General features: G+C 38.2%; 4 protein-coding genes and 1 pseudogene across 5 annotated transcripts; 3 read left to right on the plus strand and 2 right to left on the minus strand.

The window, feature by feature from the left end:
* Positions 1 to 1,603: 1,603 nt before the first annotated feature.
* On the minus strand, positions 1,604 to 2,431 carry LOC122010941 (annotated as a pseudogene).
* A 32,753-nt stretch (positions 2,432 to 35,184) lies between these two features.
* On the plus strand, positions 35,185 to 38,877 carry LOC121985568. The gene is made up of 6 exons (XM_042539108.1): positions 35,185 to 35,409; positions 37,047 to 37,181; positions 37,267 to 37,378; positions 37,466 to 37,527; positions 37,634 to 38,044; positions 38,132 to 38,877. The coding sequence occupies exons 1-6, from the start codon at positions 35,395 to 35,397 to the stop codon at positions 38,804 to 38,806; spliced, it is 1,410 nt and encodes a 469-aa protein (XP_042395042.1). The 5' UTR covers positions 35,185 to 35,394; the 3' UTR covers positions 38,807 to 38,877.
* Positions 38,878 to 41,308: 2,431 nt separating this feature from the next.
* Positions 41,309 to 43,776, minus strand: LOC121985574 (pentatricopeptide repeat-containing protein At5g66520-like). Its single transcript, XM_042539122.1, has 2 exons — positions 41,556 to 43,776; positions 41,309 to 41,440 (listed from the first exon to the last, which is right to left on the minus strand). Exon 1 carries the CDS (start codon positions 43,673 to 43,675, stop codon positions 42,023 to 42,025), a length of 1,653 nt encoding a protein of 550 aa, XP_042395056.1. The 5' UTR covers positions 43,676 to 43,776; the 3' UTR covers positions 41,309 to 41,440; positions 41,556 to 42,022.
* Positions 43,777 to 51,468: 7,692 nt separating this feature from the next.
* Positions 51,469 to 69,730, plus strand: LOC121985581. Of its 2 annotated transcripts, XM_042539135.1 has the most exons (9): positions 51,469 to 51,965; positions 52,649 to 52,691; positions 52,786 to 52,864; positions 52,984 to 53,029; positions 53,130 to 53,228; positions 66,971 to 67,039; positions 67,124 to 67,484; positions 67,602 to 67,756; positions 68,606 to 69,729. In XM_042539135.1, exons 1-9 carry the CDS (start codon positions 51,549 to 51,551, stop codon positions 69,413 to 69,415), a joined length of 2,079 nt encoding a protein of 692 aa, XP_042395069.1. In that variant the 5' UTR covers positions 51,469 to 51,548; the 3' UTR covers positions 69,416 to 69,729. The 2 variants fall into 2 exon arrangements, with proteins under 2 accessions (XP_042395069.1, XP_042395078.1); XM_042539144.1 differs by lacking the exon at positions 53,130 to 53,228 and having other exon boundaries at positions 68,606 to 69,730.
* A 7,978-nt stretch (positions 69,731 to 77,708) lies between these two features.
* On the plus strand, positions 77,709 to 80,621 carry LOC121985593 (G2/mitotic-specific cyclin-2-like). The gene is made up of 11 exons (XM_042539156.1): positions 77,709 to 78,068; positions 78,205 to 78,283; positions 78,372 to 78,431; positions 78,516 to 78,561; positions 78,672 to 78,797; positions 78,890 to 79,030; positions 79,235 to 79,324; positions 79,422 to 79,643; positions 79,730 to 79,828; positions 79,936 to 80,114; positions 80,227 to 80,621. The coding sequence occupies exons 1-11, from the start codon at positions 78,014 to 78,016 to the stop codon at positions 80,369 to 80,371; spliced, it is 1,242 nt and encodes a 413-aa protein (XP_042395090.1). The 5' UTR covers positions 77,709 to 78,013; the 3' UTR covers positions 80,372 to 80,621.
* Positions 80,622 to 112,576: the final 31,955 nt, after the last annotated feature.

A 112,576-nucleotide genomic window follows, 5' to 3' on the forward strand; every position in this document is an offset into this window, starting at 1 on the left:
AGCCATCTCGATCAAGGTGAAATTAGAATAAACAAAAAAAATAAAATTAATTCTATATCGATCAGATTGAATTTGACGCTAGAGAAGCGACGACATATAAGTCTGGAATTTAGGTTATGTAAAGTGATAAACGGCCAAAGAAGGATCTGAGTGTTAAAGAGAACTAGCCTAGTTGAGAATGCACTTCTTTGATTGGACTGCACTTCTTTCCTTGTCAGCCTTTTTTCGCTTTCAATTTCTAAATAAATGGTGCCAGAAGATTGGACTCTCACTCTCTGAGCTTTCAGAACGTGAAATCTTTGCTCTAAAGCTTGATTACCTAGAGCCCACCATGGCCTAACAGCAATCTTAAATAAATCATCTTAACTTTTGCTTTCCAGACAGGACACCAACACCAAAGGAGAGTGATATCAAGATAGAGATGGTCATAACCGAGGTGTACGGAAAAGGAAGGGATGGCTTCAATGTGGATCACAGCGGAAAGTTGTGTCACAGTTCACAGCGATACTGCTGAATGCAATATAGCCCGAGGATTCATCCAATTTCGTAGTCGATTGTCCCAGCAGTAAGCTTGAACACTTTGATCTGATCCATGACAGCAACCAAATTGCCAACAAAACTATTTAGAGTAAAAAAAACATTCTTATTTGTTTGAAATTATCATACGAGCCTCTCTTTTTGAATTTGTTTTTTTCTTTTATCAAATAGACTCCCCATCCCACCCCACCACACTAGTCCCGATAAAATGATATAGTTATCCTCGAGTATATTATTCGATATTATTATCTCATATCACACATATTAAATCTTTAATTGATTGGATACGTCATATCCTATTGTAAAATAACACAGTTCTCCTTAAGTATAATTTAAATTATATCTACTATCACACACATTAAATCTTGAATTGATCAGGCGCATTATAGAAATTACAAAACGTGAATGTTGTTGAACAAAATAGTCTATGTTGTAGCAGCTATAGTTTTGTAGCTACTACAATGTGAATGTTTGGTGTACAAGTTGAATTTATGTTATAACCGTTACGAAACAGTAGTTATTATAATGTGAATATTTTTTAACAGATTTAGTTATATTGTAACAGTTACAGTTTCACAATTATTATAACGTAGATTTATCATTCATATAATTGATCAACCGATTTAGAATTTAATGCGTATAACAGAAACTAATAATATCAAATAATATATTTGAGGATAATTATATTATTTTATATATAGGAGAGACGGATAGGCCGAAGTGAAAACCTTTTTTATAAAAACAAAAAAATACATAAAATGATACCCCTCGAGGATCTCAATAAAAAGGATGATTACTGCCTAACTATTAACTCATGATTTGCTTATACAAGTGCCATAGCAAAAACTCTCCCCTGTTAGAATCTGATTCTGAAATATCCACTAAAGTCTGTCATCACTAACCACTTTATGTAGTGGGAATGAAATGGAATAAGCATGCAAATAGCTTGACCAAGGTAAAGCTAATTAACCATTTCACATGATTCAGCTTTCTTTACCAACTTGCCTAAAAGCAATTAATGTATGATACCATATGATATTATTTTCAGTGCATATGATCCATTGATTTCACTCAAAGAGCAAACCTTTTGTCTCCATTAAATTTAATGGAACAAAATAGTATGAACAAGTTGGCAGATCTTATTCTCAGGACAATGAGTGGAATTAAAAACCAGTAAATCATATTATACACCCATGGAATTCTGAGCTAAATATAAACAAAATAAGGGAAGCAGTTGATTTGGCAAGCTACAGGGAGAGGGAGAAGAAGAAGAAGGCTCAGGGGAGGAACGACCTATTGTGGCGGCGGTCCTCTCTAGCCTTGGCAACTTCCTCCAATGCCACTGCAGATGGCAAAGCAGCCCCATTCCCCGACATCTCCCGGAACCTCTGGCACCGTGAGGGCGGGAAGGTGGCAACGACTAGCACACGACGGCAGGAGGGGCAGCTCGAGTGCGCCGAGAGCCATGTGTCGGCGCAGTTTACGTGAAACCCATGCCCGCACTGCGGAGGCGAATGTCGTCACCCTTGACGAACTCGGCGAGGCAGATGGGGCATTCCAAGAGGAGCCCACCAGCGGCCGCCTCGGCGCCGTACGACACTTTGGGCAGCGCCCGAAGGGCTTTCTTATTGAGACCCTTGATTGGCGGCACAGGAGGGGGCCCGGCTGCTAAGCGCCGGAGCCACGCGCAGCGAGCTACCAGCGCGAGGCCAACGACGCAGATAAGGGCGCAAAGTAGGGCCGCCAGGATGACCGCTAGATCGGAGTCTAGCGAGAGCGGAACGGGAGCCTCCGCAGCTGGGGGGAGGCCGGAGTTCAACTGCAGAATTGCCATCGCCGGAGGCATTGCCTTGCGGTTATGGCGCAAAAGAAGTAGGTGGAGCGAGTGTGGCCGTAAGCTCGGTGACAAAGGGAGCTTTACGGTAAATATAATATATAAAATATAGGGGGCGGAAAAGGAAGGAACAATTCCCGTCCTTTCTCTTTTTTGCCTCTCCCTTTTCATTTAATTACCTTTTTATTTATTCCCCCAAAATAAATTTCTAAGGTGCGCTATGAATTTAGATAACCATTAGGATTTAGTAAAATATGGGTTAAAGTGAAATATCATTTGTTAGGCTTCTCTTCAAACATTTTTTTTAAGTTAGACAACCAATCAATATCTAGAAAGTTTGAGATATTTTAGCAACTTGTTCTTGAGTTTTTTTTTATATTTTTTAAAAACTAGATTTGTGGTAGAAACACTTGTCATTTTACCATCCTTTAATTGAGTCTAAATCTACCCCAACAAAAGTAACTACATTTAGTGATTGATTTGTGACGTAAAAATAAGGTCGTAAATTTTACCGCCACAATATGATTTAGCGACTGAAATCTTACTTCGATTGCTAATTTAGTGATCTAAATATAATTTAACAATCGAAATATAATTTTGATCACTAAATTTTAGTGATAGATGATTTTTCTATAATAAAAAATAACGATTGAAATTAATTTTTGACCTTAAATTTTTAAATAGAATTTTTCCTGTCCATAAAATAGAGACGAAAATATAATTTTAATCAAAACAAAATAGTGGCTAAAATATAATTTCAGTCGCTAAAATAGGGATCTAATTATAATTCATTTTAGTGGCGATTTTTTTTAAAAAAAAATTAGCAACGGAAACTAAAATTTCCGTCGTTAATTTTTCTATAAATTTCACAGAAACCCTCTCTATTTCCTTATTTTAACCTTATTTAAATAAAAAAAATACAATTAACCAATATCATAAACCATTCACAATCAATATCATAAACAATATCCGTATCACAGTCCTAAACATATCACAAACAATATACAAAAATATTCGATGCTACAAATCATATCCAAACTTCAACTTCAAATCATATCTACGATACAAACCATATCCAAATGTCTATGACAAATATCTTATCATGCTCAAAAATAAAATAATTTCATCATTCAATCCGATATCAAGTAACCATATCCAAATGTCAATGACAAACATCTCATCATGCTCAAAAATAAAATGGTTTCATCATTCCATCGGTATCAAGTAGAATACGCAAACAATAAAGCTAATGTTATTCACAAAGTTAAAATATTTATAAGAAAATATATAAACTAAATCAATAACATAAATTTAACATGCTTTAAAAAAATTGAAGGTTAACACACCTAAAAATTTCTACTTATCAGAAAGATTTAGGTCTTGAGTCTTTTATGAATCGAAATCATGCAACGTCGGAAAAACAGAAAGACTTATTAATAAATAGTGATCAAAGAACTCTCATATTTGTCGGTCAATTGCCATCTTGACCCAATCATCCATCGACTGATCCAACTTCTCAACTACAGTCCTGACCCAATCATCTATCGACCGCTTTGACTGCTCTACTGCCATCTTGACCCGATTATCTATCAACTTCTCTGATTGCTATAATGTTGTGACTCAATCTCTCAATGTTTGATTTTCTAGCAGTAACTTGTGCACATCAATGGATGAAGAACTAGGTCGACCCTAGCCCTAGGAGTCATCACACGATCATATACACCCCCTATATGGGAGCCAAGGCCATAGAGGGCATTCTTTTTATTACCATCAACAAGATCATAATATATTTCATTTATATGTAAGTCTCCTCCCTCTACAACAAGCTGAGATGTTTATACAACTCGATCCTGTTAAAATAATTATTAGGATTATCTAATAAACAATTAATAAAGCTAGTAAATTTTAAATATGGGTGATAATAAAGTTTCTATTTTTACATCTATGGCTTTTGATCTCTTATCCACAAATGTATCATCTTTTTTCTTATGGGTTTTTGTGAAATATATCACAACAAGTATCGGTCGATACTTGTGTAAAGTATTTTCTCGCAAAGAAAAAATATTTAAAAAATTAAAATAAGTTTATTACCAATTTTAAAAATTTTAAATAACGTTATTGTAAAATCACCAAGTCTATTGCATGCTCTACAATAAATCATAATCTAGCCATATACTTTGATGATCTCATGCTCGAGCCACCGACCTCAACATTTCTATTGCTTTGAGCCGTCGCTAAATTTCACTATCATTTTTCTACAGCACAAATGTTCTGCCAAGCATCCCAAATCTCTTTTGGTACATATGATGACTTTGTTCCCTTTCTTCTCCACTTGTACATCAAGTCCTTGTACAACTTATGACAATAATTATTATATGTTGTTATGAATAAAATTGTTCCATGTTGTTTTGAATTCTACCTCATGCTCTAGATCGCAGGTATATTGTTTTTACGGCAATGTCAAAAATATTAATATCAAAGAATATTGTTCAGTATCAATATTATTCACATTACTTAACAAAAATTTATGAAAATAAAAATCTTTCATATCTTGATCTACATGCTTCCATGTAGATCCAGAAGTGCATTGTCGTTCTTTAAATTTTTTTTGAGATGCACACCAATACTATGACCATTGGGAATAGAACTACATGAAAAAATTAGTTATTTTTCAATATAAAAGAAGAGATGAATTTGAATTACTAATAACATCAATGCATACCACCCCAACAATCATTAATACAATCTGACCACTATATACTAGTGCATTAACTGACATGATTATATCTACAAAATAACATTATAATGCATACACAACCCAATATGTAAAAAGCAAATATATTCATAACAATAACAGTTTTCAACTCTAACATTTAATCATCATAACAATTTGAATCATTAATATTAACAGTTTCTATTTCTTTATCGCTAAACTCTATTAGATCATCAAGCTCTTTACGTTGGACATCTATCCAACATCAATTTCTTCGTAAGTGATATTTACATCTATAAGTAATTGAGATATGGATTGAATTTCAGAATCAACTGAATATATCTCCACTTCCTCATTCTAAAATACATCATGCTTTTGGGTCGTGATGGATTTCCGCATTTCTATGTTTGAGTGAGACTTGATTTGACAAACTGATAGTCATTCACTAGATCTCCTTCTTTTTGTCGGGTATTCAAGATAGAAAATTTACCTAACTTGTATTGTAAAAATGAAAGGTTTAAACTTGTTGAACTTTTATTTGTATGAACTTCAACTAAATTGTAGTTTGCATGTATTCTAGTATTTATTCTTGGAGTTGGATCATACCATGAACATTTAAATAACACATACCTTTTTATGGGTCAAGCAGGATATTTGACTTCAATGATTTCGTCAAGTCTGTCATAGTAATCAAATTCATTATCAGTGCTTGTGGTAGATCATTTTACACAAATACCTGAATTAGAGGTCATTGTATGTGAATCACGTTGTGCCACGTGAAATTTGAAGTCATTCACATAATAACTAAAAAAGACTCCTATGTTATGAAGATGTCTTGATACAATATTCTTTATCTTTTCATCTTGCATATTTGAATTATATGGTCATTTACTTAAAAAAGTGGTTATGATATAAATTGATTATAACATACACCAGAAAAAAATATTCTCTAACTTACATAGATTTCAAACCAAATTGCAAATTTCGTCTCTATCTTTTTCTCAGCCTCACTTGTACCTATTGATAGATTTTCTAGATGTAGTTGTTATTTATACAAAATATCAAGGAAGATAATTTTAAAACATATGGTATGACAAACAAACATAACGGGATAAATATTTCAAATAAAAGTTAACTCACTTTAAGTAGAGTTTGACCTTGTCATAGTTTAGGAGTATGTATATTTTACTGCATAGTATTCTTTTGGATTTAACCATCTACTAATAGATGCACCCATTATTTTACTAGGAAACTTGAAAATAGAAATCATCTCTGGGTCTATCAATTGAGCATCATCAAAATTTTGATAACACTTATGATGTCTAGTTTTCACATTACTAGCAAAATAAAATGAAAAGGCAGAAGATGTTTCTTCTACCATATAAGAATTACATATTGATCCATCAACTCTTGCTTTGTTATGAGCATTATTTTTTAATCTCCTCAAAAACTAGCAATGGATATATTCATGTGTACTACACAGGACCAACTAGTTGTGTCTTGTAACATAAATAAACTGGTAGATATTCTATTCAATAAAAAAAACTAGGTAGGAATATGCACTCAAGTTTACAAAGTATAAGAGGTATTTTTGTTTTGAGCCAAACAATTTCCTTTGTCATAATAACCCTCGATGTCAAATTTTTGAAAAAAAAAAGACTCAATTATATAAGTGCTCACCAAACATTATTAGGAAATAGATCATGGAAGGTGATTGGAATAAGTCTTTGTATGAACACATGATAGTCATGATTTTTCATTCCAAACATTTTTAATTTATTCATATCTGAGCATCAAGTCATATTCAAGGTATACCCATCAGAGAATTTGACTTCTTTCAACTAATTACACAACACAATATATGCTTACTTTTTTTTGTCCAATGTATAATAAATTTTTGAAAATTTACCAGTTGTTTCATTCTAATACAACTCAGGTCTATTAACTAATTATTTCAATTTCTCATGTGATTTTACTATGTCTTTAGTTTTGCCCATAACATTCATTACAGTATTGAAAATATTATCGAAAAAATTCTTCTTCACATATATCACATCTAAATTATGTCGAATAAATAGATACTTTCAATATGACAACTCCCAAAATATATTTTTTTCTTCTAAGTACACTTGCACATCTTAACAATGTATTTATTTAATTTATCATAACAATCTAAGTTACTTGTAAAAATCTATAGTTTTCTATTTCCTCAATGATTTCATCACCTGACTAAATTGAAGCAAAAGTTTTTTTGATCATTTTATACTTTATGAAACCTTTCTTATTTCACCTAAAAGGGTACTCAACTAGTAAAAATTTATGATGATTATCAAACCAAGATATCTTCCCACTACAAGGTAATGAAATTGTATTAGACTCTTTCAAGCAATGTGGGCATCAATATTTACCAGCGATGCTCCATCCTGACAACATTGAGTATGATGAAAAATCACTAATCCTCCATAATAAAGCAGCATGTAAGGTAAAGTTTTACTTGTAATATCATAAGTCTCTAACCCAACATTCTATAATTTATTTAGCTCGACAATTAGAGGTTGCAAAAAAAATATCTATCTTCTCTTTCGGATTCTTTGGATATGAAATAAGCACAGTAAGAAACATGAATTCGTCTTTTATGTATATCTATGTCGGCAAGTTATATGATGTTAATATGATTGTCAAGATGAATATTGTTGTTCAGATTAACCAAATGATTGAAATTCATCTACTAAAAATCCTAATCTTATATTTCATGGTTCCATTGCAAAGAAGGAAAATGTTGTATCAAGATGTTTCCATGTAGGTTAGTTAGAGAAATGACACATTATATCTCCTTCATGTACATGCTCAGGATATCACCTCATGTGACTTGCTATTGTGGCAGATATATACAAACATTGCAGTCTATCAGTTAACGGGAAGTAATGCATAACTTTCCATGGTAACTTTTTGTTCTTCTTCCCTAGTATGTGACTACACTACTTATAATGAGGGTGATTATATATTCTGCATTCAATCAGTTTACTGTTCTCAGTTCAAAAGATCATGCAGTTATTTATACAACAATCAATCTTTTTCACAGACAAATTCAAATCCCTAGCCAATTTCTTTGTACTATAGAAGTTATAAGTTATTATGTTATTAGCATGGAGCAACTTTGACATCAATTGACAAATGTTATCGTAATATTGTTTTGAGAAATAATGTTTTGCCTTGATATTCAATAGCCTTGTAATAGTTGATAGTTGTGAATGATCAGAAGGAATGTCTTCCCACATTTCTCTTTCACTAGCTTTTAACATATTATATAGTTTCTAAACTTTAGATCTCAGTATTTCATCAACATCTCTATGATCAACCACATTCATGATATCATAAACCATTGATCACATTGTTTTGTCATTAAATGATGATTCTTATTAAGCAATAAGGACAGATGATGACACACCAAAATGTCCAATTGGCTCAAACATATAACATTTTCTGTAACAGTACCAGTTGTAATAATTTGAAATAAATCCTTTTTTACATAGTATCCTCATCATAAAAAGTTGTATTTCTATATTTGCAATGATTACACGGACAACGTAACTTATCGTCATCCATACAGTTTAGATAATGCTTAGCATAGTTGACAAACTCTTCAACTTCATCGATAATAAACTCATTTTCTGACCTATGGTGGATCCAAGTTTTATTTATATACATTATAACCAAAAAAGAAATAAATTTACAACTTTATTAAATGTGTAATGCTAAATATGTGTATAGTTATAACATAACTTAATTAAATCATTAAAACATGATACTATCAATAACACTCAAACTTAAACTAAACATGAAGTTTAAACCTCAAAAGAAACAGTACCACTAAAATAGAAGAAAGCAGGATATAAGTACTCTAAAAATATAGTATACATAAAAATAACAAAAAAAATAAAAATTAGCATCAATCACATGACATGAAATTCTTTGAATATAACACTTATTCTCTTGGACCTAATTATGAAACAAAAATATAAAAAAAATCTTGTTGCATCACATTATGCAAGCTCAAGGCCAATTAACTATTGATTGGCCAAGTTCACAACCACCCAAGGTCACGGTCGCCTAATCTAGTGGTGGCCTAGCTCGTGACACTACAAAAAATTATGCGAATAATGACGGAATCCCCGACTGAATTTAATTTAGTCGGTAATTAACCGACTAAAATTATTTTAGTCGGTAATTAGCGACTGAATTTAATTCAGTCGGCATTTCCCGACTGAATATTAATTTCAGTCTGTAATCACCGGCTGAATTCTTATTTCAGTCGGTAATTATCGACTGAATTAATTCAGTCAGTAAATCTTAAACATGGGTGTGGTTTCGACGTTTGTGTGTTTGGGGTTTCGGGCTTTTGGGGTTTTTCAGTGGAATTTAAATTCCATTGAAAATTACCAACTGAAATTGGCATTCAGTCGGTAATTACCGACTGAATGCAAATTCTGTCCATAATTACTGACTGAATGCAAATTCTGTCAGAAAACTCAAATAGAAGTTAAGGCATGTAAACTCCTCTCCTCTCCTCGTGAACCTCTCTCGGCATGCAAAATGCTCTCCTATTCCCATGAACCTCTCTCACATTCTCGGCGATCAGCAAGCCCTCTCCTCTCCCATTCTCAGTGATCGGTAACTGGCGACTCAGAGTATGCTCCTCTCCTCCTCCGTCATCTCTTCCTATAAAGTTTCACGCTCACGCGAGCCGATCTCAGTCCCTTGCGGTCAACCACTGCAAGCCTGCTCGTGGCCAACTGGCTACTGTAATGGTTTGCTCGCATCTAGTCGGTCGTTGCAGTTGATTATTCCAATATAGATGAAATACCAACACCTGAATATTCCAATGCAATTGATTGTTCCAATGTAGATGAAATATCAACACCTGAATATCAACAACTATATGAAATGTTAAAGGCTAGTGAAAGAGAAGTGTGGGAAGATATTCCTTCTGGTCATTCTCGACTTTCAATGTAACGACCCGACCCCTTGGGCCCTTGGGCGGCCCAACTTGCGGCCCATTTGGTGGCCCCTTGGCGGTCCCTTGGGCGGCCCAACTGGCGACCCTTTATGTCGTCGACCGACGACCCTCGGCCGTGTCATTCCTCACTAGGTCTTCCCACCCCTAGCCAGTGGATTTTTGCCTTCCCCAGAATTCGAACTCTAGACCTCCAAGCTAAGTACTAGAGTTTATGAATCCTGGTAGCCAAGTGAGCGCCGCTCACTTGGCTACCAGGATTCATAAACTCTAGTACTTAGCCTGGATGTCTAGAGTTCGAATCCTGGGGAAGGAAAAAATCCACTGGCGGCTCTCACTTGGCTACCAGGATTCATAAACTCTAGTACTTAACCTGGAGGTCTAGAGTTTGAAACCTGGGGAAGGCAAAAATTCACTGGGCAGGGGTGGGAAGACGTAGTGAGTAATGGCACGACCGAGGGTCGTCGGTCGATGACATAAGGGGTCGCCAGTTGGGCCGCCCAAGGGGCCGAGGGGCCGGGTCGTTACAATCAACTAATGCAAGGTTATTGAATATGAAAGAAGAACATCATTTTTCTGAAAGATATTATGATGGCATCTGTCAATTGATATCAGAGTTGTTCCCTATTGATAACATAATAACTGATAGCTTTTATGAAATAAAGAAATTAATCAGAGGTTTTGGTTTACATGTCAAGAAGATTAATTGTTGTATAAACTACTGCATGATATTTTGGAATGAAGACAGCGATCTGAATGAATGCAAAATCTATACTCACCCTTGTTTTAAGTATCGTACTTGCATACCAGGGAAGAAAAATAAAAATATTGCTTGGAAAGTGATGTATTATTTTCCGTTAACTACTAGACTTCAACGCTTGTATGCATCTGCCGCTATAACTTACCACATAATGTGACATCATGAGCATGAGCACGAGCACGAGCACGAGCACGAAGGAGGTATAATGTGTCATGCTTGTGATTCTCCTACATGGAAACATCTTGATATTGTATTTTCCTCCTTTGCAATGGAATCATGTAATGTGAGATTGGGACTTTCTACAGATGAATTTCAACCATTTGGTCAGTCGAGATAGTAATATTCATCTTGGCTAGTCAAATTAATATTGTACAATTTATCGTCATGGATGTGCATGAAAGATGAATTTATGTTCCTTACTGTGCTTATTCCTGGTCCAACCAATTCCAAATATAAGATAGATATTTTTTTACAACATCTGATTGTCGAGCTGAATGGATTATGGAATGTAGGGTCAGTGACTTATGATGTTGCAAGTAAAACTAATTTTACATTGCATGTTGTCTTATTATGGAAGATCAGTGATTTTCCAACATAGTCAATGTTGTCGGAATGAAGCACGGCTAGTAAATTAGTATGCCCACATTGCATGACTGAGTCTGATATATTTTTATTACCTTGTAGTGGGAAGGTATCTTGGTTTGATAATCACCATAAATCTTTACCAGTTGATTATTCTTTTAGGCTAAATAAGAAAAATTTTCTAAAGAATATTGTAGTCAGAAAACCTCCCCCAACAGTCGATGCTTTAGGTGAAGTAATCATTGAACAAATAGATAGTTATGGATTTCTTCCTGTATCTCAATCTAATTCTGATGAGATAAATAAATATCTTATTCGGATGTGCAAGTGTAGTTGGAAGAAAAGGAGCATTTTTTGGGAACTGCCTTATTGGAAGTATCTACTCATTCGACATAATATAGATATGATACATGTTGAGAAAAATTTCTTTGATAATATCTTCAGCACTGTGATGAATGTGCCTGGAAGAACTAAGGACACTGTAAAATTATGTAAGGAATTAAAAGAACTAGTCAATAGATCAGAGTTGCATCGGAATGAAATAACCAATAAATTTCTAAAAGCTTGTTATACATTAGACAAAGATAGTAAACAAGCTTATGTAGTTGGTTAAAAGAAATTAAATTCCCAAATGGATATGCTTCGAATATTGCTCAATGGGTTGATATGAACAAGTTAAAGATGTTTGGCATGAAGAGTCATGATTGTCACTTGTTCATGCAAAGACTTATTCTAATAGTTTTTTATGATTTACTTCCCAATAATGTTTGGCAAGCACTTACGGAATTGAGTCTATTTTTCAAAAATTTGAAAGCGAGGTGTATTATGACGGTCGATATGCTTCAGCTAGAAACAAGCATTCCTCTGATACTTTGTAAGTTGGAGTGCATATTTTCACCTAATTTTTTTGATTCAATGGAACATCTACCAGTACATTTACCATATAAGGCATGAATAGCTGGTCCTGTGTAGTACAGATGGATGCATCCATTTGAATGGTGTTTGGAAAAATTAAAGAATAATGTTCGTAACAAAGTAAGAGTTAAAGGGTCAATATGTAATGCTTATCTGGTTAAGGAAGCACCTTCCTTCTTCTCCTATTATTTTGTTGATAATGTTAAAATTAGACATCGCAAGTGTCCTAGAAATTTTGATGATGCTCAGAATATAAACCCATCACTATGTAAAAATAGGTAATACACTTCGCAACTGTTTACTTTAGCAATTAGTAATTATGAAGTAATAAATGATAATCAACTTTGGTAATAAATATGAGTTTAGACTTTGTAGGTTTGAAAACGCTAGCCTCACTTTTAATTTTATCTAACATTTTACTTCATAATATATATTTGATAAAGTAGTAAGTTATAAAATAAGTGCTTAAGTAATAAGTTGGAATGCGTTAAAATATTTACTATGACTTGAACGTGTAGGATCGATGTGTGCTAGAGGGGGGTGAATAGCACTTTTGACTTTTTCACGTTTTCACAAAACACCGAATAAAATGCAGCCGAAAAGAAGATAGAATAAAGCAAGCGCTAACACTTTTGATTACTTGGTTCGGAGCCTTTGATGACTCATACTCCAAGCCCCGTGATCGTTGATCACTTTCGTTGGGCAATTCACTATCAATTTAGAAATTATAAATACAGATATGATCAAATGCCATCACTGCTCAAAATCATGATGCATTTCATAATGACGAAGTAGAGAGACATTCAGTTAATTCACAACTCTAATCTACATCACAATTACTTCTAGATGTTAATATCATCTACGAGGAGATAGATGATGGAGAGATATCCAGCAGTAAGGATCTTGTTGAACTAACAGAATCTAGCGACGACGATTTAGAAACTACTAATATTGAGTAGAAATGCTTCCAGAGTCTAGCATTATTGTTCATCAAGTAAGTTATGCTTCAATCATGTTTTGTTGCTTAATTATCATGTTAGTAAACTTTATTATGATGTACTGTAATGATATTTTGTAGATATTATATATCATGGCAGACCATCTAGCACCACTCTGTGGATCTACAGTGCTTAGGGTTGTTGGAGAGTCGTAAGTATTTTTTTATTATTAGTAATTTAAGTTCTTTATTTATAATATATATCTTATGTCTTAATATTTTTTATATGCAAATTTACTCCTGATATCATCGAGTAGCGACATATATTCGCAGGAAATTTAAAGAAAGAGTCTGTATTTCTAGTACTACATGGAGATATGTAGAGCAGGAGACCAAGGATTTTTAATATAATAAATTTATGGTAAGTAAATTGAATATGTACAATATATTTACCCTTTAATATACTAAATTTTTAATTACAGAAAATATACGTGGGAGGATGGACACAAGCCAGGATTTGCAACGACTTGGAATATTTATTGTGTCAAATTGTATAAAGACTTCTTATATTATATGAGAAGGAATGACACAAGGCCAGCTTATGTATCCGACGAGATATGGGGTGCATGGACGGCCATTTGGTCTACAGAGAGATGACACGTAAAGGTTATAAAAGCTCGAGAAAATAAGAATACAGAGTCAGGTGGCCCGAGTACTGGATCTGCTCGACATACATCAGGATCTTGATCCATTGTTGAGCACGCTATAGACCTTGTGAGTTTAATTTAAAGTTATATAAATTAAATTTTTATTTATTAACAAACTTGTATAATTTGGCCCAACTTATTTGTGTATACAAGAGCATTATTTAGAAAGACAACCCACTTGCCTAGAGATCTTTCTCAAGACTCACCAGAGAAAGGATGACACATATGTTGAAATTCGATCCAAGAACATTGGAGTTTGAATTATTAACTTTATTATATTTAATCGTTAATAATGATTAATTAGCTTTAGTAATTGTGTACAAGATATAAATCGTATATTTTTTTCTACACGGGAGGAAATGACAAGTAGGGTGGTTTAGGCATCTCAATCACAAGTAAAGGGAGGGGAGTCACAGGATCTATTCACCCAGCAAATAAATGATATTTATTATAATGTTGTAGGTGGAAGGACAAAGAACTCCTCCCTCTACGGTCTTGGCTCCCAGGCCAAGGCGGTATTTGACCACTTGAGGACTCCTAGAGGTCGTGCTAGTTCCTCTTCTTCTTCCTCTTCTGAGGTGGAGTCATTAAGAAAAGAAAAATAAGAATTGAAGACTCAAATGACTACGATAGATTCGAGGTGGGAGGAGAGGTGGGCTGCTCAGGAGAAGACATTGGTCTAAATGTGAGCAGTCATTGCTAGATGGGACTAATCACAGCAGCCCTAGTCACAACATGGCATTGAGTCACAGAAGATTCGAGACCCATCAGACACTGCTAATGATTAGATTTTTCTGAGGTATGTTCAACTACAACTTGATTTTTTTTAATTTATTATACATTAATTAAGTAAAATATATTTATTCTATTTGGATATTATTAGATATTTATCTTAAATTGTATTATATTTTTTCAGGAGTCCGTATTGATACATTCACCATCATGACCATCATTGGATATCCAAAATATAATCCAGGTACTTGTTTTACATGTAAAATTAGTTATATATTACAATTTTTGAGTTATATATTACATTTGCATCGATTTATTCTAATCATAATCTCTGTATTTGACTTTTACAGGATTATATTTGGATATATATGTAGGAGATGTATCATGGTAAGTATTTTGTATTTGTTATTTACTTGTCATTCACTTTTGGATAGTTATGATTATGAGTATTTTTGTATTTGGGTAGTTATGCTTATATTTTGTACTGAATTTTGGAGATTTGCATTGAATTTTGGATAGTTTGATTGTTTATTTGTTGTGAGCATATTGTATTTGTGAGTATGTTGTATGGATTATGATTTATGTGTGGATTGTGTTTGTGTTGCCATCATTTGTAATAGTTTTTATTAATATGAAAATTGTATACAAGATACATTGTAAATAAAAGGGGGGTTTTTTAAATTTTGATTAAATTTTATCGACAAAATCATGATTTCATCAATGATTTCAGACGGAAATCACCATTTCGTAGGCAAAATATCGAATTTGCATAATAAATTTTTGATATAATACCGACTAAATTGTTAATTCAGTCGGTAATTTAGAAATTCAATTTGAATTTAGAAATCTAAGTTTGAATGATCAAAATGAAGAACGAGTCGAAGTTGACTCTGATGTTGATGAGCAAAGGCAACAAAGAACTCAATCTGATCCTTTGCTTGATATTGAGTCCTTGCCTGTGCCGAGTGAGACCACTCATGAGGCACCGCCAACACCAAGGCAGTCTAGGTTAGCCACTAGTCATCCCCAAGACCAAATTGTGGGAGACATCCAACAAGGGGTTAGGACTAGGTCATTCTTTAGAAATGAGTCTAATGAAGTCGCATTGATTTTAGAGATTGAACCAAAAATAGTTGATGAGGCATTGCACGATCCTGATTGGATCTTAGTTATGCAAGATGAGTTAGGTCAATTTGAAAGGAGCCAAGTGTGAGACTTAGTTCCTAGACCTAAGAAGACCACCATTATTGGAACTAAATGGGTCTTCAAAAATAAGTTAAATCAAAAGGGAGAAGTTGTAAGAAACAAGGCAAGACTTGTAGCCAAGGGCTATAGTCAAGTCGAATGTCTCGATTATGATGAGACTTATGCTCCCGTGGCCCGATTAGAGTCCATTCGTTTGATGCTAGCTTTTGCTGCACATAGAGCTTTCAAGCTCTATCAAATGGACGTTAAATCAGCCTTCTTAAACGGATTCATCAAAGAAGAGGTCTATGTTGAACAACCACCGGGGTTTGTGAATACCGAAGTTCCAAACCACGTGTACAAGCTCAAGAAAGCTCTTTATGGGCTTAAACAAGCACCTCGAGCATGGTACGAAAGGTTGTCAACTTACCTATTAGAAAAGGGCTTTGTAAGAGGCCAAATAGACCCAACACTATTTCTGCGTAGAGATGGTGAAAACATTTTTGTAGCCCAAGTGTATGTCGATGACATAATTTATGGCTCAAATAACAAGGGATATTTGAATGAATTCATTTCTCACATAGAAAGTGAGTTTGAGATGAGTCTAGTAGGAGAGTTGACATTCTTCCTCGGACTTGAAATCAAACAAACTCGAGATGGAATTTATGTCCATCAGACAAAATACACTCAAGAGATGCTTAGAAAATTCAATATGAGTGACTCTAAGGAAGTGTCCACTCCAATGGCGACAAACACTCGCCTTGACAATGATGAGAGTGGAAAACCAATTGATCTAACGCAATATAGAAGCATGATTGGTAGTCTTCTATATCTCACAGCTAGTCGACCAGACATACTTTTTGTTGTGGGCATGTGCGCTAGATATCAAGTCTGTGCCAAGGAATCTCATTTAATTGCAGTTAAGAGAATATTGAGATACCTTAAGGGCACAATTCGAGTAGGTCTATGGTACCCTCGTACAGAGTCTTTTGACTTGATAGGCTATACCGATTCCGATTATGTTGGGTGCAAATTGGATCGGAAAAGCACTAGTGGGGGTTGCCAATTCTTAGGTTCATCATTAGTTAGTTGGTCAAGTCGGAAGCAACATTGTGTTGCTCTCTCCACGACCGAGGCTGAATACATTGCCATGGGAGAGAGTGTATCACAATTGTTGTGGATGATTCACACTCTAGAAGATTATGGACTTTCGCATAAGGGAGTGCAAGTGTTGTGTGACAACATTAGCACAATAAACCTAACGAAAAATCCAGTCCATCATTCAAGGACCAAACACATTGAAGTGCGTCATCACTTCATTAGAGATCACGTAGCTAGGGGAGACATTGCACTCACATATATTGAGTCAAAGTCAAACTTAGCCGACATTTTCACAAAACCCCTTCCGGAAAATGAATTTAGTCATTTAAGGAGGGAATTGGGAATGTGTTTGGCTCAATAAGTCATGTTGACCACATCATGATCAATAAGGACCATTAAAATGACAAGAAAAATTGGGAAATTAATTTGGGCAACTTGGGGACATCTCACACAAACTATAAGGTTTAACAAATTATTTTTGTTTGCATAATATGGGGTGAGATGCTAGGATCAACCAAATTATTCAAAATGTATCATGCATCCCTTGAATAATTAGGTTGAAGAGACATTAATTGAGTATGGGGAAGGCCATTACATAATTCATGTGTATTTGGCTCCTAGATCTTACTCATATATTCCAACCAAGGAATCTTGGTTGGACTTTTGCCTAGAAATTATCTAATTATGGTTGATGGTTGATGTGTTGATTGATATTGTTGTTTGGTTCATTTCATGACTTTGATTGATAAAACGATAGGTTGTTAAAGGAAATAATAGCAACTTGGATATATTTTGACAAACTTGAAACTAAACATAACAAGGATCAAAAATTTCAGCTTTCATGCCTTGATTGAAAAATTAGGACAAGTTGTTTATATTTTGACAAATTTGAACCTGATCATAGAGATGAGTTTAGCAAAAATATGTTTTGAACTTCTAAGGACCAAGAAGACAGAACTCCATATGGTTGGAGTTAGTGTGAGGTTTTGTTTGATAAGAGTCTGAAACTTTTGGATTATAAACAAGTTCAGGCTATAAGAAATCATATTTCGAATATATTAGTGTTTGGTGATTCCTAAGTTCTAGGGTATGTCTTAGGGAAGTTATGAATTCTTGAGTTCCGGATTCTTCAGACTTCATGGCTCAGTATTTCAGTTATTGAAATTACTGAAATCGGGTTATCAGACACTGATCGGTCCACAGACAGATCAGGAAAGTCTGGATCGGTCTGTCGACCGATCCAGAACGAAGCCAAACTCTCTGTTTGGTATCTGATCGGTCCAGTGACCGATCAGCGCACGAAGAAAGCCCCCTGATCGGTCCGGGCACCGATCAGGATGATCCCTGATTGGTCCACTGACCGATCAGGTGTCGCCGATTCACTCGGGTGAATCTGATCGTTCAGGATTTCTCCTGATCGAACAGCCCCTTAGGAAGAAACCAGTAGGTGAGGGTACTTCCAAGTCCAAAGATAAATCCAAAGCTCCTGCTCCTTCCCGACCTCAACCATCCAGTTCGAGAAGATTTCCCAACCAATAGTTTGAACAATCCTTTAAGGAAAGGACCTTCAAGTTGCTCCCATGTAGATCAGTCGATAAAAAATACATGAATGAGTTTTGTCCAGCGATTACGGAGACCATAGCCTACTATAAACTTGATTCCTTGGTATATTTAGAGAAGGATATCAACTTTGACCTAGTTTCTGAATTCTATAACAACCTTCATCAGACTATTGATGGTAGTTATAGATCAAGAGTGGCTAAGCAAACCGTTGATTTCAGCTTAATTGCCTTCTTTGATTATTTAGGCTGTCGTTTGTGTTCGGGGACGGTGTTCTCATTCTATCCTGCATTGCCTGAACCCGTGCCTCATCCTCTTGATGTCTCATCTGACTCGATTTATGAGTACTTCTTTGGACATCCGAGACCGGATGGATTAGATGAGTTAGATGTCGACTTTCCTACATTTGCAGCCCTTGGCCTTTCTGCTCCTGATTATATTCTTTTCAAAATTGTCACAAACTGTCTACTACCTATTACTTCTAAATCATTGGCAGAGATTCGACCGTATCATTGTCTGATGCTTTACGGGTTGTGTAGGCGTCTTGACTTTGATGTCATGTCGAGTGTCTATACTTCTATCATATCCCATAGCGAGCCAAGCGGTTACACCATCTATATGCCTTATGGGCATGTAATTACTGATTGGCTTGAGACCCTGGGTGTTGACGTCTCTAGGGGGAGGATGGTAAAGATGGTTAGGTAGGATTGTCGACTTGGGAAACGTGCATTTTCCAAGTCTGGAATCTTAGGACAGGATGGGGCAGTTAGGTGGAAGGATGGGAGGGCACTAGGTGAGTTACCTCGACGACAGGTTGCTCCTGTTGCTGCTCCTCCTGCTGCTGACGATGGAGAGGCCGATCCTGATCTGCGCGCTGAGCTGGAGAGTCGCTTTGATCGCCACGAGGAGATGATGGCTGCTGAGTTCGATGGACTACGCATACGGATTGACCAGCGCTACGACGATCTGCGCAGCCAGCAGTTGGTGACTCAGCAACTGCTTCGAGGGTGGATGGCCAGATACCCACCTCCGCAGCACCACCCGGACCATACACTTTCGAGCAGCAGCATCCCGCCTCCGGAAGATATTCCTCCAGCCGACACTGGAGATGTTCCTCGTCTTGAGGAAGATGACTGATACTTTTTGATGATCATATTGATTGTATGTTTTGGATGATGGTTGCTAGATACTTATGTCTGACCTGGTTGTATGTGACTTACTGTTATGCTACTCATTCTTCCTTATATATTTGCTGTTCTTTTCTTGGTTGTTACTATACTCTTCATATGTCTTTTATTTCTTTATTCATTTACTGTCCTAAAATACACTTAAGAGGAATTCTAGGGGGATTAAGTAGAAGACAGTATGGATTAAGGGGGAGCTCTTTAAGTTATCTTACCTTGTTCGCTCCTTTTCGGTGTTTGACAAAGGGGGAGAAGATAACTAAGTTTAGAAATGAATGAAAGGTTGATTTTAGGGGAGAGGATGACTTTGAGTCGTTTTGAATCCTCTTACCTAATTCACACCTATTCGACTAAGTTAAGTTAAGCGATGAATTGACTTCATCGAGTCAATATGAAAAAGGGGGAGAAGATAACTAAGGTATATCCGTCTTAGGGGGAGGATCCTGATTTCCCTAAAATTATGGATATATGAGCATTTCTGATCTAAACTTAAATCGTGTTGTCAAACAACAAAAATGGGGAGATTGTTGATGCAGTCTGACCTGGATGTTGTTTTGCTGTTGACACTGATTTAAGTTTGTATCAAATATTTAACTCAAATTGATTACTAATCTAGGTTGACTTGGTTGACCTGATTGAGAAAGTCATAACTGGGATGTTAGGCAGTTGGAAAGTCCTGGTGAGTGAAGCTAGGCAGATTGGAAGTCCTGGTGAGTGAAGTCAGGCAAGGGAAAATCCAGATGGATCAAGGGTGATCGGACATCTGGTGTTGAAAAGTCCAAGAAGGAAGCTTGGCATGCGAAGTCAGAGAGGGCTCGGTAGCTCGTTCTCTAGGACCAGATGAAGTCGGAGAGGGCTAGGGAGCTCGTTTCTCCGGACTAGGTCAGAGAGGGCTCGACCCGGACTGAGTCAAGAAGCTGGATCGGTCGGCAGACCGATCCAGTGAAACCTTGGACACCTGATCGGTCTGCCGACCGATCAGGAATCGATCAGTGGCTACTGAGCGATTACTGATCGGTCTGCAGACCGATCAGAAATCGATCAGTAGCCTACTGTGATTTTACTGATCGGTCTGGAGACCGATCAGGAGGCTGTAAGCGCTTGGGAAGAGCGACATCTGATCGGTCTCGGGACCGATCAGATTAGTGCCTGATCGGTCCGCAGACCGATCAGAAGCTGTGCGCAGCGACATCTGATCGGTCTGGAGACCGATCAGCGATGATTCAGAAAGCATGGATCGGTCTGCAGACCGACCCACGGTATTGTTTGTTTTGCATGCACTTTTTCTAATTGCCGTATTTGTTTTCACCCATCTATTTTTAACCATCTGCTGTGAGTCTTTTTAGCTTGCAGGTTGCAGGTCACACTCTCATGGTTGAATTCAAATTAAGCTTCATTAAGAGAAGAAGACAAGTGCTCTTTACACTGTGATTTGCTGCAACAGATGCATTTGAGGCATCAACGTTCACTGGGTTTCTAATTGCGATTGGGCTGCGCTCAGTTTGACCTCTACTCATTGGTTCGTATCCAGAGATGCCAGTGATTCCCATTGGCATGGGTTCAGAGAACCAGATGAGGAGGAGAGGTGATTGGCTACAGCAGTGATTCTGCAGGCGGCGGTGATTCGAGCCAGTGAAGCAGAGAGACATAAGAAGGAAGAAGAGAGGTTCAGAAAAGTTAACCGATTCTCTGTTTCTTTGCGATCAATCCTTTGAGAAAGCAAGTTGGTGAAGCTGTGAGCTCCTTGCTAAGAAGGCTGTTGTGCGCTCTCTGCTCTGTTTCTTCTCCGCGTGGCTGTAAGCTCATCTGATTATTCTTCTCAGCCACTGTAAGTCTTGTGCTTAATTCTATAATCAACTGAGACTCTGTTGAGAGGTTGCTCCACCGAGAAGGAGACATCTTTAGCCGGATTTTGTCTGGGGTGTGATCTACCGAAAGATCAAGGAGTCGTCCTCCTTACGGACACGCCGAGGAGTAGGGGCAAGTTATTCCCGAACCTCGTATATCCTTGTGTCTGCTGTGTGTGCTTTTCTTCTTTCGTTTTCGTTTTAGTTTTCAACTTCCGCTGTGCTAACAAGTTTTTCGTTAAGAAAGATTTTGTTTAAGTTTTCAAAGAGGCTATTCACCCCCCCCTCTAGCCATCTAAGATCCCAACAAAAGGGACAAGTAGACTCCTGTAACTCCAAAAACTCTCGGATGGCAGTAGGGGACAACGTGATATCAGTCCCAGCTGCCCTAGTAGTATAGGTAAAGTCGTCTACTTTACTAGGTTGTTATAAAATTCTGCACATAAACTTATGTTTACCGGGCTAGTACATTCAACAAGGTTCTGAAGGTTGTAGTGGCTTATGGCCTCTATAGCTGGAATGCAAGAGCGTAAAAAGAACGCTTTATCTATACATTTGGTCCTAATGGCCATGTAGATGGTTGACTCAAACTTAATCCTAAGCTCATCAGTGGGAAACCTAGGATCAACACTGGGAGTAAAGGGCCCAGCACCAGATTTAGAACGTTTCCTAAATTATATAACAAAATTATACTAGTTAAAGAAAACAAACATGCAATAATATTCTTAAACTTTAAATAGAAGACAAGAATTTTACCGAGGAGTCATTGCTAAAATAATTTTAAAACTGACGACCTGGGTTGATTCGCGACCGCGTATTAACCGTAGAACGAGAGAAAATTTTAACTTTGAATGCTTTCGTAGTAAAGCTTGGAAGAAGCTTGAACGAAAGCTTGGAAGAGGAGGTGCAAGGGTAGGGGGCGCCCCTACCCCGCTATATATAGGGGAGTCCGGGCGCCCGGACCTATTCCGAGCGCCCGGGGTCAAGTGGGGCGGGGCGCTCGGATCCCCTCCGGGTGCCCCGGGTCCGTATACCAGGGGCGCCCGCCCCTGGTTTTTTACTCCGGTATTTTTTAAAAAAAAATTAATTTTTTAAGAGAAAGAAAATTTTAAAATAGATTTTTAAGTTTAAAAATATAAGTTATAATAAATTTTTAGAATGAAAAAATTAAGTTTAAAAGTTTTTAAAATGAATTTTTTTAAAAAAATAAATTTTTAAGTTAAAAAAGATTTAGGTTTTAATTTTTAAAATAAATTTTTTAAAAAATTTAAGTTTTAATTTAAAATAAATTTTTAAGAAAAAATTTAAGTTTTAATTTTTAAAATTAAAATTTTAAGTTTTTTTAAAAAATTTAAGTTTTAATTTTTAAAATTAAATTTTTAAGTTTAAAAAAAATTTAAGTTTTAATTTTTAAAATAAATTTTTAAGTTAAAAAATAAATAATTTTTAATTTTTAAAATAAATTTTTAAGTTGAAAAAAAATTTTAAGTTTTAATTTTTAAAATAAATTTTTAAGTTAAAATAAATTTAAGTTTTAAATTTTTTAGTTTAAAAAAAATTTAAGTTTTAATTTTTAAAATACATTTTTAAGTTAAAAAAATTTTAATTTTTAATTTTTAAAATTAAGTTTAAAAAATTTTAATTTTTAATTTTAATTTTTAATTTTAATTTAATTTTAATTTAATTTTAATTTAATTTTTAATTTTAATTTAATTTTTAATTTTAATTTTAATTTTATTTAATGTCCTTAGTCATCTCACCCGATCTATGTTTTCAATCAGGGAATCCTATAATTTTGTGAGATGAATTAGATTCAATTTTAGAGTTTGTTTTTAACTTGTGTTAGATTCAGGTTTAGCTTTGGGTACAACAAATAGGCGTTCGCTGGATAAACTTCTGGGCTATGGTGAGTCACTCGGACATCATTAAAGTAACCATGCCTTCGAGGTTTTCCAAATAGTCCTATCCACTGGACTTAGTACAAAACATTGGTCTAACTAGTTAGGATCCATAAAGGGTAGCTTCGGTCAGTTCCACTTAGCCAAATACACCAGGTTGAAACCATATCTTCCTAGACATGCATAGACTAAGTTTCCCTAACGTACTATTATCCAAAATTTCACCAGTACCATTTTTCAAGTTAAACTTGAACCCTTTTTAACTAATCCTAATTACTCTGTCGGGTAGGTTGGTTAGAGTTACCCTGCCAGGTAGGTTAGTTTTGGAGGTGCCAGCTATTCTGGAACCTCCCCCTGAATTAATGACCATTTAATTTAATTTTGTTCTCGGTTTATGTCTACTTTTTTTATAATTATATTTTACTTGATAATAGTTTACATTTTGTTGAGTTTTAATATGTTTAGGTTTTAAACTTTTTGGTTCAGGTTTGTATTCTGATTTTTTTATTTGGTTTATTTGACTTTATATAATATATTTTATCTTTAGGGATATAATATTGGTTAGCTCCTATTTGGTGGTCAAACACGCTTTCGGAACTCAGGCTTTGTTCGTTGATTTGTGTTGGGTTATTAATGATTTATATGTTTTATTTGAGTTCGACTTATATCCGAGTCCGATTTCATTATAACATGCTTTTTGATTGTTTAGTATTAAATCTAAATTTTTTGATCTAGTAGCTGTTGGAACCCCAAGGTTGTTTTGGTGTGAACAACAAGTTAAGTTAAGTCCTGTGTGTATTTAACCTTGTGTCTAAGTGTACAGGAGCTTAGGAGCACAGGTACTCTAGCGGAAGACGCAGCTAGCGAGAAGGGCGGCACGCGGTGCGTCCGAGGGACGAGGTACTGCGGAAGAGTACACCGACGGACGAGAAGGAAGTGCGCGCGGTGGTTCTGAGGGACGAAAGCCGGAGCGGAAGATTGCTCGGGGAGCAAGAGACGCAGCTAGCGCGAAGGTCGGCACGGGGTGCGACTGAGGGACGAAGACTGTGGATGAGTACGCTGGTGGACGAGAAGGAACACGCGGCAATTCCGAGGGACGAAAATCCGGAGGGAAGCACGCTCGAGAAGGCCGGAACATGGGTTCGGGTGAGCCCTATTCCGGAAGGCCGAGATCACCCAAGCAAAATGAGCTGGACCGAGACGAGCTGAACCAGAGTCGAAAAGTCAACTTATGTTGACCTTAGGGCTCCGAGCGCCCGGAACCGACCGGGGCGCCCGGAATCGACTTTTCAACAGGATCGAGTTTTGACTCGATCCGACCGTTGGGGGATAAAATTTATCCCCCCCAGGGCGCCCGGACCAAGACTATAAATATAGCCTTGGTCCAGAAACTTTTCATTAAGTCAGAACTCACTGATTGTAAATTCAGTGCTTGCACACTCTCTTTTAGTCTAAGCTTCTGTTTTCTGCACTTCAACGTTGTACGAGGCTTCTCCGCCCGAAGGAGTTTTATTGAGCTTAATCTTCCTTAGATTAACAACCACATCGGTTGTAATCAAGTAAATCTTTTGTGCCTCGCTTTTCTTTATGCTTTTAATTTATCTGCTTAACTTAATTATGCAAGTGTTAGCCTAAAGAGTTCGAGGAGGGTTTGTTTTTTTTTGTGTTAGCAGGATATCCAACAACCCCCTCCTAGCCGGCCCAACGGTCCTACAAGTGGTATCAGAGCCGAGTTCGCCTCAGAAAGACTAACCGCCGTCTGAAGCAACAAAACGATGGCCGGAGCTAGCGACTACCCACCTGCATTCGAGGGGGAGTTTTCCATCTGGAAACAAAACATGGAGGTATACCTTAACTCAGATTCTGATATTTCTTTAATAATGAAATTTGGTTATGAAGAACCAAAGAACACGAACGGAGAAGGACTCGATCTACGCCTCTGGAACGAAAAGCAACGTGAGGAGTCTACGGCAAATGGGCGAGCAAAATATTATCTTCTGAATGTAATACCAAAGGAAGATTTCAAAAAGGTCGCAGATTATGAAAGCGCAAAAGAACTTTGGGAAAAGTTCTTGCAGCTCTACGAAGAACCTTCAGAAGCTGACACCTCAATAGACACCGAGCCACCGACAGAAGAGTCTGAAATCGAGGTAAGTACTACAACAGCCGAAGTACATCCCGAGATCGATGAAGGGGGAGAATCTTCGGAAGAAAGCAACTCGATAGGAGGAGAATCAATTACTGACAAGGTAAGTCAGATATGGACTCGAACCTCTAATCAATTGAATGATTCAATAGAAGAATTGTCTGAAAATTTTTGCGAATCATCGAAAGAGTTTTTTATATTAGAAAATCAATTGTCAAACTTATCCTGCAAATTTGAAATATTATCGAAAGAGTTCTTCGAATTTCAAAATATCTTAACAAAAGAATTTTGCAAGTTAGAAACTTTGCTAAAAAACTTTTGTGAATCACAAAGAAATTTTTCGAAAGAATTATGCAACTTAGAAATATTATCGAAAACTTTTTCTGATCCTAAAAATTTAGAATTACAAATTACTTTATTGAAAAAGTTTTATGAATTAGAAATTGATTCATCGAAAAATATTTTCGGATTAAGAAACATATTATTGATAGATTCCTGTAAATTCTTATTGTTAAAAAATTCTGGCAAATTACAAAATATTCTTTCAAACGAATTTTGCACATTGCCGAAAGATTTTTTTATATTATTGAGGAATTTTATCAAGTTAGAATTTATGCTATTTGAATATTTTTGTGAAGTTGAATTTCAAAAAATAATAGAAATTAACATGATATAAATTGTTGCATGTTTAATATTTGTGGCTTTAAATTTGAAACAGTGTGATTTAAGAAATTTTGATATATTAAAATGGAAATTTAAATCCTGTTGATAAAGAGCATTAGAACAATAATTAAATAAATGCAAAGAAAATTTTTTTACGTTATCAATTTTGCTAAATTTTCTTGCATAAATATTTGGGCTTAGAATGATTTTTTTTTGTGAAAATTATTGCAAAATTTTCAAAGTTCTCGAAATTGCTCTAAAAGGATCTTAATGACTTAGAAATTCTTTTGTTTAGAGATATTTTTTTCTAAGTCTTTAACCCTTAGATTGTTTTTCTTGAAACCCCATTTTTATTGTGATCAAAGGGGGAGAAGAGAAAGTATAAGTCTAGGGGGAGGTAGAGAAAATTGAAATTTTCTGTTAAATTCTGTTAAAATTTAATTTTTTTTCTATCATGTTGCATGTTATTGCAATAAACTGTTTAATTTCATATCTATTTTTGTCCCTAGCTTAACTTGGGTTGATCACACCAAAAAGGGGGAGATTGTTGGAACCCCAAGGTTGTTTTGGTGTGAACAACAAGTTAAGTTAGGTACTGTGTGTATTTAACCTTGTGTCTAAGTGTGCAGGAACTTAGGAGCACAGGTACTCGAGCGGAAGATGCAGCTAGCGAGAAGGACGGCACGCGGTGCGCCCGAGGGACGAGGTGCTGCGGAAGAGTACACCGGCGGACGAGAAGGAAGCGCGCGCGGTGGTTCCGAGGGACGAAAGCCGGAGCGGGAGACGCAGCTAGCGGGAAGGTCGGCACGGGGTGCGACTGAGGGACGAAGACTGTGGATGAGTGCGCTGGTGGACGAGAAGGAACACGCGGCAATTCCGAGGGACGAGAAGCCGAAGGGAAGCACGCTCGAGAAGGCTGGAACATGGGTTCGGGTGAGCCCTATTCCGGAAGGCCGAGATCACCCAAGCAAACGGAGCCGGAGCGAACAGACCCGGACCGAGACGAGCTGAACCGGAGTCGAAAAGTCAACTTATGTTGACCTTAGGGCTCCGGGCGCCCGGAACCCTTCCGGGCGCCCGGAATCGACTTTTCAACAGGATCGAGTTTTGACTCGATCCGACCATTGGGGGATAAAATTTATCCCCCCAGGGCGCCCGGAACCCTTCCAGGCGCCCGGACCAAGACTATAAATATAGCCTTGGTCCAGAAGCTTAAACAGAATTAACTGATTGTAAATCCAGTGCTTGCACACTCTCTTTTAGTCTAAACTTCCGTTTTCTGCAATTCAACGCTGTACGAGGCTTCTCCGCCCGAAGGAGTTTTATTGAGCTTAATCTTCCTTGGATTAACAACCACATCGGTTGTAACCAAGTAAATCTTTTGTGCCTCACTTTTCTTTATGCTTTTAATTTATCTGCTTAACTTAATTATGCAAGTGTTAGCCTAAAGAGTTCGAGGAGGGTTTGTTTTCTTTTTTGTGTTAGCAGGATATCCAACAACCCCCTCCTAGCCGGCCCAACGGTCCTACAGTAGTAAATTTTTATAACATAATTTTTAAGTTGTTAATTTCTAATTTTAATGATGAATTCTCCTCCTCAAGTGTTAGATCTTGAGTTGGTTTATTATTTACAACTTGTTCCTTGAGGATTTGATTTTCCTCGAGGAGCAATTTGCTTTTATTTTCTAACTTAACTAATTTATTATTTAAGCACGAAATAATTTTAAAACATTTCCGGTTTAAGTTTAGGAATATCTCTTCGGAACCTTCGGAAACGAGTACGAACTTGTGGCTCGATTCGGGTTCGGACCCGTCTTCCAATTCATCTTCCGACTCTGCTTCGCGGGCCATCAGCGCGAGGTGGCTCTGGTGTTTTTGATCTTCTGCTTCTGACTCTTCCGAGGAGGAGTCGTCCAACGTCGCTTTGAGGGCCTTCTTTTTGGTCGGCTTCGGTTTGTCGATTTTTAATCTCGGGCACTCGTTCTTGTAGTGGCCCTCCTTGTTGCATCCGAAGCACGTCACGCTCCTCGATTCGATTGTAGAATTGATCTTTTGAAGGTCCTTCTTGATGAAGCTTCTTTTCCTCCTGGTGAACATCTTCCTTACCAGGTTCACCAGGTGTTCTTCATCTTCAGAGTTATGGTCAGAGTCTTCTTCCGGTTCAGACTTGTTCTTCTTTTCTTTTGAGGAACCTGCAAATAAGGCTACACCTTTCTCGACCCCGGTGATAGTTTGCTCATGAAGTTCTAATTCACATAAAAGCTCATCTAATTTTATTTTAGATAAATTTTTAGATATCTTGTAGGCATCTACGATTGATGCCCACAAGCTGTTGCGTGGAAAGGCGTTTAGGGCATACCTTATTAAGTCCCGGTTCTCCATTTGGTACGCTATTACGTGGAGTCCGTTGAGAATGTCTTTAATTCTTGCGTGGAGTTGGCTGGCCGTTTCTCCTTCCTGCATTTTTATGTTAAAAATTCTATTTAAGAGCAAGTCTCGTTTTGTTACCTTAGCGTCGCTCGTTCCTTCATGCAGCTCGATCAGTTTGTCCCACAGCTCTTTGGCGTTCTTATGTGGTCTGACCCGGTTTAGTTCTTCTCTTGTCAATCCACATTGTAGGCTATTTATTGCCTTGTTCTCTGTTGATGCCTTCTCTTTTAGGTCTGATGTCCAATCTTCTGGATCCAGTAGATTTCCGGAACTGTCTACTGGTATTTTGTAGGGTCTGGTGACGCTCATCTACTGGTCGAAGTCTGTCTTGAGATACACTTCCATTCGCTTCTTCCAGTACAGGAAGTCATCCCCGTTGAAGAGGGGAGGTCGCACTGTGCTAAAGCCCTCGATTTGCGACATTTTTAATCTGTACACAGAAAATATAGAGAGGTATCAAGACTTGATCTTGGATTAGTAGTGCGGGAAGAATTAAATAAAATAACTAAATTGGTGTTGCACCAATTTAGTTTTAATTACGACGAAAAAAAATTTCCAAAGGGGTAATAATACTAGTTTGGATCTTTGCGAAAAACTAAAATCCGAAAAAAATAAAGAAAACAATCACCCCCTTGTCTGATTGGTGGTTGCACCAAATCAGAGCGATACTGACTCTGATACCACTTGTTGGATCATGAAGTTTCGATAGAGGGGGGGTGAATATCGATTACAAAAATTTCGATAAGAGTAAGCGCAGCGAAAAAGAAAATCAATGCTAACACAGAACCAATTTTACTTGGTTTGGAGCCTGTGTCGACTCCTACTCCAAGGCCCGCACACGAGGGTGCTTTCGATGGGCAATTCACTAGCAATTTGATAACTATTACAAACTAATACAGGAATGCTAATGAAAAACAAAGTAAAGCTATACCGACAGAAGAAGAAATTAAAAGAACAGCGTTGTCGGAACTTCGCAGCGTTGTAGGATCGTAGGAAAGCAGATTCTAAGTTGTTGTTGAAGCTCTGCCTCTGCCCCTTCTTTTATATGAAGCTCGGGACTCCCTGGATCCCTTTCGGGTGCCCTGGTGAGACGTGGCAGGTCCAACCAGTGAGCTCAACGTGGCAACGCCGCGTTTGGATAAATTTTGCCTCCCGGGCGCCCGGATCCCTTCCGAGCGCCCAGACCTCCGGGCGCTCGGACCACCTTTTTCCAGGGAGCATCTTTCCTGCAAAACAAGGTTAGTCCGAGACAAATAGATAAATTATAACCTGCAAAACAGAGTGTTAGTTCAATTTATAGTTTAGCAAAAAGAGTATGACTTAGATTCCGTCTTCCTGAGACCGGAATCTAGTCACGATCTCGACTTAGATATCCGAAATGGATCTAAGTTGGATCGACGCCTAATGTTCCCTTCCCGGGAGCGCGTCCTCACAGTCACTCCCTTCCAGTGACTTACCTTTACTCTCCTGCCAGACGTCAGGTCAGCCCTTCGACCTTTCTGGACTTCTCGCCAAGCGTCTGGTCAGCTCGTCGACCCGCTTGGACTTCTTGCCAGCTATCCGGTCAGCCCGTTGACCTAGCTGGACTTCTCCTCGTCCGGTCAGTACTGATTATTGGCATCAATCAGTACTTTGTCCTCGTTTCAGTAGACTGACAGGAATATATCTTCGTTTAATCTTCGGAGGAGTTTTAGTCGGGTCGTCAGCGGTGCAATCACATTAAAAGTCGGTCCATCTTATAATTCCATTTGAAGTTGAGCCTTTGATGGAGTCTTCGACTTGTTAAAATTTGCTTTAACTTCTTCTCCCTCTAGCTCGTTGCCCCTTCCGGCGATGATTCCGATGAAGAGCGACCTCACTCTAATACCACTTGTTAATGTCGATTTGTAGCTAGAGGGGGTGAATAGCTCATCGCGCTTCGTTGTCTTGCTTCATGATGATGATGTGCAGCGGAAAACACTCAAGCAACCCTAACGCGAGGATTTACTTGGTATCCACCTCAAGAAGAGGTGACTAATCCAAGGATCCGACCTTCACTCACTCATCCACTATGAAAACACTCCTTTACGGTAACTACCAAAGGTGGAGAAGCCTTGTACAAACTCACAATACAACAAGAAAGAAAAATAAGCTTACACGATATAAATCTTACAAGATTTACCATACCCTAGCTTGCTTCTCCTTGCTTGAATACACCTTTTGTTTTGCTTGGAAGTATACCAACACTTCTCTCTAAGCCTCCAAGATCTGGTGTGTGCCTGTGAGCTTAGTGGAGAAAGTCGCGTGAAGTTCCGGGTGAAGCTCGCGAAGAACTACCGAAGAAATCGCTCGCCAACGGATTTAATCCTGCGCAACAGCCACAGCCCAATCGATCGACCAATCTATTGGGGAAGCTTGAATCGATCGGTTGATCGATTCATAGCGCCTCTATGCTCGTTGGAAGCTGCCTGAATCGATCGACCGATTGACTCAGGCTTTCTCGCGATCGTGCGAGAAAACTAGCTACCAATCGATCGGCCGATAGATTGGCGGTGCCTTATCGATCGGTTGATCGATTGGGCAGCTCTCTGTGCTTGCAACACTTGCTCCCAATGGATCAGCCGATCGATTGGACCGCTGCTTGTCGCAGCACTCTCCCAATCAATCGGCTGGTCGATTGGGCTTGGGTCAATCGATCAGTCGATCGATTGCCCCAACCTTGACTTGCCTAAACTCAAGTCCAAGGTTCTCAAACCCAACATCTGGTCAACCGTGACCTGTTGGGACTCATTTTGCCAAGCATCTGGTTAACATTGACCTGTTGGGGCTTCTTCACCAAGTGTCCGGTCAATCCTTTGACTCACTTGGATTTTTCTCCTTGTGCCAAGTGTCCGGTCAACCTTGACCCACTTTGACTTACCGTCTCATGCCAAGTGTCCGGTCCTCCATGACCCACTTGGATTTTCACCAGATGTCCGATCACCCTTGACCCATTCAGATTTCCTCGTGTCAAGTATCCGGTCAATCCTTTGACCTACATAGGCTTCTCAACACCAGGTGTCAGGTCAACCTTGACCCACCTGAATCTCCACGTGCCTGGATTCACTCACCAGGTCCGTCCATCTGCCTAGCTTCACTCACTAGGGCTTTCCATCTGCTTGGCTTCACTCACCAGGACTTTCACCTAACTTCACTCACTAGGGTTTTTACCTGGCTTCACTCACCGGGATTTTTCCACTACCCGGCTTCACTCACCGGGACTTTTCCACTGCCCGGCTTCACTCACCAGGATTTTCTCACTACCCGACTTCACTCACCGGGACTTTTTCACTGCCCGGCTTCACTCACCAAGATTTCCCCACTACCCGGCTGCACTCACTGGGACTTTCCCACTACTCGGCTTCACTCACCAGGACTTTCACCTGCCTAGCTTCACTCATTAGGTCTTTCACCTAGCTTCACTCAGCAGGATTTTCTAACTGCCTAGCTTCACTCACTAGGTCTTTCACATGGCTTCACTCATCAGGATTTTCCCATTGCCTAGCTTCACTCACTAGGTCTTTCACCTGGCTTCACTCACCAGGATTTTCTCTTGCCTAACCTCCAGTTAGAACTTTCTCAATCAAGTATCTGGTCAACCTTGACCTACTTGACTCTTATTCACATCAAACTAGTCAACCCTTGAACAAAGGGAAATTATATTAACAATCTCCACAATCGGACGATTGCATCTGCAATCTCCATGTATTGTCAAATATCGAAACCTAAACATCAAGTCTCAAGCTTGAGTCAACTCAAACTTAGTCAACCAGGTCAACCTAGCCCAGGGGATATTGCACCAACATAAAAGAGTTCTTGTGAGTCTCATTTTAATCTCTCTACTTACACAGTTCACTGCCTTTAAGATAAGTTACAATATTCAAAATGAGAAGTGGACACTAAATGAGCTCATAGTTCAATGTATAAGAGGAAGATATATTAAGGCATGATAGATATCACAGAGCTCGCTTTGCATCCTCATCTTAGTTATTCGAATAAGAAGATGAAGAAGGATAAAAGTAAGAGTAAGAGTAAACAACTTATAATAAGTGGGGATTTAGGGTACAACCGTACAAGGTATAAAAGTAACAAGATTTAGACGCAACTTATTTCTTTTGTAAAAAAAAAAGTCATTTGAAGAAGGATTGCTCCAAATATGTTAGTTTACATGTCAAGAAAGGTAAATTTCTCAACTTTATTAGTTCAGAAGTCAATATATCTACTATACCTAATAACACTTGATGGATAAATATTGATGCAACTGCTTAAATAAGTGTAACTATATAGGGTTATCTCAGGAGTCGAATATCAATTGATACTGAAATATTCATTCATACCGAAACTGGTAAGAAGACGAAAATAGATGAAATAAAGACAAAATAGAGGAAATAAATGTCTTTAGAATTTATTTAGAGAATATTATACTTTTAAATTTGAAAATAATTTATAGTGTCATCATTTAGACAAAATTTAATTTCTATTTTATATTTGAATAAATCAAATTTAATTTTTATTTTATATTTGAATAAATCTGAATACATTTATTCATTAAAAAAATAAAAACTTTCATATTTATCAGATAAAAAATTTAAAATTATCATTCAAATTTAATTTTAATTAGTAAAAAATTAAAAATTACTATAAATTTAAAATTGATTTTGATCCGCAAACTTATAAAATTATCAATCAATTTATTTTGAACGAAAAAAAAAATAATCGATAATCTCATCTTTTCCCTGGTAAGATACACCACCTAAAAAAAACTCTCAACCGAACGATCATATTGGCATCGATCAGTACTTTGTCCTCGTTTCAGTAGTACTGACAGGAATGTATCTTCGTTTAATCTTCGGAGGAGTTTTAGTCGGACCGTCACATTAAAAGCCGAGTCTAAGGTATAGTTTCGGAGATTCTTGTGCCACTACTATTGAACGAGCTGAAAGCTCTCTGGCAAGACCAATTACTTTGGCAGAGTAAAACTGGTGAAGGATGAAATTGGATATCCTGATTATCCTCGAGCAGATCGCCGCAGCAGCAGACAAAAAAATCCTAACGAAGCAGAAAGCTGGGATTTGGGGGGAGGGAGAGGTAGAGAGAGAGAGAGAGAACGACATGTGAAAAGAGGGGGAGGCCATTTGGGACCATGCCCTCTCTTCTCAGCCACTAGTTTCTGCCTCGCTGCATATGATCCAGCTACGCACCAGCCGCCTGACCAACCAGACAAAAACCAGACTGAATTTGGATGGTGGCTCTGCAGATTCTCCACTGGGTCACCTCCACTTTATCTCGCTCCACCGGATCTTAATTGCGCCGTCCCCACCGCAAATCTTAACATGTGTCATGCCCACAGACTCACACTGTCGCTGGCCCTGCAATTGACCCGCTCATCTAAAATCTAGCTCGTTTAGAACCGGGCACCCCATCTCTGTGCCTATTTCCTTTCTTTTCTCATGAATGACATCAAAATATGTTCATGATAAAAGCACTAGAGTTGCTGAAGCACATGCAGTCATTTTTTGACAGTTATGTCTCTCGTCCCATACGTTCATGTCCTTCATCCTGCTCGTCGGCAAACTCCCTACAGTGCTGAATTTGGCGCAGTCAACAATCTTATGAGACTTCGATTTTGCTTGTTAGTAACGCATGCATGGACTAATGGCAGCTGATCTAAACTTGTGGCCATTAAATTGCTTGATTACCAGGAATTAAAGTTGCTTGCAAGCCTCGCTCACTCACAGATATCGTATCCCATTTCCTCCATTGTCCATTTGCATTTGATTTTGATTTTGATTTTGATTTTTCCTTTCCTGTCTCTAATCTCTATCTACTCGTGAATAAAAATAAAAGGGGATTTTATTCGGATTAATTAGGGCGTGATCCGCGAAATCTAACGCCGAACCGCGCCACCTAATATACCTACCGCCATGTCTCGTGATCGCGTCCGTCGATTCTCTATCCGACGGGGGAAATGGCTCGTGGAACGGTGACCGCAAGTTATTTCCCGAATAAAAAAAGGACGAAGATGGATATAAACGAGTGGCTCCCGTTGCTTGCCTAAATCCCAGTGCGGCAAAGGAAGCGTTCCCGTGTCCCGGCGGTGGGTGACCTTTTGTCACGGTTCTCTCCTCGAATTTCTGGATTCTCACATCGAAACGTGTCCCGACCTGCTCCAGTTGTCCGTGGACGACGATGACGTGTCGGTTTCCCTGTAATCTTAAGGATTCTCCTGTAATTACGTAACTGAAAAGGTCGGAAGTGGAAAAAGGGTAGGTGCCACGCGTAAGCGTCTTCCAGCCACAAGCGACCGATCGATCCCTCCAATTTTTTATTTAAAAAAAAGGAAATTGAAGCGTAAATTCTTTTTTAAAAAAATACACATCCATCGTGGCACCTCTTTTATTGTCACTTTTGCCTTCTTTTTCTTTCCCATTTTTGGCATCCTCTTCCAAATCCATGGTTGGGGAGCTTCCATTTCCATTTCCTTCCTTATTATTAATCTTCGGCTTCCTCCTCCATCTCCTCGCTTCATCCTCCTCCTCCTCTTCCTCCTCCTCCTCTTGTTAATCTGAAGTAGTAGCTCATGAGAGGAGAGATTTAGGAGAACGAGAAAAGCTTCTAGATTTTCTGCAGAGATGGAAAGAAGCCAGGTACATGACCAAAGGAGTTACTTTTTTTTGGACCATTTAAATCGTTCCTTGTCTTTCTTCCTGCTAGTTATCTTCTTCCCCTTTCTTGTTTTTGATACTCAACAAAGTGAACATCTGGGAAGTGTAACTTTCTCATCAAGTAAGGTATGGGTTGATGAAGGGCGAAGACATCAAGTTTACTAGAGCCTGCTTTACAATCTAGGGTATTTAGTTGATGCGTTTAAGTCCCATTACGAGCATCTTGCAAAATGTTGAAGGCTCTGTTGAAAAAAAAAAGGGAGCAAATTTCTCATTGCAATTAAAAGAAATTCTCTGTTTGTGGGAAAAATTGGAAGCATTTTCTCATCAGAATTGTCAGTTGAAAATGTCCATCTAATACAGCGTATGAGAGGTTGGGAAGAAACTTCTGTTTGCTTGAAAAACACTTTAGTGAGTTTGTTATTGATTGTCGGATGAAGTGATAGGAGGTTTTCCAATCTGATGTCCTGTTTGGTTCTCGAGAAATATCTTTCAAGAGAAATATGTTTCGGATTTTGTTTTTAATGTTTAGTGCAATTGAAAAGCATGGCCGATGAAAAAATTTCAATTAATGATAATTATTTTTAAAGGAAAATGACTTGTCTTGGTAAAGAGTAAAGTTCAGTCATCTGTAGGCTATGTAGTATATTAATAAATTAGTATTTGTCCTCCATCTTTCGCCCTGTTTATGCAAATGATCTATTTGGATTCTCTAATTCGGTTGACCAAGTCAATTGGCCTCGTAGATCTAGCAATATCAAGTCGGTCCAAGTGTTGGTCAGTTGAGATGTGTGATGTGTGATGTGTCAATCCAATTGAGAGAGTTAGCTAGTCCAAGCATGTTGGTCGGTCCGTGCGCGGTGGATGGGCTAATTGGTCCGAGTTGATAAGCTCATTCGAGAATGTTGGACGAATCCATTGGTCTTAGGTTGGTTCAAGTCAAATAGGTCAATTGGTCCACGTTGACAGACCAAGTCAAGCGTGTTAGACTAGTCAATTAGTTGACCAAACCAATCGGGTTGTGTGGGGTTAGATTGACATAGTGGGATGTCAAGCAAAGTAGGCCAATTAGGTCAATCGATCTAGGCAATCAAGGGGGTTGAGCAAGCCTTATGATGTGGGCAATCCAAATAGCCTTGGTAAGATGAGCGAGTTGGGTAGATCGGGTGATCTGACAGTTACGATGAGTCTATCAATCTAATCGATCCAAAAAGGCTAGAGTAGACCAATCGAGTCAGGCAAATCAAGTTGGGCAAGCCAATTGAAAATCAAGCAAGACAATCAGGTCAAGCAAGCTTATCATCCCGGTCATTCTAGTTCAACCAATTTGGTCGTTCCAAACAATCTAAGAAGGTTGGCAAATCTAAGTTGGTCAATAATTTGAGATCAGAATTAGTCCAAACTAGCTGAAAGACTAGTCAATCTGAGAGGTAAATCCTAGTCAAACATAACTAACTAATCAATGAATCTTATCCTAAGTAAAGGAAATACTTTTTTTCTAAATATTTTTTTCCCAAATATATGGAGCATGATGATGATTTTGCTTGGTTCATTTCATAAAACAATATCATTAACATAATTGCAAGTCTAAATTTCAAAATTGGGTCTTGCATTACCAGGAGCAACAAGGGAGCACAGGTATGAACCATGATTTGAGTCCTTACAATCAAATGCATCTAGACATGGAAACATCACCCTTGAGCGACCCTCAATTGAAGGATACTGATTCATTCAAGGAGGAACAAGTGCCTAGGGTATCTTCTTATCATATAAGAGTTAAGTCTGACAGATCCTCCACATGGTAGTTTCTGGTTTCAACTATTTTCTATTCCATGTTAGGTGAGAAAACCTTATACGATAACGAAGCAGCGGGAGAGATGGACAGAGGAAGAGGATAATAAATTTTTGGAAGCCTTGCAACTATATGGGCGGGCGTGGCGCCAGATTGAAGGTGCATATGATGCTCTAGTTATCATATTCAGTTTTTGATGCATCAGTTCAAATATTTCTTTTCTGACGTTATGATTTTAATTCATAGAGCATATAGGTAGTAAGACGGCAGTTCAAATCAGGAGTCATGCTCAGAAGTTCTTTTCCAAGGTGTCTGCTGCTTCCTTAAGTAACTAATTTCTTTATCAATGAAGTCATTCATAGAAGTAGATATCCAGTTTGGCTCCCTGCTCAACATTTCTTTCTGTAAATTTAGGTGGTTCGCGAATCCGGTAGCAATCACAGATTAGGTCAAGCCTTGAAGTCCATTGAAATTCCTCCTCCTCGACCGAAGAGAAAACCCATGCACCCGTATCCAAGAAAAATGTGCAATGTTTCCAAGAAAGGAATTCTGAGACAAGCTGAGGAGTCGCACTTGCTGATTCCTACAGTCTTTGAACAAGAGAATGGATCACCAACATCAGTTTTATCTGCTGTTGGATCAGAAACCTTAGGGTCCACATTCTCTAATGGTCGAATCGGAAGCAAGTCACCGATTGCATCTGCTGCTGATTCCAATGATCAAGAAGGAGAGCAATCGCTAATTATGGCACTTCAGGAAGAGCATAAGCCTCCGTGCATTGCTACAACGGCTCCAAATGTGACCAAGGAAGGGCAGCCTCAAATGGTACTCACACAGAGAGAGAAAAACTCCCATCAATACTAGAAAAGTTTTAAATTTCCTTCTTATCATCTATTTGGTAAACTGTCACAGGATGCAGATCAGTGCTCAAATGTGCACGCCTCAGCTGAAGCACACCAATCAACAATCAAATTGTTTGGAAAGATGGTAGTTCCGAATAATCCAAGCAGGCCGTGTTCTTCGAATGCTGAAAATATGGCAATGCCCAAGCAAACACCACCTGCTGACAACACTGGCAATCATTATAACGAAGCTTGTAAACTCCAAATGAACCATGCATGTCCAGGTCTAGTGCCCTTTTTCTACTGCTTTCCATTAGTTGGAGATAACTCCATAGATCCTGCATTCCTTTCCTCGCCATGGGGTGCCATGCACGGCAGCTACCCTTTCAGACTGGTGCATCCGCAGCATCAGTATCCACTTCAATTGTCGATGGGGAATGCCGGTTATCAAGATTTGCAGAGGGAATGCTCTTGGACAGGGTCCAACACTGCATCTAATAGTGGGGTAGTGTTAAATGAAACCGAAGGGGTGGACTTGAATAAGGCAAAGTTTTTGACAGAGAGCAGAATAGTAGAGTGGTCGGATGTTAACCTAACAAGTAGCTCAGCTCCCAAAAGTCGGAGTGTGGGATCCTCCGGAAGGGGATTTGTTCCTTACCGGAGGTGTGCAGTTGAAAGTGAGAGGCAACATTCAAGTGCAGCGAACGATGACGAAGAGTGCCAAGCAATAAGATTGCACTTGTAACAGATATGAATTATTTGTAGCATAATCCATTTGATTCTTTTCTTTCTGACGATGGTTATTTAGCAACAACATGAATTTCGATTGAAGGGTAGCTTGTTTGTTCCGCCATCTCAGATTAATTTGCATGTTTTATTTTAAGTTGGTATCATCTATTCAACAGCCGATTAATCTTAAGATGATCGATGGGGTTTGACGAAAATTTTTTATTAGCCACTAGGATAAATTAAGAAGCGCTCACAATGAGCGATCCATTAACCAAACATTCTTAGGTCAATCTTTCATTTAAAAAAATTATTTGTTAATTCTTAGGAAATTGAATTTTATGTGACAAAAGGTGATCCGTAACATCCTGCCAACCCCTCCTTAAGTTAACAAGGAGAAAATAAATCATGGATGACTACTAATTATTAGTACAGGTGACCAAGACATAAAATAAAGCATGCTCAAACACACCAAATTTCAATCCAAAATCTCATATAACAATATTTCATATCTCAACCATCCAAAATCTCATATAACAATATTTCATATTTCAACCCTCCTACTTGAGGGAGACTTCCTTAATTTTTGTGCTTAATGCATATACTAATGAATCATTGATTTCATTTAACCAGCAGCAACATTCATTGTTGGCCATTGTGATTATTGTCTGTCCATTTGTTTTGTTGAGTGTACCATCTCAAGGAGACTTCCTTAATTTTTGTGCTTAATGCATATACTAATGAATCATTGATTTCATTTAACCAGCAGCAACATTCATTTTTGGCCATTGTGATTATTGGCTGTCCATTTGTTTTGTTGAGTGTTAGCTGCTTCTCAGATGTGACAACGGTTTTTATTTTTGATTTTTGATAATCTAAATAGTCAGGTCTTCGACCAATTAGCTTTAGATGCTGATCCTTCTAATAATAAATCTTCGCTCCACAACCAATGTTTTAAAATTGTATTCCAAGGAAATTAATTTTGCTATGCCCCGCAAGGAAATTAATTTTGAAAAGCAATCTCTTTCGTGGACCTTTAGGGATGCCTTTAGCCTAGGTTAAAGTTTCAGTATTGAAACCCTTGAATTGTGCGGGATCGGATTTGAAAAAGCTCAGAAATCTCGGCTTGTTATATTTTTCTCTCGTGAACCAAGTGCTTTATGTTCAAATACAACTACATTTATCTCATACAAACATTTTCTCACGTCCTCATTCATTTAATGTGGGCTCCAACATCCCAAGTGTGTAATAAAATATAGTTATTGAATCACTCATACTGAATTGTCCGCGGGTTCATTTGTGCTTTTTAAATTTATCTAATAATCAATGAAAAATTTTCATGAAATTGAATTAATCATCTTTAGGTGAATAGAAGATAGAAATACTTGGACACTAGCTTTTTCCTAGTAAAAGGTAATTACTGCACCAACAAGTTTATGATCAAAGGCGGTGACAGAAGTGATGCCTAGAATAAAAGATACACAAGTAAACAATAATTATGAAACAAAAAAAAAAATGGAACCGTCACATCAGCAGCCCTCTTAGAGTCGGTCCCACGGATATGGAGGGAGGTAAATACAAGTATACAGGTGGAAAGTACATGACGAAGACGTTAACCCCAGACAGTAACACCCCGGGGATCAACCCCTGGACCTTTCAGCCACATAACCATGCACTCCTTATCTGTGCTACGCCCTGGGAAATAATTAAAACAAGTGCAATTGAAAAGGAGAGAGAGAGAGAGAGAGAGCGCGCGCGCTCAGCGCAATTTGCTTAACCAACTAGTAAAAACAAAATGAAGGAAAATTCTCACGCCTACTTTTACTGTTTTACCCGATCGTAATGTCTGGCACGCTTCTCCAACATCCAACTGGCATTAATACTACATCTCGTAGCCAGCATTTCTCAATGAGGTTTGATCTCATCAAACACCCTCCTCTCTAAGCTACAATTCATAAGTCAATTGTTGCCCTCACGGATTTGCACGGTTAGTAACTGTAGTTAGATCTAGATCAATTGAGAATGTAAAATATCCTATTGGAGGTCTGACCTCCACGGTACAAAAGGTTGTTGTGTTAGGACAAAATAACTCCCATAATTTACTTGTCTATATCTAATCGGAAGGCCAACGATACTAAGCCTTCCCGATAAACATTATCACCTTTGCTCCAATTCATAGGTCAATTATTTTCAAACAAATGCTGCAAACAAGCAAAACAAAGTGGGAGAACATGTTGATTCGACTCCATTTGATGGTTTCAATTTTGCATTTCGCCTCATTGGATAAGTGGATATGATTGCATAATGTGGATGGGACAGAGTTGTGAAATGCCCAAGGAGGTTGGTTCAATTGTAATCCTTATCACGGAATCAAGACATCCATGCAATCTAATAATTGACTACACAACTAAAGAAAGAAACAATTGTAAATTCATATTTTTCAAAATAAATCATTTCCTAAAATTGAGAAATTCAAAGTGAATGTTAGAACCTCTAACTTTTCATGATACACTTTGATTTAAAAAGAAAATTCTTTTCTAAGGTAGTCTCATGAAATACTTACCGCCACATTTTTCTAAAGGAAAACGAACAAGAACAAGGAATCTAAACTGAAGTAGCCCATGTGTTTACGTTAGTCCTTTTGCCAGGCTTCCTGCAACACATTTTCAAGTTGATATTAGTTAGGGAAATAATAGGAACACACAACTTCGTAGCTGATTCATGCTTTCCAAGAATAAGCATTAAATCTCATTATAAGGAACACGTACCTGATACAGAATGCTTCCATCATGCTGTAGCTACCCGAGAAAGCTGAGTATTGATGAAGATGGACTTCTAAACCACTGAACAGAAATGTTCTCCCTTATACTTAATCACTTGGGCTTTTAACTATCCCTAGGTGAACAAACACACTTGCTCCTTCCATGATGTCAGTGTAGCACGTTTTTAAAGCAAGAACACGGGCTCATACTTCCAATACCTAGTTTCTTAGTATCAAAGTAGATCAACCTGTCCCTAGAAAAAACTATGTTCGCATCAGGGCTCTTGAAAAGCTTGTTCATAACCTAGCTTCCAATCATGTTCAAGGTTAGTCTCAATTAGTCTTTTCCCCATACAGACAGCATGTAAAACCAATTATATTTCTGATTGTCCAGTTGAATCTTCATTATGGTAATCCTACAGTGTAAAGCTGTCTTAAGGAGATAACAGCATCCAAGATTCCAAAATTTTCAAACTAAATTGCATCAACTATGGTTTCCTCAACCCTAGGATGTTGCAACTTTAGTTGTTCGGCAATTTCCTTCAACATTTCATATACTTGTCCAATTTCTGGGTGGGATTTGTCACCCACAGAGAACTTGTGAACAACAACATTCAAATCTATCAGTGTAGAATCAGGCAACTTCTTTAATCCCCTTGCTTTCATCAAATCTTGCAACTCTTTATACTTATCCCATCTTGATGCTGCAGCATAAACATTTACTAGAGGGACATATCGCCTGCTATTATATGGCTCCAGCTCAATCAAACATTTCCCTAGATGCTCGCCTACACTAATATCACCTTGAACCTTTGATAACCAAATTACTGCACCCCAAATGGCAGACCAATTATGCAAGGGCATATCCTGAATTACCTTCAGTGCATCTTCAGAATTTCCAGCTCGAACATATAGATCAACCAGACACCAATAATGTGCAAATTTTGGTTCAATATAAAACTCTTCAGTCATCATCTTAAAATAATGACGTGCTTCCTCAACCAAGCATGAATGAGCACAGGCTGCCAAGATACATGTAAAAGTAATATCATTTGGTTTTACACCTTCTTGCAACATTGTTTTGAAAAAATCAATTGCTTTGGTGCTATGACTATGACTTCCAAATCCAGATATCATTGTGTTCCAACAAATGAGATCCTTATTGGTGATTCCCTTAAATACTTCAGCTGCTGCATCTCGCAAGTCGCACTTGCAGTAGAAGTCCACCAACGCATTACTTACATGAGTTGGTATCCGAAGCCACCTTCTCACCAAGAACCCATGGACTGATCTGCCATGCTGTGGTAGCTTACAATGTGAGTAGACTGACAACAAACTGATCAATGAGCAGTCATCTGGCTCAACCCCAAGCTCTTGCATATGGTGAAATAATAGGATTCCCTTGTTAAACATCTTGTTTCTGACATACCCATTTAGGAGAGTAGACCACGAAATGACACTTCGGTCAGGCATGATCTGAAAGAGCTGCTCGGCCTTGTCAAAATCACAACTTTTCACATACCCATCCAGCATGGAGTTGTACGAGACGTGGTCTTTCACATGCATTTCGTCGAACAGCTGTCTTGCCAGGTCCAAAGCGTCACAAGTAGCATACATGTGAATCAAGGAGTTGACAACAGACAAATGTCCTACGAATCCCAACTTCAATGCAAGGCAGTGGAACATCTCACCTTGGTGAATCGAATCTCGGAGCTTGGCCGAGGTGATGAGGAGAGGGAAGGTGAAACTGTCGGGCCGGTAACCAAGGGGGTGGGCATGGCGGGAGAAGAAATCGACGGCGCGGGAGCCATCGGACCCGCCGCGGATAAGGGATTTAAGAATGCTACTAGCGGAGATGTTGTCGGGGGAGCGAAGGGCGGAGTGGAGGAGGATGGCATCGTCAGGGGAGCAGCGGGAGTAGAGGACGATGAGATGGCGGGCGACCGGCTTGAGCGCGGTGGATCCGGAGACGGTAAGGAGGGCGTGGGCGGCGCGAAGGGGGAGAAGGGAGGGGATAGGGGTGGAGAGGACTGGGGCGAGGGAGGCGGCGACGTTAGGGTTCAGGCGGGAGGCAAGTTTTGGGTGGCCGAGAAGAGAAGAGACAATGGCCTTTTGAGGTCGAAGCATGAGACCATGTCAGACGCCGAAGAGGAGGCGTCAGCGGGTTCAGAAGCGAAGCAGAAAATACAGGGATTGTAGAGGATAATCAAAATAGAGAAGATGCAACAGATGATATTCGGCAATTTACCAAACATTGTATTTAAATTTTTAAATTTATTAAAAAACATATATTTATAAAAAAAAAAACGTACCTTTCCAAATATACTTCCCATTTTACCCTCCTAGCAATCTATTTTTTTTTTTTTTATCATTTTTTTTTCTCTATCATTTATCTCTCTCTTCTCTCTTCTCTCTTCTCTCTTTTTTTTTTTTATAGACATGCATAACATATGAATAACATTATATAAGATTTAATTAATTTTTTAATAATATTTTAATACATTTGGAGAAACCAAAATACATTATAGCTACGTTTACATTACAAGGTTGATTATTTTGTTTGGTTTAACTTTAAATTTGTAATGTAATGTACTCTCGATTACAAAGGGTAGTGAAGTTTTGTAATCAGAATTACAAAGTAAATATTATGTAATCCTATTACATTACGAGGTCACTGCTTAACTAAAATTTGAATGTCAAATATACTCCTATTCAACCACCGCCCCCCCCCCCCCCCGACGACCACTAGTTGCCGGTGGCTGCCGCAAGCTTCGACAGAGGTGCGGTGGCCCGTCGGTAAAAGTGCAGGATATTTTTGTCATTTTATAATAATATGAATTACATTCCTTATAAAAAATAATGGACACCAAATAAAAGAATGTAATCACCCTTGTAATCAAAGATTACATACATTATATTATCAAACGTAGTAATGTAATCAAGATTACATTACATTACAAATTTGATTACATTACAGCTCCATTACATTACACCCAACCAAACGTAGCCTTGCAAGGAGTTTAAATATGTTATCCATTATTCATTTCGATTTTTCAAAAATATTAACATGTAGCAAGAAAAAATCATCAAAAATTTCTACATCGGGTCTGATATGGAATCATATCAGGCTCAACGTGGAGATTAAAAATCCCTTCTCCAAAGTAAAAAATAAAATATTATGTAATATATAAGAATTTGGAATTTAATATGCATGATCGATGATTTAAATACCAATACCAAATATGCACATAAGAACTTTCTGAAATTAAGATGTTAAACGCCTAGATTTATATCCATGTTGGCTACCAAGTAACAGATTTTCCAATATGTCTTGCTATCTCTTTTCATTCACAAAGTATAGCGTAGACTACAGATGGAAATTTAGCATAAGTATCCATAATATCTGTCTTTTATATTTTGTTGAGATAACTCACCAGTTTGATATTTTGTTGAGATAACTCACCAGTTTGGCATTTTATAGCGTAGACTACACTTTAAAGTTCTTATGTGCATATTTATAGTAGATTAAAATCCCTTCTAAAGTAATATATAACAATCTACCTTATGTAATTACAGTTTAAATCATGCGGACTTGATATAATTTAATATCAGGCCCAATGTGGACTTGATATGAATTAGTTTATATTTTAGCTAGTTTTTTTATAATATTTTAACATATTTGGAGATGCCGAAATATGTAATGGATGGCACCATTGAACTTCTTGCAACATCAGAAATCCATAGGAACTGAAATAGGTACAATCGGAGGTCTCTAGGTCCATCAATAGATTTTGATATTCCATATCAAGCCTATCGTGAAAATTTTTTACGATTCTTTCTTTTTAGATGTTAATAAATAAATAATGGATAACATATTTAAACTCTTTGCAACACCATAAATCCATAAGAACTAAAATGGATACAATCAGAGTTCTCTAGGTCCATGAGTTAGTTTCGACCGAAATCCACTAATGGACCTAGAGAACTCCGATTACACTTATTTTAGTTCTAGTGGATTTATGAGATTGTAAGGAGTTCAAATATAATATTCATTAGTTATTTTGGTTTCTCTAAATGCATTAAAATGTTATTAAAAAATCAACTAAAGCTTATATAATGTTATTCATATGTTATGCATGCTTATAAAAAAAAGAAGAAAGAGAAGAGAGAGAAAAATGGTAAAGAAAAGAATAACGGTAGAACAAGTCAAATTGTCATAAGAGTAAAATGGAAAGTGTACTTGAAAATGTGCGTCCTTTAGTAAATACAAAAGTAGCATGTGCTTTTTAGTAAATTTAAAAATTTAGGTGCGCTATTTGGTAAATTGCCAAATGATATTCTATAGGGTACTTGCACGATCTCTATGTCCATTCTTAATTAGTACAGATTATAAAATATTTTATTGGATAACTGACCTCGAAGGATAATCACATGGCTATACTTAATTGTTTGAGATGAATATTATCACCTCTTACTTTAGTAAATGAGTGTTATCCTAGTTTAGATTCTCTATCCCTAAAATAGTCTATCCTTGGTCCCACTCACTAAACACCAAAAAATGAATAGTGCCAAAAATGTGCAAAGCCTGTGACTCTGCTTTGCCCTCCCAAAACTCACAACCTATGAAAACCTGTGCTTACTACGTGCTTTGTCCTAAAAAATTTTCCTCTCGAAACCTTCGATGACTCCATCAGCCATCTCTGAAGCAGTCCTCCGCCATCTATGACGTCTTCGCCATCTCCAACGTGGGCCTCGGCCATCTCTGTCCACTTCGCCATCTCCGACATGGTCCTCCGCCGGCTGGATCACTACATATCCGTCCCCTCCCTTCGTCAACTCCAACAGGTCCTATATGGACAGTAAACCAACTCTAAATCGATTTTGACTTGGTTTAGAGAATTTTCAGAATGTTCAAAAATTACATGTTTTAAAAAAAAAAACGTTGGGATATTTCACCAAATTTCCACTCAACATCCTTTCTTGTGGTCTCTTGTCATTCTTTAAATATTTTTCTCTTGGGATCCTAAGGGCACAAAAAGCTCTTGAAAAAAGTATCTCATTCCGGATAAATCTCATCGGTAAGATAATATCCTTTTATATATTGTGTATTGTTAACTATAAAATTAACCTTAGGTATATTTCTTTGTTAGACGTTATTGAATAAAGGTGATTCATTGAACACGTTGATATCATTATGCAACCCTGCAATGCCAAAAAGGCATGTCATATCCATAATTGTTGGGATGTCATAATGATCTCCCTGAGTAAACTAGTCTTTCCAATCAACAGAATAATTTTTCCATTGTCAATGCATATAATCAAAATTACCAAACATGCCAGGGAAGTCATGTCTCTACTCATGCATTTCAAATAAGGGTTGTATATCAACAACATCAGATCTTCTCAAATATTGGGGTCTGAATACTTCAATTACACATCGACAGAAGTTGAATAAGCATTGAATGACAGTTGTTTTAGCAATCCGTAGGTATTCATCATTATGATTAGTAGGGACTCTATACGCTAATTGACAGATAGTCGTCGTGTAATTTTAAAGTGGTGACAAACTTTTTTCCCACCGCATCAACCTTTCATTGAAAATATTCGGAATGATTTTTCAAGTATTGACTATACGAAGGAATAATCCTCTTTGCATTCGGAATCAACTTCGAAATATATCATCAGGATATACCAGCTCATCAGAAAAGTAATCATTAAATGATGAGTGCGTCTGACTTCACAATTCTGATTCAGATACCTTCTCCTTTATGTTTTACCGAAAGAACTTAAAGCGCTTTGATGTACTGGTCATATAGCCAAAGCATTATTTGTTCATCTCTATGCTCTATATCTTCCATTAATTCATTTATCCAAAATTCACAGAGCATAACCATTTGAAATGAAAAAAAAAAAAGAAACAGAGAGTAAAAAGAATGATAAGATGAACGAAAAAAATGAGACATTGGAGATGTATTTGTATTTTTTAAATAAAAAATTAAATTTTTTATAGACAGGGAACTTCTCCTTGTGAAAATCAAGGGAGTTGCTCCTTACGAAAATTAAGGGAGCTCTCTCCCACCGTACCCATAGGCATGTCAGCAATGAGAGCTATCAATTGAGTTTCTTATTCAACTAACAACAACAACAACCAAACATTTTCCCATTAGGTGGGGTCGGCTGTATGAATCCTTTTACGTCATTGAGCTCTATCTCCTATTATATCATCATCTATATTTAAATAAATTTTATCTTATTTTATTGTTGCTAAGCAAGTCTTTTTTTGTCTTCCTCTTCCTCATTTGATATGTATGTTTATCATAGTTTTGCATCGCCTAACTGGAGCATTTATTGATCATCTAAGTACATGCCCGTATCATCTTAAACGTATCTCTCGGAGTTTTTCCTTAATAGATGCAACTCTGACTTTCTCTCTAATGCTCTCATTTCTTATTTTGCCCATCCTCGTATGTCCACACATCCATCTTAATATCTTCATCTCTGTAACTCTCATCTTCTGCTCATGTGCTCGAGTCATAGCCCAACATTCAGCTTCATATAACATAGCAGGTCTAACTGTGATTTTATAGAACTTACTTTTAAGTTTAAGAAGTACTTTACGGTCACATAAAACACTCGACACTCCTCTCCATTTCACCAATTCTGCTTGTATTCTATGTAAGACATCTCTCTCAATCCCTCCATCATTTTACAAAAATGATCCTAAATATTTAAATCTCTAGGTTCCGAGCAACTCGTCGTCTCCTATCTTAACAATTGTTTCATTACTTCTAATATTGCTAAACTTAAATTCCAGATATTTTGTCTTTAATCTACTAAACTTAAAACCTTTTCCTTCTAGTGTTTCCCTCCAAGATTCTAGTTTAACATTTACTTCTTCACGTGTCTCAGCTATCAAAATAATATTATCTGCAAACAACATGCACCACGATATTGTGTCTTGAATGTGCGCAGTGAGTTTGTCCATAATTAGTGTAAAATGATAGAGACTAAGAGTTGATCTTTGATGTAACCCTATCTTTATTGGAAATACTTCAGTTACTCTGCTTGAAGTCTTTACTCTGGTCATTACATCCTCATACATGTCCTTAATTAGTTAAATATATATTACGCTAACACACCTCTTTTCTAAATTTCTCCATATAATTTCTCTTGGGACTCTATTATAAGCTTTTTCTAAGTCAATGAATACCATGTGTAGATCTTGTTTTTGCTCCCGATATTTTTCAATTAATTATCTAAGAAGATGTAGAGCTTCTATTGTCGACCTTTTAGGCATAAACCCAAATTGATTTTCTGTCACTGTGGTATCCTTCCTTAATCTTTTTTCTATTACTTTTTCCCAAAGTTTCATAGTATGACTTATTATTTAATACTCCTATAGTTTGTATAATTTTGTACGTCTCCCTTATTTTTATACAAGGGAACTAGAGTACTTATCCTCCATTGATCAGATATTTTTTTCGTTTTCAATATAATGTTAAATAATTTTGTAAGTCATTTAATACATTGTTTCCCTAAGCACTTCCGTACCTCTATCGAAATATCATCTGGTCCAACGGTTTTTCCATTGTGCATCTCATTTAAAGTTTCTTTTACTTCTGAATATGAATTCTATGATAAAAATTAAAATTTCTATGCTCATTTGACCTACTTAAATTACCTAAGTTAAGTTGGTCACCTAAACCTTCATTAAAAAGTTGATGAAAATACCTCTTCCATCGCTCTTTTATTTCTTCATTGTTTACTAATACTCTATTACATTCATCTTTAATACATTTTATTTGGCTAAGATCTCTTATTTTCCTTTCTCTCACTTTAGTTATTCTATAAATGTCTCTTTTTCCTTCTTTTGTATCCAATTTTTGATATAACCATTCAAAAGTTTCATTTTTTGCTTCACTCACTATTTTTTAGCTTCTTTCTTGGCTATTGTATATGTTTTTAAGTTTTTCTCATTCTTACAAATATATAATTTCTTATAAGCTATTCGTTTTTCCTTCACTTTCTCTTGTACTTTCTCATTCCACCACCAAAATTCTTTACTTAGTGGTGCATGTCCCTTTGACTCACCGAGTACACTATTAACTACTATTTTTCAACTTTGATACCATCTTATCCCATGTTGTATTAGAGTCATCGTATATTTCACCTAATGCTTGTACTTCTACTTTCTCCTTAAATATATTTTGCTTCCCATCCTTTAACTTCCACCACTTAATTCTAGGAATTCTATATATTTTCTTTCTATTGATACTATGTTTGAGGCGTATATCCATCACTATTACTCTATGTTGGATAGTTAAGCTTTCTCTAGGGATGACTTTGTAATATTTACAAATCTTTCTATCCATTTTCCTAACCATAAGAAAGTTAATTTGCGATTTATCATTCCTACTTTTGAATGTGACTAAGTGTTCTTCTCTTTTCTTAAAAAATGTATTAGTTAATATAAGATCATATGTTATCGCAAAATCTAATATAGTTTTCTCTTCCTCATTCCTCGTTCCAAACCCATAACTCTTATGTACTTTCTCATATTCCTCATTTTTCACTCCGACATGCACATTTAGATCACCTAATATTAAAATTATTTCATTTGGTGGAATATTTTGTAATATTTCATCTAAGGCCTCCCAAAACCTTGATTTAGTAACTTCGTCTAATCTTACTTGTGATGCATATACACTAATTATGTTCATAGTTTCTTTCGCCACTATTATCTTAAGGGTTATAATTCGATCCACTTTTCTAACTACTCCTACAACTTTATCCTTTAACAAACTATCTACAATAATACTCACTCCATTTCTTACTTTATTCTTTCCAATATACCATAACTTAAAACCCGAGTTCTTTATCATCTTTGCCTTCTCGCCTATCAATTTTGTCTCTTATACACACAAAATACTAATTCTTCTCTTAATCATCATATCTAATACCTCCATTGATTTATCAATGAGAGTTTCTATGTTTCATGTTTCAAATATTAGATTATTAGTTTTCCTATCATATTTGTTCTTATCCAACCTATGGCGTGAGAACTCTTGCCTATTTAATACTACACCCAAGTTCTCATGGAAATGTAGCGGTCTTTGTTGAGACGTTACAGTCAGACCCTGTAACGCGAACTCTTGCATATTTAGCACTACACTCGAGTTCAGGAGATATAGCGGTCCTTGCCGAGACGTTACAGTCGGACCCTGCAACGCGTTCCTTCCGGGGAACAACCTAACATTAGCACAATAGTTTAATGAATTCATTCATTGAATATTTGCCATAGTTTGACGCTGGCTGGTAACCTAACGCAACCCTTCTTTTTTATCCGGGCTTGAGACCGATCATGATCGATCGCCATGGGCGGAATTCTTATTCAACTAACTAAATAGAATAATTTTATCTTTATTTTTAAATTTTAATTGATTAAATAACTGACTTTTAAATAACTGACTATTAAATAACTGACTTACTTATGTTATCATTAATGGAGAAATACAATAGTAAATCTATTTGACTAGTCAATTGATTAGTTAATTAAAGATTGAAATAGTCGATTAAACTGATTAATGATATTAGGTTTATATAGAAGACAGGATTTTAGTCAACTCAAGTTTTTATCGTCTTCTTTGTTTTATCCATTTCTGATGTTCCGATGAGTATAAAGATACGGATGAAAATAAGATCGGGATGAATATACTAAATAGAGATGAGTTAAGGATATGAAATCCGTTACCATCCTTGTTGCTGACCGTAGCCCTCGTCACTGACGACTACTCGCCAAAGCTTCGGCTCCGAAAAGAACGCGTCAGGTCCCACATCGCAGTCACGTGGCACGCCGACTCGTCACGTTTTATGAAGTCGCTAAAGTAATATGCCCAAACAAAAGTAGTTAAATTACCCACCAGCCAAGAAAAGAACGCCCACCACCGCCACGCCACCTCTCCGTTTTCAGCGGCGAGAGTGAAACAAGGCAGGTGCCGAAATGGGCAACCGCGGCCGTCCCACCGCCGACGTGGCCAAGCGTGAGAAGAAGAAGAAGAAGAAGGGCCGCCCCTCCCTTCTCGATCTCCAGAAACGAAGCCTCCGCCAGCAGCAGCAGCAGAATAAGCCCAGCCCTAACCCTAACCCCAATCGTCAATTCCGTCAATCCTCCTCGCGCCGCGCCACCCGGAGAAATCCTAACCCCCCGCAGGAAGACCCTCGTCCGTCCCTGCCCCAGGGGGACGAGGATGAGAACGAGGGGAAGCGGGAGGAAGGCGGCGGCTCCGGCGCCAAGCGCAAGGAGAAGAAACTTAAATTCGCGCTCAACCTTCCCTCGCGCTCGGCTGGGTCCTCCTCTGACTCTGAAGGCCCCGAACCCAAGCGGAGCAAGACTAGTCATGGAGATCGTGACACAAAGGTTCGGACCTGTCCACTTCTGATCATGCCGTCGGCATTGCGGCGGGCGTATATTTTTTGGAGCGTGCAGATTCATGAGTAGTGAGGTTTGGGAAGTGGACTGTAGACTGTAGCGGGTTTCTCGGAGTCAGTCTCTGATTTATAGGGGTTTTCCTTATTTAAATATAAATGGAGGTGATTTTGGGAGGTTGATACGGTAGCAGCGGCTATGGATCGGGAATATTTTGCATGTTTGTCGGGTCGAATTTGCTTCTTGGGTTTCGTTCTCTTTTGATCTGTTTTCCTTCTTCAGTGGACTCCCAGAGACCCAGAGCACAAGAGCGAGGGCGAGAGAGAGTTGAATTTGAATAGGTCAACTCTCCAATCATTTATTCGGAAATCGAAGCAGCTGCTTTGTAGAAAATTTTCGTACAGAGACTTCCGTTATACCTTGATCCCGTTATTTCTTCATTTCATCAAAAAAAAAAAAAAAAAATACAGAAAAATCTGACCGCTGCATTGAAAAAAGCTTTTGCTTTTGCCTTCTCTCTGCTCGCTCTTCTCTCCTCCATATGGATTTGCGCTTTTATTACCTCCCAGCGATTATCTGATGGCCTGTGGTTGTATTTCGGCTCTAATTGTTCTCAATTTCGGTGATCATTGTCTTAAAATTATTTATATTTTGGTTTATTTGTTGTTCTTCAGGGCGAGAGCAATATTTTCCGGAAAGCGACCGACTCGATTCGAGGTCGGTGTTCATGCATTTATTCGTAGTTAGCGGTATGCGATCTATCGTAGATATTGAAAGAAAAAACAATCGATTTAATTGTTGCGAATAGCAGGAGGCCAAGCAGATTTGGGGCCCACGACGCCTTTGCCCGACCAAAAGTTGTTGGTTTTCATTCTCGATAGGCTACAGAAGTGCGTCTCCTGTTTTCTATCATGGAATCTCTATTGCGCTGTAATCTTAATTATGGCATTTTTTACTCTTCCGTTTTTACTCTGAATTATTATTTCGTCGTGCTTTATTCTTTCTTCAGGAAAGATACCTATGGTGTCTTCTCAGAGCCAGTAGATCCAGAAGAGGTGTTCTAAAGTTCACAAATCTGCTTATTCATATTTTCTTCTGTTCGTACATGATCTTTGATCACTAATGGTTACTAATAGTGTATCTGATATAATATAGCTTCCTGATTATCATGAAGTCATAGAGGAACCGATGGATTTTGGAACTGTGAGGATGAAATTGTTAGGCAGAGAATATAATAATCTGGAACAGTTTGAGGTTTGTAGAAGTTACTGGAGATTTTTTTCTTCTTTTTGATGAAGTATATAATTTAACCCGTATAATGAAGTTCCCGTTTCTTTGTTTTTTTCTCTTCACTAAGTTGGCTCTATTTATTTAATGGTTACTTTTGACTCTATCAATCAATGTTAATGTACTTTAACTTTTCTAACTTTATTTTTTGTGCGCCACATTCTTCTAACTCGGTGACTCTGATCAATGGAAAGGGAACAGTGTCCTCAAAGTTGAAAAAATATATTGGGAGCTTTTTTATGCACAGTGGACTCTGTTGCTAATTTGTATTTTCCTGCAAGGAAAATTATATTGATTTATCTTCTTGATTGGTATTACTGTTATGGTAATTGGATATTCTTTCTTAATCCACATTTATTTGTTTTATTAATGGAGTTGCGTTCTTTCTGGTTTATTCAAATTTTCCTGTCAATCCAGCTGAGGTAAGACATTCTTATCAATGTAGTGATCATAGGAATTGTCAAGTCTACTTCAGTTTTTCCTTTCCTCATCTAGGAGATACCTTATTTTCAGTGTGTTCTTGTTTTTCCCTCTTCCTCTTATCTCATTAACTTTTTCTTGTTTTTGAGTGGTTTCCATCCCTATCTATTCTGCTTGTTTCTTATCATTTATTTCTTACAAAATGAAATTAACCTTTTCAAAACACTATACTTTGTCCATATTTGCACATGATTACTAGAGAACATGGAGGATTATACTGAGGTTGTGGTGTTTTGGTGGAAAAGCAGAGTATGGTGAGATTGAGTTCTTAATCAAAATCTAGCTCTAGGCCAGAGCTGACATGACCTTTATGCGGGCCACTTGATTATGTTTGGACCATTAGATACTTCTATGTTCATCTGCGATAAATGATGTAGGTCTGATTATCTAGTTTTTAGTTTTACTATGACAAGTTTTTTCTTTTTGCTGTTGTCTCCAAGAATTTGTGAATTACCAGTGAAATTCATATCATTTTAGGTTTTTAAATCAAGCATTCCTTTCCAAAGAAATGTTATGCTTTTTGTATACCTTAACATTTAACACAATGGCTTTCAAGTTTCAAGGATTGGTGGATTATAGGTGAACTTATATCATACCAAGTTTTTAGATCAAGCTGTATACCTGAACTTCATGTTTCTGAGAAACTTTATGCTGTATACCTGAACTTCATGATCAGCACAATGACTTTCAAGTTTCACATTCATTAGTTTGTGGAGGTAAAGTAAATATTGATGTCTTAAAGTTTAAAGTAAAACAAACTTGAATGTTAGCTGCCAAAAATTAGTAAAAATATCACTTCGGCAAGGTTTATTCTCATTAGGGATATTTTTATCAAGTTGGTTTGTAACTTCCTTTTTGAGATCAATCTGGAAATCATTAATCAAATTCCTTTCTTGTTTATGATTCACGTGCTCTTGTAGGGGATGTCTAGATTATGGTTCTTTTTTGTTATTATCTGTTCATCATGTACACCGAGACATGTAAACTAATGAGCAATGGACCATTTAGTTAAAAATAAATGTGTGCGCTAGCATAATGATCCTTTTTCATCTTAAAGGTACACTTTGACTATGTATTTCCTTTGGTGCAAAGACTTGGGAAAGAAAGCATTCCAAGGAAAGAGTGCCCAACCCTCCCTTTCCCTCTATTACCTTGAATGGAAATTGTGGGAAAAAAGAAGCGAGACAATTTCTTCAGCTTTGGCAAAAAATAGTTTCTGTCCGGATCGAGTGAAAATCGCCTATTATGGCTAAAATGCCAACAATTTTAACAAAATAAATCAATTTTGAATTTTCAAGCTGTTTTTTTTTTTGTATTTTTTAGGTTATAAAAAATCAATTTCACAAAATAAAGTTCCTTTCTTTCCCCAATCCAAGGAAACAGAAATGGCTGAAAAGATTTATCTCTTTGTTTCCTTTCTTCAAGAAAAAAAAATGAGGGATCAATTTCCTTCCAATGCATCAACTATTCATGTTCAAGCTAAAAGGGTAGTCCAATGCATAAAGCTCCCACCAATGCATGGGTTCAGGGAAGGATCTATTATATGTGACCTTACCTTGCTTCGCAAGAGGCTAGTTCCGAGGCTCGAACCATGACCTCTAGGTCAGACGGCAACAATGTTACCGTTGTGCCAAAGCCCCTTCATGTTCAAGCTAAGAGTTTTCTTGTATAACAATCTTTCATGGTCTAAAGAAGTATGATTAAATAATTTTTCAGTCAATATTTTTGGGGATTCTTGGCATATTCTTCAAGTGCTAATGTTTGTAGGCGTCAATAATATATGGGTTGCAGAAAGGTTTATGCTATCCTTGATAATGCTTTCCTTTAAGAGATCTTTAGTTTGTTCAACTGAGTGCGTTCTTGGAATTCATGTGGTAGTTTGGAAGATTTGATAATTGTGAATTAAGGAGTAGATCATCTTATATTGAATAGCTCATAGTGATGGTAACTTGTTAGATAACTTAATGTCTTCGGCTATTAAAACTAACATCACTCCAAATCCTTCTATTTTTTCTCAAAATGAGATTGTGAAAGGACTAACTCATAGACAGTTGTCTTTGTTTAGAGTTTAGGCTTTGATTTGTCTATCTTGTATAAGATGGTGTTTTGTCTATTGTACCTAAGAATATAAATATTTAGTCATTTTAGTGAGTTATAGACAAATCATAGAGTTAGGGCCTACTAACGAAGACATAGGTGACATCCATGGGAAGGATGTCTCATTGTTTATTGTTTGTGTAGGGGTGAAATATCTCTTTGTAACGGAAAGGGTTAATTAATTGACCCATCACAATCTATTTGTCTGTTTATTTTTTTTAGGTTCTTGTTTGGGTCATATGTATAGTCCCGTCTGAATGTATTCCGAGTACTCCGGGAGACAGTATGTACTTCAGGGATTACTATATCAAATAGTTGTTTGAGGCATAGGTCCTCTAATTCTGAATAACACAAAGGATACTGAATTGGTTTTCATAAAAAAAACCCCACTAATGTAATGCTGGACGATAAGTCGATATTAGGGTTCAATGCCTTTTAAATATCCAAGGATATGAACTCACACTACATGCTTTCCTTGATAGTGGAGCCAATAATTCTACTATTGACGAAGCCACACTTTTAACTTGTTTACCAGCCAATTTGATTAAGCAAACCAATAACCCATTGGTTAGCACTCAATTTGATGGTCAGAAACTTACTTGTGATAGGTATGTTACAAACGTACACTTATGTTTTTCTACTAACTGTGGTATGTTTAGTGCTCCACTTTCTCAGTTATGGGTTAGACCTCTCCCCCATAAACATATTCGTCTTATTTTGGGACTTAACTTCCTTGTCCTCCCCTGACCGCGCTTTATTTCTCACCAAGGACTATGCAGTGTTCTTATCCACACCTATCATAGCCTCCATATTCTCTGAATATCCCTTAGAAGTTAACACTGGTAAGCATGGTGATGCCCAACTATTTGCAAGCTTACACGTCTCTGATTTACCTTCTACTTCCTCAGCAAAAACATGTCACTGTAAGTCAGGAAATTACTTTCACTTGGCTGTACTAGCCTAACAATAATAAATGATGAGTAAGACTATGACTTAGAACAGGATAATGAGATACCAAGTACCAACTAATCTGGTTAATCCTACTTATTTACTTAATCTAGTCATAACACAAGACTTAGACGCTATAATTTCTAGGCTGGAAAAATTAGAAATCATAGGGGAAAATCCTACAAAATAAAAGATAAGATGTACTGTGAGTTAAAAATCATAAACACCGATCTTACAATCAAGGCGCAAGATGTTAGATACACAAACTGGGAAGCTGAAGAATGTGCAATGCACATCAAACAGCTATTAGATCTTGGAGCCATACAACAGTCTACTGCTAGACACAGACGTCCCACCTTTATTGTCAACAAAGGATCTGAATAAAAGAGAGGACAGTGAAATGTTCTTCCTTTTGTAGGTATGATCAATCATCATAATGCATATTATGTTTAGGTGAGATATGTGAGTGTTTCTTGAATAATCTAATATTTTTTTCTCCTACAATATCTTTTTGTTGCTTGGTAATATGTTCTTTAATTTCTCTAGATTGTCTACGGTAGTCCTTAGGGCTTTAAGTTCATCCTCACGCTGTTATATTTTGAATCAAGGTAATCTATATTCTCAAAGTTGTATTTCTTTATCATGTTTACACAAGAGGTAATAAGTAATGAAATTTATAAAATAAATAAGCACAGTAATGTTGAACTAGGTAACAAAATGTTGAACCAGGTAACACCGGCGATCGGCTAAGCAAGCACAGTAATGAAATCATTGTAGGTGGTTTCAAGGACATTTATTCTTTATCAAAGGATGGCAAGAACATAACTTTGGCTCCTCTTAGCCCACATCAAATTGACAGAAGCTAGTCCAATGGAGAAATTAAGAATGACCTTTTCTCGAGCAAGGCACTGATTTAAAGGGTCATTTGTTTCAGAAATCAGTGTTTGCTTTGCTAGTGATTGAAAGAGACTTGAATATGAACTGCTCTATCTTCCCCAAGCAAATCTGTCAATACTTTTAGGCATATTTTCCTTAAAGAGTTGCCACCTCAACTACCTGTTATAGGGGGGAATAGAATACCAAATTGATTTTATTCAGGTTGCTACCTTTTCATATAGATCAACTTATAGGTACAATCTTAGACTAGGTAGGAGAGCTCCAAAGGCAAGTAGATGAGCTTATTGTAGATATTTGTTAATTGATGAGTCCATATTTAGTGCTTTTCCTTCTTGTTTCAGAAAAAGATCTATGTGCATGGTAGACAACTGGGCTATCAACTCAGTAACGTTAAGAGTATTACTATCCTTTTCCAAGGCTGAATTTCCTTCTTGATGAGCTACAAGGTGCCAAAATTTTCTCCAAGATAGATATAAAGAGTGTTATCCTCAGATCCACATGGAGGGAGATGAATGGAAGGTATTTTCAAAACAAAATGTGACCTTTATAATGGATGGTAAAGCCTTTTGGTTTTTCTGATGCTTCTAATCTATTATGAGGCTAATGAATCATTTCTTGAAAAGGTTCCTTAGCAATTTTATCATTTTGTAGTTTGATGATATCTTAGCGTGCATCAAAGCATCTTCAGAAAGTATTTGATGTGCTATGGTGGGAAAAATTGTATGAAAACCTAAAATGTTCTATTTCTTTCAAGATTCAGATCAGTTTTCTTCGTAGAAGACCGTTACTAACCAAGAATGGCCTAGCCCCATGGTAGTCAAGGTTGCAATCCAGATTTGAGGATGTTATGATTAAAATTGACATAAACAATAGAAATCCCAAGTAGAATCTAAATTAGGATAGGATCCTATTAACCTATATGTTTGTTACAGTTTCTATAAAGAATTTCAGCCCATAACAACTGTTGATGTGATTGTAGCAAAAGATAATTACACTTACCCCAAGCACCCCTCACAACCCGTCCCGGGTTATGTGAAGGAGGTAAACCACGGAGTCAGCTTATAGCCAACCGCTAAGTGGCCAGGAGCTGGGAGAAGTTTTTCCCCAGCAGGCGACCGCTAAATGGCTCACTTTGTTTCATGACATAAGATGGGTAATATTTCTCATGCTGCTGATTTATTTGTTGACATGATTATTAGGTTACATGGGATACCTAAATATTGTTTGAGATCGAGATGTAAATTTCCTTAGCTATTTTCGGAAAACCTTATGGAGAAAGCTAGGAATTGGGCTCTTGTTCACTACAATATGCCACCTCCAAATTGTTGGCTAACCTCAGGTAGTTAATTGGACTCAACAATACTACTTTAGATATTGTTGAAATAGAATTTTTTGAACTGGGATGGGCTACTGGGACATGTTGAAATTACTTGACCTATGAGTACTCATTTCACTACTGGGTGGACTCTATTTATGATAGCATATTATTTGAATCCTATTACCCATATTAATTTTACTCCATTTCTTGAGGGATATAATTTTTTTTTTATAGTAAATCAAGAACCTAGAAGGCAAAGAAACACTCGGAGGAGATTCATGCTCAGATCATGGAGAAGAATAAAGTTTGCGACAAGCAGAAAAAAAATACACAAAAAGCAAGTTCAATTTCCTAAACTTATTATGATTTCATTTGAGGAACAAAAGGTCTCCAAGCAAAAAGGAAGTTAAAATTAAGACCTAGAGCTGATGGTCCCTTCAATATATTAGTGAAGATTGGGAAATGTCTATAAATTGGAGCTTCTAGGACGACACTTACATCCTATGTTTAGGAAAAATTTAAGTCAATTGCTTACACATTATAATTAAGTATGAATCAACATAAAGACATGAAAAAAAGGAGTGTTAAGAGGGCATCCAAAATATATTAGAGAAACTTCTAGTTTTAAAAGTAACTTAGATTCAGACTCATTCCTTGGCTGATTAACTAATACTGAAGCCTACTTGATTGATATGACATGATGAACCACTAATGCAATTTGCTAAAATGATGTCTGAGAGAGTTGCTATGAAATTTTGACAGTGTTCAATGAAACTTAAAAGAGATAGGTGAGACACCTATCATGCACTGAACTGAACTAAGAATTAAAATGAAGTAGAATATGTCTCACAATTGTGAGAATAAATTGTTTACCAAGTGGATACTTTTTTTTGATGCAACGTCCTAATTTAATATGAGGACTTATGCATATTTAGTGACATTAGAGAAGAATTTGGATTAATTCTCAATATGTTTATCAACATAGGAAATGCAAAGAGAGGTGGTATTTTTAACTGATTTGATATAAGAGACATGAAATAAAGTAATAGAGTTCAAGAAAATATCTTAGATTTCCTGCATTTGTATGTGTAACCTGTAGGACTAAAAATTCAGCATCCCAACCTGTAGGGTAACGTCTTCACTGAGACCAATTTGCACTATTCATCTTGGATCATTTATCTAATAAGCAATGTTAGTTCTTGCACCATTCGATAGAACTAACCATAGGAGACTAGAAATCTATAACTGTAATCTTGAAATGACAGACTAATAAATTTATGTTGTGTTTCCTATAAAAGCATGGAAGGCATTTGGAAAATTGATATGCAGAAGGGCAATACTAAAGAAATGGTATGAGAAAAATTACTCTTGTGTACCTTTCTTAGAAGGGAGCCTTGGCGCAACGGTAAAGTTGTTGCCATGTGACCAAAAGGTCACGGGTCCGAATCCTGGAAACAGTCTCTTGCAAAAAGCAGGGTAAGACTGTGTACAATGGATCCTTCCCCGGGACCCTGCATGGTGGGAGCTTCATGTACCGGGCTGCCCTTTTTTGCGTACCTTTCTTACAAGGGTATAAAATAGTTGTAAATCATTTGTCTAATGAGCAATGTTAGTTCTTGCGCCATTTGATAGAACTAACCATAGGAGACTAGAAATCTATAACTGTAATCTTGAAATGATAGACTAGTAAATTTATGTTGTGTTTCCTATAAAAGAACGGAAGGCGTTGGGAAAATTGATTTGCAGAAAGGCAATACTAAAGAAATGTTATGAGAAAAATTACTCTGCACCCCTTTCTTACAAGGGGATAAAATAGTTGTAAAAATTAATTTGCTTGTTTTTTTTACTAATAAAGGAAAATGACATTTTCCAAACTATGCTACTAAAATGTTTTCTTATACTCTTGGAACCAACCTTAGATTTGGCAAATCTTCTTCAACGCCTCGATCTGCAATGTTTTCTTTAGAAAGATCCTTCATTGTGGGTCGTGTCGATTAGGCTCAACTTATTCTTCGGTTGCAAAAAGTTGGTCTCAATGACAGTAAACAAACACACATTAAGAAAAAAGGAAAGCCTAGGTGACAAGATGAGCTTATGGGAAAATACTTGATTCCAAGATGGTCTCAGTAGCATGCTAGAAGATCGAGATAGCAATGCAAGAGGAGTGTAGACATATTCTCTAGGGTTATAACAAATATTGAAAGGGTATTTTGGCCCCTACAAGTTACTTTGGCACTAGTGCCTTTTCTTTTAGTTTGATTCACGCAGAAGGGGATTGAGGGGTTTAATAGAAAAAAATAATTCCCTTGTATCTCTTTTCCTCCAATAATTTCTGCTTAAGGAAACTGAACGTGTGGCCTGCTCACACTTTCCTAAAATTTTTCTCTCTTCCCCTAACATTTTCATGTATGAAATTTAATGTTTTTATTGTCATAGTGACGGTGAGATAGCATCTAAATGTTCAAATCATACATTAGCAATAAAGCTTAAGCATAAAGAAAACTGTGAGAATCTAGAAGAAATGGGTAACCTTTTAGATAAAAATCAGGAAAAGACAGAGAGGAATAATTTTTTTTTGGGTTTCACATGATGTGTTTTATCTAAATCCAAACTTGATGGTACATGGAAACACACCCATTATTCTCTACACATTAGTGAGGCGTGAGGGTAAAACTTAGAACGTTTTATATGATAAAGTGTTATAATGCTCTCCACTGAACCTATCAATATGTGTAGTCATCTCTGACGAATCAATCAAGCTAAAAGCGATTGCTAATCACCTCAATCCATGAGTGATGTCTGATCCTGTACTTCTGTCTATGTCTCAGTGTGAGAAGAAGAAAAGAAATAGGTTAATGAGAGTGCATTCAATTGCCTATCTACGTGATGTAACTGAGCATAAATATTTTCCTGCATAACTCTAATGGATTTATAGACATTTATGACTTTGTAATTCAATGCTCCAATTGACCTCGACTGACCTTAACAAAAGTAGCATAGGACGTGACCTTTCTCATTTAATTTCTCCATGGTGATAATCTTGAACCAAGAAGACTTGGAGCAATTTCAGGGTAAGAGAGTGGTGGTGGAGTCTCAGAACATGTTATTCATTGGGATTTAAGGTAGCCTCTAGAGTAAATTGACATTGGTGCTGATTGCTTTGTTAGATGAGGTCCTGATCAATTGAATACTTTGTTATGGACTCCAAATGAACCCAACAATGGACATTGGTGTTGTCATGACATTTCTGTTTTTGAATGGCTAAAAAATGCCAAAGGATCACCTGTGCCTGAGGAAGATGGGAAGTTGACAATCTCCAAGTGGAGATTGATATTCAGTAACAAGTTGTTTGCATTGAACACGCCGCTGAAGTAATATGCCTACATGTAGAAGTGGCAACAATCTCAGAAGAGGTGGTATTCATTGTTCTAAAACTTATGAGAACTGAGAACCTGCATCAGTATCAGACATTTCAAGCAGAGAAATCACTTGGAGAGGAAATCAATGAATGGTTGCATGCATGGGTTATGATCACAAGAATTTCTCATTTGAGGTAATGTCGAGAGATCTCCTAAGACTTTGATACCATACAGAATAATGGGAAAAAGGCTTAGCTGCCAAGTAGTGACTTCTACCTATATATATATATATATATCAAATTAAGGATATTTATAGGTAAGCCATTGATATCTATAGTTACAAGAAGGTCCTTAACAGGGTCTCTGAGAAAGATATACCGCCTTTATACTTCCTTAGCTTTAGAGATCTGTAATTAATTTCTGCTACATACATAAACTTGTTGCCCTTAAGATGAACCCGTCTCAAGAATTGTGAGATTTGAAGTGCTTAAATTCATCCAAGGTTTCAAGGAAGCAACTTGGCATGCGAGGTTGAAGGTGAGATTTTCTAACCATTTTTGACTATATCAAGAGGTTGGAAACTGGTTGCAAGGAAAACCACCTCATGATATGCTACAAAGCGACAATCCCATCTTCCATCTTCCATATCACCAATTTGACAATTTAGTAATCTTAAAATTTTGCCTCTATAGAAGTGGTTTTTGTATTATTGTTCACTTGGTTACCTTGGTACTAACTTTTTCTTTTTATAGTGACATCATAAATATCTCATAATGGTTTGCGTAGCAGTATTTACCACTCTTAGGGTCAACCAATCCTTGCTAGGTTCATCTAATACTTATGAAGAATACATATCAACTAATTTTGCAGTAATTATTGACAATAACTGGCCAATTCAGGCCAATCAAATCTGATGATCCATGTCCTGATTTTGCCATGTCAATATCCTAATTCTTATTTCAACTCTGCTTAAGTTCCAGAATCATGGAATGTTGCAAGTATTCACGCTATTGCATTTCTAACAGCATGATAATCTGCTCTTGTTTTTATCTTAGCATTCCTGTCATGCACATCTTTATGTTAACTGGAATTCACTCTTAAGCATACTTATCACACATTTGTTATGCTCAAGTATGATGGCAATCAAAGGCCAACTAGGCAATTGATTGATCCATGCTATAGTGAGCCTTTTCCTATGGAATGCATAGAGCTCATTTTCAGTGATCTATGATGCTTATGTTTGTGCAAATGAAATAGAAAAAATGCATATTTTTATCCTAACCGGGGTTCATTTTTAAGTTTATTTGATTGGAGATTTGCTATACTTGAGAATGATGACAATAGAAGGCCAATCAGGCAATTGATTAATGCATGCTATAGTTAGTCTTTTCCTACGAAGGGCATTGAGCTCATTTTCACAGTCTATAATGCCTATGGCCGTGCAAATGAATTGGAAAAAAATGCATATTTTTTTATGCTATTCTGCATTCATTTTAAGTATACTTGATTGGAGATTTGCTTTGCTTAAGCATGATGACAATTGAAGGCCAGTTAAGAGATTGATTCATGATATAGTGTGGCTTTTCCTATGGGAGGCATAGGGCTAATTTTAACTTATCTATAATGCCTATGGGTGTGCAAATGAATTGGAAAAATGCATTTTTTTTCTTCTTATTATCTAGGGTTGATCTTAAGTATACTTGATTGGAGATTTGCTTTGCGTAAGTATGAGAAAATTGAAGGTGAAGTAGGCAATTGATTTATCCATGCCATGGTGAGCCTTTTCTTATGAAGGGTATGTAACTCATTTGCATTGATATTTGATGTTTATGGGTGTGCAAATTAACTAGGGAAAACAAATCAAACTCAACTAGACAATAATTCAAGGCTTATTTAGTTTAATTAATTTGTGGTTTCAACTGTCAATTGCTATATTTAGCATGACCAAATGTATTATTCTAGCAGTTGATTGATATCAATATTGTGTTGCCCATGCCAATACAGGGTACTGAGTGACTTATGCTTCCATTTTATTTACAAATAACGGAGAGGATATGAAATACTACAAAAAAAACAAAAAAAAAGGAGGGGAGGAGAGGAAATATCAATACAAGACTAGTACCATTAAAAAGGAGTGACAATGGAATCAAGATATATTTATGGCCTAGACCTTTTTGATTCAATTCCAATTGTGCTAGACCAATTTTAACCGGTAGTGGTTAACTGCAATATTATAGACATAGTTATTTAAGGCGTGAAGTGTCCAAAAGCATATAGGTGTTGTGGGGCTTGAGGCGCTAGATGCAAGGTGAGACACACGCTTTACTAAGACACGTTGGGTGTGAATTTTTTCAATTCAAACATATATTTGGAATTTCTGTCAAAATATTTCGCTAACAAAATTTAAATATTTCACAAACTATTAAACAATAATGTAAATATAAAATTCACTAACATTCAAATATTGAAATAGTTTACCTTCATAATCAAAATCAAACTTCAAATATTAAATCATCAAAATCTTCATCATCTTACTCAATCATATGATTATCATCATCACCAGATGTTTCATATTTGTATTGAATCTTATTGGTTTTGCCATTTTACCTCTCCTGCCAACCAACTTTATTTCAAAGAACAACACTACTATGGTGTTGATTTTCAAAATACAACATCAAAATGGTGTTAATTTTTGGAAATCAGCATTAAAGTGGTTATGATTTCTAAAAATCAGCATCATAGTGATGTTGATTTCAACCGCCACGGTGCTGATTTTGAAAATCAGCATCACAAAGAAAATCAATGAAATAAGTCGGAAGGGAGGAGAGGTTGATGCTGATTTTTTGAAGAGAGAGGAAGAGTCATGCAAAGAGAAAAGCAGTGAAATAAGTTTGCAAGGGACTAAGACAGTTGATGTTCATTTTCTACGGCAGAGGAAGAGTCATGCAAGAAAAATGTGTCGCATGCATGCAAGTTAATGCAACCTAATTAATTTAAAGGGTAATTAAAGGTATGGATTAGGCTTAAAAAAAATATTTAAAACTTCAATAAGGCAAGGAAAATTGCTCCTTAAGTGCGCCTTAACCTCTCAAAAGGTGCGCGATTAAGCACACTTCATTCAAGTATTGCGCCTGGTCACTGCTTAGATGCAAATGGCGCGCCTAGCTGTGCCTAGGCGCAGCCAGGCTCGCACTTTTTACAACTATGATAGACATGTGGAGAAACTAGTTTCAATATCATAGATTCTAAGAGCATTATTTAATCAAGCTCTTAAAAAGAAATTAGGAGGTTGATCTCTAGTATGTTTCAAAAACCAATGCTATTATTTGGCGTGTGACACTCATTTTGATATTATGATGATTATTATGAGGATGATCTCTTGGATGTTTCAGGAATGAATGCTTTTATTCGATGTGTGACATTTATTTTGATATTTAAGTAGTGATCATGAGTTGAGATGTTTGTCATATTATAGTAATTTTGTGTTTTTTTCCTTTTCAATTACTATAGACTGATATTTTGAGCTAAATAAGCTAAGCGGGTGTTATAGGATTAAAACTCACGAGTTGATCTCATCACAATTTGAAGTGTATCATGCTGAATTCCAGCATGATGTGGTATTGAAACTGTACTGTCCTATTTTGAGACGTAAACTGTGGCATAAAATGATACTACACCTTGAACTAAACCACTTTAAGCAGTCTAAACATGGTATAATTATCTTTTATGAAGATGCTAAATATTAGTCCACAATCATTAATAAATTTGCATTCTAAATGTACTTATTTACCATGAATAATGCATATTCTGTTAGAATTATTTTTCTGTCGAAACAAAACTAAACCAATAAACTTCAATTGATTTTTAGTTTGTTTTTTTTTTTTGTTCAGATACCAAACTCTTTGTAGTTTGTACTTTGTCCAAAACCAAGTACCAAGTGACACTAATGCCATAATGCTTCCTGTTATTAGTGAAATAAATGGAATAATTGATGCTAGGTACATTAGGACTTGTGTTCATGGAATACTAAATTAACAACTGTCTAGTCTGTAGTGACAGACTTTGCATCTGCTTTCTTATTGTTAAATATGATTATGAACTTGTTGGCCTTATATTGTGGAGCGACCCCCTCTGATGCCTTTGTCAATAGAACTCTATAAGGGTCTATACATCCCTGTTGACATGGGGCTAGGCATATAGGGTCAGCCTTTAGGAGAAATGTGATTCAAGTATCTTTCATTTCTGTGGTGTTAAGCCTTTTGGCATTTTTATAGGACTTCCATAGATGCTTACCTAGATGTGGATGAAGTGGCAACATTGATGTCTTACTCTAGAAAGCTGTACCAATTCGATACATGATTTAATTTGGAAGTGGATTTATTGTGAAATTTGGAGGAATATGTTTTTTTTTTTGGTGCTGGAGTATACATACTTTACAAACTCTGAATTAATTGAGTTGTGAATTTTTCTGATAGTCATCCTTATGTGTGATTAATAGATGAATTTTTTAAGTTTGCTTGTAGATAATGTCATTTATAGTTTTAGCTTCCAATTTACATTTTCATGCCCTCAAGAGTGAATGGTGTCCATCTTTTCATGTATATTTTCAGAATGATGTTTACTTAATCAGCTCAAATGCCATGCGCTATAATGCACCAGACACTATCTATTTTAGACAGGTATAAACACAATTTATTTTATTCAGTTCAAATGGAATCCATGAGATGCCAATAATTATTAAATAAAGTGATTGATATTTGCAGGCAAGAGTGATTCAAGAGCTTGCTAAAAAGAATTTTGAGAACTTAAGGCATGAAAGTGATGATAATGAACCTGAAGCAAAGACAGTCATTAGGAGAGGCAGACCACCAAGCAAAAACAAAAAGGTTGGACAACCTCCTGCTCTATGTGCTGTGCGAGGCTTGTCATCTGACGCAACAGTTGCAAATGCTTGGGATGGTACTAAGCTACCTAATCTAGCAAAAGACTTTTCAAGAAATGGAGTGTTATGCGACAACCTTGGCGTAGGAAATACACCCTTCAGGGCTTTATATGGTGGTCTTGGTTCTAGTACATTTGGATGGATTCCTCAGCAAAATGCAAATAGAGAGGATGAATCCTTAGGTTGTTGAAGAAGTATTCACAACTAACTTTTCATTCTATTACAATGAAGTTATTGTTTTAATGTTTCCTAAAACGATTCATTTAAATAGTCTCTGTTGGCCTTTGCATCTTTTTTAGGATCTGCACTTAGAGGAGTTTCAAGAGTTGGGAAGAAACTGACTATCTTTGAGGAGAACCGTCGTGATACTCATAAGCAGTCTTCTATTTTTAGCTGTATACACAAATCTCCAATCTCTACTACTTTTGATGTGGTTAGGAAGCAACTTGTACCAGTAAGTATTATTAATTATTTTATTTAAAAGATTACTAGTTTCTTTCCATTAATTAACAAGTTATAAGCTGTGACCTAGGTTAGTATGACCTTCTGTATTTTAGTGTGAGCTAACCAATAGCGTTATGTATGTTGTGCCTCATTTCAAATTATGTCTTGTCAGGTTCAAAAGAAAAATATGTTTACTTAGCCATAATTGATGTGGCATCTTAACTTGAAAGCCATGGGCTAACGAGAGGATTTACGAACCTTAATGAGTCTTTTAGAATCTAGATTACTACTATCATTAACTTGAATTTTAGAATTTGAGCTTGTTGCTAATTGCCCATTAAGTTTGTTTGTCATTCATTATTATTATTTAGCCTGAATTGAATAATTGGCATTGGAAAGCACGGTATTAGATTTCACAAGGTGAATTTTAAGTAGTAAAGCATGACTTGTGGTGGTAAAGGCAGTTGCGGGCCTCATTCTTGATTATTTTTTGGGTTAAAATTGAGTCCTGAAGATGTCTGCCTGTGGAGAATTGACAACCTACCATATCCCACATTTTATGTTTGAGTTATCGAGGGGCTTTATAGTTCCTAAATGAGTCCACGACAGATTTCCACCAATATTTTGGACCAATGGTTCATGTCTCATAGTAAATGTGTAAATTTTAGTTTCCTAGAGTTGAATGGTTTTATATCCTTTTACAAATTTTCATGTGGTTTTCTCTTTTACCGAATCGCTCTCAATCTCATGAAAGTATACTATCCATACAAATTTTTTTGGAGACAGATTTTCCAAATTGTCTGGCATTACCATATTAGGTTTCTTATGGTTGCTCCTCTTCTTTATGTTGTTGGATCAGGTTGGTCTTCATTTGGAATTTGCATATGCAAGAAGCTTGGCTCGTTTTGCTGCAAAGCTTGGCCCAATTGGCTGGGTCCTGGCAGCCAAAAGGATTCAAATGGTATTGCCTCCTGGAACTAAGTTTGGTCCTGGCTGGGTTGTAGAAAATGGATCTACACATAACCCTAAATCACCTATGGTGGTTTCATCTTCCAATCCCCTAGAAGATCCTGGAATGTCTGGCAATACATCTACAATTGACAAATACCATGTGAGCCAGGAAATACCTCCACATGATTCAGTCACTGAGGAAGGACATATCAACAGATCGATCCAGCCTGCGTCCTCTGGTTCTTCAGAAGATCCATTGCCTGTCAGAGGCCCAAATGGCTCTATTTCTTTGGTGAACAATTGCAGCACTAAGACAATTCCGTCAAAGGTTCTTCGGCAAAATCAAAACCCAAAAATGCAACCCATCATCAATGGGTTAAATTCTGTGTGTGATGTTAACTCGGTTTCTGAATTTGGTAAGATGGCAAGACCAACAGGTATTCTGTCTGGTCAATTTGACTCAGGTGAACTTGTAAAGAATGCAAATGTGGCCCATGCTCAAGATTTTGACATGCTTCCAAAGTCCAGCAGCAACAACTTGACACACACAAGCGCAGGAAGGCAACCATCAACGGATGATTCAATCAAGACAAATTCTAGCAGCTCGTTGCCAGATCCTGGCAAAGGCTCAAAGTGTTCCCTTCAGGGTGTGACGGTGCTGCCCAAGTTAGACTCTTCCCCTCCTGATCTTAATGTTGGATTCCAACCACCTGGATAGCTTCAGGTGTAGTAGTTGATTCAAAACAGCCGGATTTAGCCTTGCAGCTTTGAGGGTAAATTATTTCTTCAAATGACACCCAAAAGATTTATTATCGTAGTTGCTACAAAGATATATGAGGATAGTGAAGCATTATGATTCACCACATGCTGTTGTAACTGCTAAAATTGGTTGTACAGATTAATTAGTATTACTAATTAGTCAAAAAAAATCTATAAAGATGAGCTAACCCCCTTATGTAACGCTTCATCGTATCATTTTGGTTTATAACTGTGGCCTTCTTTGTATCATTTTAGGTACACATTAAAGGAGTGCGGTTTTGTTTTAGGTACAAATTATGGTCATAATTGTTATAATTGTATTAAATCATGATAAATTGAATGATTTTGATTAAGTTTGAATAAAGTTGTTAAAATGTATTTTGATATAAAAGTATCCTATGCTATAATGTTTACTAAGAGCAATTTTGTCATAATCATAGTTGCTATAACTTGTTTCAAGTTGTAGTAATTATGATCATAATTGGTATAAGTTAGACCTAAAGCGATTTATATCAAATTAGAGCAATTTTAATTAAGTTTGAGTAATTTTGATCAATCTGGCAGAGTATTTTGATATAATAATACTCTATTTATAATAATTTTGATCAAGTTGAAATAAAAAATTAAATTAATTTACTTTAACATGTTATAATAGTAACGATCATAGTTACCATATATAACAACTATAGTCGTCATAACTATTATAAGAATGGTGGAATAAAAGTATTTTTGGAATGAAATTATTCAAAATATTGGAAAAAATCACAATTATAATCTTTATCTACTGATTAGTAGGTAGAGTCTCCTCAGAATAAAAAAATCAGCATAAAATATTAAAAAAAACAAAAAGGAATCTAATGGTTGAGATAACATCATGCGGGATATAATATCTCGCATCGATTCCTCACATGAACTTTTAATTCTACTTTCTCCACCTTCAACTCTTGCACATCAACCAACTGGGACGATTGCATTGTTGCTCTTTGAGCTTTGAAGTGATGCAGCTTATGTTCGTATGAAGTAAAGTTGCATGAAAAAAGATTCTTCGATATTTAAAAAGGGTAGAAAAAAGACTATATGAAATTGGATCGGTAATAACATCATTTAAAAATAATGAAAATACTTACTTATCACTAATTACTTTTAGCACAATCTGACAATCAACTTATTCCTGGGCAGCAGGATTTGCGTCGTCAGTACAAGCTAGATTTTATATGTTTCAACGAGCTATGTTATGTATCCACGCAAGTTGGATTTGCTATACGTATTTTGCAATTGTTCTATACATGCTCAATTTTAACATAATATTTTGAGTCTTAACTATTGCTCACACGTATAATATTCAAAATATGCTGATGGCAAATTAAAAAAATGTCATCACAAAAATGCATAAATCATCCAACAGAAAATAAATTTTAAAACTAAAATATCATAGTTTTCAATCGTTCAATTTAATCGAATCGTCAACAAATTTGAATTATAGACATTAATAGTTTTAAGTTATCATCATGTGACTCTAGTAGTACATCAAGTTCACAGATATCTCTTTCCATCATCTAATTCCTTATAAGTAATATTTATATCCATCGGTAATTAAGATATAGTTTGAATTTATGAATCAAATGAATCTTTCTCCGCTTTCTCATTTTGAGATGCATCCAAATTGTGATTCATGACGGAGCTCAATATTTCTATTGTTGACGGAGACTTCATTTAACAAACTGTTAATCATTCACTATATATATCCTCCTCTTCATTAGGAATTTAACGTAGAAAATTTAACCTTCTTATACCATGGAAATAAAAAATTCAAATTTGTTGAATCTTTTATTTGCATTGATTTCAACTAACTTATAGTTTGAATGTACTATCATACTAGTTCTTGGGGGTTAAATCATACTATAAATATTTGAATAACACTAATCTTTTTAAGGGTAAAGCAAGATATTTCACCTCAACAATTTCATCAAGTATGTCATAATAATTAAGTTTAGTAGTGATATTGCTAGATCCTTGATAACCGTATGTCATACTAAGGTTAAAATTATAACACCGAACCCCATTCTAGTGCAGTATAGCGCAACTTGGATCGTATCTTGCAGAATGCAATGGTAAATTATCATCTTAAGATTATTTGGTAATTTATTGTTTGAGATGTGAATGCTAAAAACAATAAATTGGAAATAAATGCATCTGACAAGAATGTAAATGCACTAAACTACAATTGAAAGAAAATTAATAGAAAACTTGCATTCTAATCTACTCTAATCTACTTGCGGCTTGCATTCAAAATGAACAACAAAAACTTATAAATTCAAACAAAATAAAGTATTGCAAAAATTGAATGAATTGAAATACAAACATGTTCTAAGCAAAAGAATTAAACAAAACTAAGCAGTGAAGGCGGAGCCTCCTCTGATCGAGATGAATAATTGTGGATAATGCTTGCAGATGAGAAGAGGCAGGAGATCCCCATGCCTTCCACCTCTCTACAAGTGGTGTCTTCGGCTTGTCAGAAATGGATGATGCAGCTCAAGAATCCCAAGAGCTTGAGGTGTAGTTGTGTGTTTGTTTAACTTATGTAACTAGCCTATAAATATGTTGTTCTATCAATGAATTGAGTGAAAAAATATTGTGATCCCCTTGTCTATTCTTGGCCTCCTATTATCTTTTTGTTGTTGCTAACAATGGTATTAGAGCATCAGGTTTGAAGTGTCCTAAGTTTGCAATAGCAATCAATAGAATTTCTCAACTCCTCATTTCTATTTTCAAAGGAGAGTACTGTGAGTTTTGGAGTATTAAAATGAAAACTCTATTTAGAAATTAAAATCTTTAGAATCTAGTAGAGAGAAGCTTTGTTAACAACGATGCCAATGAAAGTCAATTAAGAGATAATAGGAAGAAAGACTCAAAAACATTGTTCTTCTTTCAACAAGTAGTATATGAGACAATTTTATCAAGAATTATAATTGCAACAATTTCAAAAGAGGCATGGGAAATACTGTAGAAAGAATTTTAAGGCTACTCTAAGGTAATAGAAGTGAAACTCCACCTCTCGAGGTAAGACGAAATAGATCAATTGAGAAGAATGAAAAGATATTTCAAACTTCTCAAGTGAAGTGGGAATAGGAAAAAAAAGGAAGACACCACTGGCAAAGGACATGGTAGAGGTAGAGGTCATTCAGACGGACAAGAGAGGTGATTCATTGGGGATAAAAATAAAATAAATATCTATTCAATGTTATGATTGCAAAAAATTTAGGCATATAAAGATAAATTGTAGAAATGGCTCACGAGCAAACTGTGCGAATGAAGAAAACGAGGAAAGTAAGTTATGATTCATTCTCATTCTAATGATGTTCAAAATGATATTTGGTTTTTGGATAGTTGATGTTCGAACTACACAATTAGAAATGTCATTATTTAATCAGTTTGATGAGTCATAGAAGATGCTAGTAAGACTTGGAAATAATAAGTAAATACAAGTTGAAGGCAAAGCCACTATTATCGTGGAGACCAGCAATGATAATGTAAAATTAATTTACAATATTTATTTCATTCCTACTTTGCCACATAGTTTGTTAAGTATTGGACAATAGATAATGAGTGACTATACAATTTTGTTTGATGACGGAGCTTGTGTTATTACTAACAAAGATTCTGGGAAGTCTATTTCTAATGTGCAAATAATAGAAAATATGATGTTTCAACTTAGGATCTCTAATGTGGGAAACCAAACTCTTATTACAAGTGAAAATATTTATGAATTCAAGATGTGACACTTCATATATGCGCATCTCAACATTAAAGGCATGCAACTTTTAATTTAGAAAGGTATATGGTTTTTGTATTATCTTAAATTAGTTCTCTTGGTTTATGTGAATGATGTTTTTATCGAAAACAAATAAGGAAGCCTTTTCCAAGTGGGTAATCTTGGAAAGTTTCAGAATGCTTTGAGTTAATTCATACTGATTTATGTGAGCCTATGAGAAATACATCACTTGTCTGAGTAATATTTTTTAATGTTTACTAATGATTTTAATGGAATGAGCTGGGTTTATTTTCTAACATATAAGTCAAATACTTTTGAGAATTTTAGAAAATTTAAGGCACTTGTGGAAAATCAAAATGGTACTTTAACAAACATTTCTACACAGATCAAGGAGGTGAGTTTCTATCTAAAAAATTTAATCATTTTTGTGAAGAACATGACACCCACATGGAGTTGACAACATCTTATATATTAGAGCAAAATGGTGTAGCTGAATGAAAAAAATTAAACAGTTATAAAAATGGTTAGAAGTTTGTTGAATATCAAAGGATTTTCAAATCTTTTTTGGACTGAAGCAGTGGCCACATCAGTTTACTTGTCGAATATTTCTCCAACAAAGGCTATCTTAAATCAAACATTATATTAAGTATGCCGAGATAGAAAATCATCAGTAAACCATTCTCAGATTTTTTATTGTATTGTCTATGCTTTGATAAATTCTCAATTTCATCATAAACTTGAGAAGAAATATGAAAATTGTATTTTTGTTGGATATTGCAATCAATCAAAAGAAAATCAGTTATATAATCCTCTTAGTGACAAATTAATTATAAGGAGAGATGCAGATTTTGATGAAGATTTGAGCTGGAATTGGAATACACAAGGTGAAGAGACTCAAGTTCATATCCTAATGGAGAATATAACTCCAACAATTGAAGGTGTTGAATCATCTCCTTTGGGGTCATCGACTTTCTCACCATCAAACTCAAGAAGTAGAAGCTCATCCTCTTTAAAAGAATATTTTGATGAAACACCTCTAGCAAATGTTAGATCTTGAAAGAAATCTATGAGTTAAGTCAATTTGCTCTTTTTTATTATAGATCATACAACTTTTGAAGAAGCAGTAATAAAAGAGGAATGACAGAATGCAATGAAGAAGAGTTAATGACAATTCATAAAAATGAAACATGGGAGATGGTAGATCTACTTGAAGGCAAGAATGCAATTGGTCTCAATTGGACGTTTAAAACAAAATATCATGTAGATGGAACTATTCAAAAACACAAGGAGTAGCTTGTGGCAAAGGGTATTCACAACTGCAAGCTGTTGATTTCGAAAAAAACCTTTTCTCCAATTGCTAGATTTGAAACTGTGAGAATTATTTTAGCATTAGTTGCACAATTACATTGGCTTGTTTATCAATTTGATATCAAATTTACATTTCTAAATGGGTACTTGCAAGAGGAAGTCTATATAGCTCAACTTGAAGGGTTTATAATTGAAGGTAAAGAGTTGTAGGTGTGCAAGTTGAGAAAGGCACATTATGAGTTAAAACATGCTCCATGAACATGATACAGTAAAATTGATGGTTACTTTCAACAAAATTGTTTCATAAGAAGTAAAAATGAGCCCACTTTTTATATGAAGAAGTAAAATAGAGATGATTATATTATTGTCTGCCTTTATGTTGATGACATAATATATATGTGCTCTTTTGATTTTCTTGGGATTGATTTCAAGTTTAATATAATTAAGAAATTTGAGATGTCAGATATCATATTATTGCATTCTTTTCTTGATCTTAAAGTGAAACAAAGAGTTGATGAGATTTTTATCACAAAGAAAATATGCAACATGTCTTCTTAAAAGATTCAGCCTACTCAATTGCAATTTAACTACTATGCCCATGAATATAAGTGAAAAGTTGCAATTGGAAGATGGTTCAAAGAAGGCTAATGTAAATAATTTTAGAAGTTTGATTGGAGGTTTAATTTATTTAACTCATACTAGATTAAATATTGCTTTCTCTATTGATGTAATTTTCAAGTTTATACAAAATCCCACAAGGCATCGTCTTGGAGCAACTAAAAGAGAATGAGGAATTACCACATCAGCAACCCCCCTCTAGCCGGTCCCACATATATGGTTGGAGGTAAATGCAGGAACCTAAATTGGTAAGTGCATCTTAGAGCAACTAAAAGGATTTTACACTGTGTTGTTGGAATCATGGATTATGAGATTTGGTATATTAAAATTTCAAAATTTGATTTTTATTGATGCACAGATAATGATTGGACAAGTTTAATAGATAATCAAAAGAGGCTATTATTTTCAATCTTGGGCCAAGAGCAATTTTATTAATTTCAAAGAAGCAAGCAAGATACTATAACATTATCCCCTTCAGAAGCATATAATATATAGCAACAATTTCAATAGCATATCAAGTAGTTTAGGTTAAAAGAGTACTTACAAATCTTCACAAAAACAAGAAGATGTAACTGATAATTTTTATGATAGCAAGACAACGATTACAATGATAAAAAATCTAACTTTTTATGGGAGCACAAATAAAAAAATTGAGTCGAAGTACTGCATCATGCATATGAACAAGTGATAAATACTTTGACAAAGTCACTTTAAGAGATAAATTTATTTATTTCAAATTACATCTTAATATTTGTAATTTTGAATAAAGAAATGTTGTTTTTGAAATAACAGATATTCGAGTTAATGGGATAATGTTGAAGTTATCGGTTAGTTGATGTGGTGGTAATGCAGTATACTTGAGGAGTTAGCGATTTGTTTAAGTTATATAATTAGCATATAAATATACTACTTATTTTATGAATGAATATCCTTTCCTTTTTTCTCTAACAGTACGAAGAAGGCTCCGTCGCCACAGCAGTTCAGTGTTTGGAAAAGGAGGGCCGGGGAAGATGCATGAGAGCTGTCAGTCACTTACGCTTGATTTACAGTATCAGAAAATTTAATTTGAATGCAGATGTAAATTTAGATGAAGAAGGATTGACCATAAATTAATTAGTTAATTAACTATAAGATGATGGGAAGTCCCCGATGAAAGCATTGAATGCATGATTGCCGTTGCGTCACGCATCATTAATTATTTAATTAATTAATGAAACCATCATTCAATTCCATTCCCTGTTCCACCGCACTTTTTTTGGTTTCACGGTCCCTACAACGACAACGGTCTGAACATCTCAATTCTGATCTCCCCACTTCAGTCCATCTTTTGAATTAAAGACCAATCAAACCATTGGAAAATTGACCTCTACTGATATGATCAATTAAAAGTTCTGAAAGTCGACACTTTACCCACCTTCACCTACCTTCCTTCAAGTAATTCAATTTTTACGACCCCTCGGATCATTCGAGATGTTAAGTGATGATATATTTATCACATGAGGTTACAGGATTGAATCGTAGGACTATCGGGACATAAATCCTTGGATCCTGTGCAACTCACTCAACCATCAATTACTCTCTCGGTTGCCGTGATTTATCTCGCTCGTGATGACCTAGGGTCGGGTGTGACGAGGACGTTAGGGACGAACGATTTCATCTTTTGCCACAAGCAATTCAATTTTTACATATACAACAATATAATTTTAACCCATTTTATATCCGATCGTGCTAAGCACCATGTGCTACCCTAACGAGATATGATTAGGGACGAAAGATGTGTGTTCGTTTTTATATTCCTATACCTCTTGTATTAAAAAAAATTGACTAGTTTAAATGATATTTTAGTTAAGTACCCCTAAAATAACTAAAACACCCCCTATAAATTCTAGTTTTTTTTATAGAAAAATATATATTATCCACCTAACACTTATCCATCTCAAAAACACTCCCACTGTCTCTCACTCATGATCTATGTAAAATATTAATGTTGTACTAAATATAAATACATTTAAATTTTATTTAATATTTTTATTTTTTTAAAAAATAAAATAAAATTATTTTTTTAAAAAAATAAAATTTATATTTTATTTGTGCCAAAGTTAATACAACTACAAAACTAAGAGTTATGGTGGCAATACTAGATTGAGATGAGAAGTACGATAAACAAAAAATTAAGTGATCACAAGGCTTATAAATTCTATGGATAGTAGGTGACTATTTTGTGAAATTAAATTAAATTAAATTTTATGTAAATGTAAATTATGGTATTGCAACAATAGATACGATAAAAGAAATAAAAAAATGGGAAAGAGTATCAGATGAAGGACTTAATAATCCCTAGATCTAGCTCTAGAGGACACATTACTCTGACCCTTTCCTTTACTGAAAATTTGAAAACCAAGGTATCCGTTGGTCCTTGACAACGGTCTACGTCGTCCAAAGGAGATCAGCGGCCAGGATCGACTAGCCGTTGGCTCCATCCGCCATGGCAGTATGGCAGGCAAGCAAAGCATCCGCTCACCCTCCCGTTTCTTTCTCCCTTCTACTTTTTCCCCTTTCGCCCCTCTTTATCTGCCCTCGCCACTTTGACACACACACAGAAAAAGAGTGTTGAAGCAGTGGAGACTCCGTTCATGCCCTCGCTCACCTACCAAGTCGTTGGGTTCACAGCCAGCTGAGGACTTCTTCCAACTGCGGGAGATCGCGTCCTCCACTTGTTGCTCGAGGTCTTGTTTTATCTTCTTCGCCAATCGATCCCCCAGCTTTGCCGTGGTTTCCGGTAGCTCGATCAATCTTTGAGGCTTCCAGATCGGCCCTAAAGATCAGATCTTTGTTGTCTTTTACGGATTTCAACCGGAGATGGAAGGAGCTGGTGAGATCAGGCGTGGCGTGGCGAAACCTGCAGATGTGCAAGGTTCTTCCGCTCCTCTGTTACTTACGAGGAAAATTCTTCAAGCAATTTTGTTTCTATGGGCCTGCTGTATCTTGATTTGGAATTTTAGTTGCTTAGCTGAAGGAGACTAAATTTCTTTTCTTTTTTGACTTTGTAGATGTGGGCAATCGAAGAGCACTCCGGGATATAAGGAATCTCGTGGGCGAACCACCATATGCTTGTGCGATCAGAAAGAAGTATGTACGAATAAAAAGGGAAACAAATTTCTTTTCTTAAATTGTCTACTCCTAGCAATTTTATTGGTATTCCTCCCTTTTCCTTTAGCAGCAAGAGTGGTTTGCATGAACATAATACAACATATATAGCTCGACGGCCAGTGACAAGGTTGATTTGAATCATTGTTTAGCTTCCACAAGTTTTTTTTTTTTTGGTATATTATGTAGTTTAAATTGGATGGATTGTTGTCAGGAAATTTGCAGCGACATTGGCAACTAAACAACAAACTTCTCCGCAGGTAAATTCGCATAGAATTACCAATCAACCTCTAAAGCTTTTTGCAATATCAAAAGCCTATTTTTTCTCAATGAAGAGCTCAATTTCATAAGTGAATCTAATTAACAACAGAATGAGCGAATTGGGAAAGAGAACCCGGAGAAAAAACCTGAATCATTACTAACCAGTTCAAATTGTTTGAATATTTGTACTGACATAGAAGAGGATGGCACCATGGTTGATGAGATGGAAGAAATGGTTTGTTCTGAATTTATCTTCATTGTTTTCTTCTTTTATATTTTGCTTTGAGCAGATGTGTCGTACTATTACTGAACGAACCTTTTATATAGGATCAATCTGGCCTCAAGGATGTGGAAATGGAAGATCGCATCCTAGATTCTTTTCCAGATATTGATAGCTGTGATTCAAATAATCCACTTGCAGTCGTTGAGTATGTAGAAGATATATACAACTTTTACAGAAAAACTGAGGTAATGTTCTATCCACAATCATACAACTCCTTCCCCATCCTGCTTGTTTTCAGATTTTGTATGAATACATAGCTGCGTTCCAAAGATTTGGCATTATATATTAAACTGGCCTCAGAAAAGTTTAGTGCCTGCAAAATTACTTTTAAATTTTAGGAACATTTGGCATACTCTTTATTTACATGCTTTCGTTTAACTACTGTTCAGGTTACAAGTTGTGTAAGTCCAGATTACATGTCTCAACAGTTTGACATCAATGAAAAAATGAGAGCCATTTTGGTTGACTGGCTAGTAGAGGTATCAACGATTCACTAGATATACTTTTCTATGGCCATTTAGTCCAGTTTCTAATTGTTTTTGCTAACCTTATTTATCTTTCGATCTTTCTCTACAGGTTCATTACAAATTTGAGCTGATGGACGAGACACTTTTTCTGACTGTGAATATTATAGACAGATTCTTGGCGAGGCAGACTATTGTCAGAAAGAAACTGCAGCTGGTTGGTGTTACAGCCATGCTTCTTGCTTGCAAATACGAGGAAGTCTCTGTTCCTGTGGTACAGGATTTAGTGCTCATCTCTGATCGAGCTTACACTAGGGAAGAAATCCTAGAAATGGTAATTGCAACTTCTAATTGCATTTTCTCTGCGTAAGGCCCATTTTGTCTCGTGTTATCTAAATGCAGCTTTATCTTTGTGAACAGGAAGTACTGATCCTGAACACCTTGCAATTCAACATGTCTGTGCCAACACCTTACGTTTTTATGAGAAGATTTCTAAAGGTAGCTGAGTCTGACAAGAAGGTAACAACACTTCTTCCCGTTGGGTAACATCAACAACTTGTACTGTATTTGCAAATGACAGCGGTTGTTCTCATGGCACCATCACTTCGCATGTTTTCCAAAACCAGCTTGAGCTGCTTTCATTTTTCATCATAGAGCTTTGCCTCGTTGAGTGCAAAATGCTCAAGTTCCAACCATCCTTGCTGGCTGCTGCCGCAATATACACTGCGCAGTGTACTCTCCAAAGATGCAAATGCTGGAATAGAACTAGTGAGATGCACACTACCTATTCAGAGGACCAACTGCTGTGAGTGTTCAGTTCATCTTCAATTCATGATTTTATAGAAATAACGCTAAGAATTCCTCATTCCGACCCCCAGATGATTCTAACTCTAACACATGCTTGTTTTGCATGCTAGTGAGTGTTCTAGGTTCATGGTCGACTTCCACCAGAATGCAAGAACTGGGAAGCTGACTGGAGTCCACAGGAAATACAGTTCCTTCAAATATGGATGCACAGCAAAATCAGAACCTGCTCATTTTTTATTGAACGCTGATCTTTAGAGCAAATTGGAATTTCTTGAAAGGAGATCCAAACATGACATAAGTTGGTGACATGAGTGAGTGTGGGTCGCAACAGAAGTTGCAGAACATGATGCAATTGAAGTTGCCTGAAGAATAATTGTAGATTCGTTATTAAGTTAAACTCGGAATCTTTTGATAAGATTCAAAATAAGTTGGTGTAACTTGAGTGTTGTAACTTTCATTTGACTTGCTTTAATGAAATTGATGGACTAGAAATATATAAGAAAAAGACAAATGTCAAATTTTTTTAGGTAAAAATAAAAAAGGTGTATAACCTTGGTGGCTAAATGAAGATGTGAAATGCAAGCTCTGATATATATGTGAGCTGTGATTAAAATTACTGTATATGAAGCATTAATAACACTATTCTTTATTGATTTGGTCAAAATGTAAGCTCTAATTTGATTAAAATTACTGCATATGAAGTATTATTATATTAAAATATTCTTTATTAATTTGGTCAAAATTACTTAAATAGCATAAAAATTGTTTCAACATTGTTTGTAACAATTATGACAATAACTATAAATTGAGATGGTTTTGAATAGCTCATGAAGCATGACTTGACATGGCCAAGTTGGTCGTCTCAATGGCTCGAGTCCATTAAATATTAGATAAGGATAGTATAAGATATCTAAGAGACCATAAGCTAAGGAGCATCAAGGTGCAACATCAACAATAACTGAAAAAGTTGAATTGTGTAAGTGAAACATGAAGGTTGTAATATGGAGTGAGCCTGCATTTGAGAGACAACTAATCTGATGGAAGATAACCTTGGTGGCAAAATCAAGATGTGAAATGTAAGCTATGATATGCGAGCTGTGAGAGTTAAGAGGCATGCATCTTTAGGAGAGAGTGGATCTAAATTTAGGTGAGACTCAATTATTAAGACTCGGTAGTCTACTAATCTATGGTTAGACAACTAATGCTACAATAAGAGTTTAGGTGGATGTTTAATGGTTAGCAAAATACTAATTGTAGAATCACATTAATCTTTCTCTTGTAATCATTTAACCTTCCTCATGATATAAAATTTTTCTTCACCTCCAAAGGTTATCCATGAAGGAGAAAGATAGTAGACTTTTACGAGTAACTCATTTACGAGTCATAGATCATGGTATATAAATAATTTGTTAATGATTATGATATGCAATTTGTTAGGTCTTTATTACACTAATTCTCTATGTGACCTTGTTAAGACATTAGCTAGAGTAGTATAAATTTATATTGCAAGAACAATTGCTATTCATCCCTCTCTAATTATCATACCATTCATTCCCAATGATTTTAATATATTAAATATTTACCTAGCTAACATATCTAGTTCTAAATACTTTATGTGATTTTGTATTATATTTAAATGAATCCTATGGTAGGGTGGTATGTTTGCCTTATACATTGGTTTGTAACCCAAACTAATTTTGTCGTGATCTAGACTTTCAAAAATCAAGTCAGTTTTTAACATTTGTGAATTTTTTTCAAGGGTTTTTTCATGTCATTTTGATCTAAAATCTTGATTTTCTTACTTAAATCCCTAATTATAGATTTCTTGATTTCATGAAAAGATGTATTTTGTAATTTAAAATTGAGTTTCAAAATTGTTAATTAATTTATTCCTTACGTTTGGAAGTCCCCTTAATTTGAATTTCCTTTTGTCCTCGGGGCGACAGTGCCACAGTAACACATTCAGATTGGTACTCACTCATAGTTCGATCTCTAGTTATTGTAGAATCAAAAAGCGTTAGAGGAGGGGGGGATGAATAGTGCTCGTGGCTAATTCGTTTGTTTCGTAAATACGTAGCGGAATATAGAAGTAAACTAAAAGTAATCGCTAACACTTTTGGTTACTTGGTTTGGAGCATGTGAGTGCTTTCGTTGGGCAATCCACTATCAGTTCGGAAATTACAAGTATAAAACTGAAGTACAATGATTTATATTTTAAGTGCAACAGTAAAAGATACTGACAACTTTTCAAATTTGGAAGGTCATGCTTTTGGTCATCGGAGACGCGTCACTAGGTATCCGGAGTTTGATCATCGGATCTCGCGTCACTGAGTCGCATGTTCGTCTTATAGAGCAATGCACAGTAGAAAGATCGCAAAGAAAAGTGTGTAATGCATCAATTCGTGACCTGCTTATATAGGGCCATTGAAGGTGCCTTCAAGCTCCTTGGAAGGTGCCTTCGGCGAACTCTTATCCCCCAAATCTTGATCGTTGATAAGCTCCGCTGCGGTCACTAATTATCCACCTGAAGGCGCCTCCAAGCTTCATGGAGGGCGCCTTCCTTCAGTTGTCCAAGGCGCCTTCAGCACACTTAGAAGGCTCCTTCTACCCTGCTTCCTGCTCAGCTGCAGCCAAGGCGCCCGAGGCGCCTCCAACAGCCTCGGAGGCGCTTCGGACACTATTCATCCGAGCTAAACATGCTCAATTTGCTTTCTGCAAAATACGTTAGTCCAAAAAACTAACCATACCCTGCAAAACAAAGTTAGCATAATATAGACATGAAAAATAAAGCATTTGACAGTCTTCAGACTGTTCGGTTCTGATTTTGAGTTTTTCGAAAATCCTAGGTCGAACTGACGCCTACTGTTCCCTCACCGGGGAACACGTCCTCACCTACTCCTCTCAAGAGAATTTACTTGTTGCCAGATTGATCCTCTAGACCAACTGAACTTTTGCTTAGCGTCCGAAGCTTCCGGTCTTCATGCTGGACGTCCGCTCCATGACCTGTCCAGACTTCCACCCGGTTCGCGACACTAGGATTTCAACCTAGAGTCCCCGACTGTAGGATTTTGCCCGAAGCTCTCGACACACCAAGATTTTTCGCCTAGGGTTACCGCCCCCTAGGGATTTCCACCTACCTAATCGCAACTAGGACTTTTGCCTAAGAACACTTAGGACTCTCCTGCAATCTCATTCAAACTCGTTAGACCACTAATAACGTTAACTTTGAACCATTTTCCATTATCAAAACTCAGATTCGATCGTCTGATGCTTCCCGCACCAACAATCTCCCCATTTTTTATTATGACAACAAAATTTAAAGTTAAGTAAAACATAACTCGATTATAAAAAGAAAGGCAATTTGTAGAACATAAATGTGCACAAGTTAAAAAGATGCAATATCATAAAAGGATGCAATATTTAGAAGAGCTTGTTATAGATCCCCCTTAATCACTTAAGTTATAACTCCTCCTTAATAACTTAAGTTTCACTTTTCTTTAATTACTTAACTTTCACTTTTCTCTCCCCCTTCGTCATATCAAAAAATAGTTGAAATAATTTAAACCAGATAAAAATTTGAGAAGGAAATACAACTAAAAGACAAAGAATATATCAATCTACAATTCAATACATGAAATAAAGAGGAGAGAATATCTATCAATGTGTTGCTAGTCTCTTTGGATGAAATCGTTGTTCCCGAGGTAAACGGATCATCAAGATGGATGAATACGGTTGCTCTAGGGTTTCCCCAAGAGGGGGAAACCTTCTCCCAAGCTAGGAAGGGGATGGAGCCCCTTGATTGGAGATAATCCAAAGAAGGGTTTCTTTGATTCTTTTATATCTTCTCCAAAACTGTCCAGATCTACTAGATTTAAATGATTCTGCCAAAATAGATTTCTCACCCCTTAGACCTAGTTTTCTCAGGTTGAATCCTGAAGTAAACTTGTAGAACTTAAAATTATATATAATCGTAACTCCAACCGAGTCAAAAGGGTCGTATTCTTAATTAATCTAGTTTATGCTTGACTCATGGTTTCTTTTTTTATTTATTTACATTAGGAAATCATTTTATTTACAATGCATAGATTTTTTAAAAGAAAACATTCAGAACTAGAAGAATAAAACATTAGAGAGGCTTGTAACCTCTAATAGCATGAAACAAACAAAAAATGAAACTGTAAACACTTAGAGTGATCTCCCGAGAAGAAATCGAAGAAGATGCCGGCGAAGACGCTGCTACTGTCGCCAAGAAGATCGCTGTTTAGAACCTCCTCAGATTTTTCATGAACTAAATCTCGACCACAAGATGTTCTCTTTTGCCCACCGTCGCACTGATCACCGTCGCACTCACCCTTTTCACCGATTGCTCTTGCATGACAGTATAAATAGGAAGCAAGCATTGATTACAAATTGATGCTTTGATGGCATTCAATGGAGGAAGATGAAGGTGAATGGGCACCCCTTCATCTTCCTAATGTTGCAACTGATGCAATGTCCAACATCTCTCACTCATCCAAGTCAATTCAAAAAGATTATCTGGTCACATAGACTATGCTAGTCACATATACTACAAGGTGATCATGTCACAATGCCAAAGGCAAATATTAATCTGTCACAAAGACTGATTAAGTCATATAGACTATTTGACAATCAAGACACGAAGACTAGAGTAAAATTAATTAGTCAAAAGACCAAATAAGTCACATAGACTTTATAATGATCAAGTCACGAAGACCAGAGCATAAATTGATTAGTCACAAAGACCATATAAGAACATTCATTCCATACATTAGGGAAAATGGTTCGTGCGACAACAAACACACTAAGCATTCAATTGTTAAGAAGATTATCACACCTTACTTAGCTGCTCCATAGAACGAATCAGAGACATCAAAATTTACCTTTACCCCAAATTAAATTATTTACATCAATATGAACATCTCTAATCCCTCATATTGACTATTATATCAAGAGCATGATCAACATCTCCAATCAAATATATTATTCACAATTATATTTTATATACTTAACTAAAAATGCAATTGGTACTAGTGAATAAATGTCACAGATGCAGATCAATCTTAATCTTCCTTTTTAGCTAGAATCTATTCATTCTAATCAGTAGCTTTCCTAGTTGTGATTCATAGACCGAATCAACTATAGCCAATAGGAAACATGCTAAAGTAGTAGACATTGATCAGAATTTCAAGTAGACAACTAAATAGTTACTTAGGGTAAAATTGAGATTAACTTATAATCTTAAGGGTCTCACATAGTAGAGAAGCAGAATCCATTCTCCTACTACCCTTCTTGTCGCCATAGCACATATGGTATGAATCAAATGCTATGATATTATTCTCTTTACTAAAAAGAGCGCATGTTTTTCTCAAAATTTAACATCATACAGATTTTGATCTAGACATACCTAATGTCTAATCCTAAATTCAACATATGAATTTCAATCTGGCCTTAAGCAGATTCAGTACATGGTGGGTACATTTACTTTGATCATTACATAAATGATCTCATTTTGACACAATTATCAAGGTGACCTTAACTTACGGGTATGTCTCTATTCACAGCTATATAAGCTATCCCATAAGCAACGGTCTTACCTCTATTTTTACTTAACAAATAGAGATGATTGTCCATGTGAGTGGACCAATCTTAATCTGCCAATATACTTATCAATACTTTTATTCGAATATAATAAAGACATATACACTAAATAGATCATGACATTTTTCATTTATCAAAATGTCTTTACAATAAGTTACATTCTTTGAAGTCCCAAAGACTTCACATGTCTATGAAATGACTCTAGTCAATGGCTTAGTAAAAGGATCAGCAAACATATTTCGTGTAGGGATGACACTCAAGAATTATCTTTTTCTTGTCAACAATATCCCTTACAAAATTATACTTAATTTTTATATGCTTGCCTTTGCTGTGATATTTGGGATCCTTGGAAAAAGCTATTGCATCTTAACTATCACAATACACTGTAATAGGACTCTCCCTGTTCTCAGCAATCTTCAGATGCTTCAGAAACCTTCTTAGCCAGACAACCTCTTGCACAACCACTGCACAAGCCACATACTCAGCTTCCATTATCGATAAGGCTACACAAGCCTGCTTCTTACTATTCCATGAGATGACGCCGCCATTTAGCAAGAAGGTATAGGTAGATGTGAATTTTCTGTCATCAAGGTCCCCTACCTAATCTGCATCTGTGTAACCATTTAAGCTCATATATGATCCTTGGAAACAGAGGTAATAATTTGTTATTGTGGATGAGTCACCTAGGGAGGTGGCTAAGGTTAAGAGTTCTAGGGGGAGCTCAAAGAGTCAAGTTGGGACTCATGGATAATGGATCTTAGGTGGGCTTTACTTGGGAGTTTAGACGAGCCATGGAATGTGCCAAGTGGTTTGGAGACGGACTTGAGTCTCAAACCTAGGGATTTGACACAATTGGTTTATGTTTCATGCTTAGAAATATGACATTGGGGTCATATAGCATGATAATTGGTTTTGGATGTATAGATGTCATATAAACCAATACTAGGGATGCATTGTGGGTTAGTATGAGCAAATACATCAAGAGGAAGTTAAAACTAGGACTTTAGGTCAAGGTTCAATTGAACTTGTTAGCTAGTTTTGTATTTTATGTCAATCTTGGGATTTATGATAAATATATTTATATATATATTTTTTTCCAAGTAGACATTGATAAAATAGACATCTCCACAAAATTTGAGAATTTTTGGAGGTCTGTGGAATTTCTAGTGCATTTATGAAGTTGGCTCAGAAAGGTTGATTTTTGCATGAATAGTGTACCAGTCGACTGCTACAGTTATCAATCGACTGGTAACAGTATTTTTGAGCACAGAATGTCTCTGTAAGCTCGTTTTCATGGGGGCAGTCGATTGGTACTTCTTGCAATCGACTGATACCAGTCTGAAAGTGTTTTCAGCATTGGATTTTGATCGGGTCAGCTCGTATAGATGTATGGGATCCATGAGGGGATAACTACATGAGTTTAAGGTCAGTTGTATGATAAGTTTTCAATAATTGGGATATTGTTCGAAAGCTTTTTGGATGTTAGGCAAAGGGGGAGAAGTAAGGTTTAGTTGGGAAAACCTTAGTGCCTTTGCGTAGGGAGAGCCTTGGGATAGATTCTTAAATAGCCCTGTGATAAAATTCCTAGCTCAATGGGGAGCCTAGGTGTAGGGGGAGCCTTGGCATAGGTTCCAATGCATGGTGCATTTTTCATTCGACAGTGTAAGTCCAAGTGTATAGCCTTGGCAACGTAAGTCCATTCGGCGGTGTAAGTCCAAGTGTGTAGCCTTGGCCACGTAAGTCCATTTGTTGTTTAGCATGTTTATTTGCTATTTGTTTTCCCTAACTTAAACATATTGTCAAACATCAAAAAGGGGAAGATTGTTGGAGCAATCCCAATGGTCCGTGAGACCATGCGTTTTGGTGTTTGGGCAAAGGGTTCAAGTTAGGTTCACCCTTGTATTTAATATGTGTATTTGAGTTGTGCAGGTTTGCAGGATACACATGTGACTCAGGTTGATGGCTTCAGATCTGGTGAAGGATGGAGCATTCGAGGGACCGTGGACAAAGCAGCGAGGATAAGGGCCGAGGGAAGCGACTTCGAGGCATACGCGAAGGATGGTATTGGGGACGAGCCGCGAGCTTGAATGCATCCGAGGGATGAGAGCCAAAGGAAGTAGGTTTGAAGGCAAGAGGTCAAGGCTGCAAAGAAGCGTCAAGTGAGTCATAAGGGTGAGGGTATGAGTGCACGAGAGATTGTACTCAGAGTAAAATCCTAGTTTTAGGATTTTACTGTAGCGTTACTGCAGCAGTACTATAGCGTTACTGGAGCAGTCAACTGCATGTTTTAGCAGTCGACTGGGAGCGAACAGAATGCTTCTGTTCATTCGGTCAGTGTGGAGCAGTCGACTGCTAGTTTTAGCAGTCGACTGGTATCGAGCTGTTGGGATGTAACGGTCGAATTTCTACAAAGGGCAGTCAACTGCATGTTTTGCCAGTCGACTGGTAGGCGGAGTTTTCAACCCGCGGCCTATATAACCAAGGCTTGGAAGCTTGGTTATCTCTGACGAAATTAGTGGTGGTAAACCCTAATTAGTAGTCTACTTGTTCTCAAGTGTTTGTGAGTATTGTGGTGAGGTTTCTCCACCCACAAGGAGCAACTTGAGATAGCCAGAGTTTGCCGGGGGCTAATCCACCGACGGATATGGATCATCCACTTCAAGGACACGCCGTGGAGTAGGAGCAAGCAATCTCCGAACCACGTTAAATGATCGTGTAGATTGGTTTGAATTTCTTGTCTTGTATTTTGTTTAGCTTGTTTATTTTTGTATTATTCCGCTGCATAAGCTAACAACGTAGGAAGCGAACGATTTGGGGCCGCCGTCTATCCAACCCCCCTTCAAGCCGGCCACCGATCCCTTATCAAAATGACTTCATTAAATCTTATGTTCTATTGTCTTGACACTTGCTTTAGCCCATATATAGACTTCTTAAGTCTACATACTCTATTCTCTTGACCTTCAGCAACATAACCTTCTGGTTGTACCATATAGATTTCTTCATTAAGATTACCATTAAGGAAAGCCATTTTTACATCCATCTGATGTAATTTCATGTCAAATTGTGCTACTATAACTAGGATGACATATATTGACATAAACTTTACAATTGGAGAGAATGCCTCTTCAAAATTAATACCCTCCATTTGGGTATATCCTTTTACAACTAATTGAGCTTTGTATAGATTAATCGATCCATCTGCATTCCTCTTTATTTTAAAAATTCACTTATTCTCAATAGCCCTTCGACCCAGAGAAAGATCGACTAAATCCTAAACTTGATTCTTTCTCATTGACTTCATTTCTTCATCCATTGCAACTTTTCATTCTTTTCTAACTGAGCATCTCAAAACTTCCTTAACTGTTCGAGGTTCCTCATCGTCAACTGGGAGAATCATCTGTTGGTGCAACCTTAGGTCAAGGTTGACTTGGTTGACCTGACTCGAGTTGACCTGACTCGAGTTGTGTTTTGATGTTTGACGAGAAGAGAGTTGTATTCTTGATGTTTGACAAAAATAGGTGTTTGGGAGATTGTAGGTGCAACCTTAGGTCAAGGTTGACCTGGTTGACCTGATTCGGGAAAAGTCCAAGCAGGGAGCTTGGCACGCGAAAAGTCCAAGTATGGAGACTTGGCACTGGAAAAGTCCAAGTACGGAGACTTGGCACGGGAAAAAGTCCAAGCAGGGAGCTTGGCACGCGAAAAGTCCAAGTATGGAGACTTGGCACTGGAAAAGTCCAAGTACGGAGACTTGGCACGGGGAAAAGTCCAAGCAGGTAGCTTGGCACGTGGAAAGTCTAAGTATGGAGACTTGGGGAAAGTCAAACAGGAGTTTGGCGAGAAAGTCTGTAAGTGAAGACAGTTGGAGAAAGTCACGTGAGTGAAGCCGGAAAGACCTAGTGAGTGAAGCTAGGCGGTTTGAAAGTCCCAGTGAGTGAAGCCGGGCAAGGAAAATCCAGATGGATCAAGGGTGATCGGACATCCGGTGTTGAGAAGGTCAAGTAGGTCAAGGGAGTGACCGGATACTTGACACAAAGAGGAAAATCCAAGTGGGTCAAAGGGATTGACGGACACTTGGTAGGGAGTCTAGCAAGTCAAGGAGTGACCGAATGCTAAGCATGATGTACCAACAGTCAAGGTTGACGGATGTTGGTTTGGGAGACTTGGGACTTGGTTTGGGTAAAACCAAGCTCGGATCGGTCACCGCATCGATCTGATACGCTGTATTTGATCGGCCGGTGACCGATCGGATAACAAGGCGAGATCGATTCGAGCTGCGGTCGACGGGGACCGATCGGCGATATCTGATCGGCCCGACCGATCGAGTAACGATCTTGAGGAGTGCGAGGCAGATCAATAAGCCCTCGATCGGCGAGATCTGATCGATCGGGATCGATCGAGCTAGCGGAGTTCGGAGAAGGCGCTGATCGTTGGACCGATCGACACCTGATCGGCGTGGACCGATCAGAACTAGCCGCGCCAGCATTCCTTCGTGTTTTTCTTCGCAGTATAAAAGACGCTATAGGGTTTCGTTGCCATCGCCTCCTTAGAACTTCGTTCTTGTGCTCTGAGCTTACGCTCTTACCTGCTATCGAGCTTGAGCTCCTCGCAGCTGAAGCTTCGCGTGAGCTTCTCGACTGGTTTCTCGTCAACTGCTGCTAGTGTGAAGCTGCTGCTTCATCACTCCAGTCAACAAGAAAGGCAAGCAAGTGTTTCATATTGTCTTTTGCTTTCTTGTATCTGTTGTACTCCTATCTTGTTTGTGCAAGAAACATTGTGGCGAGGTTTCTCCACCCAGAAGGAGTATATTGTATTAGCCGGTTCTCCGGGGACTCATCCACCGAAGGATTGACTGGACTCGTCCACCTTACGGACACGCCGAGGAGTAGGAGCCCTAATCTCCGAACCTCGTTACATCGGTTTGTTTGAGGTTTGTCTTCTTTTCCTTCGTTTCTACGTGTTATTTTCCGCTGCGCTAACCTAGTTTGTAGAAACGCGACGATTTGGTGTCGGCTATTCACACCCCCCTCTCTAGCCTCCGTACGAAGGATCCTAACATCATCAATGCCTCATTTTTAATATCAAACATTCTCCGAGGAATAATCTGACGACTACTTCTTCGTAGGTTAGACTATTGAGAAATTGACTCATTCAGTGGCAAATTACTCCCACTAGGTTGACTAGATTCAGGCATCTCCTAATTTGTTGATAAAGGAACATTATCCTCCTCCTCTATCTCATATAGAGGAATTATTTTATCAATTTCACCTCATATTGGGAACTCAGTTTCAAGAAAAGTAGCATATCTTGACTCTATTTCAAATATGATTCCATCTTATCGCTCACCAATAAAAATATAACCTTTAGAAGTCTCAAAATACTTTATAAAGATACACTTCCTACCTCTGGATCATAATTTTCCATGTTCATGAGTCTTATCATGAACGTAGGCAGTTGACCCCCAAGGTTTCAGATTACTCAAATCTGACTTTCTGCCTGTCCAACGTTCATGTGGGATAGATAGAACTGACTTTGATGGCACTTTGTTAAGTATATATGTCACAATTAATAATGCATCTCCCCAATAGAAGATTGGCAAATTAGCCTGCGCCATCATAGACTTAACTATTTCAAGAAAAGTCCTATTTCTTCTTTCAGCAACCCCATTTTGCTGTGGAGTTCCAAGGATAGTTAGCTATCTAATAATCCCTTTCTCATTACACATTGTCTTGAACTGATCAGACAAATATTCATCTCCACGGTCAGTGCACAAGGTTTTAACCTTACGTTCCAATTGATTCTCAACTTCGTTCAAGTAACGAATGAAGCAATCTAATGCTTTATTTTTATGTGAAATCAAATACACATGACCAAAATGAGTGAAGTCATCAATAAATGTAATGAAATAAGAACTCTCATTTCTAGCCTTCACATTCATTGGACCACAAATATTCAAATGAATTAATTGTAATGGTGGCTCAGCCTAATAACCTTACCAAATGGTTTCGTAGTTACCTTTCCAGCAAGACAATGCTCACATATAGACAAGATAATCTTAGCTTGAGTGCCTAAAATGCCCTCCTTAGCTAATCTATTCATTTGTCCTTGTCCTATATGTCCTAGTCTAGCATGCCAAATTTCATCATTAATATTAGCATTACTAGAAAAAGCAATGTTTGAAAAACAATCATCATTATTATTTGGTTCTATATCAAAAACCATAAAACCATTTGTTACATAACTATGCCCAATTAACACAGAGTTAATTTAAAGTTCCACACAACGACTATAAATATCTATATAATAACCTAAATCAAGAAGACAAATGATGAAAATCAGATTTCATCGAATCTCAGGAGCATACAGGATATCATGTAGAAACAAGGTACGCCCACTACGTAGGTTGAGCTTGTAAGTGTCAATTCCTTTGACTTTAATTCTTGCATTGTTTCCCGCATATATCCATTTGTTACCAGCTAGTACCCGACGGTACTCCACATATGTAGCTCGATCACGTGCTACGTGATTCGTTTCTTCCAAATTTATAATCCACAAAGGATAAAAATTAGCTAATAACACTGTACTTGCAACATAATGCTCATGGAAAGAAGTTAAAGATGGATCTACCTTTTTAGGCTCAGTATAATCCCAAGCAAAATGAACCTTCTTGCCATAGTTGAAGCAAGTCAACTTGCTCTTAGGTTTTTGTCCATATTTCTTTCCTTTCTTCTTGATTTGGTTTTTAGCAGCTGATCTTGTCCGAACGTTGAATCTATGGACACTGGGCATGTGGCGCTCTCCAGACCGATGATGTGGCTCTTTGACTGACCGTATGGAGCTCCGACGAACATGCAAAGAAGTCGGGCCGGGAAGGCGTTCCCGGCGACGACCCTCCGACGCTCAAGTCAGGCAAGAGGAAACGAAGGAAGTGGCTTCGAAAATGAAGGATCGCGTACCTCCGGCGAAGTATGAAGGCTCTTATATAGAGCTGTGGGGAGGCTTGCGCACACCTACCGAGGTGTACACGTGTCTTGGCACCATACCTTAGCATGGGTTTGTTAGAAGAACATGCCTGACACCATACTACTACAGTTTGATCACCTCTTTGATGGGACAGCAGATCCTTCCACCGTACGATTCTATGTATGGCCTGGTTGTCGAACATACCTGCTGTCAGAAAATGATGTTCCCTAATGTCCCCTTGCCCTTGTCTTCTTTTCCCTGACGCCAAGCGTCCAAGTGCTCGGCCATCTACAATCGTCCGACCGGGCCTAAGTATAGGTCCGACCGGGTGATTGTAAATGGCACCCACAGTCTGGATGTTTCACGCTTCGGTCGAGCGGGTTGCCCGCTCGGTCAGGCGACCCTGTTCCCATGAGCGTCGGAACCCTGAGTCCTCGCCGGGTCGTCTTTGATTCCGCTAGAATCCCGATCGTCCGGTCGACATCCCCTTCTCCGGTCGGCCGTTTGACCTTTGACCTCCACGTGGCGTTGACTTCCCTCAAAGGGGGTCCCCCGTTGTTACCGCCGGATCACTTGCCTCCCCTTCAAGTCTAGTCGAAGGAGGCGATTAGTCCGACTGACTAGACCATCAGTTTTGCCGAGCGGCGTCCATAAGCAACTGTCCTCGGCTCGGCTCCCACGGGGGCAGCTAAAACGCCAGTCAACGCCAACCCTCCTCAGTATCTTTTCGAAAGTTTCGCCAATCTCCATCATTAAGGTCGATCACACGCTCATTAAATGCGTTCCAGTGGCTGAATGCCACGTGGGATGCTATCGTCATCGTACGGCAGCGGCGCCGCGGGTGACGAGATCGAGGCGGTTCGAAATGGACGGCGCGATGCGTACTCCGATTTTCGCGACCTGGATCCGACGGTGGAGGCCGCTCGGGTTCCACCCTATAAAGACTTCTCCTCTTTCCTTCGCCTCACTTCTGCTGTCGCGTGCCTATCGCTGCTTCTCGCGTTCCAGATTTCCGGCGATCTTGCTCTTATGTTTTCGGCGATCTCTGGTGCACTTCCCTCGATCCTCCTCTTCGTTGTAAGGCTCTCCTACTTTCTCTCTTTAGTTCTTGTGTTTTCTTCGTATTTCTTCTCCGAGCTTTGTTCCTCGAGGCGCTGTTCCATTTGCCATCCTTTTTCCTATATCCTCCTCCTTTCTTCACCTTTTTTGGTCTCGTCCGTTCGGCCAATGGCTAGTTCCTCTCAGCCACAAGACCAAGCCCTTGGCCCATGGTATACAACCATGGAGTCGCGCTTCGATCGGCGCGACGCCGATATTTTGATAGACACTTTTGACATCCCCTCCGACTTCGAAATCATCTTACCCACACCCTCCGCTCGGCAACACAAACCGCCGCGCGGAGCCTTTTGTGTTTTCCGCGACCAGTTTACTGCCGGTCTGCGACTTCCAATTCATCCCTTTATCATTGACGTTTGCAATTTTTTCGGCGTTCAGCTCGGAAGCCTAGTTCCCAACACTTTTCGCCTTCTATGCGGCGTCGTCGTCCTATTCAAAATCCATAACATTCCCCTCCGACCGGAGGTTTTCTACTATTTCTACTACCCTAAACAGTCTGAGCCGGGCACATCATGTTCCAGGCTCGGCCCGGTTTGGTTTTCTTCAATAAACTACCTTCTTCCAAAAAGCATTGGAAAGAATTCTACTTTTATATTCGCCTTCCCGAGCGGGCCCCCTTCCGAACCCAATGGTAGATCGGACCGCCAATCTCCCACTATCTTCATGCTGCCAACATGCTAGTCGGTCTGAGGGTCGACATCAACAAGTTCTTACCAGAAGGGGTGATGTACATATTCGGCCTGAGTCCGATCAGGACCCCCCTCCCGAGCGGCTTCGGTAAGAATTTTACTCGTATATTTGTTTTGATTGCTAACTGATTTTCTCCTTTTTTTCTCTGCAGTGAACATCGCCATGGAATCCGTGATGGCCGACATTCTGAAGAGGAAGGCGGCGTCACTTGAGGCCGCGGCTGCCAGAGAGATGGAGACACTTGGCATCTAGCCGGTCGGCTCAAATGAAGGAGAGAGTGAGACAAATGATGGGGAGTCGGCCGCTCAGGCTTCTCTCCCGGAGCCAGCGGCTGGCACAACTGCTAGTCGAGAGCCTTCCGTCCGGGATGAAGGCTCGGCTCAAGAGGAAGCGCCCCCGACAAAAGCGGCGCCACACGGAGACACCACTCCGCTCGGCTACATCTGCGATCCATCCTTCCAAGCGAACCACCGCTGATTCTCAAGGCAAAGCTCCAGCGGTCGAGGCGATATCGTCCGATCGGACCCCATCGCAATTGGACGCGTTGGCGGACCCTCTTGAGGCCGTTCCAGTCAGCGTCCTTCCGCCCGCTCCCCGCCAAGTCCAGCGTTCAACAATTTTGTCCCAGTTCTCTGCGCCAGCCTCCGATCCGTCTCCAGCTTCCGCCCAGACGACCAACCGCGCTCGAGCACACGATCACCTTAAAGTGGCCCCTAGCCGAAATGTGGGCCGACGCTCGGGCCCGCGTTGCTATGATTCCGCTGAGGAACCTGGCTAATAGCCACATGTAGTAGGCCACCGGGGTAAGTGCATTTTCTTCCGAAGTTTTTTATGCAATCTTTCCGATCGACTATTAATGAATTTGTTAATTGCAGAGATGGGTAGAGGAGATTGCTGTCTCCAACCGTCTGGCGATGGTGGACGAAGAATTGAGAAGACTGAAGGTTGCAGGCGGTCCGCCCGGCTCCCAAGGCCCTTCTTACTCTGAGCTGTAGAAAGGGCTCAAGAAGGCCCAAGACTTGTTGACGACCGAGCAGAAGAAAACGGCCGATCAGGCCCACACTTTGGCCGAGCTCGAGCGGCAAGTCAAGACGCTCGACCAAAAAATAAGCCTAGCCACCACTCGGAAAAACACGGCTATCTCCTGGAGCAGAAAGTAAAGGAGTTGATGGAGCAGCTCGATGGAGAGAAGGCGGGCCGCTCGACCGCTGCAAATAAGCATAAGGAAGAGCTGAAAACTCTACAGGAGTCCCTCGCAGCCTCCCAAGTGGCATTCAAGGAATATCAAGACGCTGAGCCTGGCCGAGTCGCAGCCCTGCGGCTAAACTACATCCGTTCGGCTGAATTTTCAGAGAAAGTCTGCGAATGGATGTACACTGCCTTCGACCTTGCTATGACCGCCACCACAACATATTTGAAGTCCAAGGGTCTTCTTCCCGACTCCGCTCTCATCCCGGCCGCAGATCAAGTGGCGCTCCTCGACGCTCGGCTAAAAACGATCACTTTTTTGTAATTCAGGCGCTCGACCTTAATGTCTTAAATGCTATCCTTTCGCTTGCTTTCTCATTTATTAATTAGTATGTATGTTGGCCGTTCGGATTACCAACTACCGTTGTTCGTGTTCCCTTAATTCTCCTCGTTATTCGCCTTTCCTCCCACCTTTCTTGTGTTCGAAAGGGATTTTTACGAAGTATTTTGCATAGCTAGTCCGCTCGGTTGAATATATCCTATTTTGCAAACGGGATTTCCGTCGGACATTCACGAAGTACTTTTGGTTACTTGACCGATCTGCCCAATTGACTTACAAAGTCCTTCTTTATTGTCTTCTTCCGGCCGGGGGGTTTATAGTCGCCGGCTCGACTCTCGATTTTTAACGTCGGAGCTCGACGGTCTTCCGCTCGGAGGGTTTATAGTCGCCGGCTCGACTCTCGATTTTTAACGTCGGAGCTCGACGGTCTTCCGCTCGGAGGGTTTATAGTCGCCGACTCGCGTCGCGTTTACGCCAGACGGTCTTCCGGCCGGGGGGTTTATAGTCGCCGGCTCGACTCTCGATTTTTAACGTCGGAGCTCGACGGTCTTCCGGCCGGGGGGTTTATAGTCGCCGCTCGACTCTCGATTTTTAACGTCGTAGCTCGACGGTCTTCCGGCCGGGGGGTTTATAGTCGCCGGCTCGACTCTCGATTTTTAACGTCGGAGCTCGACGGTCTTCCGCTCGGAGGGTTTATAGTCGCCGGCTCGACTCTCGATTTTTAACGTCGGAGCTCGACGGTCTTCCGCTCGGAGGGTTTATAGTCGCCGGCTCGACTCTCGGAGCTCGACGGTCTTTAAGGCTAATTTCAACACTGTCGTTCGGCGAAGATTGCCAAATGCGTTATCATTTTGCTTCCTGCATTAAAAGAACACAGGCAACCAAGAGATACACCAAATGAATTACATCAGCGCACCTCTCACCCAGCTCTGTACGGCTGGAGATGATTTGCGCTCCATGGTTGATCCAGTTGCCGTCCATCTTCATCTTCTAAATAATAAGCACCCGAGCGGAGCTTTTCGATGACTTTGAAGGGACCCGCCCAAGGAGCCTCTAGTTTGCCAACGTCGCCGATCGGCTTTACTTTCTTCCAGACTAGGTCGCCGACTTGGAAGGCTCTAGGGATCACGCGCCGGTTGTAATTTTGCTTCATCCTCTGCCGGTACGCCATCAGCCGGACGGACGCCTTGTCTCGGTCTTCGTTGATCAAGTCCAACTCCATGTTCCTCCGCTCGGTGTTATCATCATCATAGTTTTGTATCCGGACGGACTCGATGCAGACTTCAATCGGGATCACTGCTTCGCCTCCGTACACTAAATGGAAAGGCGTAACGCCCGTTCCCTCCTTTGGGGTCGTGCGGATAGCCCATAAGACGCCTGGCAGCTCGTCCACCCAACTTCCTCCTATGTGGTCAAGTCGGGCTCGAAGAATTCTGAGTATTTCTCTGTTAGTTACTTTCGCTTGGCCGTTACTTTGGGGATACGCCACAGAAGTGAAGTGTTATTCAATGCCATAACTTTTGCACCATTCTTCGAGCTGCTTCCCAACGAACTGCCGCCCATTATCAGATATATGCTGCCAGATGAACTTTTTGACCATTTGCTCGGTGATCTTCGCCAGCGGCTCGGCCTCCACCCATTTAGAAAAGTAGTCGACCGCCACCAATAGAAACTTCAACTGACCGGTCGCCATAGGGAACGGACCCACAATATCCATTCCCCATTGGTCGAACGGACAAGATACGGTAGATGCTTTCATCTCCTCTGCCGGTCGGTGGGAGAAGTTGTGGTACTTCTGGCAGGAGAGGCATGTCGCGACGATCCGAGCAGCGTCTGCTTGCAGGGTTGGCCAGAAGTATCCGGCCAGCAGGATCTTCCTAGCCAACGATCGTCCGCCCGGATGTCCTCCGCACGATCCTTGGTGCACTTCCTAGAGGATGTACTCTGCATCCTCCGAGCTCACGCACTTAAATAGTGGGGGGGAGAAGGCCTTCTTGTAGAGTTGGTCTCCAACGAGTGTGAACCAACCGACTCTCCTCCTCAATAGCTGGGCTTCATCCCGATCGGAAGGTGTTGCACCCGAGCGGAGAAACTCCATGATGGTCGTCCTCCAATCTCTCGAAAACGCGAGGCCCTCCATCCGATCGACGTGAGCCACCAAAGCTACTTGTTCAATTGGCTGCTGGATGACGACCGGTGATATTGAACTTGCTAGTTTGGCTAACTCATCTGCCGCCTGGTTTTCCGCTCGGGGTATCTTCTGGATAATGACCTCTCTGAAGTTAGCCTTGAGCTTTTCGAAGGCTTCAGCGTAAAGTTTGAGCCGAGCGTTGTTAATCTCAAAAGTGCTCGAGAGTTGCTGAGCGGCCAACTGGGAGTCCGAATGGATTGCCACCCGACCGACTCCTACATGCCGGGCTGCCTGCAAGCCGGCTATGAGGGCTTCATACTCCGCTTCGTTGTTTGTGGCTCTGTATTCCAGCTGGACGGATAGATGCATCCGTTCTTCTTGTGGAGAGAGCAATAACACCCCAACTCCGCTTCCGAGCCGAGTGGACGACCCATCCACAAAAATTTTCCACCTAGCTTCGGGCTCGGGCTTTTGCACCTCGGTGACAAAATCTGCCAAGGATTGCGCCTTTATCGCCGACCGGGGTTGATACTGAATATCAAACTCACTCAACTCCGTTGTCCACTTGATGAGCCGTCCGGACGCTTCTGGGTTCAGCAGCACTCTCCCTAATGGGCTATTCGTCCGGACGATGATTGTATGTGCTAAGAAATAAGGACGAAGTCTCCGAGCAGCGAGGACCAAAGCAAAAGCCAGCTTCTCGAGTCCGGTGTAGCGAGATTCAGCGTCTTTTAAAATATGGCTTAAGAAATACACAGGTTCTTCTCCGCTCGCCCTCACTAATGCCGAGCCTACTGCCTGCTCGGTTGAAGATAAATAGATACAGAGCGGCTCACCTACAGTTGGCTTGGCTAACACTGGCAAAGAGTTCAGATATGTCTTCAGTTCTTCAAACGCCCGATCGCATTCTTCATCCCACTGAAACTTAGTAGCTTTGCGCAAGATTTTGAAAAACGGGAGGCTCCGATCGGCCGTCTTCGAGATGAATCTGGACAATGCTGTTATCCGACCGGTCAAGCGTTGTACTTCCCTCAGATTTCTTAGGGGCGGCATATCTTGTAATGCTTTCACCTTGGTGGGATTTGCCTCGATGCCCCGCTCGGTCACTACATATCCCAAGAAGCGTCCGCCTTTTGCTCTAAACAGGCACTTCTGAGGGTTCAGCTTAACTCCATACTTCCTCAGCGTTCGGAAAGTCTCCTCCATGTCTTTAAAGAGATCGGCGCTCGGACGGACTTGATGAGAATATCATCCACGTATACTTCCAGATTTCGCCCGATCTGCTCCTTGAACACTTTGTTCATCAAGTGCTGGTAAGTTGCTCCCGCGTTCTTCAGTCCGAACGACATCACATTATAGCAGTAAGTGGCGTCGGCTGTAATGAAACTGACCTTCTCTTGATCTTCTAAGGCGAGCGGCACTTGATGGTAGCCTTGGTAGGCGTCGAGCATGCATATCAACTCGCATCCGGCTGTGGAGTCCACCAGTTGATCGATCCGGGGAAGAGGATAAAAGTCCTTTGGGCATGCTTTGTTGAGATCCCTAAAATCGATGCAAACTCTCCACTTGTTGCCCAGTTTGGAGACTAGTACCACGTTCGCCAGCCAGCTCGGGAACTGGACCTCGCGTATGTGGCCAACCTCCAGGAGCTTCTCGACCTCCGCTCGGATGATGGCATTTTGTTCGGCGCTGAAGTCCCTCTTCCTTTGCTTCACCGGCCGTGCGTTCGGTCGGACATGGAGCTCGTGCTGCGCTATACTTGGCGAAATTCCGGGCAGCTCATGTGTTGACCATACGAAGACATCACAGTTTCTCTGGAGACATTTGATCACTTCCTCTTTCTGGCTCGCCTCCAGATCGGCCGCAATGAATGTGGTAGCCTCCGATCGGATTGGGTGAATCTGCACTTCCTCTTTTTCTTCATACACCAAAGAGGGTGGTTTTTCGGTTATGGCGTTTACCTCGATCCATGGCGACTTCCGAGTGGAATTAGCTTCAGCTCGGATCATCTCGACGTAGCATCGCCGAGCTGCCAGCTGGTCTCCTCGCACTTCTCCCACTTTATCTTCCACCGGGAACTTGATTTTCTGGTGGAAGGTGGAGACGACCGCTCGGAACTCGCTAAGCGCTGGTCGCCCAAGATAACGTTGTATGCTGAAAGGGCGGTCCGCGTCCTTCTGAGCGGCTCCTCTCCCAGCGAAATAGCCAGTCGGACCTGTCCGATCGACTGAACTTCATTGCCCGTAAACCCGTAGAGGGGGGTTGTCATGGGCAGCAACTCGGCTCGATCTATTTGCAGTTGGTCGAAGGCCTTCTTAAATATAATATTGACCGAGCTTCCTGTATCAATGAAAACGCGGTGAATAGTATAGTTAGCTATTATCGCTTTGATGAGGAGAGTGTCGTCATGTGGCACTTCGACTCCTTCCAAGTCCCTGGGCCCGAAACTGATTTCGGGACCGCTTGCCTGTTCTTGGCTACAGCCGACCGCATGGATCTGAAGCTGTCTGACGCTTGCCTTCCTTGCTCTGTTGGAGTCTCCTCCGGTCGGCCCGCCAGCGATGATATTGATTTCGCCGCGGGATGTGTTGCTTCTATTTTCTTCTTCCCGGGCGGACGTCCTAGGCCGCTCCTTAGATACCCGGGGATTGTCCTCGTGCCTCTGAGGACGATACCGCCCGGGAGACTGCCTTCGATTGCTTCATGGTGTCGTTGGCGCCTGTCGGATGATGGCGATCGACGGTGGCCGCCCCGAGGCACGGGGTGGGCGATCAGGGGGAGGCTCCAGCAATCTCTCGTATTATGCGTGTCCGTTCGGTGGAATGAGCAAAACATTGGGGTCCCTACCTTCTTTTATGGTTTGGGCCGCTCGGCAGATACCTCTTGAATGGCGTGGGATCTTGCATGTGGCTGAGGGCGGGCTGCTTCAGCTCGCGGTCCTCTGGGCGGCTGGTGACCAGTGTGAGGCTTCCGCTCGGCAGGGAATTGTCGCTCAGTTGGAGCTTCTTTCCTTCGGGCCGCTTCGGCTTCCTCCACGTTGATGTACTCGTTGGCCCGGTGCAGTATATGATCATAATCCCGGGGCGGCTTTCGAATGAGCGAGCGGAAGAAGTCACCATCTGTCAGACCCTGAGTGAATGCATTCATCATTGTTTCTGAGGTGGCCGTTGGAATATCCATGGCCACCCGGTTGAATCGCTGGATGTAAGCTCGGAGCGATTCTCTCGGCTCTTGTTTGATGGCGAATAGACTAACACTGGTCTTCTGATAACGCCGACTGCTTGCAAAATGGTGGAGGAAGGTCGTGCGGAAGTCCTTAAAATTTGTGATGGATCCGTCCGGCAGCCTTCGAAACCACCGTTGCGCCGATCCCGAGAGAGTGGTAAGGAATACCCGGCACTTTACTCCATCTGTGTATTGGTGTAGGGTAGCGGTGTTGTCGAACTTACCCAGATGATCGTCTGGGTCGGTGGTTCCATTGTATTCCCTGATCGTCGGTGGAACATAATGCTTTGGAAGAGGGTCCCGCAGGATGACCTCTGAAAATTGGCGGTTGATCCGCTCGGGGGAGGCGTCCGTTCGGGGAGCCTTGCCTTTTCTGTTGTCTCTCATGGGCGCCTCCTCGGATGAAGATCCTCGATCACGCTGAACTGCTGCAACTTCGAGAGGCGTACGGAATAGGGCCCGATGAAACGGAATCGTGGCCGGGGGTGCTTCCGCTCGGCCTGCCAACGCGGACGTCGCTTGTTGCTCCATCCGCTCGGAGGGTGCCCTCTGTTTCTGTTGTTCCACGAGCTTAGCTGCCCTTGACTCGATCAGAGCGTCGAGCTCCTCCGTGGAGAGCGTCACTGTATGCGGTCGTCCAGCTTCGTCCATTACTTCCACTCGGATGCAGGTGCGTTCCCACAGACGGCGCCAAATTGATCCTGTCCGAACATTGAATCAATGTACACTGGGCACATGGCGCTCTCCAGACCGATGATGTGGCTCTCTGACTGACCGTATGGAGCTCCGGCGAACCTGCAAAGAAGTCGGGCCGAGAAGGGGTTCCCGGCGATGACCCTCCGACGCTCAAGTCAGGCAAGAGGAAAAGAAGGAAGTGGCTTCGAAAATGAAGGATCGCGTACCTCCGGCGAAGTATGAAGGCTCTTATATAGAGCTGTGGGGAGGCTTGCGCACACCTACCGAGGTGTACACGTGTCCTGACACCATACCTTAGCATGGGTTTGTCAGAAGAACATGTCTGATACCATACTACTATAGTCTGATCACCTCTTTGATGGGACAGCAGATCCTTCCGCCGTACGATTCTATGTATGGCCTGGTCGTCGAACATACCTGCTGTCAGAGAATGATGTTCCCTAATGTCCCCTTGCCCTTGTCTTCTTTTCCCTGACGCCAAGCGTCCAAGTACTCGGCCATCTACAATCGTCCAATCGGGCCTAAGTATAGGTCCGACCGGGTGATTGTAGATGGCACCCACAGTCTGGATGTTTCACGCTTCAGTCGAGCGGGTTGCCCGCTCGACCAGGCAACCCTGTTCCCATGAGCGTCGGAACCCCGAGTCCTCGCCGGATCGTCTTTGATTCCGCTAGAATCCCGCTTGTCCGGTCGGCATCCCCTTCTCCGGTCGACCGTTTGACCTTTGACCTCCACGTGGCATTGACTTCCCTTAAAGGGGGTCTCCCGTTGTTACCGCCGGATCAGCAGCAATAGCACTAGCCTCCTTTCCTTTTCCCTTTCCTTTCTTAAACCATTTCTTCTTATTCTTGGAACCAGAACCTTTAGCTACAAAATCTTGGATAGAAATCCTTGCGGATTCAATCCTCTCCGCCTCAAGTTCTACATTGCGTGAGACATCAGTGAAAGTCTTGATACTCCCATTGTGGGTCAGATTCTGTTTCATTGTTTCCCAAGAATCAGAAAGGGAACGGATAACTGCCTGAATTTATTGTTCATCGGTCAACGCATGATCAACATTCTTAATCTCTAGAATCATGTTACCAATCTCCCTGAGATGTTGGGCCATATGGTAACATTCGAGCATTTTTTACAACTATCAAACTTGATTGTTAGCTGACAGAGCTTACTTAGACTTACTCCACTGTACGTCTCTCTAAGGGCTGCCCAAACAGCATGAGCGGATGGTAATGACTCATACTCAAATACTAGGTCATCCACTATTGAACTAATCAATATTCCCTTAGAAATGGAGTCCTTCCTTTTCCATGCCTTATAGGCATCAAGGTCATGTTTGTGCTGCACTGTAAAACCATCAGCCAATTCTTCCATGAATTGATTTACAACCTCTAGAACTTTTTGTTCCTCAAGAACGTATTGTATCTTGATGTGCCATATTTTATAGTTATCCCCATATAATTTTTCTTCTTATTGAGTTCAACTATGATATTTTTAGTTGTCATGATCTACATAAATAAGCACATTATTTATTATTTAGTGTAATTCATATGTATGCAATTAATTATTGACTCGGTGTAAATTAGAATTGGTTTACAAAATCAAGTGATAACTATGTTTCCATTCATCATTTGTATATGTCAATCTAATCAACATTAATCAATTATATCACACACATCTATCTAATGAATGAATCATTTAATATGAATGAATCATATATATATATATATATATATATATATATAAACTAATATGAAATATATATATATATATATATATATATATATATATATATAAAAAAATAAAAAATATATATATATATATATATATATATATATATATATATATATATATATATATATATATATATATATATATATATATAAACTAATCATTTTCATATGAACTAATCGTATATGTATGATCTAATCATTTTATTGAACATGAACGAATTATGAAATGAACTAATCATTTCCAAGTTTATTAACATATAACATAACTTTTATATATATTTGTTCGTGCACGACAGGAATTATTACATTATTCAAAAACTAAATGGGCTAGCACTGTTTGTACATAACGACAATAAACAGAGCACTGGTAATATAAATAAGCTAACACCACTCCCATTAGGATAAATGTTAGAGCAATGGGCAAATATATCTCATTTATCCCAGACTCTATGATGGGTGGATCATCCTCAAATGTATCCATCAGATCCATTTTTGGATCTTCTACACACTCTTCAGGATTCTCCTCTAATTCTTTGGGATCCATCTCTAGATCCTCCTTAGGATCCATCTCTGGATCCTCCTCAAAATCTCCAGGATCCATTTCTGGATCCTCATCAAATTCTTTGAGGTCCATTTCTGGATTATCCTCAGATTCTACAGGACTTGGATCCTCCTCAAAATCTTCAGGATCCATTTCTGGATCCTCCTTAGATTCTTTAAGGTCAATTTCTTCGGGATTTGGATCATCTTCAGATTCTTCGGGACTTGGATTCTCCTCAAAATCTCCAGGATTCATTTCTGGATCCTCCTCAGATTCTTCAAGGTCCATTTCTTTGAGATTTGGATCCTCTTCAGATTCTTCAGCACCCCATTCCAATTAAAGTAATTGCCTACACATCTGTGAATATGAGATGTACCCTTCAAAATCATCCCATAGCTGGAATGTTATCTGCCTAAGATGTTCTGACAGTGAATAAACCAATGCCCATCTTCTTTCTTTATCCTGGACTGGATACCCTTCTCGCTCGAGTTTCTAGAACAGCCAATCGAGCCGACCAATAAGCCAACCGACTTTGTGATTCGGGTCATATTCCCTTTTCTTGATTTCTTCCCAAAGCTCATGCTGTCGTTCATAGCGATCAGTCATTGTGTATATTATTCGTGGTATCTAGAATTAAAAATAATGATGTCAGTACAAAACTAACAAACCAGTAACAAAACTGGTCATATTTAATTCCCACATATAGAACAAATTTATACAGAATATACAAGCAAATAAAAAAATGATAAATTTTCTTTATTTGGGGAGTCTCATATGACTGACACATTGGATCTTTTGACCAGCTTCTGTGTTCGGTCCATTTTCCGGTCAGAACTAATCTAATTGGAAAGGGATATTTTATCAATGTTTGTTCTGATCTATTTAAGTCAATCTCAGACTTATTGATTAAACTCAGTTCCGTTTGATCAATCCAATACCCATTGAATTAAGTCTGACCTATTAGAATAAATCTAATCTTTTTATCAAATCTGACACATTAGAACTAATCTGGTCATATTTGATTATCCCAACTTATGTAATCAAAACCATCCCAACTAATTCAATAATAAACTGTTCTGATTAAACCAACAAATAATTTGAACCAAATCTAAGTATTATTGAATCAAACTGGTCTGCTTAAATCAACTAATGATTTAAATCAGACCTGGGTTTGATTGAATAAGTTGGTCTAGTTTAATTTTTAATTAATTGAACCATAAATTAATTAAATTTATATATTTATTAATTAATAATACATTTCTATATGTATTTAATTAATTAATAAATATATTTAATTAAATTTTAAACATGAAACATACTGTTCATGCAAGGTTTAATATTATGAGAAAGTTTATTTCTTTTCTTTTTGATTTAATAAAATAAAAAAATTTCTAAAAATAGATGAACAGTAATAAATACAGTTCATCCTTTTTTAATTGATTACTAAGCTCAATTAAAAATCTATTTAATCGATTACAGTGCTTGAATCGATTACACCAATTGACTACACAAATTTACTATTCTTCGTCAGTTTAATCGATTATACAAACTTTAAATCGATTAAGATCTGTTTTAATCAATTAGTTTAATCGATTAAACTACTTCATCTCTTCTCTGTCGCGATCACGACACTCTCTTCTTCTGCTGCGATGAATGTGGTTGCCGTGATTGTCGATTGTCAGCCTTTCGACATGGTCACCGGCACTCTCCAGCCACAGAAGCGGATAACCAGCAACCTCTCGGGGCTCGACAACGGTAGCAAATCGCAACACAGTCGCGATCTTGCCTAGCGATGACAACAGAGATATTTTACAGACGAAGAGACAAGTTTCATGCATTAGGCATCGCTCTGATACCATTGTATCCTCTAATAGCATGAAACAAATCGAAAATAAAACTGTAAACACTCAAAGTGATCTCCCGAGAAGAAATTGAAGAAGATGCTGGCAAAGACGCTGTTGCTGTCGCCAAGAAGATCACCATTTGGAACCTCCTCAGATTTTTCACTAACCAAATCTCGACCACAGGACGTTCTCTTTTGCTCATCGTCACATTGATCACTGCCACACTCACCCTTTTCACTGATTGCTCTTGGACACCAATATAAATAGGAAGCAAGCATAGGTTACAAATTGATGCTTTGATGGCATTCAATGGAGGAAGATGAAGGTGAACGGGCACCCCTTCATCTTTCTAACGTTGCAACTGATGCAACGCCCAACAAGCCTAGTGTTAAAGAATTTGATTTTTCACAATTACGGACAAATCCTAGATTAAGAACTCCAATTTGTGATTATATGCTAACATTAGAGATAAAGTTCGAAGGACATATTTACAAAAAGGTCCATGTCAACCTTCAGATATGAATTCCCAAAATTAAAAGGTTTAAGGAATTTGGTGATTGGTTAGAATATAGTATAGAAAAAGATACCGTGTATTGTTTGAATTGTTATCTCTTCAAGACAACTAAGGAAAAACAAATAGGAGGAGAAACTTTTGTTAGCGAAAGCTTTACAAATTGGAAGAGTAAAAATATGTTAAATATTTATGTTGGCCAACATAATACTGAACATCATAAAGTTCGAATGAATTGTGAAGTTTTGATAACTAAAGATAAGTACATTCAATCAATTTTGCACAAACAGTCAAAGTAAATGTGGAATGATTATTGTATCCATCTCAATACTTTGATTGATTATATCAGAGTTTTGTTGTGACAAGGGAATTCATTTTGAGGTCATGATGAAATTGAAGGTTCTCTTAATCGAGGAAACTTTCCTATTCAACTAGTATTTTTAGGTGCTCATAATAAAGAGATTAATAATGTGATATTGAAGAATGCTTCTAAAAATTATAAGTTAACATCGCCTGATATTTAGAAGGATATAGTGAGTACTTATGTAACTTAAATAATTAATATTATTATCAAAGATATTGGTGACTCATTGTTCTCTATTTTAGTTGACGAATCCCATGATGTGTCAACAAAGGAGCAAATGTTAGTTGTTTCACATTATGTGGATAGTAGTGGACATGTAAATCAGAATTTTATCGGAATTAAGCATGTTACTAGTACTATAACACTCCCACCTAAAGTTATCATTGATAAGATGTTCTCTAAATATAATTTTAGCATGTCTAAGTTGAGAGGACATGGTTTTGATGGAGCAAGTAATATGCAGGGTAAATTTAATGGTCTAAAAGTGTTGGATCGTAAAGTCTCTAGAGGGGGGGGGGGGGGGGGTTAATAACATTCATCAAAAATCGTGAGTTAAAATGAATTATGCAATGGAAAGGGAAACAAACAACACAATGCTAACAATACCAAGTTTTACTTGATTCAGAGCAAGTGACGACTCCTACTCCAAAGCTCATGATCGTCAATCACTTTCGTTGGGCAATCACTATAAGTTCAAATAATATGTTACAAGTAGTGAGTACAAGAACTGAAATAATTGTTACTAACAAACAAAAAAAAATGAAGTCTTTTGTTCCTCAAACTTCGAAGCAGCCTTTTGGTATTGTCGGAGCCTTTTTGAAGCAACACACATGGATGAAACTTATAGCAGATAATGTTCTAAAGATGCTGGTCGAAGGCCTTTATATAGGCCAATTCCGGGCACCTAGAGTCCCTCCCGGGCGCTTGGATCGTGCTGACATGGCGGGCTCTCGTCGAAACTTGATCCGTCAAGTTTATCCACTTTCGAGCGCCTAGACCCTCTCCGGGCGCTTGGACTGTTGACTTGGGTTCATCCAGTCGTCGCGCTTTAACTCAGCTTCTAGGTAACTTTTCTGGTCGGGGCTCCTAGATCGCCTAGGTGCCTGGAGCCCGCCCTAGCGAGGCTGGTCTGGGTGCCCGAACCAGCTTCAGGCGCCCGGAGTTTAGGCGCACGAACCACCTCTGGGTGCCCGAACCACTTTTTGTCACTTTTTTCCCCAACAACAAGTTAGTCCAAGCATAAAAATCATCCTACAAAATAAAGTTAGCACAATACAGTAAATAGGAGTAGTAATTAGATCATGTCTCCCTGAGACTAGGATCTAGTCAAAGTCTCAACTTAGGTTTCCCTAATGAACCTAAGTTGGACTGTCGCCTATAGTTCTCTCAACCGGGAACGTGTCCTCACTAGATCTCCTCTAGTTGCTTACATCTTACTTACCAACTTCAGTCGCTTGACTTGCATTTAACCCACCAGGTCTTTCCTCCAGTTATCAGGTTCGCAGGCCCAACTGAAATTCGGCTGGTTGTCAGGTCCTGTGGACCAAACTGGACTTCTCACAAGATATCGGATCCTGTGAACTCATCTGAACTTCACACCAGCTATCGGGTTCCGTGCACCTAGCTGGATTTCATCCTGGTGTCAAGTCCTTCATACCAGTCAACTAGGGTTGTAAATGAACCAAGCGTTCGTGAACAAGCTTGGTGTTCGGCTTGGTTATGTTCGTTCAATATACATAAGATTAACTAAATAAACAAGCTTGAACAGCTCGTTAAGCTAAACAAACAAGCTTGAACACATATGTGTTCAGCTTGTTAACGTTCGTGAACAACGTTCGTGAACAACGTTCGTGAATAATGTTTGTGAACAACGTTCATGAACAATGTTCATGAACGTTGTTCATTAATAAAACTCTTTTCAATATGCTAAATAAATAATAAAATAAAATAAATAAATAAATTTAAATTATCAAGCTCAATAACCAATCAAACAACTAAAAGTTTCAAACAATCAAACAAGCTTGAATTGAGAGCTTGATAACATCTAAATGAACCAAGCTCAAGCCAAGCTTGAACCAAGCTCAAGCCAAGCTTGAACCAAGCTCAAGCCAAGCTTGAACCAAGCTCAAGCCAAGCTTGAACCAAGCTTAAGTCAAACTTGAATTGAGAGCTTGATAACATCTAAACGAACTAAGCTCAAGCCAAGCTTCAAACAAGTTCAAGCTCATAAAAAATAAACCAAGCCAAGCTTGAACACTCATTTCAAAAGCTTGGTTCATTTTAAGCTCGGCTTGGCTCGGCTTGGTTACCTTATCAAACAAGCTTGAACACCCCAAAGCTTGACTCGGCTTGTTTACAGTCCTACAGTCAACTCTTGCACACTTGGTAGAAAGATTAGACAAATAACACATCTAACTTTAACCTACTTGTCATACATCAAAACCTGATTATCAATGTAACCTGCACCAACAAAAAGTACTTATTTTAAAGGAGAACCAATGTGCATTTTACATACATTATTTTTCCTATCAACTTCAACTTGCTCTTATAGTTGTGTCTAAGACAAATCTTCCGATTTCTAATTTCTTTTGTGTTGTTGGTGATGTGGTAAATGTTATTGGATCATCCTGCAAACAGTTAGATCTTTTTAAGGAGAGGGATAAAATTTCAAGTGGTTAGAGACTTAATCAAGAAATTACCCTTCAATGTGCTGGGGATACACGCTGGAGGTCATATTATAATTCTTTAATCAATCTGATTTCTATGTTCTCTATTGTAAGTGATGTACTCGAAATGATTCCAGAAGATAATTCTAGTTCTCTTGATAAAAAAAAAACTGAGACATTTAATTTATTAGAGTTAATAATTTCATTTTATTTTGCATTCAATCTACACTTGATGAAACATGTCTTAGGGATTTTGAGTAAATTGCTGACAGCATTGCAAAAAAAAAAAAAGATCAGGATATTATGAATGCAATGGATTTGGTATAAGCATACAAATACTTTAAAGAATGAGAGATGATGGTTAGGATTTATTTTTAGAAAAGGTTCATTATTTTTATCAATAGCATTACATTGATGTTCTCAAAATAGATGATATATTCACATGTTGGGCATCACGTGGTCATCTCCTTCACAATCCACCAGAAATGATAAATTTGTATCACTATTGTGTTGATTAATTTTATGGTGTTATTAATATGCAACTTCAAGAATTAAATGATCATTTCTTAGAGGTAGGAATGGAGTTTTTTCTTTGTATAGCTTGATTGTGTCTGCAAAATTCATTTTTAGCTTTTGACAGGAAAAAATTAATACAATTAACTGAGTTTTATCTGCAAGATTTCTCAAGATTTGATCTCCTTGTACTTGATGATTAACTTGAAACTTATATATGTAATATGCGTTATAACAAAATATTTCAAGGATTGAAAGGCGTTGGTAATCTTTCAGAGAAGCTAGTTGTGTCAAAGAAAAGTTTGGTGTATCCGTTGGTTTATAAGCTTTTGACGTTGACATTAATTCTGCTGGTTACGACTGCGACTATAGAGAGAGTAATTTATGCCATGAGAATTGTGAAAAATAAGTTGCGCAATCGAATGAGTGATGACTAGATGAATGATAATCTTATTGTTTATGTAGAGAAAGATATATTTCTAATAGTTAATAATAGGGCGAATTACATTTTACCCCTTGAGGTTTGGTTAAAGTACGAAATGACCCTCGTGGTTTCAAAAGTAACAAAAAAGCCCTTGAAGTTTGGCTAAACTAACAAAAAGTCCCTTGACTGGTCGGCGATAGTAGTCAACTGGCAAAGATAAGAAAAAGACATATATACCCTTGCGTTTCAACGGAGAAAAAGTAAAAAATTACCTTAAGCAGCTGAAAATTAACTAAAGTAAAAAATTACTGCAGCTTGAGAGAGTCATTCCATTGATCTTTGTGTATCCCTAAACCCACAAAGTCATAATATCTTTGATTACAAAATTCTTACCGAAATGTATCTATTGCAAAAATTCGTTCTCCTCGTCTTATGCTCCAAACCACAACCAGTCGTTCTCCTCGTCTTATGCTCCCAACCAGACTCCTCTTTCCCACGTTTTGTTTCTTTCACTGTAAAGAGTAATCGATTACATTTCGGTAAGGAATTTGTAATCAAAGATATTCTGGCTTTGTGGGTTTAAGGTTTACACAATCGATCAGTGGAATGACTCTCTTAAGCTGCAGTAATTTTTTTACTTTAGTTAATTTTCAGCTACTTCAGGTAATTTTTTACTTTTTCCCCGCTGAAACGTAGGAGTATATATGTCTTTTTCTTATCTTTGCCGGTTGACTACTATCGCTGATCAATCAAGGACTTTTTTGTTATTTTAGTCAAACCTTAGAGGTTTTTTTGTTACTTTTGAAATCACGATGGTCGTTTCGTATTTTAAGTAAACCTCAGGGGGTAAAATGTAATTCGCCCTTAATAATAAAGCTAATGTACAAATGTTTCAATAATTACATGGTAATAATTTTGTAGTGTTTTATGATTATAAAATTTTTTATATTTTTTTATAAATTATATTATATTGTTGATTGCCTACATTGAATTAATATTCAAGTTTTGCCCTGGTCATGTGACCTTGAGATCACAAATTTAAATTGCAAAAATAGCCTCTTGTAAAATATAAGAATTGGTCTAATGTGGTTTGACTCTTCCTCAAAACCCCACACTGACTAGAACTTCATGCCCCGTGCTACCTTTATTTGATAGCATTTGCTTTGTAATATCTATTTTCCTTGTGTCCAAAATATATTATATAGTTTCTATATTTTGTTGGTACTTTCTTAGTCACTCAAGCTTGTTCGTATCCTCCAAGGGCTTGGATGTAGAGGTGGACTCACTAGGATTTTTTTTATTTGTTATAGTGTTGATGATCTTTCCTCATTTAGATATTCAAGTGAAGTTGATGTTTCATTACTTTCAGCTCCGAGTGTAGCTACCCCATTAACAAATTGTGGTTCTTCTTGCAATGCTTTTCTTGGGGATTCATGCATTGCTAAAAAATATTCCTAAACTTAATCAAGCTGTCCCACGATTCATTTGCATCTACATATTCATCACTTCGTCACAATATTTTGTTAGATAAAATATCAACCAATAATTTTGTTACCTTCATTTGTCTCAATTTTCTTCTTTTTGAATGTTGCCCCAATTCGACTTCAGTGCTTTGATTCCTTTCTTAATAATTGTCTAGCATTCGAAGTCTATCATGATGAAATGCTCCATCATCATCTTCCATTGGACAAATGAAAAATCATGTGGTGGAAGATAAAAATAATTCAATTATCTCAATTGGAAGTTTAGTTTATTATCTTAGAATGAATGCTCTAGTATCACTTTTCAGGACCAAATGGCATGACTTGAGGGGAGAGGTGAATAAGAGTGGACTTGAGATTCATACAATTTTTTAAATGAAAATGCAAGACTTCACATCTTGCATTATCTCACATTTTGTCA

Source organism: Zingiber officinale, chromosome 1B, assembly GCF_018446385.1.
Source record: "Zingiber officinale cultivar Zhangliang chromosome 1B, Zo_v1.1, whole genome shotgun sequence".
Lineage (NCBI taxonomy): Eukaryota > Viridiplantae > Streptophyta > Magnoliopsida > Zingiberales > Zingiberaceae > Zingiber > Zingiber officinale.

Excerpts from the sequence above, each read along its gene's own strand:
- LOC121985568 (XM_042539108.1), top strand. Across the intron at positions 37,379-37,465 it reads GGCGTGGCGCCAGATTGAAG|AGCATATAGGTAGTAAGACG; the intron begins GTGCATATGATG and ends TTTAATTCATAG. Across the intron at positions 38,045-38,131 it reads AGGAAGGGCAGCCTCAAATG|GATGCAGATCAGTGCTCAAA; the intron begins GTACTCACACAG and ends AAACTGTCACAG.
- LOC121985581 (XM_042539135.1), top strand. The coding sequence starts at position 51,549 with ATGGGCAACCGCGGCCGTCCCACCGCCGACGTGGCCAAGCGTGAGAAG. Across the intron at positions 51,966-52,648 it reads ATGGAGATCGTGACACAAAG|GGCGAGAGCAATATTTTCCG; the intron begins GTTCGGACCTGT and ends GTTGTTCTTCAG. Across the intron at positions 67,757-68,605 it reads TTAGGAAGCAACTTGTACCA|GTTGGTCTTCATTTGGAATT; the intron begins GTAAGTATTATT and ends TTGTTGGATCAG.
- LOC121985574 (XM_042539122.1), bottom strand. The coding sequence starts at position 43,675 with ATGCTTCGACCTCAAAAGGCCATTGTCTCTTCTCTTCTCGGCCACCCA.
- LOC121985593 (XM_042539156.1), top strand. The coding sequence starts at position 78,014 with ATGGAAGGAGCTGGTGAGATCAGGCGTGGCGTGGCGAAACCTGCAGAT. Across the intron at positions 78,069-78,204 it reads GAAACCTGCAGATGTGCAAG|ATGTGGGCAATCGAAGAGCA; the intron begins GTTCTTCCGCTC and ends TTGACTTTGTAG. Across the intron at positions 80,115-80,226 it reads TATTCAGAGGACCAACTGCT|TGAGTGTTCTAGGTTCATGG; the intron begins GTGAGTGTTCAG and ends TTTGCATGCTAG.